At 45.0% G+C, this 143,710-nt stretch overlaps 4 protein-coding genes, 2 long non-coding RNA genes and 1 other non-coding gene across 16 annotated transcripts; 5 read left to right on the top strand and 2 right to left on the bottom strand.

Moving 5' to 3' along the window:
- Positions 1 to 9,871: 9,871 nt before the first annotated feature.
- LOC114602167 (uncharacterized) lies at positions 9,872 to 22,491 on the bottom strand. The gene is made up of 2 exons (XR_013393628.1): positions 11,655 to 22,491; positions 9,872 to 10,670 (listed from the first exon to the last, which is right to left on the bottom strand). It is a non-coding gene; the product is annotated as an uncharacterized LOC114602167 (long non-coding RNA).
- Positions 22,492 to 25,908: 3,417 nt separating this feature from the next.
- Positions 25,909 to 28,240, top strand: LOC144328406 (uncharacterized). Its single transcript, XR_013393627.1, has 3 exons — positions 25,909 to 26,083; positions 26,436 to 26,526; positions 27,920 to 28,240. It is a non-coding gene; the product is annotated as an uncharacterized LOC144328406 (long non-coding RNA).
- Positions 28,241 to 40,033: 11,793 nt separating this feature from the next.
- FOXF1 (forkhead box F1) lies at positions 40,034 to 50,099 on the top strand. Its single transcript, XM_028740064.2, has 2 exons — positions 40,034 to 41,649; positions 48,497 to 50,099. The coding sequence occupies exons 1-2, from the start codon at positions 40,578 to 40,580 to the stop codon at positions 48,652 to 48,654; spliced, it is 1,230 nt and encodes a 409-aa protein (XP_028595897.1). The 5' UTR covers positions 40,034 to 40,577; the 3' UTR covers positions 48,655 to 50,099.
- A 12,521-nt stretch (positions 50,100 to 62,620) lies between these two features.
- On the bottom strand, positions 62,621 to 78,652 carry MTHFSD (methenyltetrahydrofolate synthetase domain containing). Of its 8 annotated transcripts, none has more exons than XM_077931564.1 (8): positions 78,536 to 78,652; positions 76,507 to 76,610; positions 75,031 to 75,144; positions 74,838 to 74,951; positions 72,877 to 72,967; positions 70,096 to 70,208; positions 68,843 to 68,968; positions 62,621 to 64,354 (listed from the first exon to the last, which is right to left on the bottom strand). In XM_077931564.1, exons 1-8 carry the CDS (start codon positions 78,594 to 78,596, stop codon positions 63,857 to 63,859), a joined length of 1,221 nt encoding a protein of 406 aa, XP_077787690.1. In that variant the 5' UTR covers positions 78,597 to 78,652; the 3' UTR covers positions 62,621 to 63,856. The 8 variants fall into 8 exon arrangements, with proteins under 8 accessions (XP_077787690.1, XP_028595902.2, XP_077787691.1 ...); XM_028740069.2 differs by lacking the exons at positions 75,031 to 75,144; positions 78,536 to 78,652 and adding exons at positions 75,183 to 75,296; positions 78,334 to 78,468; XM_077931565.1 differs by lacking the exon at positions 78,536 to 78,652 and adding an exon at positions 78,334 to 78,468.
- A 3,656-nt stretch (positions 78,653 to 82,308) lies between these two features.
- Positions 82,309 to 128,448, top strand: FOXC2 (forkhead box C2). Of its 3 annotated transcripts, none has more exons than XM_077931561.1 (2): positions 82,309 to 84,541; positions 128,341 to 128,448. In XM_077931561.1, exons 1-2 carry the CDS (start codon positions 83,063 to 83,065, stop codon positions 128,425 to 128,427), a joined length of 1,566 nt encoding a protein of 521 aa, XP_077787687.1. In that variant the 5' UTR covers positions 82,309 to 83,062; the 3' UTR covers positions 128,428 to 128,448. The 3 variants fall into 3 exon arrangements, with proteins under 3 accessions (XP_077787687.1, XP_077787686.1, XP_077787688.1); XM_077931560.1 differs by lacking the exon at positions 128,341 to 128,448 and adding an exon at positions 108,650 to 108,751; XM_077931562.1 differs by lacking the exon at positions 128,341 to 128,448 and adding an exon at positions 87,556 to 87,782.
- On the top strand, positions 108,806 to 111,361 carry FOXL1 (forkhead box L1). Its single transcript, XM_028740074.2, has one exon. The coding sequence runs from the start codon at positions 108,806 to 108,808 to the stop codon at positions 109,976 to 109,978; it is 1,173 nt and encodes a 390-aa protein (XP_028595907.2). The 3' UTR covers positions 109,979 to 111,361.
- TRNAA-UGC (transfer RNA alanine (anticodon UGC)) lies at positions 111,543 to 111,613 on the top strand. Its single transcript has one exon. It is a non-coding gene; the product is annotated as a tRNA-Ala (tRNA).
- Positions 128,449 to 143,710: the final 15,262 nt, after the last annotated feature.

The raw sequence follows: 143,710 nt of genomic DNA, 5'->3' as shown, positions 1-143,710 counted from the left end.
CCACACCCATAAGAAATCCCCAGACCGAGGCTGTGTTTTGCAGAAACATAGGCCTCGCATTCCAACAGAGGAGCAGGTGATCGTAAAACAATGAGAAGGCCGCTTTGTCCTTTCCTGGGAAGCGTTTTGCACGCTGAAAATAGAAGCATCGTTTAAGAGTAGGCATCTCAGAGGGACATAATGACCCTAAGGCAGATGAAATCACTTAAAATTTTTGAAACTGGCAGTGTCTTCTATTTTAATTACATGGCGTAACCCTATTCTGCGGGAAGCAATTATGTAGTCGTTCTTCCCACACACAGCCTGTGCCCACTGGTGCTTCACAAAGACCGAATGAATCAGAGAATTAAAAAGAAAGAAAGAAAGAAAGAAAGAAAGAAAGAAAGAAAGAAAGAAAGAAAGAAAGAAAGAAAGAAAGAATCTGGATTTTGAGAAGACAGGATGGTGCCATTTTGAAAGGGAGTTTCAGGAAGGATCAGAAGAGAAAAGGGCAAGCTAAGAGATCGAGAGGGTGGAATGCCTTCCTCCAGTGGTGCAGCTAAGTCATTCTAGACCAGGTGTGAGTCCCAATTTGGCCCATGAGGCTTCCCCCCCAACCCACTGCCCTTCACCTGATGCCATGAAGTGAACTCCTGGTTGTTCTCTGCAAGCAGGGCTCACTGTCAATGCCTATCAGCAACAGCGAGTCCTGCTTGCAATGGAACAAGAATATGACAGCTCAGGCTCATCCAAAGGAATTCATTTCCTGTCGATCCAGGATAGATAAAAGAAAACACAGAACATAAGAAGAGCTCTGCTGGGTCAGACCAAAGAACTATCTAGTTCAGTATCCTGGTTCCTACAGTGGCCAACCAGACACTTTTCGGGAAGCCCGCAAGCAGAACATGAGTGAAATAACCCTATCCTGCTCATGCCCCCTAGCAACTGGTATTCAAAGGCATTTGGTATTGGGAACCTTATCTTTCATAGATTTGTCTAATCCCATCAAAGTTGGTGGCCATCTTCACATCTTGAGGCAGCAAATTCCACAGCTTAACTATACACTGTGTAAATAAGTCCTTATTTTGTTTGTCCTTAGCCTCTAGCCCTTCAGCTTCATTGGATGACTCCAGATTCTAGTATTATAAGAGGGAGAAAATCATCTCTCTATCCACTTTCTCCACTCCAGTCCATGCATGGTGTTATACACTTTGACCACGTTCTCCTTTACTTGCCTTTCCTCACTAGACCAAACTAAAAGGGGAGAGCATATGTTTGCATGTAGAAATTCCCGGGTTCTGTGTCATTCCGGGCTGGGAGGGAAGAAAAGACCTCTGAGGACCAGGCTAAATGGACTCAGTGTTTAGATCCTGTTGTGTAAGCCAATTTTGCCATGTTCATAGAAGAGAGCTGATGAACTCAGGTCTTCACATGGTAGGAGACTCTCTATGACTTGGCAATTTGCTATGACGATTTTGCCTCCCCCCCCAAAAAGATGCCTTCCTTTCCCCAGTCTATTTCCACTGCATTCTTAAGTTTCCTGTTTCCAGAAAAGATACCCCTGTTCAGAATCAACTAGGCAATTTCATTCGAGATGCAGTGAGGGGAGGGGGGGAACACTCCCCAGCCCACAGAAGGTCTTTCCCCTGGTGGAAAGTGCCTGCTAGTCTCCTAAACTGCGGTTGAAGTCCTGATCCCGATCCACACTTGCCCTGCCTTCAAAATTAGCCCATATGAATGGGCTCCTTTGTGGTAAGGAGGCAGGGATTACAATGGTCCCCTTCTCAGTTCGCCAAGCTATCACTTACTAGGGAGTCAACAAGCCGCCCTGGTGCTACTCGAGAAGGAAGACAGCAATTTCTTAGTGGTTTCTTTGGCATATTTGAAGCGATCATGCAACTCAGACCTTGCGCTTCAGACCAGCTTCTTCCCAGCCATTCCGCCTCTCCCCCCTTCACAGCTCTGAGGAAATGCAGGACCTCAGGCTGATTCCATAGCCAACCGATGGACAGATCCTGGGTTATAATCTTTCAAGAAAGACCTCTTGTTCATTTTAGTTTCTGTAGCAAGAAACCTGCCACAGTGGTTTTTACCCACCTACATCCTTCCCATTCAGGCGAAGCTGCAGATTTTGTGTCTGCAATGCTATGCAAGGTGATCCCCAGCGCTGAGAAAAAGCTGAAATGTGTGGCCGGTATATATTGTGCAAACAAAGCAACTTTTCCTAGGTTTCCTTAACTTGCAGAATTTCTTCCACCTTGCTGTGGTAAATCATAGGACGGTAGGGATTAGGTAAAGAGCAACTCTCAGCCTCCCAACAGTGAGAAAAAATGATTTGATTTTTTCTTTTTTTAATCATGAAACTGACTCATTCATTCATTTCTGCAAACTAACTCACCCTAAAATTTCAAGATTCAGGTAGGTAGCCGTGTTGGTCTGACACAGACAAAATAATTTTTTAAAAAATTGTTCAGTAGCACCTTAGAGACCAACTAAGTTTGTTCTGGGTATAAGGTTTCATGTGCATGCACGAAAAGTTATCTGAAGAAGTGTGCATGCACACGAAAGCTTATACCCAGAACAAACTTACTTAGTCTCTAAGGTGCTACTGGACATTTTTTTATTTATTATTTATTCCTAAAGTTCCAAGTGTGTTTTGCAGAATCATTTCACTGATTCATCAACAACTTCACTTCATATTAGATATACGTAGGATTGCACTGTTAAATATCTGATTCCCACTCCACCCCCCTCAAAAAAAAGAGATGGCATAAGATGCCTTGAAAGCTCCTACTTTGAATAAACGTCTTTGGATTTTTGAAAGACATTCTTATTTAAAAGGGGAGTTCCCCCCCACCCCAGTCTTTCAGAATTGAAAGCAGGGTTTAATGGCGTGACACACAGTGTGTCTATATATTGATACAAGCCACTCCAATCTCCAAGCGGTGAGAGACTCCAGAGGTACCTATGCTTTACACAGGGTTTGGTTTCCTTTGAATGAAGGTCAGCGGAGACTGTGCCATCTTTAGGATATTTTATTTATTTATTTATTTATTTGTTTGTTTTGTTTGTTTGTTTGTTTGTTTGTTTGTTTGTATGTATGTATGTATGTATGTATACAACAGGAGCATAGGACGGAGCAGCTCACAGCAATAACACCACAACAGTTCTTGCTTCCCCTTTAGGTTTACAGGGAATCCCCAAAGTCCAGCACAGAGCAAACACCTCTCTGTGTCTCCAGCTTCCAGCTCAACTAACACAACAACTCTGGCTATTGTTCTCCTGCATAGCAGCTGGGTGAGGGGGTGCCATTAGTTCTATGGCACAGACTTCTTTGAATATGCTAAATCATGGTACTCTTGTATCTTCTGTGCTAGACTGTCACAAAACAACTTGAAAGCTCCATTATCACCTCACTCACCTGCTAGAGCAAGGAACTTGTGTCAATCACCCTGGTGCTCTGGAATATGACATCATTGCTCTTGCTCTGAAAAAAGATTCAGACTTTGCTATGTTCCCCCTTCACTACACCACTGGGAAACAACAGTGGACAGCACCACTGGTTGTTGTTGTTGCTTACCTGGAATAAAAGTGGGAGGGGTAAATGTTGGAGCAGGGAGGTTTCCGCAGTGATGCATTTGCAATGTGCTCGCCTTGCCTTCCACTCCCTGCTGCCTTTCTGAGTAAGCAGCAGTGCAACTGGCCAGAGGTCAGGTGAGCCATGGCATCCCCACCCCACCCCATTCCACCATCTTCTACTTCTGACAACTTCTGCATGATTCTCATTGAAAGGGAAATGGTGCTGTGTATGGGAGAGCAATTATTCTGCTCCTCTTGTGCAGATGTGGAGGACCTTTGGTTCTCCAGATGTTGCTGAACTACAACTTCCATCATCCCTGCCCATTGGCCATGCTTGCTGGGGCTGATGGGAATTGTAGTTCAGCAACATCTGGAGATCCAAAGGTTTCTCACACCTGCTGTTGTGGAACTAGATGGGGTTGATATTGCAAGAGGAGTTCCAAGTGGGCTTGTGCCCAGGGCCAGCCCTGGACTGAGGCACAGAACAAGATGTAACCCTTCCTTCTGTGTCTACTGAAGTCAACTAGACTGGTAGTTAGATCTTAGTTCAACTAAGCTGTGAGATCTTAGCTGTGGGACAGCATTTTCTTCCACACCTGAGGGCAGCATGCAAGCTTAATGGGCCAAGGGACATACACAGCACTTAAAACACACACTGAACATCTGCCACCTGAGGCAGCTTCCCCAAGCTGCTAATGGTGGGACCAGCCCTGCTTGTGCCTCATCTTTCTAAAGGGATCATTGACACCATTTCATGTGAATGGAAGATTGTAGAAGAGGACATGGGATTGATCATCCAGGACTTGGTGAGCTGAGACTTTAATTTATTTTTCTTTCCTCGGGTTTGCAACAGGGAGAGAGGAAGGGAAGGTTTGTTCTTCCAGAAGATTTATTTCATTACATCTGCAACAAGTCAGGAAGAGATCAGAGTAGAAATCTTTTTCTTTTTCTTGTTCTTTCTTTCTTTCTTTCTCTCTCTCCCCTCCCCGTCCTTTTCCCTTTTGGTTTGAGGCCTACTTAGAACAAAGCTTGGTTACTTGAGATAAACAAAGGAGAAAGAAGAAATTATCAAAGAGCAAGCTGGCCACAGACTATATTATATGAATTTTCTTGGTAACATGGACAGCTTAGACCAAATTCAAACCAGATTGACCTCTGCTGGATAAGTGTACACAGGGGAAGTGAGAACATTGTCAGGCCTGTAGAGGCAGAATCTGGGACTGACCAATGGCTTATACAGAGAGTGCCAACCTTTTTAGGCCAGTGGGCATATTTGGATTTTTGTGGAAGTTATGTGAATGCCATCCCCTCTGGTCAATTTTCCCCCTCCCCCAGATCTGCCCCCACTGAGAGAGAGAGAGAGAGAGAGAGAGAGAGAGAGAGAGAGAGAGAGAGAGAACACACATATTTTGCTTTGCCAAGTGCTCTAAGTTGGATCCAACAGAATTAATCTGACCCTTGAAAAGCACATAGAGCTGGAAGAAGAAATGGGAATGAACCTCGCTCTTCCAGCTTCTTCCTTCAGCTCTATGTACTTTCCAAGGAAAAGGATGGCAATGACTCTCACCACTTCATGACAAAGGTGGTAGTCAGGAGGCTTTTATGGGCACCAAGAGAAGACCTCAAGAGGGACACTGCACCCATGGGTGCCAGGTTGGTGAGCCCTAGCTTATGAAAATTTGGGCTTTCGGGATTGTTAAAAGAACAAGTGCTTAGATGTTATTATAAATTGGCAATGAATACATAGCTAATATAAGCATGCATGCATGCAGAATTCTGCGCTGAAGGTCCCACAACAGATTCTGTAATCAAACAACAGCAGTTATTTGACTAGAATAAATTGTGCAATGTATGTGGGCTTTGTTTCCATTTATTTGCTGTATACAGAGAATAGTGGTAGAATCCCCCCTCACTTTACAGTATTTGGCATTTCCTAGAGAGTGGGATGGAAGGAACAACAGAATAATGGGGTGCATAGATCATTTGGGAGGACAGTCAGACACAGACATAGGGATGGAATCTAGATCTGTTAGGAAGATGCTGAGGCTGTGGGAAATGAAAACTTCTTGTGGCCTCTGTACACTAGAAATCAAGATCCACTCTGAATTTTGTGAATGTAGAAGAAATGGCCACCTGTCTATCTTTAACATGAGGACTAGAAATATGTGTCATATAAATTACTAAAGCTGCCATTATTCTGGAATAGGAAGGAAGATGTGGTGCATAGTGTGATTATAACAATCCAAATTGTAAACTGTCATTTGATGCTACACAGTGTAGTATATATAATACTGAAAAGGGCAACCAGAATGTTCAGGAGAAAATGTTAGGGGATTTCTAACATTTTGCATGGTGCAAAGGAGCTGGAATGAGGGAACCAGTTCTGCTCCTCTTGTAATCATCCCACAAAACCACTTGGCAGCAAATTCAGGACATACAAAAGCCAACACAGTTGCACACAATGTATCATTGCTGTAAGGGCTTCATTGCCACAAGATGTGGAGATGCCCACTAGCAAGGCCATCTAAGGTGGCTTGCACACAAGACATTTGCTTTTCAAAACTAAGTATTTGTTCTCCTTAAAGTGATACACCTTTTCATTCTGTTGTTGTTTGTTGTTAAACTTTGGAGGGGAAATACTGATGCTTTAAAAAAAGTTGCACCATTGAAAAACTTACCAACTTTTTGCATAATTGTTACAACTAACAATATGTGTAATCATAAATATTGACAATTCCTCTAGTGATGACGTGGAGACAATACTTGAGAGCGACATGACATCCTGCATGCAGTCAGTCTTCAAATCGCTAATGAACCATGAAACTGAAAGCAATGTAAATGAATAGAGTAGGATTTGCTCAATTAAATGACAGTGATCCACAATGTAGAGAATGTATTTATGAGCATTATTTAGCCTCCTCTTGCTAAATAGGGGTGTCCAGTTAACTGAGCTGCAGTAGAATGGGAGGGTGTTTGTTCCTGCAATTTTCCTTGCAACAATGCATTAATTTTATTTTGCTTTGACTCTAAAATCATAACCAGCAATTGCCAAAAACAAACATGTGGGAAAAATTTTTAAGTTCACATTGAAAAGTGAACCTACCTGATTTCCACTTCCTGAAACACACCCATCATTTCAAATTTGTTCTTCTCTGAAGTTTGCAATGCAGTTCTCTATCTAAGACATGTGGAGGGAGAACATAACCATTGTGACTACTAGCCACTGATGGCTTTATCCTCCAAGAATTTGTCTTACCCTCTTAGACATCCAAGTTGGTGGTCATCCCTGCTTCTTGTGGGAGTAAACTCCATAGGTTGCCTATGCAGTGTTTGAACAACTTCCTTTTGTCTGTCCTGAATCTGAACCTTCACTGGATGATCCCATTGGATTCTACTGTTATAAGAGTTTTTCAATGTTTGGCTGCATTTTTATAATCTGAAAAATCTGCTTGACCAGAGACCATTCTGACACAAAAATGAACAATTGCAAACCCAGCTTTACTCTTTGTTCTAGTCCCTGAAAATTCTGTAAATGCTGTAGTTGATGGTGATGATAATATAATATAGTATAGTATCTATAAAATACTATATATGGGTCTGCACAAAGTAACATAACAGAAACAGGTCTCTGTCATCAAGGAATTTACAATCTAAAGGATTGTCTTTTCCCATGTATTTGTCTGTGTGTCTTAAGATCTGCTGGAAAGATTCTGCTCCCTGTCCTTCTATTATACAGAGGTGGTAAAAGCCCACTTTGATACCTTTGGAATTCCCTGCCCAGGTAAGACTCACAGAGTAGATTCTCTTCTCTGACTCAGAAGGTTACTTTTGACAATCTCTTCTTTTTCCCTTTTAGAATTTTGGAAGACCAATAAAGTGATTTCAATATGCTGCTCTTGGTTTTAAGGCTTTGTGACAGCAAGAAGAAAACGAAGTTGATGATTCAGCCTGAAGAGTTAACACCCTTGCTTGGCCGATTTTGTTAAAAACTGCGCCAAACGTTACAGCATGAAATAACAGTGCTTGAAAGATCGGTCCTCACAACACAATAATTTTAATCTTCCACTCAATACAACTGGTACTTTATGGCTAAATAAAGAACTGTAATGGAGGACTCGCTGATAGCGTAGCCAGAGAAATATTTGACCCTGGCTTTAATTGCAGGATGAAACTGCTTAAGGTTTATCGTGTGGTTCCTGGGGTTCAATGTTTAGGTAGAGAGAACTTTTTTTTCTGTTTCAGGGCTTACTAAGCCAGTCAATGCCGAAAGCCTTTATTGCTTTTCCAATTGCTTTGGATCTCCAAAGTTGGGTCTTGACTGTGGTGTGGATGCCTTTCAGAGGAGAGTCCATCTTTAAGGTACAATGCTCAAAATATGGGTTGCAATCACTCATATACCTGAAGAGACTTTGTTTTGAAATCTGTAACAGAAGGTGGGGTGGGGTTTTGTTTTTTTGTTTAGACTTAATGATATGTTGGAGGAAAGGGCAGAAGGGGAAGTTGCAGGCTGGATGAGGATCTGGCCTGTGGCTCACTGGTTTCCCCTCCTCACCTCACCTGCTGAAATACGCCTACCTTGTGTTTCTATATTTGTCATTCTTCTGGATATAAGGAATCAAGTCAAGAGCAAGGCGTCATTCAGAGACCTAATGGACGACCTCCTCTGAGGTCAAGTGCTTTGGGCACATAGGAGCCTTTGATTATTATTTCTAAATTTCATTTATCATGCACACTGGACTGCCCTGGCACAGAATTTGGGAATTAATTATATATAGAATGTTAGCATCTACCACTAGAATCCTCAGAATCACTTGTCCAGAAGGTCAATCTCAATAATACTTTTCACATTTCTGAATGAATTTTCTCTCTCAGATTCTAGTATATTTTAGATTTATTTTAAGTGTGTGTGAGCCAACTTCTAAATTATTGTGATGTGTCATAGCCTGAGTTGTGGTGTCCACACACACACACACACACACACACACACACACACTATCCCAAATCAAAATTAAATATTAATAAAAGTGGTTTCCTAGGCATAAATAACAAAGCTCCAGATATTGGAAAGACAATAAAATATGACCAATTAATGAATGGCCAAATTCATTTTGGGAATATACAATAATGGTCCAAAAATAATGAACTACAAAGGAGGAAAGGGAGAATGCGGAGATATCTTTGATCAAAACTGTGACATGTTTATTGATGTTTGTAAAAGAGAGGTATGTGATATTTATATGATTAAAGGAAACTTGCATTTTATGAGTTTGGTTTTCATGTTTGTGTAATTGTTTTAAGATTGCAATACAAATATTGCAGCCCAATGCATGTCTTCTCAGAAATAAGTCTGATTGAGTTCAATGGGATTTATGTCCAGGAAAGTGTGCATCACAGTCTAAGTGCAAAAAAAATCAATTCTCTCTCTGCTTATATATCAAATATTCTTGGAAAGCATAAAGGGTAACATTATGAGCTCTGATGAGAAAGGGCTACTTTACTGTTCCTGAAATGTATCTGAGAAGATCAGTCCTTACTTGCTTCAAAGCATAAATTCACATTGCTCTCTAGTACACAGCTGAGGGGCACAGACCAGGGGCTAAATATGACTCCCAGACCTCTCTATTTGCCCTTCAACTATCTGATCAGGCCACACACCCTTCTTCCAAGGCCACACCCTTCACCAGCCCTGTTCTGCACCCTCCTTAAGTGTTTCTGCCTGTCTGGAATGTGTCACTGAACAGTAAGAATGCCTCTTCCTTCCCTGGATAGAGATGTGTGTGTGGCCCTCCAGGCCTCTCTAGCTGGCCCTCAGAACGCTCCCCAGGCCCTCACTGACCCTGCATCACACTCCTAGTGTTTTCTGCCTGACTGGAATCTGTCCTTGAACTCTGATTGTGCCTCTTGCTTGTCTGGATGGAGGCCGGGAGCAGTGTGTGGACACATGTAGAAACAATCCTGTTGCAGGATTTTCATTTGTTGCTCCTCCCACTTTTGCTTCCATCCCTGCCCACCACTAGCATGTGCCCTAGGCAGACAAATTCAGGTGTGGAGAGAAGGGCTATCACTCATCTTCCTGTGGGCTTGCTGGTTTCTGGGAATCCACTGAAGGATGCTGACCTATCCCAACCTCAGCCTGATCCACCAAAGACATTCCTTCCTTATGCTGCTAAGCAAGAGTGCAAACTCAAGGTTGCCTAACACAGATTAGTTGTAACTGTTCAGGCACCTTGAGCATTTACCCTTGCTTTTGTAGGTTAAGCACACATCCTGGGGCTGTGATTATTCACATTTTGCTTTTAAAAAGTCATCATAATCATTATCCATTTATTTATTTGTATGCTGCTACAATAGTGCTCAAAGTGGCTCACAACATAGCAGATAAACAACAACAAATAAATATAACAAGTTTAAAAAAGTAAGAACAATTTGAAATAATCATAATGCAAATAAATATAGAATACAAATAAATACAAGAGAAATATAAATAAGCTAACATAAAGCTAAACAGAGCATGAGACTCCTAATTTCCGGGTCATGGGTTCAAATGATTCCTGCATTGCAAGGGGTTGGACTAGATGACTCCTTTGGTCCCTTCCAGCTCTACAACTCTATGATTCTACCATAATTGCGAGAATAATATCCACAAAGGAAATAAAGTGGTAGCATCCAAAATTGGTGGGGTCACTATTCCCAAAGGACATTCCACATATGCCCACCAAATTAACTTGCTGTATGGGTGCCCAGTTCTCACCTGGGTCTCCTTTCTCAATCCCTTCCCCATCCCTCACATGGGGAGGTAAAGACTGGCTGTCTTTCAAGCCCCACATAACCTCACAGTTCAATACCCAATCTGAGTAGTTTGGAAGGGGTCCCTTTCCTATGCATGAATCACTGCTGCTCCAAAGATAAGCAGTGTGTTGACTGCAAACTCCACCATCCCACCTCTTCTGCCATTTACAGCCTGCCCTTGATGGTTCCAGCAGTCTTTCCCCTGTAGCAATCATTTCATTGTCCCAAATACAGCTCTCCTCCTTATAAGGATCTCAGGCAATGGGGTGGAGAAGGCAGGTGGAAATACATGCCCGTTGAGATTTCCAGAAGCAGCCTCTCTTCTGTAGTGAGACAAAACCAAGAAATGTAGACCATGTAAGACCAAACATTGTATTAGATGACCTTGGAAGGTCCCTTCTGGCTCTGGTTTTATGAACTCGGCTCAATCTGGATTAAACAATATCTTGGCTGCCCCTCCACCCTCACCCACCACCCCAGGGAAAACAGGCAGGAATTGGACGAACTGGAGAAAATGTCGCCACCATCTAAAAGAGCAGATAAAAGCAGAGGGGAGCAAAGAAGTGGGGGAGAGGAGGGAGGCAGGAGGAGGTGGCGGAAGCATGAAGCACCTGCTGAAGGCTATTTAAGGATTAGCCAAGTGCTGACAGACAAATGGTGAGATGAATCAGCCTCAGCAAGGCTGTGTGGGCCACGGTTGTCAGCTGATGGGTCGTGCCATGTCGCTTTCATCTCTGGAGACCAGAGCATCCTTTGAGTTTTTAGGGGTGAAGACATGTGTGTGTGTGGCATTAATGGTGGCTGGTGCCCCTTAGGACTGCGATGGCAGAAGACAGGGAGACCGGCAGAAAGTGGAGCTAGAGACAATGACAGGCATAGCCAACTAATTCTGCTTTTGCCATTAGTTGCAGGTCATGTTTTCAGTGGGTCTTTCCCACTGCTCCACCTCCTCCTGCACCTTCAAGTAAATGGGACACCTTTGATTAGCATGGCTGCCTAGGCATTAGCAGACCTCTCCTCCTCCATTCTGCATAATCCTCTTTTGTAAGATGAGCATGCCATTTCTTAAAGGTAGAAAGAAGCCCTCACCCCATGGGCGTAGCCAAGGAGGGGCAGGGGGCAGCTGCCCCCCTAAATCAAGTAAGTAAGTAAGTAAGTAAGTAAGTAAGTAAGTAAGTAAGTAAGTAAATTTAACTAACTGACCAATTGCAGTGCAGATAGCTCAGTTCTGCCCTCCCTAACATTGATCCTGCCCCCCCAACATCAATCCTGGCTACGCCCATGCCCCACCCCCCAAACACACTCACCATTTGCACCTCAGAGAGACATATAGTTGCTCTGTGCTGGATCCAAAGATGCGACTAGTGGAAAAGAAAGATCTATTGGGCTGTTAATGCTGTGAGTCCCTCCATCCTGTGCAAATAAAACCATACATCCTAAAGACACCACAGTCTACCTTCATTCCCAGGAAACCAAACCTCTTGGCAACACCCTTGGCACCTCTGGAATCTTTTACTGTTCAGAGATTGGGATGTCGTGTAATGAATGTTGGGGGGGGGGGTGAATTGCACCTATCTTTCCTGAACATATTTCTTACCATATGTTCTGTACCATGGATGCCACACACACAAAACACCCCATAGAGAGCTCTAAATTAACCAGGGGCACATAATTGAGGAGTGCCAGGGTTTTTCTTTTCACTAGCTACACTAGCTAATTTGTTTGTTTGTTTTCCTTTAGGGAAACATCTGAAACATCTATTTAGGACCCATCCTGATCTCTCGACTGTAATTTGTTTTGACTGATTTCAATTCTGTATTTTACATCGTTGTAACCTGCCAGGGGACCTCATGGTGCAGGGCAGGCAAGATGATGATGATGATTCTAGATGGGACAAAGCGAGAACTTGACTGGTTTGCCTCAAAATCCCGAATGTTGACTCAACATCTCGCCACCCCTTTCTAGAAATTAAAATAATTTCACTGGGCACTAGGGATACCTTGGAAGCACCCAAAAAACGGTGTTGTGCTCTAAATAAAACTTCTGTTATCGAGAATTAAGGGATGCAAATGCAAAGCGATCTGGGAGACTCTAGTATGGGCACGATCCCGGCGCTAGCTTCTGCTATGGAGCTGCGTTCTGGCTCAGCAGTTTCCGATTCACTGCAATGGGACTTCCAAAGCCTCCCCTCTCTAAGGAGAAATACCATTCCGGTTCTGCAATCGGGGGATGTAAAAGACTGCTTCGAGGAAGAGCGTTGAAGGCACAATCCAGCGGCTCGTTCTCCTGCGCAATTTCCATTGAAGAGCGCAGCCCAACCTGCGCAATGCCCGCAGGAGGATATTGCGTTCGTCTTCTTCAATACGAACAAGGGCAGGAGCAGAAGGTGGTACAGCGGGATCTACTTGTAGGTATCTGTGCTATATGCAGGAGGTCACCAAGGATTTTGGACTCCACAGCAACTCCCCTCCCCCCCAATGTATCTGCTGAAACGAAGAAAGCTGGAGAGGAGGAACGAGGAATGGATTTTGGGGGGAAAGGTCTGTGGGCTTGAGTCTGGGTCCTGGACACAAATTCAGAGGTGGTCTTGCCTCTGTTGAAATGGACTTCAGTCTACCTAAGCCATAATAAAATGTGGAATCTTTAAGATCCCACAAGTCTCTTCGCTGATTCAGAGGTGTCCCGGTTCTTTCGTTCTAACAGTATGCCAGCCCTTCTTTCTAAACCACTATTTGGCACTTAATTCCGAATCCAATGAATGGATCTAAATTAGTCTATTAATCTCAAGGGGTCTACTCCGAGTAAACTAATATTGACTCCGACCCAAAGTAGAACCCGCAAGCTTGAAGTCCGCTCATCCTTTTTTTATTATCCATATCTCTCTCCACCAATACGTTTCACTTATGCTAAAGCGAAACAAAATACTTTTCATTCTTCTCCAGGATTAGAATTGCTTATTTATTTAAATTGATATCCCTACATCTGGAATGCGGAAGGGTATGAGAGAATCGCAGTACACTGCGCCTAGTTTATAAAATGTTTTTATTTAAAATAGGTTGTTGTTTTTTTAAAAGATACAGAAGCCCACCGATTTTGTTGAAATCCAATTTACTGTGAAAAACAGTAACCCTTTTACCCACTTACCGGGGAGCAAATCCTATTTAAGTAAATGGGACTTGCTTCTGTTTAGGCATTGGCAGGATTACTCTGTAACGCTGTAATCCTAAATACAGTGAACAGTTGCAATCCTGTACATGTCTGCTCAGAAGTAAAATCTACTCTCAGGTAAATAAGTATAGGATTGCAGGTGTTCTAGAAAGTGAGCCCCATTGAATACACCAAATAAGAGCTCCGTGTCTTCTTTGGGAAGGAATTCGGGCGTCTTTCTGCTTCTTGGGCAAATCTACCCTCACCTCAGACCTCACTAATAACCCAGTCCCATGCTTGTTGGCTTGAATTCAGTGGAGATTGATTATTCTTAGAAAAGAGAGCATAGGATTGCAGCCTCAGCCACGCTCTCAGCGCTCTCTCTTCAACATGGACATATTAATATTGACCTACCTTACAGGGTGGTTGTAAGGAAGACTGAGATCATGTATGTGACTCCCCCCCCCCCCCCCGTGCGCGCTTGAGTTTCGTCCCATGCTTGATCTGTGACTCATACCAAATGATTGTTTATACATCATAATGGATTGAAAATGAATATATTGTTACGCAATAACAATTCGTTTGCTGTTTATAGAAATTACTTTGAAATGAAATGGGTAAGACTTTTCCATTTTAAAGTCAATATTTTTTAACAAGAAAAAAGAAAGAAAAAAGGAACAGGGTTGTATATATGGCTTTCTGGTAAATACTAATTGCTTTGTTTCTATGCCAGTACTGATCATTTATTAAAAATAGTCATACCCTTCCCTCTCTTTCCTAAAAGGGACTTTCTCTTTGAAATACTTTTTTAAAGTGTATAAAAACCCACTGAAAACGAATCAACCAATATTACATTTCTATGCTGCCTTAGAACGCTCTAACTGCTGTATTCAACAAATATCTATTCAGAGCAGAGACTTTGAAATGAGTGGACCTAAGTTAGGCTTGCCCATTATTTTCTATGGGTCCACTCTGCGCAGAAAGCATTGGATTTTACATATGTTTTCTCATTCACAGCCATAAATCTTTTAATTGCCTTAATAACGTTTGTGGTTGTCTTGGCTTTGTAAATGAGGATTTACAATGTGCGGGGGAGAGATCCTGCCCATTTCCCCCCCTTAATCACTCAAAAGACACTGATAAACCTCTCACTCGTTCAAGAATCCAAGCTGTACAATACAGAACGCAGTGCTATTTTTGGTACCTAAAAATGCACATCTAAAGAGGCGCAGGGAAAACGGATACAACTGTATTTGGAAGTGGTACCCTATACGGGCGAGGGATTGTTTCAGATGTTTGCGTTCTCACCAGTGATCACACCAAAACCAGTCACATCTTAGCGTGGAGGGAGGCAGGGGAAACCCTCGTTGCTTGTGCCCCCAAGACTTTCCCCTGATCCTGAAATTTCAATAAATGTCCTCCACAGCCCGCCCGTCCCTCAGGGAAACGTTGCCACTACTTTCTTTAAGTGACAAAAGAAAGCCTTGAAATGATCGACAGCTTCGACTTATTTGAAGGTCCAGCGTGGAAAGGTTGGGGGCGGGCAGGAAACGTCATCAATATAAAATTTGAATTGAGAGGAGTCTTGGAGATGAAATAGTAATAATAATAGTAATTATCATAATAAGTGGGAGCAGATGCTGGTCCTACTCAGAGTAGACCCATTGGGTTTAATGGACATGGCCAACTTAGGTACATTAATTTTAGTGGGTTAATAATAATAATGGTTAATAATAATAATAATAATAATAATAATGTCTAACAGAACTATCAGGAGCCATTTCTAACTATAGACGAAGTTAAACACATCGAGGTCTCACTGTTTTTCGTGGGAGACAGACACGTGCTTAATTTCTCAAGTGACATGAGTGTGTCTTTAGTAGCACAATCCGGACCTACTCCTACAAAAGTGTGCATCGGATTGTAGTGTAAAGGGCAAAGGGGTGTGTGATTCAGCTCAATGGTCTCATCCAGGTATCCTTGCTGCGATCCTCAAGCCGCTTCTGCCTTCTCTCTTCTGAAAGAGGAAAAAAGCAACAAATCAAACAGTCCAAAAATCCCTGTGCGTCTCTTCCTCTCTATAGCAACAGATTAGATATACACTATCTCCAGAGGAAACACAATCAATATTCCCTTGGTTATTTTTTTAATTGAAAATGTCGGGTTTTTGGGGGGGCGGCGGCGCGGGGCGGCGGCGAGAGAGGTCTTCGAGGCAACAGTCATTTTCGCTCTCCGAAACTGATTAGTCTGGAAATATACAGTTTAGACGAACCCAGCAGCGACAGAAATCAGGGCATGCCGTGGTCTGTTTGTAATCTTATCCCCCCCTTTTTCATTAACATAAACACGACATTAACCCAAATATACAGGGCCACCTACCAAGCTAGTCAAGTGAAGAGAGAGAGAAAGAGACCATTTCGCCGCTTGGCTTCGTGATTGCGCGTAGTACAGAGATAGATGGAGGGAGCGATGGATGGATAGAGGAAGTTGGGAATCGAACAGCATATAAATTGGCAAACTGGGAAGGAAGGAGGGTTGGGATTATAAAGAGGAAGGGAACCGAACTGTGGATCGCCACTCAACGTTTGCACTACAATTCCAGGTCTCCTAGTGGCTTTTGGCAGAGTTTTCCCCTTTCCCTAAAAAATCTGGGCTCCCCAAGAATTCGCATGTAAAGTGTGAGATACTTAGTGCATATATTTAGGATGGGGGAGGGGGAAGGACAGGTGAGAGTCCTCAGTCAATGGAACTGAGCAAGACTACATTTGGCCCAAAGAGCTTCTCCCCGGAATCTCTATTTTAATGTCCGGGTTTTGCTCACATGATGGAGACGAGACGTCCTCTGAGCATGAGCAGAGAAGCGTCCCACTGGGCAGCCATCACCACCCTTCCAGCTTGCCCAGAGAGGGCAAGAATGCCTCTGGTCATCTATTAATCACTGGATGGCTGGAAAAACAAGACCTGTATGCATCTAGAATAGGACGTGTGAAGTGCAAGAACACAACCGGCTGTTTCAGCTCAGAGGCCCACCTACCTCGGCATTGCACTGTCTAATCCCGCTTTCAAGACGACGGAAAAATGGGACATCGTCACATCTTGTAGCAGGGAGTTCCATAAACTAACCGTGCACTGTGTACAGTCTTTTGTCTGTCCTCCTGGTATGTGTGTGTGCATGAGAACAGTTCCACAACAGTATGTATACATAACTCTCTTTCTGTGTTATTTTATTGTGGAGCTATGACGATATAGACACATATGCATCTGCATATACAGGATATATGTAATGTGTTTTGCTGCGACCATGGAGTGTGTATCAAGAAACCTTATTTATTTATTTTTATTTAATGTATTATAGCCTGCCTTTCTCCCAAGCTGGGATTCAAGGCGGCTTACAACATTCAAACGCAACAGTATACTGTACAAGACAAAGTAATCAAAACAAAATAATTAAAAACAATAATTAAAATACACCAGGACACATTTAGAGCTGGAAGTTTAAAAACTGTTTGCCCTGACAGCAGCCCAGGGATCAGCATCGTCTGCACCTTTGTTTTCAAAGACCTGTCTGAACAGGAGGGTCTCCACACCATACCTTTAAAGCACATCCAGTGCACCTTTAAAACACCTGAACTTTAGTTACCCCCTCACAGAGCTACAATTTCCAGCCCCCTTAACAAACTATGCTTCCCATAATTCCCTGGGGCAAAGTAATGTTGTTTCGAGGTGCATTGGATGCGCTTTAAATGTGCGATGTGTGCGATGTGGATCTGCGCTTTTGGGTTAGGCTCAGGGGATACTGACAGGCCGATGTAAAGATCCCCTTTCTGAAACAAGCCTGTCTCCCCTTCTCTTAAGTCTCCTCCCACCCCCGCCCGAATTGCTGAGAGTCTCCCCCTCCCCGCACGCCCCTCCTTCCACCACTTGACTCAAGCCTCGGGTTCAACGCCATCCTGGGGCTTTTAATCTCTTGCTGACAGCTCTTGAATAGGCGACCTCTCTCTCCCCCCTTGGGCTTTGCTGGGCTGTTTAGTCAAAGAGTGTTAAATGTGAAGCTGGACGGTTTTGAATCCACTTGCTCTGGAGAAGCCACGCAGGCTTCAACCAGAGCGATTCTGGAGCATCTGTGAATGAAGTCTCTACATTCCGCGAGGTCATCGCTGTGGAATAATTGCTACTCCGTCGTTTCCTAGCATGAGCCAGTGCTTAAACAGAGAGAGAGAGAGAGAGAGAGAGAGAGAGAGAAGCTAGTTCTCCTCCTCCGCCTCCTCATTTTATCCTCCCAACAACCCTGTGAGGCAGGGGTGCCAACTTGAATAAAAAATTGTGGGGGGCCCAGGTAAGCCCCGCCCCGCATAATCGATCACATGACACACAATATTTGAATGGGAATGCCCATCAGCTTTGTGGGGGACCCCTTACCCCATGGCCCCTAGGAGTTGGCTCCTAAGCTATGAGGTGAGTTAGACTGAGACTGAATGAATGGCCCAAAATCACCTAGTAACTTCATGGCTGAGTGGGGATTTGAACCCTGGTCTCCCAGGTCCTAGTCCGACACTCTAACCACTACACCACGCTTCACCCATAGGAGCCCACTGAATAAAAGACAGGGAAATATGCAATTTAACCACTATGAGCACGGGAATAATCTTCTTTTTTAGTAACTAACGTGCACTAAGTAATCTTGAGTATACTCTCTTCCAGAGCCGTAAACGCGTAAGCTAAAATTTATCTCTTTGGAATATCCTTACCATAAAACCCAACGAACATTTAAAGCACATTACTTCCCCAAAATAATCCTGGAAACTATCGTTTCCCCCTCCCAGAGCTGTAGTCCCAATGATCATCCTTATCAGACTATAGTTCCCATGATTTGCCCGGGGGGGGGGGACGACAATGTGTTTTAAATGAGCTTTGGAGGTGCATTAAATGTGTCGTGTGGGTCTTCTGTCTATGAGGATGGAAATGAGCGCAGGCTTTGGGGCGACGCTGAACTCCGCAAACAGCAGCAAACCAACCAGAAAGAAAGCAACTCCACGCAGGAGAGATCTGTGCGTTGTTGTGCGACCCCTGAGAAGCGCAACGGTGTTTGTGGCTGTGCCTAATTCTGCAGACGATGAAACTGGGCGCTCTCTATCCATTGTGTCTCGTTTTCCTACCACAGAGCTGTGGGAGAAACAGCTCAGAGGTAAAATACACGCTTTCTATTCAGAAATTCAACCCTCCCACCCTTTTGAATCTCTGCTGCCAGTCAGTGCTCTCTGTGCTAGACGGAGGATCCGTCATTCAGCTCGAAAGAAGGCCGTTTCCTCTGTTCTCGACTCGTTTCCCGAAAGGGGATTATACATTTGTGGATTATACATTTAAACCTTCCGGATATTGTAACGAAAGCCAGGATATTATCATTATTTTCTTAAGATAGAAAGTAGGCAAGACCCTTACACATACTTACTTGGGAATCAAGTAATCCATGGGGGCTTACTCCAGAGTAGCCCTGTACAGAACTGCGCTGCGCGTAAGTAAATAAGCCAGCAGAGGCTCTATGCGTAACTGTTGGCGTTCTTCACAGCAGAAGCATCAATGAAATTAGCATTTTGCCTATTATTCCCCGGGATGGGTTTCAGGACAGGAATCCCGCGGTTCCGCTGTCTGAAATCCGCCTTCCGACACTTCCCCCACCCGCCCCAACTTCTATTATTTCTGCCGCCGCCGCCAGGCTCTCCGGCTTGGGCTTCATAACTGGCCGCGTGTATTTGTTTTCCAACCTCGTCCGAGTCTCCTTTTCAGCGTTCTCAATGGCTGGGCGGCAGATCTGACGCGCGCTCTCCCCAGATGCCTTAACAATACATACAAACGAGACGAAGGGGTTCTAATTGGTTTTGGAATGGCTCCTTTAAGCACTGACAAAGCTATTCTCGTTTGCTTTAGGGGGGAAGAGGGAGGAACTGAGGTGGGGTGGGAGAAATGGGAAACAGAAGTGGATTTTCCCCTTTTTCTTAAAAGCTAGTTTTGCCCTTCCTGTCATTTCGGATTCTGTTTCTGGGGGGAAATTCAGAAATGGATCTGCGAGCGTTCACCGCTTAATCGGTGCAGATCTTAATGGGCTTTTCACCAAGTCTGTCGTCTCCAGCGCGCTCTTTGCCCGCGCTACTTAATCCTGAGCGCAACATGCTGCCGCCCTCCTCCTCATCCATATTTATTTTGGTTCCAGCGTGTGCTAGGCTCTGCCCGGAACGTGCAAGTGCCCCTAACCGGAGAGTCCTCACAGTTTGCCTTACTCCCTTTTCTCCAGAACAGCCCCTCTGAGCTTAAACCAAGCGAACACGCAAGTAGTTTAACCAGGATCTGCCACCATTGGAAGTTGTCTTTTGACAGCCTGTCTGCCTCTTAGCTTCCCTTGGTGTTTACGGAGAAAGCGCGAGCTCTAAGCCGCCTTTGTGATGATTGTGACTGTAGAACCAAGGGTGATAGTGGAGTGACTACGAATTCAAGGGAAAGCCTTGATTTTGTGGCAAAAGATGGTTCTGGAGTAAATGAAACCACTGCTGCGTGTTGTCAGCAGAATGCGTGCAGCACCCGAATGTGAAGTCCCATAGATTTAACGACGCGTCAGTGCAATAGGGTTGTGTGAATTCACATGTTTGGGCTTAACTAGGTTGTGGGTGGGAGCTGCTTAAATTCCTCCTCGCCAGCGAGGGACTCTCCAGACCGGAGATATTAGCTTTCAGAAGGCTCAGCACCCCCATCTGTCAGATAATATTTCACCTCTAACATGTAGAGGTATTTTTCCCTTTGCATAAGAATATCCAGAATGCAAGAAAAATAAGCTTCAGCTGGGAAACGTTTCTTGTCTGTTTCATTCAGGATTCCCAGAACTGGATAATATACCTGTACCTGGGTTCTCTCTTGGTCTCTCTCCTTGTCTCCCCTACGTGTATTTCCCAATTTCTCTTTCCTCTTAAGACAACAGCAAATAACACGAGTCCTTAACGTCCATAGCTGCAGTGTTTAATCGATTGAACAGCTAGTTTAATCGAATAAACATTTCAGCAGTAGATAGTATGTTCTCTAATGCTGTCCCAAGCAGAATCCACTAAAAAAGTGTTCTCAATTACTGGAGCATTACTTTTTTGTTCGTTTAAAGAAAAATATAGTTTTAAATAAAAATAAAAATACTGAACTAAAGGTGGCAAGCCCTATCTAAATGGAGACATTCCCACCTTCCTCTCACCTAAGAGGCAATGCCTCTTTTGAGAATATGCCAGATACGCCAGATATGTGCATCACCTAAAAAGAGAAGGATGCTTCGGAAATATTGCCTTAGCCATTCACTTTATTGATTAATCGACTAAGAGTTATATGATTCACTGTCAAAAATGCCTTTAGTTCAGTTGCAACCCTACTCGCTTCTAAGAGAGGTGTCCACTTGGAAGCCATTCAGGTGGTCTGAGAAGTCCGTCTCCTTCATCTTAGAGATAAAGATAAAGTCAACCTGGTGAGGCGAAGAAGCCGAAGTTCAGTTGAGGCGCATCTGCTTTGCACGCAGAAGGTCCCTGGGTTCAATCCTTGGCATCTCCAGGTAGCGCTGGAAAAGACTCTAGGGAGCCCCTGCCAGCCAGTGTGTAGACACTACTGAGTTAGATGAAGGCAACTTCCTGTTTTTCTATGAAGACCCTCTGCACAAGACTCAGAGACCCCTTTCTTTAAAAAATAATAATACTTAACTTTTTTTCATGGTACAAAAGATAAATTTTGAGAAAGCAATTGTTACAACAGTGAACAAGTAACTTGTCCTGATAATATTACAGAATTTTATCATGTCAGATACCCTTTTCTTGATTGCTATTATTTCACTACATGTTTCTGGATGAATTGCCCCGAGCGTTCTGGATATCAACTTTGGAGAGGTTTGGCACAAATTAAGCCCCCCTCAGAGAAACTAGATGGTTGGTAGAAGCTGCCTTTGAGATTGCTAAGAACAACAACAACAACAACAACAACAACAACAACAACAACAACAACAACAACAACCCAAAACTATAAAATTATAAATTCAGCTTTTGGGATGAAAAAAAGGAACGAGAAAATATTCAAGGAGAAAGAGGGAGATTATGGGAAGCAGTTTCATATCAGGTTATTTTATTTCATATCCTGGGTTATTAATATGGTTTGCTTGTCTCTCTACCTCGCCCCCACCTCGCCCCACTTCAGGATAAAGGTAAACATGGAAGAATCCCGTCATTTGACTGAAAACCGAGAGAGTAACTTCCCTTTCCCCTTGAAAAGAAGGAAACTCTCCAGTCATTAGTATAATTGCAGTTTCTAAAATGAGAGATCTGTCAATATTTTGCTCCTAAACGGTGTGGTTTTCTTCGTCCCGTTACTTCACACACTCAAGCACGCACGCGCGCACACCCCACACTCGCAGGGCACGGTATAAGCCAAATTCCGCATGTTTTACAGCGCGATCCTAACCATGTCTCATCAGAAGTAAATATCAGTGTGTTAAAAGGGACTTGAATCTCCCTAGGAGGTGAATATAGGATCGCAGCCTTAAGCCCCATTGGCTTCAATAGGAAGTGAGCGGCGCAGGTGTTCGAGTCCCCATTGAAAACAATGGGATGTAAAGGGGCTTCGCTTTGGCTCCTGGCTGTCATGTTTTAAATAACTTCAAGGCGAAATAAATTGCGGGCCTTTTGCTTTCCTCAAACCTGGGAACAGGTTTGTACCCAGACCTGTGGAATGATTTGAATTGGGGAGGACATCAGGTTAATGGTCCAGGTTTTTTTCCCGTCGAGGTTTTTATAGAACAAAAATGCCTTTGTTGGTTACTTGTTCAAGGAAGAAAGGAATGTAGTTGGCCGCATTATTTGTGACTCGCTAAAGAACAGAAGATACCAAAGGTGAAGAGAAAGAGACAAGATTTGTAAACAATTAGACTCACCTAGGACAAATGTATTTCCCTGGTTACTAATATCATAATAGAAAGATGAAGCAGATATCTATCTATCTATCTATCATCTATCTATCATCTATCATCTATCATCTATCATCTATCTATCTATCTTCTATCTATATCTATCTATATCTATCTATCATCTATCTATCTATCTATCTATCTATCTATCTATCTATCTATCTATATCTATCTATCTATCTATCTATCATCTATCTATATCTATCTATCATCTATCTATCTATCTATCTATCTATCTATCTATCTATCTATCATCTATCATCTATCTATTATCAGCTAGTATCAAAGTAAATGTGTGCATGCGTTTGTGTGTGTATAAAAAAGTAACTAATTATGAAACAGTAATTGCTATAGATATGCCAACAGGTCCAACAAAGTTAGCAAAAAGGGAGAACTTCTGGTTGTACACTCTGGGCACATTAACATGGGCTCAACCTGAAGGGCAGTACCAGCATCGATGAGCGGCAGCCTCAAAGCTCTTTAACTGCCACCTTGGAAACAGCATCATTTTGATCAGAACAACTGGAGAAACGCTTTGAGATAAGAATTAAAAATCTCTAGTTTGTTAGTCTCTGCAATAAACATATTGTTGTAACTGCATCCTGCCAAGATCCAGAGGAAGCTGAAAAGCACAGGGCAATACTACACATGCTAAGGAACTTGGGAGCTGCCTTACAATGAGCCAGACCATTGGTCCATCTAGCTCAGTATTGTCTACACTGACTGGCAGCGACTCTTCAGGGTTTCAGACAAGGGTCTCTCCCATCCCTACCTGCAGATGCCAGGGATTGAATTTGGGACCTTCTGCATGCAAAGCAGATGCTTTGCCACTGACCCTTTCCCAGAAGTAAGTCTTGGAAGTAAGCCCTGTTATACTCAATGGGACTTATTCCCAAGCAAATGTTGTATTGCATCCTGGATGCGCAAACTTTCTGAATACACAAAACTAGGGAAGAGTTTAACCTCTGCTGGTTTGAAGACTCAGATTCTTTTAACACTAATGATCAGTTCCCATTTCAATATTCCTGGAAAAGAACTTCAGGGTGTCTCCTGCACGCATTACGAGCCGGCCAGGTAGCCCTCTTCTACCCAATATATGGATGGGGAGTTGAATTGGTCAAGGTGAGCTCAGGAATTGGAAACTCTCTGGCTTTTCTCATGGTACTTCCCTCAACCCTGGAATTAATCCTTTGTGTTACAGCTTCACAACCGGTTCCGTTATGAACACAACCTGCAACATCATGAATATATCAACACTTCTTTTCCTGACTACTACGTTCCGTAAGAGTTTGCCTGATGTTTTGGTTCACATCAGGATGGTTCACATATCTCCATGTGCAATTCAGTATTATATCGTTTTTTTAAAGAAAGCTGGGTGTGCAAAGTTCTTCTTTCTTTCTCTCAAGATAAGCAAAGAGCTTTGTTTTCTTAAACACACGCACGCACCCCAATCTCCACCACCACACACAGACTTGGAGAGCGAAGTGACACGTTTTATTAACACCTTCCATAGCTCGAATATTTTCAGATTTGCCCTTTCTGTAGTTGCGTGTGGCAAGAAAAACGGGGGAGGAAAGGAGGACGAGGAAGTGGGGGGGGGGGCGGAATCCCGAGTCTTAATGGACTCCGAATAATTATTATTTTTGGATTCGTGAATTTGCACTTGCTTGTCTCAGAGTTGGCTAAGCCATCGAGCCCTCTCGCTTTCATTCCGGAGAACGGTGGGCGGCAGTCCAGTAAGATTTGCTCAGAGTAGGCCCATTGAAATAAATAGACTTAACGGAGTCGTGCTTGAAATCTAAACAATTTCCGTCCCCTCCAGCCCCCACCCCAAAGAACCAGCAAGAAAGGGATTCGACCTCTCAGCCCGAGAGATATTTACGTGGAAGGTTAAGTCCAGCTGATTTGTTACCAATTTGTTTCCACTTAACTTTTGTTGAGAGAAGAATCTCGGTTTAATGGCTGCTCTCTAATACGAGCAACCTATTAACAATTAAGAGCGCCCCAGCACTCAGGACGTTTTTGAGGAGCTTTTAACGAAAAATATTTAAATAGATTTTTTTTTTAAAATGACGGAGTAAAAAATGTGTTATCAGCGGCGGACACTGACCCACAAGTGTTGCCCCGATGAAATCCCATTTAATATGTGATTTGGCGAATTAACTGATGCTTTGTAAGGATTAATTTATTATTACTTTGAGCATTGGAAAGTGGTATTGCTACTTAAAAATCTGGAAATCGATTCTTTTTTCTATTAGAAGCCAGCTCACCAATATCACGGGAGATATTTATAGAATGTTTAGACTTCTTTAGAATGTTTCGATAGACCGTTAGGTGTCAGCTAAGGAGGAGCAAGATCTGAACATCATTATATTCGAACACAGGTCGTTTTATACATTACAGGGTGTTACTTCGTTCCTTCAAGGAAATAAATCTCCATATTTGGGTATGCACCGTCTATCTCACCCCCCCCCCCTTTTAAAGTGCATTTAACACCTGGATTTGGGTGAATTTCTCTGGGAATGATTCTCAAAGATTGCGAGGGGCTTTTAAAATAATGCAGAAGGTTACACCCGTAGGTTTCAAAGCTCCAAAGATCCAAAACAGAGATCCAAAATATGGTTTAAACAGAAAGTACATAAAAATATGTACATAAAAATATTTCCCGCCCCTCTATTTTATTCATCCAACGCACCCCCCTTTGTTGTAGTTTTCAAAGCATAAATAAAAATAAAACTCTAATGTTAAAGTGCTGTATTCGTCACCAAAACGGCGCAGGTTGTTTTTCCAGAGCAGGTGCCTTCACAGATTTGGCACAATTGACTTGGTGAAACAGCAGGGCGTCTACAAACAAGCCATATTCTACAGGGATCTTTTGCAAGCTCCTTCCAAGCATTTTCTTCTACGATCCTCAATATAGTTAGTATATTTTGCATATTTTTTTTTACGCACGCACATAGTTTACCATGCTGTCGTTGCTTAATTTATTCTCTGGATACCTAACGGGGCTGACGGAGAAGGAGAATTACATAACCCCCCTGTCAATCTATACTTAAATCCTACCACTTTCAGGAACGACAAAAAGGAAACTGGTGCTGGACAAAGTATGCCCTAGAAACCTTACGTATTTTTCCTGAAGGTCTATATTATTTAAATAATCGTACCAGTGTTTGAAGTATATTAGTGATATTTCCCCCCATCAAACAGAGATGCGGGGGCGGGGGAACCCGGATGCCCTTACAATCTACAGATGCAGAGAAGAAACGCGCAAGACGAGGATTCGAGGTGTTTGTTGTAAGCAGTGGCAATCAGACCACTTTGTCAGATTCATGGCGTGCAATCAGATTTCCCGCCCCGGTTCAGAAACCAAGCAACGAAGGTGGAGTACGCTTTATAAAGTGAAAAGGACTGGGGTATGTGAGAGAGGAGGATGGAGTTTATTTAGCTGTCAGACAGAACACGAAATGGATCCCTTTGTTCTCTTCAACACCAGCTGAAAATCGACCTCTTGAGGCAAATACATTTCAACTCTCTCATTAGAAGAGGCCGATATGACCTGACACTAGGCAGAAAACAAACCATCCGATCCCTCCAAAATAACTCTGGAGCGAGAAGGTGCAGTTTATTTGCAAACTTTACTTTAAAATAAATAAATAAATGCCGGTCCTTATTTTGCCTGAATGGATATCCATTTAGCCGGCGTATCCTTCTTTAAACTCGCCTAGACCAAGACTTCAGACGCGCGCACCGCGGAAGATAAAATAAAAAATAACAAATCCTTGTTGAAATCATTTTCCAACACACAAGAAAGAAGCCGACGGTTTCCTCTTAGACAATCAAAGGAGGGTTGGGACGTAAAGGTTTGCTTTCAAGTTGCAGGCCACACTTCTGAGACGTGTTTCTGTCCCTTTCTCATGAGGTAAAGTGAAGAAGATTTCTGATTTCCCTTCCTATCCCTCTCTTACAGGGTTCTAGCGAGAAGACCTACTGCCCACCGCTGCGTTAAGCTGAAACCTCAAGGCTTGCGCCAGTTGACCTCACGGAAATATCTTTTCTAAGTACGTATGCTTACTTTGGGGGATTTCAGAGTTAAATCTACATACACACGAATGTAATGAATCATTCACGTGTACTCACGCACACGGGCTGCTTTCTTCGGGGTATGCAGAATAGATAGATGATAGACGATAGATAGATAGATAGATGATAGATAGATAGATAGATAGATAGATAGATAGATAGATATAGATAATCCTTTGTCTCTTAATGTCTCTTCATTTATTTATGCTTAAGCTAAAGTACCAGCCCAATCCACAACCCATTTCATACAAAATACGTGTGTTTCACACTAATGAATATCCCTCCAATCTTAAACGTGTTAGCTGATACCCCACGCACATATGAAGTAAAGTAAATTGATTTAGGATCCCCCCGCGATAGTCACAAAACCTCACACGGACACAGACACACAACAGATTGCTCCAAATATATTCACATCATAGATTTAGGGTTTGTGGTGATAAGGACGACGGGGTGAATCCAGAGCATCAGTTGAAACCCCTTGTCCTCCATTGATTGGTGGAAGGAGGTGAACACGTGTTTGTTTGCGTGAAGGAATTCTATGGGTTCGAATGCAGAATAGAAAAAAGGGGGGGCTTATTCTAAGATTCGGGGAAAAGTCTAGGAAGAACCGAGAGAGAAGAAGGAATCATAATAGGAACTAGAAAATGTATAAATAGATCATCAAACACCATGGAGAATACAGCCTTGATAGGATTTGTTTTATGAACTTTAAGCCAATGAATAAGGCTGCTGCGATCCTATATACACACAAGCATGTTGCAAAATGCGACCCAATGCATGCCTACTCAGAAGGGAATCCACTGATGACTTCCTCTGAAACAGAACACACTGAAGAAAAGAAGTCTGCGCCCTGAGAGGGAAAGCCTAATGAATGAAAAGTGAGGCTGCAATCCTATGCGCACTTGCGTGGGCGCAAGCCCGTTTGAATCAGACAGGCAGGTTTCCTTCTGAATAGCATTGTGCTGCCGTTCTATACACTCTTCCTGCAACAGCGCAATCCTATGCAGGTCTACTCAGAACAAAGCCCCGCTGAGGTCACTGAGACTCGATCCCAGGTCTATAGGATTGCAGCTTCAGTAAGTAATTCATATCCTTCCCTTTTCCGCCCACGAGCCCCATTCAAAGAGGCGTCGCAGCAAGTGAAATACAATTCAGAAAATCCCAGAGGCTCAATACATAAACAGATTCCTTTTTCTACGAAGCTCTCTTCTCAGAGTTGGCCTGCCACGCATATAAAGCATAGAATCGGTAAGGTGAGTCCATTCGCTGCACTGCATTCTTTTAAAATAAATCGATATCCATAAGAGCTGAGTCTTTGGCAATGCGTGTGCGGTTCTATTCCCACTGACCCTGCCACTGTTTGCCTAGATTGATTTTCCCGCAATGAAGCTCGTGTTCTTCTATGCTGGTCGGAAAAGAACCGATCTCTTCCCTCAGCAAGACTCAAGCTGGTGGCATCTAATGTAAGATCTCATCCTCTAACGCGCTGCTAAACTACGGACGGATTAATCGGTCATTGCAAACACAAAATCTCGCTCAAACCCCGCTCAAAACTTTTCATGGGCTGTCACTTCCCGGAGAGAGATTTGTGCTGGCTGCAGGAGGCCGTTTAGTGACTGTTAGACCCGCGACAGCCTCTCTTGTTTATTTTTGTCTGTACAGCGCCTGACACACGAACCATCACTTAAGTAATCTGTTGGGTCTTATTTCCAGCTCTGTCCAAGGATTTGGGCGGGGAGGGAGGGGAGGCGGGGAGGGGAGGGGAGCAGGAGCTAAGCCGATTGACAGGCAAACCCCTATTTTATGCAAGTTTACTCAGAAGTAAGCTCCATTGAACTCAAGGCTTACTCCCCAATAAGCGTGTGCTAACTTTATTTCCATATTCTTAGCGGCCCTGAACTTGATCGGCTTACAGCGCGTAAGTAAGGGCGGTAACTCTACGTGTTTTGCACGGGAACAGTACGTGTTTTGCACGGGAAAAGCTCCGGGTTCAATCCCAGCATCTCCAGGCGGGGCCGGGAATGCCTTGTTCCTGAAGCTCTGGAAAGACTCGCTGCCAGTCAGTGTCGACAATACGGAGTTAGATGGACTAACTAAGGCAGTTTCATAAGCTCCTGCGTCCTTCAACAAGTTCAATGGGGCTTCCTCCCAGGAAACTGAGTGGTTCCTTCCCCACCCACAAGGATTGCAGCTTTGATAGGGCTGGTGGGTCGCGTGTTTCCATCCGGGCCAGTGAGATCCTAGAAATCTGACCGCCGCCTCCCTCCACCACCAACTGAGAGAGATCTTCCAAGATCCACGTTGGCGGTGGATCCGTTTTACACGCTCTGGAAAGGGCTGCTGGCAGGACGACCCTCGCCCCTCCCCAGAGCAAGATTCCAGGCTAAGCCTCGGGAGCTGGAACGAGATAAAGCAGCGTGGGCCACACACGCAGATTGCGTGGGTGGGTGGGGGGGACACTTTTTGGAGAAGTGTTTCAGAGGAACTTCTCCCCAGCCCCTTCCAATTCTCCACTTCTGTCGCAATTCCTCCCTCCCTCCCCCTCTCCTCGTCTCTTGTCTTTTGCCTTTGAATGGAACAGAGATTTGGGACGCCGCCAGCAACTCTGCAAAGCATTCCAGTTATGATAACCCCATAATCAGGGATATAAATACCGGGGGGGGGGGCGGTAAAGAGAGATGAGAAAGAAAGGAGAATAAATTGGATGTAAGAGGGGCAGAAGGGAGGTGATTTTTTTGAGGGGTGGGTGGGTGATTTCGTAAGGAAGACGCTCCCCTCTCCCCTTTCCAGTGATGTGCATGCAGAAACACACATTTGGTTTTGTCTGTTTGGGCATGAATAGAGACAAGAGGTTCCTGCCCTGCCAGTGCTAAGATGTTGCCCCTTATAAATCAATCATGGCTGTTGTGCTTATTTTGCCTACATTTAAGCTCTGATGTGCTGCTTTTATTTCACTTGTTTTGTATCCTGTTGAATTGTCCTTCTATGCTGCACACCACCCTGGAATCTCATATGATGAAAAGTAATTCAGAAATGTTGTTTTAAATAATGTACAGAAGCAATTAAATAATCGAATAGTAATGTATTGTAATTATTGCATTTCATGGTGGCTTAATTCCACTGTTAACATGCTGTCCACCCTGCTTCCTCACCTATGTTAGGGTTAGGGACAATACTAGGCACTAGACATATCATAATAAATTTATTAGTCTTTAGGGTGCCACAAGACTGTGGTTTTTATTAACCTACACAGACAAAGCTTAAGCTCTCACAAACAGTTCACTCATTCTGGGGGCTAACGGGATAAAACATGTAATACAGGCAGTGGCGTAGCGTGGGGGGTGCAGGGGGGCCGGCCGCACCGGGCGCAACATCTGGGGTTAGGGCAAATCCACAGGTTAGGGGGCGCAAATCCACGGGTTAGGGGGTGCAAATCCACGGGTTAGGGGGCGCAAATTACTTGCCTTGCCCCGGGTGCTGACAACCCACGCTACGCCACTGAATACAGGTATTAGATATAGATGAAATCAATGGGCAGAGTACGGATTTACAACAACAAAAGGCCCTGCAAAAGTATGACAATTTTTCATCATCACATTTTGCTGCCTATATTGATCTGTGCTGATACTGAAGTTTCTTCCACATTCATCAGAGAAAAAACCACAACAAAATGCACTCTCTATTGTGGTCTACAAAGAGATACAGACTCAAGGAAGGCCTGAGTTGCATATGGGAGATTTCATTACAAATAAGACGGCTTTGGGAAAATTACAGGGTAATAACTTTCGCCACAGGGACTGTTGTGGGAACAGAGAGAGCCGTGAATAGGAATATTGGGAGCTGCCTTTCCCCCCCAGAGTTACTGGTCAGTCTGGCTCAGTATTGCCTACACGGACTGGCAGTGGCTTCTCCTGGGTTTCAGGTAGGCTGCTCTGCCAGTCCTGGCACCTTCTGCATGTACAGTAAATGCTCTGCCAACTGAGCTATGGCCTACTGTGAAGCACTGTGGGCCAGGGCCATCTGTTGGATGAAGTTTTGGGATGCATACAACTCAGCTTCTATTAAGGCTGGTGGGTTTGCATGGGGAGAAAGTTGATAGAGAGAGAAGCATCCAAGCTTCCTAGACTGCCCTTCTGACCTAACCTGCACTGACCTTTCTCCAAGTGTTAGTCTGAAACTCCCAGGGTTGCTGACCTCACTTCCTCCTCCTCTTCCTTCATCCCACTTGGGGAGAGGACACCTTCCCCCCTCTTTATCTCTCTCCTGCAGAAATGAAGATGCAGAGTATGGATTTTTTACTTTGCTGGAAGTAGGATCTTCCCTGTCCGACATGTACTTCCAATAATAAAATTAGGCTTCTTTTTTCCATATTTAAATGTCAGTGAGATTACATCTGGGGTAAAGTGTCCTCCTACAAGGAGGGATTTCAGTGCACACTGATGTGCCATCATATCCTGCATTGTAGGTCCTGCAGTGAGCAGAGGGTTGGACTAGGTCCCTTTCCTCTCTATCATTTCATGTGGAGCTCTTTGGAATGAGACCAGTGGCCCAGCATCCTGCTTCCAGCAGAGGCCAACTAGATCAGGGTTTCCCAATCTTGGGTCTCCAGCTGTTTTTGGACTACAAGTCCTATCATCCCTGACCACTGGTCCTGCAAGCTAGGGATGATAGGAGTTGAAGTCCAAAAACAGCTGGCTACCCAAGTTTAGGAAACCCCAAGGTAGTTGATGTCATTTGGAGTTGTATCAGCAGAACCTTGAAGTATGTACTGAAATCCTTCCTTGGTTGGGATCACACACTACCCTGTATATAAACACACTGAGGATCTGAGTTTAGGAAAACAAGAAAGCTATGTTTATTGCAGGAAATACATCCTTAGTAAGAAATATATTGGTTCTGTCTAAGTCAGGTGGAGGTGCCTTGAAACATGATTGTGTCAGCAGGAGAGACATACGAAGATGTCTCCTCCCACAAGGTAAGGATGAAGATAGAAGTAGGAAATGAGGTCAGCAATTCTTCTGAGTATCAGTCTAGCACTTAAGGGAAAATCAGCGCAAGTTAAAGGACAGTTTTGGAAACTTGGAGGTTTTTCTATCTACTCCTTCCCAAGCAGACACATCAGCCTTCAGTGCAAGCCCAACACATCCTACAGTAAATTCCTCAGAAAAGCCCACAAGTACAGTGGTACCTCAGGTTACATACGCTTCAGGTTACAGACGCTTCAGGTTACAGACTCCGCTAACCCAGAAATAGTACCTCAGGTTAAGAACTTTGCTTCAGGATGAGAAAAGAAACTGCGCAGGAGCGGCGTGGCAGCAGCGGGAGGCCCCATTAGCTAAAGTGGTGCTTCAGGTTAATAACGGTTTCAGGTTAAGAAACAGACCTCCAGAACGAATTAAGTTCTTAACCGGAGGTACCACTGTAATAGACTTTTCTTACTGCTCCACAGCAACTGGTATTCAGAGGTACACAGCCTCTGAACCTGGCTTAAAGTCATTGATAGAATAATTTCCCCACTGCTGCTAGCAAAATGCTGTGTTTTGGAGGTGGGACATGAGGACCCTCTAGACTGGTGTTCTGTTGTGGGTGCATTCTGCAACACGCTGAGATGCCTGCATTGCAGGGGGTTGGACTAGATGACCCCCAGGAACGAGATGACCCTCACATCATTCTGTGTTGTGAGTTGTGCTGCAATGTGTCCCCAGTGTTGCAGCATGATTGCACCCTAGAGGGGCACTGCCGCACAATAGTGCAAAATAAGCATGGGGGGGGGATCAAACTGTGAAAAATTGTGGTATGAAGAGTTCAGGAATTCAGCAGGGACTTATAGGAGATGTATGGAAATGAAGCAGTGTGCCCATCCCAAAGCGTCTGGGGATCATGTATAACAGCCCTGATACCATCATGAGCACCAATAATCATGAATGCACAGTAAAGAGGACATCCTTTGCCTTAGTTTCTTTCAGAGTAGTCGGATCTATCCCAGACCTTATAGTTAAACTAGGCACATTTACCCAGAAGCAGGTTCCATTGAAATCAGTGAGAGCTGCATCTAAATAATCCTGGAACAGCTGCCCTCTCTTGGAGGGAGGGGAGGGACTTGGCTCAGTGGTAGAGCAACTGCTTTGCATGCAGAAGGTCCCAGGTTCAATCCCCAGGCAGGGCTGAATGAGACCCATGTTTGAAATCCTGCAGAACTGCTGCTGGTCAGTGTGCTAAGCAGTACAGAGTTCAGACAGACCAATAGTCTGACTCGGTGTGAAGTTGCTTTCCATGTTCCTCGCAAGCTGAATTATAGTTGAGTACGTCTGAAACTGATTTCAGCGTGTGCACAGGCCCAGCAGGCTTACATAATATTCATATACTGGTGTGAAAGTTAAGAGTGTTGGAATAGGACCTTGAAGACCATGGTTTAAATCCTCACTCAGCCATGAAGCTCTGGATAAAAAGGGGAGGGGAGAACAACGTACACCGCCTTGAGCTCCTTGCAGGCAAAAGTGATATCTAAATGAAGTAAAAATAAATAAAAAGTGTGGCAACAAGCCGCGGTGGTTACTCCGGATTACCTAAAGTGGGTTGCAAGAGGGAGAACCTGCAAGGATGGATTTAGAACATGCAGACAGTTCTCACTCTTCCAGGCAGTTGTTCATGAAGTCGGGGTAAAACCACAGAGAGTGGGTGATCATAACAACCGAGGAAGGTGGTGAGAAGGTCCCTCCTCCTCCTCTGCCCACGTTGGAAAGCTTGATGCTGCGTTTCTGGAGAGCTCTGCCAAAAATCTATCCAGCTCCCTTCCACCTCCCCTCGCTCGACTGCAATTCCTTGTCAACACCTTGAAGTTGGAACATGTTACCATATATATGATTTTATATCTCTCTCTCGCGTAATCTGCAGATGAAGCAAACTGGTCAAGCCGGATCGTGCCACTCACCTCCCTTGGCCTTGTGTAAACGGTTATGGGATCGCTTTGCGAGGGGGGGGGGCGAGTAAGTGGAGGGACCCAGGAGGAGACTGAGGGGGTGGGTTGGGGGGGAGGAGGCGTCTTTTTCGTTCGGGACCAGCTCCCTGGTGTTAATGAAAACCAGGGCAGAGAGGCCGGAGCGAGTGCGGACGCGCGTCTGACTCCGTCCTCCCCGTGGGTGGTCTGACCTTTGATAAACATGCGGGCCCCTTTCCAAAGAAGCAACCCCCCTCGCGTCCTTCCTTTGCCTGCAAAATCTGCTTTTGACAATACTAGCCAGATACATTTCCAGCCTCGGATTACACTCCCCACCCTCCGCCTCCCCGCTCCCAACGTCTTCTTTCTAGCAAAGACTCCTTCACTTAAGCAATTAGCTAGTAAAAATACCTGCAGGGGGAAAAGGAGGAGGCGGGGTGGGGAAATAATTCTTCGATTCTTTTTTAGGACAAAAAAAATATCGCGGAGCGAGGAACAGCGCTTGCAAACACTTGGGCCATACGTTTATCTGCAGATATATTTCTCTCTCTCTGTGTGTGTGTATATATATATATATATATATAGAAATCTTTGCCGCTTTCTCCCCACTCCTCGGATCGATCTTTTTACAAATCCATTCCAACGAGCTAGAAGATCTCTTTTGAAAAAGCGCCACTGCAGATCTTGCAGACATCCCGCGCCGACGGATAAATATACAAAAATAAAATTGCTCCAGCTGGTTACTTCCCCTACATCTGGAAAAATAAAGGAAAGTGTACATCTATGCGTTTTCACCTACATTCGTGACCCTCCTATCTCTCCCTAGGCTCCAGGAGACGGTCTGAAACAGGCCCGCTTGCTAAGAAGCAGGTCCCATTGATTTCCATGGGGCTTCCTCTCCAAGGAGCGCCCTTAGGACAGCAAGCTGTAATAAATGAGGAGGGTGGCCGTTGGTCTGGCTCAGGAGGAAAAGCGCGCCGCTCTGGATTCGAACCTCTAGGAGTGAAGCCGGAGTATTTGGGTTTCAGCCGGTTTCGTTCTGTAAACAGCGCCGGACGCCCGCGGCGAATGGTACACACGGTACCATCCTCTGTATCACTGTGAGGAAAAGCAAGGCCCTTGAATTTAAGAGCGCATTTGGGGACAACTCTTGAGGCAGGAGAGTGATGTTCTCAAATAGGATTTAAAATAACGCATGGAAAATCTAGTCCATAAAATACCAGCACCTTTTCTCAACACTTTTCTAACAGGGTTAATCCATTCTACCTTGGAAGAGGGTGTACACACACACACACACACACAGAGAGAGAGAGAGAGAGAGACACTTTTCATCGTGCTGTCTACTCAGAAGCAAGTCTGTCTGAATGCTTTTTTAGGAAGTGTGCTTAGGATTGCTGCCTAGACTGTGTGAAAAACAGGATATAAAAAAACAAGACTTGGGCGCCTGCCCCGCAGAGTTTCCAATCCAAAAGGTATCTTAAGTTCTCCTGCCCTTCTCGGCCAAGTTAAGATTTTACAAGATCCACTTAAAGCAACTGCATTTTAGTTCCAACTCCATGTGGTTAAGAATCGGCCTGGTTTTCGTACCATCGAAATAAACAAGGACTACAAAAAGAGAGTTTAGAGTCAAGTGTTGCAGCTTCTCTGGGGTGACGGATTGAGCTATCTCTTTGCAGCCTGCAGCCACCTGGAGAGAGGCTTCGTGTCTCCTGAAGTGTTGAAGTCCTGGATGGTTATTCTAAGCACGCTTCCCTGGAAGTAAATTGCACTGAAACCAAGGGTGCCAACTTCCAACTTGGATGATGGAGTTTAAGGGGCTTTGAGTGATTATTCCAAGGATACTTCCTTGGAAGTATATTCCACTTAGATCAATAGGACCCACTTCTAAATAAAGGACAGGGTGTGTGTGTGTGTGTGTGTGTGTGTGTGTTTGGCGGAGGGTGGTGGTGGGGTTGCTGCCCCAGAAGACTAGAGATTTCCCTCTCCATTCAGAACAACACAGGGCCCAGCACCAGAGGAGTACGTCGAAGTTACAATGGTTTCAATGAGGAGAGAGTTGTAAAAACGCATTTGAACTCTCCCGTTGCTCAGCTGTGGTCGGATCGTGCTCACTCGTGTTTGAAAAAAAAGGATGAGGTGTTTTTTTGTGGGCGAGGCGGGTGATTTTCCTTTAAATGAAGCGTATTAAAGATGGCATCGCAGGCGGCCTAAAACTGGGCCATAAACATTGTTGTTGTTTTAAATTTCGGAGTAAGCCCCGTTTATTTTCTATGAGGGGGGTGGGTTTGCCCCTGCCAAATAAATATGCCTAGATTTGGGGTCCCCCCATTATTTCCACTCTGACAACCTCAAAGCGGAGTTCCTTCTTACAATGACGTCTTGCGGTTACGAGGAAGCATATATATCTACAGATCTCTCTTTATATGCACTATTATATATATACTATATATATATGCACTATATTCACACACACACACACACACACACACACACACACACACACACACACACACACACGTGGACTATTTCGGCTCAGTTCCTTGTGCCCTTTAAACACATTGACCCCGGAAAAAGCCGTGGGAAGTGGACTGCCTTCAGGGTAAAAGGGTAGAGAAGCCTTCATTGTTCGGGTGGAGTCAAGGTCCCGATCCCCCTACCGAGTGGCTGCATTTAGGAATGCGGGAATTTACAGGGAACCCAGCCGGTTGCTGAGCCGGTGGAAGAATGGAAGAGGAAACTTTAATTATAGCCCAAGCGAATAAAAGCAGAGATTTGTCTGCTGGGCAAGAGCGAAAGGAACTCTAGGATACAAAAAGGAAGGGTGTGTGAATATGTGTGCTGTTTTCTGATAGGGGAAAACACATAGATTTGAATCCGGACTTAGGTCAGTTCCCACAGAAATCAGTGGGGCTTTGCTTAGTCACGACTAACTTTCCAAATAGATTTTCAACGTGGCCCTACGTTCAACGTAGGTTGTTTTCACATGGTGGATTCCATGCTGTTTTTAAAACAGTAATTATTTATTATGATTGTCGTATTTGGCTTTGCTGTGAATTCCATGCCCTCCGTTTATACTCAGACATGAGATATAAGGCAAAGACGCCGGCAGGCCTCTGCCCCTAGAAGCCTACAGTGCCAACAGCGCAGACCTGTGCCTGCTTATTATTGAAGGCCCCGCCTCGGTATTCAACGGGGTTTATTCCCAGGTAAACGTGCATAGGATTGCTCTGCAGTTTGGCTTTCTCTGGCTAAAACAAACGAACAAACAAACAAACAAACAAGGTTCAGTCTGTGGGTCTTTTAAGATAACTGGGGAAATGTCTGTTTTGACAGCTTTGTATAAACGTCCTGATTTGAATCACGATCGTTTCCCCTTTCACCGCTGTGCGAACATTTCCCCCTATAAATGCGCAAAAGCGCACCGCTCTCCTAGCCATGGGGATCCTCAAAGCAGCTGAGGAGAAGCTGCTGGGCTCCGAGCCAGCGCGATCTCATCGCAGACAAGAAGAAGTCAGTATTTCTCCTTTGAGTTTATCTCTACAGTGTGGTTTTCTTTTTTTAAAATCTATTTTACTGTATTGCACATTGCGTTGGTTAATGAGATAATGCGGTCGACAGGCAAGCAGGGGCACCGATTTTTCCTCGATCCCTTTCCTATCAAATCGGCTCCCTCAACAATCCACCTCTTTATAACACATCCTATCCTAAACCCTATCCTAAAACGCCCAAAGCATATTATCTAGAGACCTTTGGAATTCGATGGGACGCACTAGCTGTTGTCAGTGCCTTTAGGATTGCAGTATTAAACCAGCAAACCCTTTTGATGAGACTGGCTGTCCTTCACCCCCATCTCAATTCATTTCAATAAGGTTTACGAAAGGAAAATTTGCTGGTGAACTTTGGTGATCACGTTCTGTCTTCTAGCTGCAAAGAGACTGGAGTGGGACATAAATGTACCATTCCCTCTTCCTTCCACCCCCCACGTTGTATCTGGAGATATCCGTGCTTGTGTGTCCCAGGCAGGAGTCATTTCTGTTGCAATTGCGAAGACTGGATTTTTTCTTAGCTTCTCCTTCACACACCACACAAAGCTTGCCACCCTACGACTTCTTTTATCAGGGAGTGAAAACAGGACAGAAACTGTTTCTGATGTGAAATTGCTCTCCTTGGGTCTCACAGATGTGTGAGGCGCCCCATAGGCTGCTAACGTCTGCTTGCAATTCGCCCTTCCCAGAAGGATCTTAGATTGGGATCTCAAGTTTTCTTTTGAAAAAGGGACAACAATTTTTTTTTAAAAAAAGCATTTTAAAAGGAAACGGGGTAAGAGAGGGAAGTGAATGGGGTGCGTGCCCCACCACCAGCCAGGAATTCTCTCTCCATAAGGAGCATTATAAGTGTATTTTAAATAATGCTTTGAAAAAACAAATGCTTCTCTAGGCCCTCACCATCTTTTGAATAAAGAAACAGCAGATCTGTTTCCCCCCTCTCTCTCCACACATCACCCCACTCCAGCGATTAAGTGCGAAAGCTAAACTGCCCCCCCTTGCCTCCAATCTCACCCACACTTAGACCCCTTTAACAGCTTAATTGCGCTAAATTTACCACGCGCGCCTGGAAAAGAGGGTGACAAAATCTGGAAGTGACTTACCTTGATGAGTGAGTGGCAGGCTGGGAAGCGGATGAAAAGATTCTCCGGAGAGTTTTAAAAAAATGTTTAAAAAAATGATAGGGAGGGGACGATGGACACCCACCCTTCTCTAAATGTGGGTTGGAGATGTTTTTTGGAGACGCTTTTAGGAAGCACGTTTCGTGCGAGTGTCTTTGAGAATCTGTAGAATCAAGTAATAACCAACGCGTCCAGTACGGTTTTTGTTTTGTTTTTTTTACAGAAGAAAATATTTGGAATGGGAATGTATGGGGTGGGTGGAAGAAAAGCCCTAAACAATCAGCAATATAAGCTGAGGGCCACTGGAAGAAACTCCGGACGTTTTCATTTTATTAAAAAAGGCCCGGGAACTTGTTTACGTTGCGCTGTATAAACATCCTGCCCCTTGTCTGCGTCTATCTCGCAAAGAAATCAGAAACTTGATTTTTAAAAGTGGGTGAGTTCCAAACCTACCGCCTTTCCAGAGAGATCCCCTTGGTGGCAGGGGAGATCCGGGAATCACTTTAATTTTTGGTGTGTCTCATTTGTGTATAAACAAAACTGCTGGTCCTTTTTTTTAATGCGTTCAATTAACTGGTCAATTTCTAGCAAACGTCTTGCTGTTAGGGAGGGATGTTTGTGTTTATTCCTCTGCGCGCGCGCACAGACTTCTTAATTTCTTTCTATTTTTTTGTCGGCAAAACAAGGCCACAGGGAAATCGCTTCCTCGCGAGTATTACCAACTGGTTTTGCGTAGCAAAGAAATGAGGCGGGTGTGTGTGTGTGTGAAAATAGGTTAGGATCTAAGTGGCCTTTCAACACGTTTGGAAATGGACAAGCAGAAAGTAGTCTCTGGACACAGAGAAAGATTTTCCTTGGACGGAGAAGTAAGAGCAGTTGAAACCAAAAGAGCGGAGGATCGTTGGGATGTTTATATGTGGGCGTCGGAGAAATAGAGTTTGGGAAGCGATTTAGCAGCTAGTTAATCCAGAATCATGTACGGAACGCCCAGATAGTCTTCAAGCCCAAGCAGCACCCTTCGATTTAAACACAAGGCGGTCCATTCATTCCGTGCGCTCAGGACTACTTAGGTGGACGGACCCGAGTCTGGTTTACACCTCGGGAGCAAGTCCCGCCGATCGTTCCCAAAGGATGGACGGCCTAAGGATCCCGGCCTAAAATACACACACACACACACAAACGAAGTAAAGTAAATGGATTTAGGATCCCCTCGGCATACCCAAAACAGATTACTCCAAATATATTCACACCATATATTTAGGGTTTGGGGTGATGAGGAAGGGGTGAATCCATAGGGTCAATTGAAAACCCCTGTCCTCCAGTGAGGAGGTGGTGAACACGTGTGTGCATGTGAAGGAATTATACGGGTTCGGGTGGAGCCTAGAATTTTTTTTTTGGGGGGGGGAGATCCTTCTTCTGCATCAGGACAAGGTGGGATCGGCAGAGGGGTGATGGTGGCAGCATTGAATCCCTCCGTTTGGTTGGAGCGAAGCCCCTTACAGCGCCCACCAATGTTGAGCTAAGACGCGGAAAAGAGACTAGGAAGAAGGAGGAGGGGAGGAGGAGGGAGGGAGGGAGGGAGGGAGGGGGAGCAACTTGCCTGGCGGGCCGGGGAGGGAAGGGGAGGCGGGGACTCCTCCTGCCTCTTACGTCGTGCTGTCAAGAGCCGCCAGGCGCCCGCTGACTTGAGATAAAAGTTAAAGGCAACCGCTCCGGTTGGGGGCAGAACCCGCGACTCACCGGGCTGAGAAGCAGCAGCAGCAGTAGCAGCAACAGCAACTCCTCGCTGGCAGAAGCCTGGGAGGCCGGGTGGGGTGGCGGGTGGGGGATTGCTGGGAGGAAACGCTGGTCAGGCAGGGGGTGGGGAGGGTGGGGTGGGGAGAAAGCCCGCGCCTCCCGCGAAGCCTGAGAAACGGGGGAAGGGGGAAGGGCGAAGAGGAGGAGGGAAAAGAGAAGGAGGAGGAGGAAGTCTTTTCCCGCTTGGAACGCCGGATTAGGAGCAGAAGGCTCGGACACAGCCTCTCTGCCGGCTTGGATCGTGAGGAAGAGGGGCGGGTGGCGGCGGGTTTGGAGACGCGCCTTTTCCAGGTAGAGGAGGCTTTGCTTCGCGTCCGGGGGTCCAGCGGACAGCTGTCCCCTCCTCTACCCTCTCTCACGGCCTTGGCTCTGTCTCCCCACCTCCACTCCCCCTTAGTCAGGGACAGGAGCCCGCAGCTTAGCTTGGACTGAAACAGAAGGCGACTGGGATCGGCTCCGTTTCTTCTGCATTCCGGCTTGCAGCGCTTTTACGCAACTCTCTGGAGGAAAAGCAAGGGCGCAGGAGAGAGAAAGACCTGGGAGCGGGACGGGGGAGCTCAGACCCCCCTCCCTGTTCCGCCCAGGAGCCAGTCCTTTAGGGAGGGGGCGGCGAACGGGAGCCGTCGATGACCGCAGGACTGCTGCGCGCTCCTTCCTCTCGACCCCCTCCTCCTCCTCCTGCCGAGGCCGAGGCTTTTCCGATGTCGACAGCCTCCGACAAGGCGCAGCAGCAGCAGCTGGGAGCAGTCATGGAATCGGCGTCGTCCACCACCTCCTCGACCCCCAGCAGTAGCAGCAGCGGCGGCGGCGGCAGCGGAGGAGGAGGCAGCGGCGGCACCAAAGCGAAGAAGTCCAACGCGGGCATCCGACGGCCGGAGAAGCCGCCTTACTCCTACATCGCCTTGATTGTCATGGCTATCCAGAGCTCGCCGTCCAAGCGCCTGACGCTGAGCGAGATCTACCAGTTCCTGCAGAGCCGCTTCCCGTTCTTCCGCGGCTCGTACCAGGGCTGGAAGAACTCGGTGCGCCACAACCTCTCGCTCAACGAATGCTTCATCAAGCTGCCCAAAGGGCTGGGCCGGCCGGGCAAGGGCCACTACTGGACCATCGACCCGGCCAGCGAGTTCATGTTCGAAGAAGGCTCCTTCCGACGGAGGCCCCGCGGCTTCAGGCGGAAATGCCAGGCCCTCAAACCCATGTACAGCATGATGAACTTGAATTTCAACCACCTCCCGGACAGCTACGGCTTCCAGGGGCCCTCTTGCCCGCCAAACAGCCTCCCCTTAGACGGCGGCGCCCTGGGCATGATGAACGTCGACGGCATGGGACTGGCCGGCCACTCCGTACCCCACTTGTCCTCCAACGGAGCGCACCATTCCTATATGGGGAGCTGTGGAGGTGGAGGTGGAGGAGGCTCCGCCGGAGGGGACTACGGTCACCACGACGGCTCGGTGCCCGCCTCGCCCCTGCTCCCCGGAGGTGGCGTGATGGAGCCCCACTCCGTCTATTCCAGCACGGCGCCGTCCGCTTGGGCGCCCTCCGCAGCGCCGGGTTTGAACAGCGGAGCTTCCTACATCAAACAGCAGCCTCTGTCGCCTTGCAATCCGGCAGGGAACCCGCTCTCGTCGGGCTTGTCCACGCACTCCCTGGAGCAACCTTACTTGCACCAAAACAGTCACAACACGGCAGAACTACAAGGTAAGGCCGGGCTGGTGTGGGGATGGGCGCCCCTGCGCGCTGTGGGGGGGGGGGGGGGGGAGATCGCGAGAGAGAGCGGCGATCAGGCCGCACGTAAACTGGAAGAGGGAAGGAAACATGCCCATAATTTGGGGAGCGCTTAGCGCAGAACAGAGGCTAAAGGTTTTGTTCGGGGTTATGGGAACAGCCGAATCCAGGAGCTGTAAAGCTAAAGGGAGAAGAGCAGGCGTCCAGCGCTGCAAACCCAGGGGAAATCTCAAATGCATAGTGGGTGCCTGTGAACAGACCTCTGAGCACCCAGTTACAAGCAACGGAACAACAGGTTTCTTAAGGATCCGTAACAAACAAGTTCCGTGTTCACTTTTAGCGCCGGATATGTAGGCTAAAATATGTGACACCTGACCAAAAATAACCCCCCCCCCAAATAAGCCTGGAAACAATTCGACCCCATTTCCTATTAAACGAATGCTGGTACGCTTTGAAAATGTGGGGAAATCCTGATTGTATGGTTAGGTGATAAGTTATCCAGGTGACTGGATGAACCCAAGCGGATCAGGGACGTCAGAAGTCAGTCCCTCTGCTGTGCGGGGAAAGCTACGTTTTAGGAGCGAGGTAGAGGCTGTTCCAAAGTGAAGTAAGGGTGCGCGTGAGATTTATGTGAGATCATAGGGTACTGGAGCGAGGGAGGGCCGATTAACAGGGGTCAAGGGGCTGGATATGGGAGCAAGCAGGATTGTGGATGTATAGCTAGAAAAATAGGGATTGTGGGCAGAAAACGGGGGATATTTCCCACCACCACCCAGTTTCAGCCGCCAATCCTCCTCCAGTTGTTTTGCTCATAGAGAAAAGGAATAAATTCAGTTGTGGAGAAGGCGAGAGGGCAGCTCCAAAAGTTTTTTAGCCCTCTGAAAATCGCACCCAGAAATACAGTGTTCTCAAGAATGCGAGAAGGTGATGCATTTTGAAGCAGTGTACATAAATACTGTTTTATATTTTTTGCTTCGTTTAGTCAGAGTAGTTGACTTGAAGTTTGTGGGATTGATGACGTTTCCTTTCTACCCACTCCACCTTCGCGCGCGCCCCGTTCTCTAAGAGAAATTTAACGCTACCCATTAAGTACGTGCGTTAGGAATAATTAAATCTGCTTCGGCCCTATTGATACTATTCCGAATAACATTACGGATAATATTCCATGGGCCTCATCAATGATTGTATGTGTAGAAGCCTAGAAACTCTATTATATACTGATGGTTTGGTGACAGTGAAATCCATTAAAGACACATTACAGATTGAGTTAAAAAAATGCTCTTATATAGTGCCATACAGATGTAACGCGTTTTAGGGATCCAGTTACGGAATAAATAGGGAAATTCCCATTGATTTTAATAGGAGTGTAGTCTAAATACAGTTGCAGCAATACCTACCTACGCTTCGGTTAATATATGTGCGCAAACCCTGGAATTGTACGGGGCGTCACAGATTTGTCATCGCGTCACTTTTATTTCCTCGCTGCGGTTCCCTAATAAACATGACCCGGTTTTACATCATAGAAAGGAGCATATTTCAAAACAAGAAACAGCGTGATTTGTGAAATAAGGTTGAAGTTCGGTTTTATTTTCTGGGGGGTCAGAGAATTAATCCCAGTATAGACCCTAGTTCCTACCTCAAACGTGGCAGAAAGAAAACCTGTTCATAGTTGCATTAACATCATTAAGCAAGTTGTGCCAATATATCTTAATGCCAATTGCCTTAAACGTATATAGGAAAATATTGTTCTGAAGTCAGAAAAATGATGGTATAATTAATTTCCTTGTCGTCCCTATTATTATTATTATTATTATTATTATTATTATTATTATTATTATTATTAAAGTCAACACCAGGAACGATACTGAATCCTGTGGCACCTGAAATATTACCATTTATTGTGGCAGCTATCTGGCGACGTGGGATGCAACCCAGAAAGCTTACTGCGGACAAAATTGGTTAACCTTTAAGACGCTATAGAACTCTTGTTACTACTTGTTTTGTTTTTTCTCCCCAACAATTGATTAACCCGGTTTAGCACCACCTCCTTTCGAGGCAACAACGACTTTAGTAATTATTAATAGTAATCCTATTTAATTAGCACTTCTAATACTGACCGGTCTCATCAATTCAAAACCGAGCAGAGTGCCACTGCAGCAATTAACGACAGCAGTGGTGACAAGGAGTAATTTTAGTCTAGCTCTAGCCAAAACCAAGCCCTTAAAAATACCCCAGTGATCAAAGTGTGAACTTAAAGCTGCATTCCTACACGCACTTACCTGGGAGGATGCACATAGGATTGCGCTGTCAATTTCTCCCAATGAAACGAAACAGATTTTCAAAAATGATGATGATGATGATAATAACAACAACAACCACCATCACCATCCAATATATTCCACCTCTTGATTCTCTTTATACAATCTTCTACTTCAAATTGCTCCCCAAACCTTCTTTCCCAGAGCTGATCCTCTGCAAAGGAGTCAATCCTGTGTCAGTATTTTACTGACTGCCTAATTTCAGTTGCCCTTTTGAACTCTCCTTTGTAGACAAAACATCTTTCTTTGCCTCAACCAGCTTTGTTAGGGCGGTTTTGTTTATTATTATTTTATTCCCCCACCCCTCTGTCTGCTCTCCAAATTACACCCCCCTCCCCGCTCCCAACAGCCCCTCTGCGTTCTCGACATTGCTTGCCTTGGCCGGATTCTTTCGCGTTCAAGGAGGGCGAAGACATCTTTGCAGCGGAGGCCGTAAGAGAAAAAGGGACCTGCGCGATTTGTTTCGATTTTGCGAAAAACATGAAAATGCACTACGTACTCTCTTTCGGTGGTGATTGGAGTGGGGAGACCCACCCCCCACTCACCCAATAAGTCTTAATAGCATGGGGATGATGAGGGATTCTACTAAGAGGAGGGAATAATGGTTTGAAACTGACCAGCCCAGCAAGGGGAAATTGACAAGGTCTCTGTCGGTCACTGGAGAGGAAAGATAAGGGGTGTTAAGAGGCGAGAAGACAAGCGTTAGTTTGATTTTCTTTTTCCAATTCGTAGGGGAAGAAAAGGGAAAATGTCTTTTCAGCAGACAAAATATTTTTTTTTTTTTTGGGGGGGGGAGTAAAGAAAAGCGTGCAAGCATTCAGAGACCTAAAAAATAAAATAGCCGAAACAAACGTGGAAGGGTTGTGCTCGGAAAAAGAGTTAGCCTGATGCGCCGAAAGGCCGCGGCTAGCCAAAGCGCAGAGTCCAAAGACTTTTAAAGAATTCTTCTTCCCTATGGCCTTTTTGCGGATGGGGTCCTGTGGTGTTGCTTCTGTTAGAAGAGATGATTTTTTCTTTACGGTTGGGGGTAGGATCCTTTGTATTTTAACAGCTTCTCTCTAGTTTTAGCAGCCGGGCAATCAGGGAGGCGTTATCACGGCGGGCCACCGTCTTCTGACTCCCTGGTTCAGACTCCAACTCCAGCCGCTCCTCCTTGCTCCAAATGGAGCGATCTACTGACCCGACAGGTCTTCTCACCTCTGTTTGGTCCGGGGCATCAGGCAGAGTTAAGGACAACTAGTAGCAATAGAGGGGAGCAAAAAGGCGCGTGGAAAATAATGGAGACGAAAAGAGAAAAATTATGGAAAGTTGGGAGGAAATTCAAGCTTATTTTTTTACAGCCCAGGGGTGGGGGTTTACATTTTTAAAAAAGCAAGCTATAGGAACCACCTCACTTTCAAAATATAAAGACTCACGTCTCCTACTGTTTCTTTAACCTGCTAGGGTTTTTTTTTAGCAACATAAAGGGGACGAGGAGCATTTTATTTTTAAAAAAATACATTCTGGACAAATGAGGGAGTTATAAATCCTGGATATCATTCTGACTTCTGCTACATGAGTTTGGAAACCAAATAATCCATTTTTAAATGGGGGGAGGGGATAGCCACAGAAGACATGCAAAAAACAACATTTTAAAAAGGCAATGACTACTACTACTACTACTACTAATAATTTTTGTCAGTTCTTTACTTGGTTAACTCACCATGAAAATGACAACCAATTAATTAAGAAATTATTCTATTGTCATATAGGCGCAAAAGTGTTTTTTTAAAAAAATCACTTAAATAAGTCCATTGTGCAGTCCGTATATGGTGTTGTTAACTGCTCTATAGATGGGTAGAGATAGGGCTGTTATTTTAAAAACGGAAAGGGTTTACAATTCTGAAAGGGAGAGGAATGCTAATTCTATCCATTGCAAGTTGTTAACCACTAAATATGAGTAATCCAGTTACTGTGTGAGGAAGTGTTCTATGAAATTTGTTAATTAGGAACCAATGTTCCAGACTGATTAGATTTTACAATGAAATAAGTATATTTAAATACTATCAGCAGATGTGGATCCATAGATAATTTTCCCCACAAGTTACTGCAAAGGCCTGCCCTGATCCTGTAGTGTCAGCCATGCAAGGGGATGGGTGGGTAGAAGAAAGGTATGTTCCTTTTCAGAAGAAGGAGCAAGGTTAATATCTGCTTTTAATAAAATGTCTGATTGTGGTCCAAAACTTGATAGGTTTTGTTTATGTTCATTGCAAGTCTTCATTGGAGTACAGTAGTAATTTAACCCTAGAAATAATTAAAAGCCAGGGCTTGTTTTTCCTCTGGCTTGAATGAAAGCAAGTCCTCCAGCTTTATCAAGAAAGCCAAATCTATACACACAAGCACCAAAAAGAAAAAAAAGCCCAACCCTCAGTCCTCCTTCCTTGGCCAGCCAGGAAACAGACTGTCCCATCCCATCCTGCTATTTGCGAATGGGCAAAATTCCCATTCCAATCAAGTGGGAATTTCCTCTGATTAAGAACGGCAGAGTTCAGAGTCCATAACATCACCTAGCTGGGTCTAACAGATTCCAAGGGGTTGATGAAGCCCCTCCTAGGGGGAGATCTTGTGGACTGGTGACTATTGTCACCATAAACTGAGGTGGAAGAAAGTGAGGCTCAAGACTTGAATTGTGTAACCAGTTGTAGACAAGCAGCAAGTCTGTGGAATTGTGTTTCTCCAAGAGAAGCTTCTGTATGGCAGGTTGCCTTTGCAGGTTGCTGTAACTACTACTACAGAGTTTCAGAAGCAGCTTGTGATATGGCATGAGGTTCTACTGTTCAAGGGATGAAGGGGAGATGTGTTCAAAAATTCCACCCGCGCATGCCAGAAGTGGAACTCAGCCACATTGGAATCTGCCCTTCTACTGAGTCAGACCACTGGCTTACGTAGCTCAGGCCTACTGAAGTCGTCATCCTCTCCCCACTCTGCCTCTCTCCCCCCCCCCCCCCCAGCTAATTTCAGCCTAATGAAAGCTCAGTAAATCTTCAGGTTTTGCTCCCTGCTTGCAACTAAAACACAACACAGAGGCTGTGAAGTACGTGGTAAGTCCCAGTATGTGGAGGATAGCAAGCTGCACAGGTTCTGTTACCCATTTATTATCCTTGACCATACCTGGCAGTAGCTCTCCAGTCTTCTGTTAATATAGATATTTATTGATCCTTGCCCAAAGGCATACAAAAGTTCATACCCAATACAAAGTATCCTTTTATAGTACACTGGAGTGAAAGAAATGCTTCTAAAATCTGTTCTGAAAAGGAAAAGAGGAGGAAAGAAGGGAAAAAGGAAAAAGGGAGGAAAGCAAAAAAAAGAAAAGAAAAAGAGGAAAGAAAGAAAGAAAGAAAGAAAGAAAGAAAGAAAGAAAGAGAAAGAAAAGAGAATTCTATTTCATTTTTCTTACATGATGTCCCTTTTGTGTTGGAAATGTAAAAAACTGAACCTCAGACATGATCTATGTGAGGCAGCTACTCTGCCTCAGACCTGGACTTCTTTGGGCATCTTACATCAGGGAAAGGGCCACACACATCTCAGTGATGGATCATCGGCCTCACAGATGCTCCCAGCTTCAGTGCCCAGCATTTCCAGGTAGGGCTGAGAGACTGCTGCCCAAAACCACTGCCACTGCCAGACAGTGTTGACAGTACTGAGCAAGATGAACCAATGGGCAAGATGAACTCAGTAGAAGAAAGCTTCCTGTGTTCCTTATGTATTCCTTCTATGAGGCAAAATGAAGCAGCTGCCTCTGCTCTCTTGACTAAAAAGAGAAAGTCTCAGGCAGCAAATTCTGAGGGGCAGAAAGTGGCTAGGATATGGTCTGCCCTGGAGCCCCTAAGCTAACGTACGGCACTAGGGTGCAGAGGACTCTACTCCATCGCCAGTGCTAAGGTAGGATTCCATTACCAGTCTAGTCAGATTTTGTGCACAGCATGGCGAATGCACAGTCTTGTCCAGGGGTCAGCAAACTTTTTCAGCAGGGGGCCGGTCCACTGTCCCTCAGACTTTGTGGGGGGCCGGACTATTTTTTTGCGGGGGGGGGGGATGAATGAAATTCCTATGCCCTACAAATAACCCAGAGATGCATTTTAAATAAAAGCACACATTCTACTCATGTAAAAACACCAGTCAGGCCCCACAAATAACCCAGAGATGCATTTTAAATAAAAGGACACATTCTACTCATGTAAAAACATGCTGATTCCTGGACCATCCGTGGGCCGGATTTAGAAGGCGATTGGGCCGGATCTGGCCCCTGGGCCTTAGTTTGCCTACCCATGGTCTTGTCCTTTGCCAAAGGCAGTAAAATGGCTTAAAATGACAGGCCACAGTTTCTATTCATGCTGAAGCAAAGTATAATCTAGGATCTAATTCTGCAGTTTCATATCTCCAGGGTGACATATTTTACCCCCTCCTCTCTGTCTCTTGTCTTCTTCCCAGTCACTTAAATCTGCTCTCTGCTTTTCTTTCAGGAATCCGGTACCATTCTCAATCTCCAAGCATGTGTGACCGGAAAGAATTTGTGTTCTCCATCAACGCCATGGCGTCATCTTCCATGCATTCAGGAGGTAGCGGCTCTTACTACCATCAGCAAGTTACATACCAAGACATCAAACCTTGCGTGATGTGACAGTAGGGCTGGGGAGCCGAGCTTTCTTGGAGGGGCAGCCAATCCCCAAAGATCCAAGTGAAAACTGTATAGAACTGTGGAACTTCCTTCTACAAGCCCCTTTAGGAGCCAAAGAACCTCCCCAGAAGCTAGACTGATAGTTGCTCATGAGGTATATGAATATTCAAAACATCTACAGAGAAGAACACGCTGTTCTCAAGGAAGCCTTGAAGAGGAGCAAAGATGCGTTGTGTGTGCTTTTTTTTTTGTAGGGGAAGGTGAAGCACAATGTCAAAACACTAAGTACTCAATTGTCCTTTCATCTTGGGTCTCAGTACATTCAGAACAGTGATTTGGTAAAAATTCCAAAAACCACTTTGTGGTTTCCTCCCCACTCCCGCTTTAAAAAAGGAATAGGATTCAAATGAACTCTGCTTTTTAAAAATATATCCTACCCCCAAATTTTCTACAATTTTAAATGATCATTAATGAAAATGGATTCTAAAATTTGAGGGTCAGGGATCTGCTGTACAAAGTAAAGCAGCACAAATAACGCAGACAGCGATGGTGAACGACAGTCATTTTCATGTGGTGTCCATCACTGGGTCCTTCATTCAGCAACCAGAATTGGCTTCCAGTTGTAACCTCTCTTCTTATATTTTAGGGACTGAGCATGAAATATACATATGGCTCATTGTTTATTTGACCTCTGATTCAGGGCAATGGCAGACTCTCCAGACATCTGAGTGAGTGCTGAGATGGTGCTCTTCCCATATCTTCTTTCCTAGATCGTAATTGTGCGTTGAGTTTCCAAAGCCTTCTCTACCTTCAGGTGTTGGTGGGGATTTGAAAAACAGGATGAGATACACACACACACAAACACACAGAAAATGCAACAGTAGAACTGAGGATGTTGGGCTGGGTGCTCAATCACACGATCCTGTAGAAATCACCCCACTTCTTTTTGACCGTACCCAAGCCTATTTTAAATAGTAAAGTACCAAATTACAAAGAAAAAGCACTTTGAGAAATAAAGGTTAAAAATGGAAACGATTAACAAGGCTCACGCTTTTATTTATTCAACATTTTAATAAAACACAACAGCAGCCTTGGTCAATCAGTATTAAAGTGGTTAATGTGTTGGCAATATTTGCCGTAGGGACTGTGTGAAATAACCATCGTTAATGTCAAAAGCAGCAGCATGGCAAAGCAATTTTCTCTATGTTTTATATATAATTATATATTATATATATAAAAATATAAATATGAAGGACGCTTTTGTCATTTCCTCCCCCTCCCCCCTTTTGCCTGACTGTACAGTTCGGTGGCACACCTATTTTAAGTTTCATTCTGCACTGTATAAAAGTGTAATGACAGTGGAAGGGGTTTTAGACCCCCTGCTTTTGTGTACGTTTGTCCTTTTAAAAAAAATGGAATGCAAATAAAAAAAATGTATGGTATTCATACACAGCCTTCACAAATTGTATAACCAGTAAATAAATCATCGTGTGGCATAGACATCTGTGTAGTGGCATACTGAGAATAAAACTCAGAGAAGATTAGGTCCCCAACTTAGGGTGTTTCTTGTCGTTGAAGGGCACCAAATTGTCTCACCTGTACATTTGGATCTCTGTGTGTAGGGAGGACAGCGAGAAAAAATTACCCTTTTACCTTTCTATTCTCAGAATGATTGTGCCAGGCTCCAGCTTGGGGAGTTTGTTTTCAGGGTAGATACAAGTGGGAGAATTCTGGACTGGATTGTTTCAGATCAAGAAAGCACGTGCAGAGTGTGACAGATTTTGAGGTATTTAAAAAGATCCCTGCACCTAGCCAATTTATTAATAGTTAGATATAAGCCACTCAGTGAGGGGGGGGGGGAATGCGATTCTAAACAGTAAGGGCAATAAAAAAAATATTTTTATTATTTATTTTGATTTCTTACACACGCTTCACCACAAGATCTCACGGTGGGTTACAGAGATTTAAAATGAAGTTTGGTGTAGTGGTTAGGGTGTCAGACTAGGACTAGGGAGACATGGGTTTAAATCCTCATTCAGCTATTAAGTGTTACCTTTATAGCATGTCTTCTTTCCCTCTGTGTACCATGGAAATAAAAGAGCCAATCACTTCAGGTGAGGGTTCCTGCAGAAGTTTCAGGTCCTTTCTTGAAGTTTCTGCTTTTGAAAAGTCAGTCTCTAAGGGCTGCATCCAAGTTATTTACACTCAAACAAATACATTTAACCCAATGGACTTAACACAATCACTTTCAGTGGGTCTCCTCTGTGTATGACTTAGTCAGACGCAACCTTAGGTGTTTATTGGAGCTAGAAAGAAAGAAAAAAACATGCAAATAATAATTTACCCAGCTGTGCAGTTAGAGGTGTTAAGCATGGCTCTTCTTTCCAGTGTTCTGCTCAAGGTTTTCACAGGCCTCACGATGCTTGAAAAGTATCCTTTAAACAATAATCATTTAAAAAATAATCCTCTAAAGTTCAAACAATACACTTTACAAATAATTTCCCCCTTTTCTTCCTAATGTTTCAACGAATGAAACTGATTTGTAAAAATGTTACATGGGAAAAAATATGAGAGAGAGAGACATTCCACACACTTTTGTAAATCAAGAAAATCTTTAATTAATTAAACAAACAAACAAACAAACAAACAAATAATTGATTTTTTTTAAAATTGGGTTGGATGCAGACCAAGTGATCTGAACTTAGTTCCTGTTGAACTTGATGGGACTTAAGGCATGACTGATTTGACTCATTGTTTTCAACTTTACTGACAATGCAGACCTAGGCGTGTTTGCTTAGAAGCAAGCTCCGCTGTGTTTACTGAGACCTACTCCCAGATATGTGTGTATAGGATTGCAGTATTAAGTGCAATAGACACACCAAGCTGAGAGGGTGCTATAACAATGACTTCGAATGGAAGGAGAGAGGTGGGGGGACGGGGACGAAGACCAATTTTTGGCTGAAATGTGAACGCCCAAAGTCCACTGCTGCTTACGTTCTTTATAATATTTGAGAACACACACCCGAGGTAGGTAAGAAGTTTATGAAACCATGCATAGCATGGAGATAGTGGATGGAGGAAAGTTTTTCTCCCTCTCCTAACACCAGAACTCATGGACATCCAATGAAACTGAATGTTGGAAAATTCAGGATAGACCAAATGAAATACTCCTTTATGCGGTATGTAGTTAAACTATGAAACTTGCTCCCACATGTGAAAGTAATGGCCACCAATTTGGAAGGCTTTTAAAAAGGCTACTATCTATGATGGCTTAGTTCTACCTCCACAACCAAAGGCAGTGGGCTTCTGACTACCAGTTGCTGGGAATCACTCATTAAGACCATACGTTTACTCATTCTTTGTAGTTCTATCTGAGAAAACAGATTTGCATCTTGGAATATGGTGCCATGATGCTTCAACCTTGTTAATGCTGAATCTATTCCTGTGCTAACTTACAAATCAAACTGGTTTGCTTCTTGTCATGTTATATTTGCTTCCAGGTTTCCAGGATAAGCCCTCTGCTATTTGTATTACTGTTGAATGAATGTTGGGCAGCTCTGTTATACCCTTCCCTGTCTAGAGCAGCAGAGAAGCAGAAGTAAGTTAGAAAAGTCTAGCCACTCATTTGTGCCCTGGATGACTGAATCACTGGATGACTGAAGGTCTGCACTGGCAGCCTAGTACTGCTTCACTGTAAACTCCCAACACTTGTTTTGGAATATTTTCAGTACAAGAACCTAGGCCACTACAAAATCATTGCCACCAGTTAAACCTTAAATGAATGAACCCAAGTTAGTCAATTATTAACTTCAGTGGGTCTGCTCTGAGTAGGTAAAGGACCCCTGGACGGTCAAGTCCAGTCGACTTTGAGGTGCAGCACTCATCTCCGCTTTCAGGCTGAAGGAGCCGGCATGTGTCTGCAGACAGTTTTTCCGGGTCATGTGGCCAGCATGACTGAACCACTTCTGGCACAACGGGACACCGTGATGGAAGCCAGAGCGCACAGAAATGCCATTTACCTTCCCACCACAGTGGTACCAATTTATCTACTTGCACTGGTGTGCTTTCAAACTGCTAGGTTGGCAGGAGCTGGGACAAAGCAAAAGGAACTCAACCCGTCACGCGGATTCGAACTGCCGACCTTACAATCAGCAAGCCCGAGAGGCTCAGTGGTTTAGACCACAGTGCCACCTGTGCAGCCTCGTCTCCATTCTACAGACAAATTATCCTAAATCTACAATGCAAAAAATAAGCCTAACTTCCCACTTCCAAATATCTATGCAAAAGCTGTTGCTTTTTTGTTGGAAGGGTTGGGATGCAACTTAGCTTGCACCAGGGGCTGATGCGTCTGCACTAGAAGGAGTAGCTAGAGAGAGGAACCTCCATGTTTCCTAGACCAGGCTTCCTCAACCTCAGCCCGCCAGATGTTTTTGGCCTACAACTCCCATGATCCCTAGCTAGCAGGACCAGTGGTCAGGGATGATGGCAATTGTAGTCTCAAAACATCTGCAGGGCCAAGGTTGAGGAAGCCTGTCCTAGACTGTCCTCTCTGACTTGTTCTGACCTTCCCTCAGGTGCTTGGCTCATTTCCTGTTTCCTGCTTCTCACCTGGGGAGAGGAGAAACAGTTTGTTTCTCTCCTGCTGAGATGCAACAGCAAGCATGGCTCAAGGTACATCTACCTACTTTGGATAGAATGAGGGCTCTTTCCTATCATGCATGCATTTCCTATAATAAGTGTAGCTTTCTTGTTTTCTTAAATTCAGAGCCTCAGTGTGATTATAGTCAGGGTAAAGTTTGCTCCTCCAACAGAGATTCAGTGTCAAGTGCTAATGCCACCATCCAGCTGGCTACTGCTAGAAGCAGGATGCTGAGCCATTGGTCTTATTCCAAAGAGCTCCACATAAAATGACAGAGAAGAAAGGGAACATCTAGTCCAGTCTGCTGCTCAGGGCAGGAACTATAATGCATCAGCAGAACCGTGAAGTGTGCACTAAATGCCCTGCTTGCTGGAGGACACTTTACCCTGGATGTATACACAGTGATACTTTGAAGATGGAAAATATGGAAGTGTGCTCCTCCAGTAGGGAATCCACATTAAGTTCAACTTCTGATGGGCATTTTAACTCCAAATGCCAACATTTCCCTCTCCATCTGTGAAACAGTCCAAATCCAGTCAAAATTCTACTCTTTCTGTTTTTTTTATCTACAAAACGTGTTCAAATTGATTACCGTATTTTTCGCTCTATAAGACACACCAGACCACAAGATGCACCTAGTTTTGGGAGGAGGAAAACAAGAAAAAAAATATTCGGAATCTCAGAAGCCAGAACCCCAAGAGGGATTGCTGCGCAGTGAAAGCAGCAATCCCTCTTGCTGTTCTGGCTTCTGGGATAGCTGTGCAGCCTGCATTCACTCCATAAGACGCACACACATTTCCCCTTACTTTTTAGGAGGGAAAAAGTGAGTCTTATAGAGCAAAAAATATGGTAAATAACTTGAAGTGATACATGTAAAAATGAATATGATTATGATAGATACGTCCCTCCCTCTCTGTCTCTCTGTTTTAAAGAAGTAGTTTCAAAAGGGATTTAATCTGCACAAGGTAAAGGTAAAGGTACCCCTGCCCGTAGGGGCCAGTCTTGACAGACTCTAGGGTTGTGCGCTCATCTCACTCTATAGGCCGGGAGCCAGCGCTGTCCGCAGACACTTCCGGGTCACGTGGCCAGCGTGACAAGCTGCATCTGGCGAGCCAGCGCAGCACACGGAACGCCATTTACCTTCCCGCTGGTAAGCGGTCCCTATTTATCTACTTGCACCCGGAGGTGCTTTCGAACTGCTAGGTTGGCAGGCGCTGGGACAGAACGACGGGAGCGCACCCCACCGCGGGGATTCGAACCGCTGATCATGCGATCGGCAAGTCCTAGGTACTGAGGTTTTACCCACAGCACCACCCGCATCCCTAATCTGCACAAAGTTCATACTAATTCAGCATTTTGGGCAATTATTCCCGTCTTCCTCCAAGATTCAGGATTTTATAATGCCAGAGATGCACTCCTTTTCAGCAATTTCAATGGCAATTCAATTTAAATGAATATATAACAGCCCTGTGGAAAATAATAAGGGAAAGGTAGCCTTTTTTAAAAGGGGCATCCACTGGGAAGACCGCCAACACAAACTTCATTTCATAAATGGGACCTGTGTGTGAACACAGAGGTAGGGATAGATGATTCACTTTTGCATGTCTTTATTCATAAATTTGTCCAGTCCCATCCGATCCCATTTGCGACTCTTTCATTTAAAATGCACAGTAATTTTGCAAAAATACACCTACAATGCATTCTGGTATGCTTTGAGGTGGGAAATGTATCCCAAAAGTCTGGATAAGTGCAAAAGCCAAAGGATAACTGTATTCCAATTCACATATTTGCCTGGGAAGTGCAAACTGTTCCACTTTAAAATGCAAGCTGAACAAAATCCTCAAGCATCCAATTCTTAAACTGGAGTGTTCTCACCATGTACTTACATAGTGGATACTGATCTTTAAAAAACTTTTCATAATTTTCTGTAAGATTAACAGTGCTAACTCCTTGCCAGCCTACTCAGAAATAAGCCCACTGAGTTTAGCATGTCTCATCACCAGGTAGGTGGGTACAAGATTTCAGTCCTCTAATCTTCCAATTTCACCCATCGTGTTTGCTCCTTCCCTGACCCTAAACCTTACTTCACAGATTATTATATCCTGGAGTATTATTATGATTAACAATAATTATCGATATACTGGGGATACTTCCCAAAAGTTGCAATTTGAAATTACTTGCAGATGATTTAAAAATGGTACAATTAAAAACAACAACAACCATCAACTGCCAATGGCCTACAAAAACAAGAAGAAAGCTTTCTTTTCATAGTTGTTCTAAACTGTTTTTAATATTGTGTTTTAATGCTGTTACCTGTCCAGGGACCTTAGGGCGAAGGGCAGGTTATAATTATTAATTGCTACTACTATTACTACATATTTTTTCTATCCAAGACCCACCCTATTCCTGTGAATGTAATTTGTTTTAACTGTTTTTAATGTTGTTATAACCCACCTTGGGACCTGCTGGCGGTGGGTAATAAATTCAATGTTGATGCTGCTGACAATAATAATATTCCAGCAGTAGAATCTCTGGATCTAGTGGTCAACACTTCCCCAATCTTCTGTGCCCCCCCTCTATTTCTTTCAATGGGATCCTTACTGGGAAACTTCTCAATGGATTCTGGCTGTTATCATTTTGCCTTTCAATTTTAGCTCTCTCTGGGCTGAAATTAACTAGCATGAAATCCTAGTTAAAGACTCCCTCTCCCTTCCCCCTGAACACACCTCCCTCTTCTCCTCTCTGGACCCACCACAGTTCCCGGCCTCTCTGGAGATCTACCTTTCACGAAGCTGTTTCTTCTCAGACCTGATTATTCTGAGCCCAAGGGGGATTTCTCTCGGCTCAGCTTACAATGAAATTATCAATAACTTCGGCAGAGGCAATTAATGGCACAAATGCCTCGCTGTGTGGATCAAGCTTGGCATGTGTCTGGCCATTTCTGCAGGTTGGGATTGTGTGTGTGGGTTTTTCTTTTTTTAGTAAAGCAACATTCATCAAGCCGAAAGAGAAGGAAAGAAAAATACCCCATCACAAGCCCTAACTGAAATAGTAATAGCAAGAAGTCCAGGGGGAGCGGGGCGGAGGAAATGTCAATGCATACTGGAGAAATTTTTCGAGAAGCAATATGTTTGTTCACCTTTCCCCCCCCCTTCCTAAATAATACCTCTCAATCAGATTCCAGAGAGACTTGACATTGAAGCAACCATCCCTTCTAGAAAGTGTACATGTTTGCAGAGTGGTGGAGTTCAAATCCCCCAATGAGAACTGCAGGTTTATTCTCCTGATTATCATCTAGATCTGTTGGTCCCAGAAACTTGCTTCCTCTCTTCCCTCCCTGAAAGAACACTCTGCTTCAAAGGCCAGTTAACTGGGAGGGGAATGCTGGCCTCTGCCCCGAGCTTCCCAGGATGAACATCAAGGCAAAGGGCAGGCCAGCTTGCTCCCTTCTGTTGGCCAGAGAAAGAGCAGGTGCTCCAGCACTTTTGTTCTTCTCTCCTCCCCATCCCTTTTCCCTTATGTATCCTTGTAAGCTGGCAGGCAGGGACTGTCTTATCTTTTAATAAAAGGGTCATGATTATGATGAAGAAGCATTTAGGTTTGGCCTTTACTTATATCAGACAATAAAGTGTCAGGCCTGATCTCCTGTACAAGGAAGGAGGAAAGATGACACATCTTGAATTGTGGGCATGCCTGCCAAGGGGCTTGGTCTGCAGGCTTCAGGTGAGATTTTGCACGGTTACAGATGGCTCAGTGTTGAGTGAACCAGCCAAACCAGAAGATGCCTTGGATGCCAACTATTCCACAGGCCATTGAGCTCAGACTAAACAGGCAGGTCCCCTTTTCATGCAATACACCTTTTGACAGGGAAGTGAAGATAAGGCCCCAAGCTTTCTAGAGTGGATGAGTGCACATTCACCCCACCAGGCCTCTGCCCCTGCAAAGACAGAGCCTTCCCCATGTTTTTTGATCTGGGCTTCCATGTGTATTGAACAGACTCTGCTACAGGTAGACCCCAAGTAGGCAACAGCCCTCTCCGCTTTTGAGCCTGCCCCCAGTAACTGGCTTCCAGTGGTAGGCTGCCCCTGAACATGGAACATTTAAAGCCCTAAACGGCCTCAGCCCTGTATACTTGAAGGAGCACCCCCATCCCCATCATTGAGCCTGGACACTGAGGTCCAGTTCTGAGGGCCTTCTGGTGGTTCCCTCACTGCGAGAAGTGCAGTTGCAGGGTACCAGGCAGAGGGCCTTCTTGGTAGTGGCGCCAGCCCTGTGAAACACCCTCCCATCAGATATCAAATAGATAAACAATTATATCACTTTCTGAATGCAGCCATGTTTGGGGAAGCTTTCAGTGCTTGATGTTTTGTTGTGTTCTTTTATATTGTGTTGAAAGCTGCCCAGAGTATCTGGGGCAACCCAGTCAGATGGGCAGGGTAAAAAAAAACACATCATCATCATCATCATCATCATCATCATCATCCTCATGGGCTCTCAGCTGTTGCTGTGCAGCCACCAATGGTGTTTTATACACCATTGCATTGAATTCAAGGGCACCCATGAAGCTGTCATGAAGACCAATGTTGACGACAAAGGAATGGGCCACCCAGCCAGCTTCCAAAAACTTTACAGACTCCAATGCAGTCTTGTCCCACCAGGTCTATTCTTATCGCAGCAAGAATCCACATCTCTGCTGGGAATCAGACACCAAGTGTGTCTGGTTATGGTCCGTTTAAGCCACACATGACAGCAGTCACCCTGTTCTTTTGCAAAGACCACGGCAGGGGTAATAGGGGAGGGGGGATATTTATTTCACACAAGGATTTGCCAACTGGATTCCCTTCACCCCAAGCTGTCTGACAGTCATTAACATTTTTACTGGCTTGTGAACGCATTTCAGGGGGCCTGGTAGCTGCCATGACATACCACACCACGAAGCACTGGATGTTCTCTAGCGTTCATGAGGGAGCCTCCATTCATTTCCCTGGAGGAGGGCAGCTTTTCATAGACTCCTCCTGCGCATTTGGATTTAGTCCCCATCACACCAAAGTGAAGATGGAAGGCATCGTAACATGAAAGAGTTCCTTTGGAGCACTCTAAATTCTACTCAGAGGAGATCCAGGTCACACTATATAGCACTTTTTCAGTCCTGGCCCATTCCACCTCCACAGGCGTGGCTTCCTCCAAAGAATCCTGGGAATTGTGGCTTGTTCTAGGTTCTGCGAACTATAGTGCCCTGAAGGTTAACAGCTCTCTTAACAAACTATTCTCCAGGATTCTTGAGGAGCAGCTGTGATTGTTTAAAGATAACATTAAACAACTAGCGTGGATGCAACCCCATTGAATGTAATTTAGTTTTATATAAATCTCTATGCTTGCAATGATTTTTTGGGCCAATGCATTAAGAGTGTTGGGCTAGGACTGGGGAGACCCCAGGTATAGACCCACAACTCAGTCATGAAGCACAATGGGAGACCTAGGGGCAGTCACTTTCACTCAGTGTAACCCACCTCACAGGGGTGTTATAAGGATTAAAAAAAATGAAGAGAACACCATATGCCACCTGGAATTCCTTGGAGAAAAATCCGGGGGTAAATGTAATTAATAAAGATTAAAACCCAAACATTTTATTTATTTATTTATTTTATTTATTTATTAGACACGTATCACCATCCTAAGATCTCACGGTGGTTCGCAAGATAAACATTCAAGGTAAAAGGAAAATATAGCTTGGGGCAGGGCCTGGATGAGGCCCTGATGTGTTGACTCAGAATACCACAGCTCTACAAGGTATACACCACAGCCTCATCAGTCCTTGTTAAATTCAGAGGGAGGAATCAAGGAGAAATGGTTATGTCAGCAGTGAGACACACTAATCAAGAGGTGCAGATATTTAATTCTTACTGAATTCAAAATCTGGCACAATTTCAGTACTGTATCACATTTTTGGACCCCCCCTTTCCGATGTTTCCTTGGAACATTACTTAGACCATAACTCCCTGTTCCCTGCTCTCCACACCCCCCCCATGCCCACATACCAAACCTCTCAATTAGCATGACTTTTTATGATCAGTTTTTATTTGGTTACTTAAATAACGTCTAACTTACCTTTCCACCCCAAAGAGTACTGATGGTGGTTACCAGTAAAACAGACCATAAAATATAAAAACCGTAAACATGAAACCAAACAAACTGGGGAATGTAGGAGAGGGAAAGATAGATGCTTAAAAACCATGCGGAGATGCAGGGCCTAAGATTTCAATGGATGTTTGATGCGCCAATTGCGCTGCCTGCTGGCCACTCATGGAATTTATGACTGCTAAGAAGCGAGTGACTTTGGAAAACTCACCAGCTGATGCTATGCAAGTTTATTTGAAAGCGAGCAAACCTGCATAGAGTTCTAGCCATAAAGTGTTAAAAAAAGATTTATTTTTTTAAAGGTAAGGACCTGCGTAGCTTTATGATGCTGACACTTTTGTAAATGCATTTATAAGGACGTTCCTCAAAAGGGGGACATGTTGGTGAATTCTAGCCAGGCAGACATTTGCTCCTAAATCATATTATGACAATTCATTTAGGTTTCTTTTTTTAAAAAAAGTATTTCTGGAGTTTTCCCTCCATTTCCTGGCACTTCATATTTTGAGTCCCCTTGCTGTTTGGAATGGAATCTTGAAATGCCAGAAATAGCCCCAAGGTATTGGGATATATTCCTTTCTGCGAAAAGCTCTCCAAATCTAATGGTCAGCAAGCAAAGCCACACCTGGAAGAAGCAGGATATAATAATGCTTCCCTGGGGATTTGCAAGGAACCAGGAGTTTATGTACAATAGGAATTGCTGCGCCTGTTTACACGCAGCAGCAAAGAATGACTCCCATATATCAACAACTTGAGTGATTGTTTCCTTTCGGAGATGAAAACTTTGCTTTCTGTAAATGAAACAGTCCAAAGTCATAGAAATCATCTACGAAGGCAACCACCTCTTAATATAGCAACTGTTAAAATTCTTACCAAAACAAGAGGAAGGTATTTTTCTTTTCTCTTTTGCAAGACTGTGGCACTCCAGTTATTGGTGAGCTCTCATCTGCCCCATTCAACATGGGCAATGGTCAAAATTGCACCCACCCTCTGGAATACCTTTCTACATGCTGCTTATAAGGCAGGGACAGTGGCAAGCTTTAAGCACCACATGATAACTAATTGGTACAAATTGGTGTGGGAAACAGCTCTCTTAGAAAGACTGACAAACAGATGTGGATGTGCTGGGGACAAAATAAGAAAGACAATTTTACTTCTGTCTGGTTTGATTTCATAATGTATGCTCTGCCAGTGTCCCAGAAAATGAACAACCCCCCTCCTCCTGCCATCTGGTTAACTTAGCTGCAATCTCTTTTTAACAATATCTCTACTCCTCTCACGTATTATAACCTTCTTACCTGCAAGGAAGTAAGAAACGCAGTTGTCAATGCTGATACCATTTCACAATAGAGAAAAACCACTACCACACCTTTCTGGGGAAACTCAGATACTGGAAAGGCTACTATATCATAGCTACATGGATGTTTTTATTTTATATTTTGTATTCTACCAAAACTTTGTATTTTAATGGCCTAAGTCAATATTTTTGATAATGCGTTATCCACATGCTCTCATATACAGTGGTACCTCAGGTTACAAACACTTCGGGTTACAGACTTCGCTAACCCAAAAGTAGTACCTTGTGTTAAGAACTTTACCTCAGGATGAGAACAGAAATCGTGTGGCAGCGGCGTGGTGGCAGCGGGAGGCCCAATTAGCTAAAGTGGTACCTCAGGTTAAGAACAGTTTCAGGTTAAGAATGGACATCCAGAACGAATTAAGTTCGTAACAAGAGGTACCACTGTATGCAAGTTATTTCACCATTTTGTTTATTCTATTTATAGGGAAATAAAATTAAAAAGAAAGCAAAAACACGCGCCTGCTCTCCACCAGGGACTCCAATTTTACTCAACCCACATTCTATTAATTGGTCTAATCATTTGCTTAAACAATGTTGCAATTTTATTTTCTATTTTTCTGGCTGATTAGCTATATTTTTATTCCCCACAGAGGTTTCTATAGATTAAAAACCCAGTGTACAGAACAGGAAAGGGACCATCCTTTGGATCATCTGACTTGAAAATCACTATGCTTTTTGGAAACCATGGTCCCCAACCCAAAGAATTACTTAAAGTAGGTGGAGGTGGTATGTGTTTACCATCTCAAGAAAAATGTTGGTCCCCATCTTCTGAGCATTTCCCATTGCATCAGAAATTGCATTTGAAATTTTGCAGAATTTCCAAAGGAGCTTGAAATGCAATATCTGCAGGGTGGCATGGAAAGATGGTGCTACTATTTAAGAAGAGCAGGTTAGAAGCCCCTTTTGATGGATGGAGCTCACACAGGACAGTTCTTTGTTCGACCATCCCTGCCCATTAGCTATCCAGGTTGGGGCTGATGGGAATTGGAGACCCAACAACATCTGGAGGGTCACATGTTCCCTGTCCTAGGAGTAGGTGGCTAACTCTGAATGCAACTTAGTTTAATTACAACTTCAGAGTTAGCTACACTCGTTATTTTGAATGGGTCTCCTCTGTATAGGACGAGAACCCCGGATGCAAGCCATAAGCTCTTGTAGTATAATATGGCGAGCACCAGTGGCTCAGAGACACAGCAACTGCTTTACACTCAGAAGGACCCAGGTTTGAGTCTAGGCACCTCTAAGCGGGACTGGAAAAGGGACTTCCTGAAATCCCAGAGAGCTGCTGCCAGTCAGTGTTGAGAACATTGAGGTAGATGGACCAATGGTCTGACTCTGTATAAGGCAGCTTCCTACATTCCTAGTGCTCAAGCTCTTGGGAAAAAAAGAAGGGAAGGGAAGAGGCATTTTCCCATTGTGTTGGTTTCTTTCAAACTGTTGCAGGGCATCAATATAATTGCTTTTAGCTTTTGTTTTCCTAAGGCAAAAAAAAAAAGGGGGGGGTTGCAAAAAAGAGAAGGCAGAACAGGCTGTGGGATTTTGCCCAGAAAGCAACTCTACAACCTTGAAAAGGTTTTCTTTAATGCTTTCTGAAAGGTCTGCCTCTCTTGGGGCATCATAATGGGCTTAAAATATACTTAAGAGTACATCCTGGAGCTATGAAAAATATTTCCAACTCTTGTATTTTCTTTTTCAAAGAAAGAGAACATCGCAATGCTTATTTTGACTTTTTGCCTGAGATCGGCTGCAAAAGAGCTTCTGTTTAGAAAAAAAGGTTCAGCCACAATCCCACCAGTTTTTCAGGAAACAAAGAAACATACAATTAGAGAGGGAGGGGAAATCCAAGAGATTAGTTTTATTCTGTAAAAGGCATTTGTGCACACGTGTTCTAAATGCACTCTTCACATCAACTCTTCCCCACAGAGGATCCTTTCTGAACCTGGTGCTCTCCAGAGGTTGTTTGACCACATTCCCCATCAGCCCCAGCTAGCATGGCTAATGGTCAGGGGTGGTGGGACTTGTAGTCCAGCAACACAAGGTCCCCTATCCCTCATTTCGAAAGCAGCATTCTCTGCTGCTTGGAAGAGACGGAAGAATGACTCTGTTCAGAAGAGGCATTCCCCTCTTTCACAAGGGAATGGGGAACCTGTGGCCCTCCAAATATTGTGGGACTCTCACTTCCATTAGCCCCAGCCAGCATGGCCTAATAGTCAGGGATGATGGGAGCTCTAATGCAGTAGAAAGCCAACCCTAGTTGTACTCAAATATCAAGTATTATAATTCATATCTGAATGCAGCAAAATAGTAAATGGATATAAAGGGAGCAACAGCAGAGAGCTGGGCAGGTGCGCATAATTTTGATTCATGAAGCAATACCATGGCCAAATAGGATTTGTGCAAAGTGGTTTAAATGGTTTCTCCATAGAATGTATGTTTATGTGGTTAATTCATAGTGGTTTAAACTGATTTGTACCAGCAGAAGTACAAGGTGTCAAGAGCAGTGATATGCTAGAAGGGACTTTTCCATCTCTGACTGTGGTGATGGGGCGTATCACATCTTTGCATGCTCCACCATCTTTAAAAACTGAAAGAAAACACCTCCCTGTCAGCATAAAGCTAGCAAACAGGGAATGGGCTGGGTTAGAACTATTCTTGATGTGCTAGTTCTCTACTTAAGGGAACATGCAGAGACGGCAGACTCATTGCTTCTGCCATGTAGACCAAGCCCTGACATTGCCCCCTGCTGAGGATTCTGGGTAATGTAGCTTTGAGTAGCTTGGGGGGAATCCATGGCCCTCCAGATTTGCTAGACTACAGCTTCTATCATCCTTGAGTGCTGGCTATGCTAACTGGGACTGATGGGAGTTGGAGTCCAACATCTGGAGTAGCTAAAAAAATCTGTTCTAAAGCCTCAGCATTCATTAAAATACCAGTTATTTTTGTGAAGACTCAGGGTCCCTGTCCAAAGAAGTAGCCTCCAAGTTCGATAAGATCACCCAACCCTGAAAACCCTTCAAGCATGCTGTACTCCATTGGTGTACCCAGATCTGCACCTGCTTGTCCGTTCAGCTTCACCTCGGCCTGCTTCCTGTTTTGCTCAGCTGGCTCCTGGCGAGTTCTACTCTCAGTGGACTACCGTGGAGGCTTAAGCCCTGTAGAGCCACAACAGCAGCATCAGCTGTGGCCTTATCACTGTAATTGAGAAACGCCCGGTGTTGTGCTCCTTGCCATGTCAGTCTTGCAGGGGTTGCGTGGCGCTGTCTCAGGGCATCCTTTAACTCGCCCACTCTGGTCCCTTGAGGAATGCTGCCCACATACACAGCGGCAGGTGCATCAGGGAGGGGATAGTTGTCTGGTGATGCCTCACCTTCTCGACTTGCTTGGGACAGGCTGGCCTGATCCTGGAAACTGCTTCTTTCAGGTCTGCTCTTCTTGGCAACTCTCACTGGCTTGTCAGCAGCTGGAACATCTCGCTGTTCTTCCTTGAGGGCAACATCCTTGCCTTCTTGTTTCTCTCTATGGCGGAGGTTCTTGAGGACTGGGATCTTCCCCAGCATTTCGTGATTGATCTAAAGCATGGAGAAGAGTTAGTTCCCCTGCTCCTTAAATTGAACCCAAACTTCAAAACGCAAGACCAGGCAATCACACAGTTCTGCCAGTAGCATTGGATGACGTAAGAGATACACAAAGCACACCTAGCATCTGTGAAGACTAAGCTGCTGCTGAGAAATACTACCCATTTCACCAATGTTGGCTATTCATATTACAGCACATTGTCCTGACAGACTTGCCAGGCATGATCCAGTGCTGTGCTGGATCCTTCCTCCACAACTTTCCCCATTGGCTCCCCCATTCTAGGTGGGTAGAGCTGTGATGGGGGGGCAGGAGGAGAGCACTGTTCATGTTAATAACATTTATAACCTGTTTTTCCTTTGGTACGCTCAGAGACCTTTCATTCTGGCTCTGATCTAGTCTGGACAATAGCACATACAACTCCATTACTTGCAAAAAATTATACAGTTTCTCTTCACCCTTCACCTTAGTTATGATTTAGATTGTAAGCTCTTTCAGAGAGAAGAACCCATCTCCCCCCCCCCTTTTGCTTGAGAAACTCTGGTTAAAACAGCAAGAGATAAATGTGCAGTTTAAAACGTAAACAGTACAAAAACACCATTCATTTAATTATACCTGGCCTTTTCTCCAAAGAAACTCAAGGTGGTGGATACGCAACACCCTTAAAAAAATCCTCACAACAATCCGATGAGGTAGGGTTAGCTTGAGAAGCAGCAACTGCCCCAAGGTCACCCAGTGAATTTCATGGCTGAGTGGGAACTTGAACCCAGGGCATTTCACTTCTAGCCCGACACGCCACCTTCCCAAACCTGTGGCCCTCCAGACGTTGTTGAACTACAGCTCCCATCACCCCCTCACTGTTGGATCTGCTGCCTGGGAGCTGATGGGTGGTTTGAGTCCAGCAACTTTGGGGGAGTACCATGTTGGCTTCCCCTGCTCTAACCACAATACAACACTGGCTTTTGACTAATAAAAGCAGCGCTCCCAGGCAAATTATTAGTGGCATGAAAAAAAGGAGCTTCCAGCCAATTGCTGGACAATGTCAGTGCTTGAACAGCATCTCTGCTGATTCCAGAGAAAGCATTTTCAGCTGTGCAAACTGCCCTTTGGAGAGTATTTGGTGACGTCATATGCAAAGCACACCAGACTGGCTTGGAACAGTGTTTTTTATTTGCTCTGTTTCTCCTGGAGCCCCGATTTAGAACCTCCTGTTGGTTTTCGTCAAATTTCCTTGCGGAATGCACAAACACTCTGCTAAATGGTCCAAAGAGAGTTGTTCTCCCTCCAGACCCACTTTCACATCACTGATCACTCCTGGACCCAATGCAAATAAATGCCTCTTGAGTCAAATCCAACTCTTCTCTCTATGTATTTGGAGTCTTTATTTAGCTAAGTCATAACAGCAAAAGAGGAGGGTGGGATCCTTGTTCAAGACATGGGAATGATTTGCCTCCCTGCTCTCTCTTGAAGACAACTCCTAACTTCAGGCAGGGTTGGGGGGGGTGTCCTCTGCCTGCCACTATGTCCGGTCCAAGCAGCCATACCTTCAACCATTCCCAGGATTAGCAGAAGCAATGATGAAAAACCAAGCAAAATATATACAAAGAGAGCAGAATAATTCTAATTTTCATAAGAAGAGTCTTTTGGATCAAGCCAATGGTCCATCTAGTCCAGCATCCTGTTCTCACAGCGGCCAACCAGATGTCTGTGGGAAACCGGCAAGCAGGCCCCGAGCGCAAGAGCACGCTCCCCGCCTGTGGTTTCCAGCAACTGGTATTCGGAGGCACTGCTGCCTCTGACTAGAAGCAGAGTATTGACATCATGGCTAGTCGCCAACACTAGCCTGATCCTCCATGAATTTGTCCAGTCCTCTTTTAAAGCCAGCCAGGTTGGTGGCCACCACTGCTTCCAAAGTTCCAAAGTTCAGCTATACATTGCAGTAATAATAATGATAATAATAATTTATTATTTGTACCCCGCCCATCTGGCTGGGTTTCCCCAACCACTCTGGGTGGCTTCCAACAAAGATTAAAAATGAGAAGTCCTTTTATCTGTCCTGAATCTTCTAGCGACCGGCTTCATTTGATGTCCACGAGTTCTAGTGTTAGGAGTTCTCCCCATTGCTTTGATGGCTCCCATATCTAGTGTCAGGATGCAACCTCCATAAATAACTTCCTCAGCCATCTCTGGCTCCCCCACTTCTAATCGCAAGCAAGATCTGCCTAGCTCTGGCAAAGGCCGCCCTCCCTCCCACCACCCAGGAACTCTTTCATCTCTTGTGTTGCTTTTCACACTCCAGCAGACAGGATTGGTCTGCAGGGAAGACTGTATATCAAAAACTCTGTTATCTAGGGGAGAGAGAGAAAGAGATTAAAGCCTGTGATCTACCTTGGGACAAAGGTTGTGCTTCCTTTCGTCCTGCCATCTGTTCGCAAAGGCAGATTTGGGTTGTAATCTTCCTCTTTAGCTCAGCAACTGCTGCATTTCTGGCCAACTAAATTTGGAGTTGTTGGGGGGGGGGGGAGACCACCACAACAGCCGCCATGGGAGAGCAAAGACATAAGGAGAACGAATAGATATTCCCCACCCACCCCACAAAAATCCCCACCGCAAACAAAAGGAGAAATACAGGTGTATAAAATTTTAAATTTTGTGGAGAATGGGGCTAAGAGAGAAGTTTTCCTCCCTCTCCCAATAAAGCTTCTGGGTGCAGTTGATGGAAACCTCAAGAGGGGAGGCTGCTCTTGCACTTGGATTGGAAGATTTGGCCGAATGTTGGAAGATTCAAGGGAAATAAATTTAGATACTTCTTCATTTAGTGCACAGTTAAACTATGGAACTCACTCCCACAGGAAGCAGCGATGGCCACCAATTTGGATGACTTTCAAAGAGGACTGGACAACTTTGTGCAGCAGAAGGCTATCAATGGCTGCTAGTCATAATGGCTATGCTGTGTGTCCCCTGTCAGAAGCCCTGTACTGCTGAATACCAGGTCCTGGGGTACAAAACTGGGGAGAGAGCTCTTGTGCTTGAATCCTGCTTGTGGGTTTCTCACAGGCATCTGGCCGACTACCGTGAGAATAGGATGCTGGGCTAGACCTTTGGTCTGATTGCTTTCTGACATGCTACTTTTGCTGCAACCATTTTTGGTTCTGCAACAAACCACTTGCAGGGCTATGCAGCGGTAAAGGCAGGTGGAGATACTTTTAAACAAACAAGGAAATAAAAAGAAATCTGCAGGCTCCCCTCTCCATCCCTCAGTGCTTTTGTTATGAAGTAATGAACACAACATTACTTCATTAGGCTGAATGGGGCACTGACCTACCAGCTTCAAGCTTGCCTTCTTACTTACAACCAATCAGGGGGCAGTGGTGCCCGTCGTTGGCTCATTGGCTCCACCTACTGTTGGTTCCCCTGCCTTCCACCCCACCAGAGCCAATGGGCACCACAGCAACACACCTGAGCCAATCAGCCTGAAGATTCAAATTGAGATGTTTCTTGTCCCCACCCCACTCTGCTTCCAATATTCCTGAGCTGCTCTCTATTCCTAGACATCCTGGCAGTATTTAACAATGAAAACAAACAGATTCAGACAAGAATGTACAATGTTTAAAAAACTTTGGAATGGCAAACAGGGTGGGATGGAGGATTAGCTGCAACGCTTTTTCGGTTATGAGATGGTATGATAATGATTCTTCCCAAACTTCAAATTATAAACAACTAGTATAAATAAATGGCAATAACTTAAAATTTTAACAGAATTACTCAGGCAAACTTCCTCACTTACATTAACATATTTATAAGTATTATGTTTATATCAGGATAATAATTATTATTCTGATGCAATTTTTTGTATATTTGTATGATTGTATGAATCGATAAACCGCTCACTGCCTCTGGTTGAATTATTTGTCATTCTGTTATTGGTCTTCTAATATCGTGCTGCTTCCTCCTATTTATTTTTCGTCTCAAATTTTGTATGAATGCAAACATCAAATCAATTTTAAAAAAACCACACATTGATATACTTTATAAAACAACAACAGGCCCATACGTCTGTCCACATACTAGCTTTATTCTCAGTGGGTGGTAAAAATAACAGCTCCCCTTAAAAATGGAAAGTCACACTCCCCCCCTGCCCACCCCCACACATAGGGCTATCTTTGCTTCCTCTAGTCCAGCCTTCTGCTACCAAATTGAATTAAATAATAGACTGTACCCAGTGTTTTTCCTTTTCAGAGCAGAACCACTGAAATCAGAAGACGTGACTAATTTAGGCCCATTCATTTGAATGGGTCTAATCTGCATAGGACTAACATTGCATCTAACCCACTAGCCCTACGTCTCAGACTGTGATGCTAATAGTTAGTTGTTGTCACCAACAACCTATTCATTTATAGCACATCTAATGCACATTCTGCAAGACACTTGAAATGCCTCTCTAGCACCCCAGCAAACTGCTGATTGCAGAACAGGCCACCTACCTTGTGCCAGAGGATCCCTTGTGGCTTGGGGTGGTTGCACCCTGTCTTGATTATTCTCGTTGGGGTAAGGATGTAATCCACAGTTAGGTCATGGTCGCCCAGCAGATCTTCTGGTATGTCAACCACCTATATTAAGGAGGAGGAAAAATATCATCAGTTCATAGGTGGCTTTCAAATGCAGAGCCCTTTAGCACCATAAGAAGGCAAGGAGAGCCTGCTGGATCAGGCCAATGGCCCACCTAGGTCAGCATCCTGTTCTCACAGTGGCCAACCAGATGCCTACAGGAAACTTTCAAACAGGACTAGCACAAGAGCATTTTCCCCTCCTGCCATTTTCCAGCAACTGGTATTCAGAAGCCTCTGACTGTGGAGGCAAAGCATACTCATCACAGCTCTAGCAGCCATTAACCACTTATCCACCATGAATTTGTCTAATCCTCTTTTAAAGCCATTCTAGTTGGTGATCATCATCGCCTCCTGCAGGAGTGAGTTCCATTCAGAGAATAGAAGAAATACTGCGGTCAGAGCAAATAGCTCAGCTGAAATTCAAATCCATTGCCTGCTTCATCACAGAGGCTCATGATCTCCTCTAGTTTTTGCTTCCACGGTTGATCTTGCATCCAAATATTTTTCCTTTACAAAGAGATTATTGAATTTGGGAAATCAGTAGGCTTCTGGGGGGGACGCGGGTGGCGCTGTGGGTAAAAGCCTCAGCGCCTAGGGCTTGCCGATCGAAAAGTCGGCGGTTCGAATCCCCGCAGTGGGGTGCGCTCCCGTTGTTCAGTCCCAGCGCCTGCCAACCTAGCAGTTCGAAAGCACCCCTGGGTGCAAGTAGATAAATAGGGACCGCTTACTAGCGGGAAGGTAAACGGCGTTTCCGTGTGCGGCTCTGGCTCGCCAGAGCAGCGATGTCACGCTGGCCACGTGACCCGGAAGTGTCTCCGGACAGCGCTGGCCCCCGGCCTCTTGAGTGAGATGGGCGCACAACCCCAGAGTCTGTCAAGACTGGCCCGTACGGGCAGGGGTACCTTTACCTTTACTAGGCTTCTGGGGAGTGCAATATTTGGTGCTTCGCTTGTCTCGTTTCCCCTGACCACAATCTGAAGGGGCAGAGTTTAATTCTGCAAAGTGCTTACTTTGAATATCACACAGAAATCACCAAATTTGTTTCCTAGCTCAGATCTTGCCCAGTGCCCAGGAAGCCTCACCCTTCCAGGTAGCGAGTTGCCCCAGTTCCATGCAGCTGTTGTTACCTGGCAGTCATGAACGGCTGTGACAACTACTGTGTCCTCTCTTACAGCTCCCATGGAGACCATCATTGCATACTCCAGGTCTGCAAAGCCTTCTCCTTTCCCAATTCGGAAGCCTGCAGTGAGAAAGTGAGAGACCACAAAAAGAAACAACCACAGGGATGAATTACTTATATAAGCAGGAATTGCCTGCTGGATTAGGCCAAGGGCCCATCCAGGCCAATACTCTGTTTTCACAGAGGCTTAGCAGATGCCTCTATTGGGAAGCCTACAAGAAGGACCTGAGAACTCTCCCCTCCTGCGGTTTCCAGAAACTGGTGTTCAGAAGCATTACTGCTTATGCTCAAGAAGGCAGAACATAGCCATTGTGGCTAGTAGCTATTGGTACCCATCTCCTCTGAATTTATCCAATCCTCTTTTAAATCTGTCCAAGTTGGTGGCCATCACTGCCTCCTGTGGCAGAGAGTTCCATAGTTACTGGACTAACTAAATCTGTTAGGTTGGCTCATCATAGGAGCTTTTATTTATTATTTCATTCACCCTTCAGCTAAATCTACAAGGATTCTTCTGAAGAAAAGCCAATACACTTGCTTTTTTTCTAGATGATGCAGCCAGTGTCAGAAGAGGGATTCCTTGGCAGACCTTGGGCTCTCAAATTTCAGCGGTGCCCCATGCGGTGCTAAAATTCAGCACTGCCCGACTCTCGTGCACCATTCTACAACATTGTTATGGCACCCCCTGCAGCACAAAACCCAGTGTGGCCGCCTCTAAAACCACCTCTGCAGGATTTCTCTTTGCTGGAATCAGAGAGAAAAGTACCTTTTTCTAAGAGGAAGTCTGCCACCTACAGTCCTGGAAAATCATTACACACACTCTCTCTTCTCTAGCCATAAACTTAGCTGTACAAATGTGGTGACTGATGCCACCCGGATTGGTAGGGCAGAGCAATAGTAGGTGGAGCCAGATCCAATGATAGGCAGGCCCAGAGCCAATGAGAGGCGGACTCAACTACTTCCAGTTTTGTCCCCATCCTCCTCCCTTCTGAGTTCTACAAGGGCAACACTGAGACTGAGGAGGAGGAAGCCACCCCCTGGACTGGGGGCTGACTGAGGGGAGACTGAGGTTGGTTGGGCAGTATCCCATTTGACCAGCCTCCACTGCAGCTTATCTAACCAAAACAGCATGACTTACCCTCAGGAGGAAGGTCTCAGCAGGCTAGAGATAACTCCAAGGTTTGGAAAAGTGCAAGGAAATAGCTAGTGTGTGTTGGGGGAGACCCTGAGAGGGCAAAAATTCGGCCATTGGAGCCCAATGAGAACTGAGCATATTCAGTGGGCATGCAGGGGGAATGGAATATTGAGAGGAAGGGTGAGGGAATTGGAGTAGAATAGCCTGAACAGAACCACTGCACAGTGTGGACCCAACCTGGAAAACTAATTGCCTTTATTTATTTATAATGAGGTCTGTATAGTTCAACTAACTCTCACAGGAGCCAGCTTGGATGGCTACAAAAGAGGACTGAACAAATTCATGCAGGATACGTGATCAATGGCTGCTAGCCATGATGGTTACACTCTGCCCTCCATAGCGAGAGGCAGCAATGCTTCTAAACACCAGTTGCTGGAAACTGCAGGAAGGCAGAGTGCTCTTGTGCTTGGGCCTGCTTGCAGGCTTTCCAACTGAGGCACCTAATTGGCCATTGTGAGAAGCAGGAAGATGGATTAGATGGGCCACTGACCTGATCCAGGTAGCTCTTATAGTGTCCTTACATTATAGTAAAAATTCAGCTGCTGACTTTCATTCAGAATTAAAACTTTGACATAGCCTTGCATCTAGCCAAGATACTGATGCTCCACTGGCTCCCAAATATGACCACCTCATATCTCACTCCTCCTTTTGTGATTGGTAGACATTCCTTGTTGCAAGCCATGACTCAAAGACAGTGCAGGCTGGTCTTGTTAGGGTGAATGGTGCACTGTTCTAACAACCTTGGCCTGCCCTCAGCCAGTCCCTACCTGCCTGCCTTCTTACAACCTTTCTGGGAGTGTTGCAGCCTGTCAGCTTCCCTGTTTGTTAAGTCTCAGTATTGCCCTTGTAGAACCCAGCAGGCAGGAGGAGGATGGGACAAAACTAGAATTAGTGGGCTCTTCCTGCTATTGGCTCTGGCACCACCTGCAGTCAACTTCCCTGCCTTCGGCTCTACAGCTCCTAATGGGCACCAGTCACAACTGCTCCAAGACCATGATCTTACACTGTGGTCTTTTCAGACCCGTGACCCACCTTTGCATGCAAAAGACCCCACATGTTCAATCCCAGGAAGGTCTGGGAATGTCCTCTGTCTGTAACCCTGCAGAGCTGCTGCCAGTACGTGTAGACAAGACTGAGCTAAATGGACCAATGGCCTGTCTTGATATGAAGCTGCTTCCTATGTTGCTATCCAACTTGGGGGGTATACTGCCTTGGTATATGGGGGCTCTGATCTCAAGTATAATGAGCATAAGAAGAGCCTTGCTGAGCCTTGCTGGATCATATCAATGGTGTGGCCCACCTTGTCCATCTTCCCAAGTGGAAACTTCCAGGAATCTCATAAGCAGGGCAGGAAGGCAACAGCCCTCCCTCACTATCTTCCCACCCGCCAACTGATACTCAGTGGAGCATATACTGCCACTAAACATGGAGGTTCTATTCCATTTAGATAATCTGCCCAGGCTTAGCTATCTGGAATTTGTTTCAGCAGCTTCCCTCTGGCTGAAGTTCCCAGCCACATGGTTTTCTGCCAAGTACCTTTCTCAGAAACAGCCACAGATCCTACCACAACCAGGTCCACGTGGACCTTTGCGTCTAGTCCGACAGGTACGCTGTAATCCCGAACACCCTGAAAAAGAAAAGAAAGAGAGGAGGAAGAGAAGAGTGGTTGCTCACGTCAGCCTGAATTGCTCCCTTCTCCCTTCCCCTTGCAAACCTCCCCCCCCCCCCCCGCAACCACCAAACAACAGTCTATTGAGAGAGAACAGAAGCCTCCTCTATCCAGCACAGCCGGTCCTGCTCTCTTCTTGGAAGCCAGCCAAGTTGTTCTTCTGGGATTCTCAAGCAATTGGGAACGTCAGCTTGGAGGAAATCCCATCCTAAACCCAATTTCAGAAATGCCAGGTTTTCCGTTCTGCCGCTGACCTGAACGTGCTCATTCTCGAACAAAGGAGCTTCAAAGGAGGTCTCCAGCACAAACTGCAGACGGACAACTTAATCAGGCAGTTCAGTTCTGTCACCTGCAGCTTCCATTGCGATCATGGATTCCTCTTCCACTGGAGTTATGTTACTATCAGTTTCTGCCACGGCGGATGGTCATCTTGCTTACATTTAAACTTATAGTGGATTTATTCATATCCACATTGTATGTTTAAAGCACTATCCTGCCACTTTAACAGTCACGGGGAACCTTGGGAACTATCGTTTGTGCTGGCCTCACAGGGTGCTGACCTCACAGAGCTATAGTTCCCACACCCTCAACAAGCTACCGTTCCCAGGATTCTCCAAGACTGTTAAAATGTATGGTGTGAATGTGACCATAATCAGAGACTGCATTTTTTACATTTAGTTCCGTTTGACAGCACTGCCTATATGAATATACACCAATGTATGTATATATGTACACGTATGTGAACCTATTAACTAACTACTAGCTAAGTAACATGGGTGGCACTGTGGGTTAAACCACAGAGCCTAGGACTTGCCAATCAGAAGGTCGGCAGTTTGAATCCCCACGACGGGGTGAGCTCCTGTTGCTCGGTCCCTGCTCCTGCCAACCTAGCAGTTCGAAAGCACATCAAGTGCAAGTAGATAAATAGATACCGCTCCAGCGGGAAGGTAAACAGCGTTTCCGGGCGCTGCTCTGGTTCACCAGAAGCAGCTTAGTCATGCTGGCCACATGACCCAGAAGCTGTACGCTGGCTCCCTCAGCCAATAAAGCGAGATGAGCGCCGCAACCCCAGAGTCGGTCACGACTGGACCTAACGGTCAGGGGTCCCTTTACCTTTAACTAAGTAATGTTTTAGTTATTAATAATATTTTGACTATATTTATATCCCACCTTTTACTCCAAGGAGCACAAGGTGGTGTACATGGTTCTGTCCCTCCCTATCTTATCCTCACAACAACCCTGTGAGGTAGCTAAGGCTGAGAGACAGTGACTGCCTCAAGGCCACCCAGTGAGCTTCATGGCCGGTTGGGGAACTAAATCCTGGTCTCCCAGGTCCTAGTCCCGTGTCGTTAAACACACTACATGCACCTGACAAAGTGGATTTTAGCCCACGAAAGCTTATGCCATGGGATAAATCTGTGGCTCTTTAAAAGGCATTGCAACAAGATCCTGTGTTTGTTTGTTTTTCTGCAACAGATTAACACAGGCACTCCTCTGGAAAATATATCCCATAACGCCTGCCTGCTTTTGGCATTCCAACGCTGGAGGGCGCCAAAACCCCACTTTACGACCTACAAGACAGCAACAAGCCATTCCTTATAGGGGATGCTGTTGATTTGGCCTGGAATGGTAGAAATGCTTTGCAGTCTGCACATACCAATACGAAAAAATCAAGAAAGCGAGGAAACAGAAACATCTAGCAAACTTAATCACTTTTCAATCTCCTTCTAGCCAGTCCCATTGATGCTCAGCAGTCTTTTTGAAGCACAGTAGAAATCAATTAACCAAAAAACCCCTGTTCTTGCTTCCTCCTCCCTGCCGTTCTTACTTGAGAGGTGGCACATTTTCTTAGCATCTCTTTGGTTGCTCCAGGGGGAGGGATGATCCTGTTGAACAGCCCGGTCCGCAGGCGTGGGGTTGGCACCAAGAGAGCTTTCCTGGCCTGGGAGAAGAGGAGACAGGGGCGTGTTCACACAAAAATGAGCCTACAAAATCGCCCCTCGGAGCAAAGGTCTGGTTACCTGCAGCGCAGCCAGCCGGATTCCCTCCAGAGGTTTGTCAGGATCCACCTTGACCTCCCTGGCTTTATCAAAGACATCCCATGCTTGGACGGAGCCGCTCATCTCGAAAGATCCCTGCGCCAGGGAGAAAGTGGGGAAAGCAGCATACTCACTTCCAGAGCTAAAAAGCGGGCATTCTTCTGGGGGGCATCAGGGTTGACTTTAACAGTCCTGGCACTTTGGAACTCCTGCAAATCAGGAAGCCTTGCGGAAGCACGTGGTGCATCCTGTTTTGGTAAGATATCTCTCGTAAGAAGCGACATGTGGAAGAGGCTTAGCCCTCAGGATCATGAGAAGCTGCTTTCTACCAAGTCAGTCCATCTAGATCCGTATTGTCGACAGGAGCCTTTCGCAACCTTGGGTCCCCAGATGTTGTCGGACTACAACTCCCATCATCCCTAGCTAGCTGGACCAGTGGTCAGGGATGATGGGAGTTGTAGTGCAACACCTGTGGACTCAAGGTTGAAAAAGACTGGTCTACAGTGGCTCTCCAGGGTTTCAGCCCTGCATGCTGGGGACTGAACCTGAGACTTCCTGCATGCAAAGTAGATGTTCTGATCACTGAGCTATAGCCCTTAGAACAGGGCGGTCCAACTTCTCATCCCAAGTGGACCACGAGATTACTTTGACACAGAACCCACGGGCTGCACACTGCCTTGTCACACAGTGTGGAGGGGGAGCAAAGCCAAAATTTGATGACCCCACAATCCTCACGCTGCCTTTCCAAAGCTGAATAAGAAAGGCTCTAGGCCAGGGGTAGGCAACTTAAGGCCCAGGAGCCAGATGCGGCCCAATCGCCTTCTAAATCCAGCCCGCGGATGGTCCGGGAACCAGCTTGTTTTTACATGAGTGGAATGTGTCCTTTTATTTAAAATGCATCTCTCGGTTATTTGTGGGGCATAGGAATTCGTTCATACTTTTTTCCAAAATATAATCCAGCCCACCACAAGGTCTGAGGGACGGTGAACCAGCCCACGGCTGAAAAAGGTTGCTGACCCCTAGTCTAGGCTTTGGGAAGGAGATGCAAGGCTCTGGCAGGGTCCTGGAGACTTTCCAGCTTCTTCCCAAAGCTGGAAAAAGCACTAAATAGACTTTGGTGGGGAGGAGGAAGGACTCTAGGACTCTGTCAGAGTCCTCATGCCTCCTTCCCAAAGCCTACTGCCTCACTTACCTGGCTTTGGGAAGGCATCACAAGGGCTGTGGGAAAGGCATCAAATGTTGCCGAGGGCCGCCCCAAAAAGCCTCAAGGGCCGCATGCAGAAGCTGAATGAAATTTGCAGGTGATACCGGATGCCGTGTTACTCAATAAACTCACTGTCAGTATTTTGTCAAAACCTGTCCCAACCATTGACAGCCTTCCTCTGTAGGAATAAGCAGGAATGTGTTCCAATATATGTTGTGTGTTTTAATTTTCACCTGGAGGCCATGTTGTCATACCTTGAAATTGGGAATCCGGTGATGGACAGGTCTTGGGAAATCAGCCAAGTTATTTGCTTCCATGTAGTCCCAAATTTTATGGCGGATGTCCCACTTGGAAACTCCTTGCAATAAAGAAGAGAACGTAAGAGTCAGGATGGATTCACACTGGCATTTTCCACATAAGCCTGGACAAAATCCAATGCTAGACATATTCAGAGCAGACCCTTGAGAAGTACACTGATTTCAACAGGGGAATTCAACTGAGGGAATTGGGTGGTGCTGTGGGTTAAACCACAGAGCCTAGGAGTTGCCGATCAGAAGGTCGGTGGTTCAAATCCCCATGACGGGGTGAGCTCCCGTTGCTTGGTCCCTGCTCCTGCCAACCTAGCAGTTTGAAAGCACGTCAAAGTGCAAGTAGATAAATAGGTACTACTCCAGCGGGAAGGTAAACCGCATTTCCGTGCGCTGCTCTGGTTCGCCAAAAGCGGCTTAGTCATGCTGGCCACATGACCCGGAAGCTGTACGCCGGCTCCCTCGGCCAATAAAGCGAGATGAGCACCGCAACCCCAGAGTCAGTCATGACTGGACCTAATGGTCAGGGGTCCCTTTACCTTTACATTTACTCTAGGTATACCTTATAGTGCAAGCACAACCATTTCTACTTAGAAGCAAGTCCTCTTGAATTCCCTGGGGCTCAGTTACGAAGAAAGTGGGGTTTGGACTGCAGCCTTAATCAAGTATTTATTTATTCTTTATATATTTAATAAATTAGAAGCATTCTATTTTTTAACAGATTCCAGCGCCCCTTCAGAATCTAGATCAGTCTAGATGGTGGGGAATAGGCTATAGCTCAGTGGGAAGAGCATCTGCTTTGCATGCAGAAGGCCCCAGGTTCAATCTTCTGGCAGGGTTGGGAATGTTCCCTGGAGAGCTGCTGCCAGTCAGTGTAGACAGCACAGAGCTAGATGGTCCGATCCGGTATAAGGCAGTTTGATATGTTCCTATGCACAGAAACCTGCACACAGCTTCCTCCCTTCCCTCAGCACCTCTGTGGTTGATTTATTTGCAATTGAAAAGGCACACAAGTGCCCCAACCCCCAGTTTAGCACGAGTAGACCACCTGCACCTAAAGCAGAGTTAAGAGCAAGCCTTCTTCCTGGCAAACAAAGCGGCAGCTAGTTGGCTAGTGAGCCAGCTGTTTACAGAATAAGGCAGCCTGTTGGACAGTCAGATATTGGGGTGGAGGGACTGAATGCATCCCTGAACCGCAGGGCCTAGTTTCCGGGCTCACCTCCCTTCATAGTAAAACTCAGGGCTGGCCCAAGACATTTTGGCACCCAAGGCGGATGGCAAACTGGTGCTCCCCCCCCTTCCTGCCAGGTAAAGGAGTGAGTGAAGAGCTATTATCAAGAATGGGGGGCAGGGGGGAAGAGAGAGATCGACATTGGGATTTGCCACCCCTGTGGATCCTGCCGCCTGAGGCAGTTGCCTCCCTTGCATCGCTGTCAACTTTTCCCTTTTCTTGCGAGGAATCCTATTCGGAATAAGGGAATTTCCCTTTAAAAAAGGGAAACGTTGACAGCTATGCTCCCTTGGCCTCATAGGTCCTGGCAGAACCAACTACCAGAGCTCCAGTCCTGTCCCAGGCACCCCACTTGCCACATAGGAACAAGGGATCAGAATGCTCCTTAACCGGCACCACTCGGGTTCTGTTTCGGGGCTGCCTCAGCAGCTGATGCCCAAATCGGCCACCTTTTGCACATCGGAGGTGCCAGGGATTGGCATTCTGCGTGCAAAGCATGCGCTTTGCCAGGAAGTTCCTTGCCCCAGCGTCCCCTTCATTACCGGGGCTGCCCGTTTGCTGCGCCAGCTCCATGCCTGCCCCGGAGCTGGCCGAGTCAGCCCAGCCAGTTACATTGTCGCTCCTCCTCCAGCTGCCGTTCGCTCCACGTGCTGACACGGACTACGGCAACCCAGAAGGGACAGCACTGAGCGCGGAAGAAGGTACCGGAGTCCGCAGCTCCTCCGGCGACCGCTGCATGCTTACCTGCGCGCAGTTCGGCAAGCGCAAAGGGTGCGTTGCAAGCGGCGGAGTCTGGATGTTTCATTCACTACCGCCGGGAGAAAATGAAAGAAACGTTAAAAGGTCCAGCAATGGCATCTAAGTACTGCAGTCAATAAAGGATGAGAAATTTGCAGTTAAATATTTGATTAAAAATTGCATAGAGGTGAAAACAGTGCTCCTGAAGGAAACAAACAAACAACACCCCCCCTGTTACTCACTAATGTTCTTTCCAGCAGACTAAATACGGTTACCCCTATAGAATTTTCAATAAACTGGGCACTTTAGGATAATTATTTGTTTACTTTGAATTTATAGCTTGATCCCGTTCACGCACGTTTACTTGGAAATACATTTGTCAAGAATGAATGATGCTCGCTTCCAGCCTTTAAAGTTCAGATGTTGCTCTCTATTGTTTTCTTTCTTTCTTTCTTTCTTTCTTTCTTTCTTTCTTTCTTTCTTTCTTTCTTTCTTTCTTTCTTTCTTTTGTAAAACAAGAAATCTAGAAAGAAAGAAAGTGCAATGCCGCTTTTTTCAAGTTACATTCTCTAGGAACAGAGAGCGAGTAAAGATGCATAGCGCAATCATATGCTTACTCAGAAGTAGGTCCAGGGGTGCTAACTTGAATAAAATATTGGGGGCGCACACACACCATTTGAACGGGAATGCTCATCAATTGGGGTGGGGGGATGGCCTCCTCAATTTTTTTTGGGGGGGGCGAAGTGACCTCGGCCCCTAGGAGTTGGTTCTTATGAGTAAGTCCTACACCGTCCAATGGGTGTTACTGTACGGGCAGATACGTTCTACAATGTGTGCGCTGCTGTTATTTACCCACAAGGTGTCGCTGTCTCCATTCCACAGGCGGGAGGTTTTTCCAGGGCATCGTTCAATTCACTCTTTTAAGCTGTGGAGGGCAGCAAACTCCAGCTCGTGAGCTTGGCGCGAACGCCTTTAGATGATGCTCCAAAGCAACAGGCGTTATAACTGTTGTCTTTTCCGACAAACATATCCCCGAAGACTGCAGCAATGGGAAAGTTTAAAAGGGGATGAAGGAAGCGATCTATGTAAAGGTAAACGCCACTCTACCCATGCAACATCCGCTGAATTTATTTAAATTTATTTAAATTAGATAAATAATAGTAAGTCCGAAGAAGCGTTCTGTGTATCTGGGAAGCTTGCTTCGAGGATTTTAAAGACGCATCGGAGCAATATAGCTTATCCCTCCCGTTCCAATCATTCCTATTTTACGATAAGGCGATTATTTTAATTTCGGAAGGAGTTAATCTGAGATACAAAACATTGTTTGGATAGTTTATTTAAAGGTGCGTGGGATTTATTTATTTCCCTTTCCCTCTTTTTGTTTGCTTGCTTGTTTTTGTGGGAATCTATGAATAATTTTCTTTTTTCTTTTTTTCTTTGGTAACTCAGTTAAATAGTCTTGGAACTTCAGAAACAGGGTAGAAGAACGAAAAACAGGAGCAATCATTCAAAAAATAGATGGGAAATCTCCCCGTCTCTTTTCATTTCAATTTCTTATAAAATACTGGCTAGCGAGTCTGTTTTTCAGAAATAGGAAAGTTGAGATTTCCCGTTACTGTGTATCCAGTTTGTCTGCATTGCCTGTCAAATCCGTGACATGCTTTTCACATATTCAGTTACACTCCGAGGGAAATTGGGAAACTGGATTTAATTGTAACAGCGTGATGGATTAAACAGAACAAAATTTGGAAGAGAGCATTTCAAGAATATTTGCAACCTCGTCATGTCTTAATTTCAAATTTCCTTAGCAATTTTATTTCTTTTCTTCTTACAAGGCGTGTTTTGGGTGTTCTTATTTGAAGGGCTTCCATGAAATCTCAGGACCATGAAATCTCACGACAACAAACAAATTCTGATATATGGTACTATTCCCCCCACCTCAAGTCATTTATCCATCCTTTCACAAAACAGCTGGCTACAAGACCAGTGTGTTCCAAAAGAAAGAGTATTTATATCCCCCTCCCTCTAAAAAAAAGAATACAGATTCAGAATCTCTAGAAATACTTCAAAGGATATGGATATTTTTTCTTGTATTTTTTTGTTTAATATGGTCGGTATTTTGAGCCTCTCTCCTTTTCAAATAAATAAATTCCCAATTGGGCCTCCTAACAGTAGAATGCTCCTCTGCCTCAGATCTTTCTAGTTTGCAAAAGATCCTGTACTAGCTATCAATACCTTGGAATCTTTCTCCCAAGATCCTAGAGGCTTGCCATCATTATTGTTTTAGAAGCACTGAAAATCGATGGACTGAAATCAGTTACATCAAGTCAAATAGAAGCTTGGGGCGGCAAAAGGAGCCGTCGACACTTATAGGTCTGTTATCAGTTTGGAAATGTTCTGCCTCGCTTTCTAGTCTCACACTTACCTAGGAATAAAGCCCCTCTCCATCGTAGTGGGATTAAAAAAATACCCGCCTAGGAATTGCACCGTAAAACATTCCGGTGAGCAACTCACCCGTCCCCGGAGCCATATCATTCATTTTAAAAATCGCAGCAGAAATTTTGTGGGAAAAGCACATTTAAACCGGGGTGGGGAAGAAGGAAGGAAGCCTAAATGAGTTTGGATATGGTTTAAACATCGAAATTGACTGTCAGATTTTTAATAATAATAATGGAATTGGAAGTGAAGGAATAAAATATAATTGTTTTCCTCTCCTCTCCATCCCGTTTGCAGTTGTTTTGCACAGCGGAGCGTCCCGACCCGGGAAATTATGGGGGGGGGGGGGGAGATCACACCTAGGTTGCGGGCTCGCGTCCCTAATTAACCAAACCTAATTGCCTCTAATGGAATAATTAGAGGGTCGAATTGGGCGGCGGCGAGGGGGCGTCGTCAGTCTAACAAAATCCCTTTCAAGCCATCTTTTTAAAGAAACTGAATGTCTAAATTGAAGCACATTAGCTGTGAAGTCGTTAGGCACTCTCGACGCCCAAGAAATCTCAACTGAAATCTACACAATTTCATTCGAAGCAAGAGCCTCGGTGGTAAAAAGAAAAAAGAAAAAAAAGAGAGCGGGGGAAGCACTTTCCTTGGAACTTAATCTCAGGTATTTAGGACCGAGGTGTTAAATGAGGTTAGGACGGAGGTGTCAAGTAATTCTATTTTTAAAAAAACAACTTTGCTTTTTCCTTTGCAGTGCAAATCGATTTGGCGCATCGGGTACAGGGGAGCGAACAAATGCTCTGCGCTGTCTTAAGCGCCCTTTAAAATTTAAGAAAAAAGCCTAGACTGGCGCTCAGGCATTGTTATCGCTGGTGTCGGATGAGATTTCATTTTTTAAAAAAGTCGAACGACCCTGAAAAGGAAAATTCGCTTCATATAGGAGATTTGCCAGTGCGGGGAAATATTTTAGAACAGTAGCCTTTTCGGAGATGGTGGCTCCAATCTTTAAAATAGATGGAATTAAATTGAGAACGCGGATGCCTTTGCGCAACGGCTTCTGATTCGGCTTTAAACCGAATCAGACCTCGGATCCCACCGATCGCACCTCTCCCACCCGGCACCCACCCTGCTCCTCGCGCTCCAGAATCGCCCCTGTTCCACCCGCGAAGGCGGACGCCAGAAGCCACCCCGAACTTCGCCGCGCTTCCCGGAGCCCCGCCGCGTCCTTACGGCGCTCTCCTCCGACTCTCCCATTGGCCCTCCCGAGCCCGAGCCGGGCCGCCATTGGCGGAGACCGCAGGGCGGAGGCGTGGCCAGCGAGGAGTAAAAACGGGCCTTCCGCAAGGGAAGTTTTGGAAACTTTTCTCCAGCCCTCGATGGGGAGTTCGCCTGGCGCGGGGCTTCCCGGAGGCTCCCCTCGCGCTGTGCTCCAGAGTGGCGCGCGCGTCGCCGGCACAGGAACCGTTTATTTGGATTCCGACGGCTTGTTTTTGTTTACACGCGCTCCGCTTTCACCCGGGACAAACGGAGCCGGCGGGTCGCGAGCCTTTGCGGGCAGAGACAGCGGAGCAAGCGAGAGCCCTGAGCGATAGGGCTTCATCCCTTTCTTCTTGCAAGATTATTGCTGTCATTCCCCTCCCTCCTTTGCGAAAATCTGCCTCTCCATCCGTCCTGTTGGTCTGTCGTCGCGCTTTTTTGTTTTTGCTTTTGCTTTTCAGAAAGAAAAAAAAGACAAACTTGGTACGCCGGTGCACTGATTGCGCTGCTCCTCTTTCCAAGAGCATCGTCGTCGCTTTTCAACCATGCGGGAGGAGATCCCAGCGACAGATCGCCGCGCAAGAGCTTGAGAGTTTCGACCATTTTGCAAAGCAGCTTCGGAGAATGTTTTGGCTCTGAGGAGGAGGAGGAGGAGGCCTCGCTCAGCGGAGGAGATTGGAGGGGGCGGGCGGGGGGCAGCGATTTGGCCTCCCGAGAACAACGCGACTAGGCCATAGGGGGGCACATTTCCCCCTTCCTTCTTCGCCCTCCCTCTACCAGATCTGACTTTGTTGTCGTTTTTGGAGGGAGGGGAATTTTTTTGAAAAAACCGACGCCATGCAGGCCCGCTACTCCGTCTCGGACCCCAACGCCCTGGGAGTGGTGCCTTATCTGAGCGAGCAGAACTATTACCGGACGGCTGGGACTTACGGCAGCATGGCGGGCTCCATGGGGGTCTACCCGGGGCACCCCGACCAGTACGCGGCCGGTATGGGGCGCTCCTACGGGCCTTATCACCCTCACCAGCCCACGGCGCCCAAAGACTTGGTGAAGCCGCCCTACAGCTACATCGCCCTGATCACCATGGCGATCCAAAACGCGCCGGATAAGAAGATCACCTTGAACGGCATCTACCAGTTCATCATGGACCGCTTCCCTTTCTACCGGGAAAACAAGCAGGGCTGGCAAAACTCCATTCGCCACAACCTCTCGCTCAACGAGTGCTTCGTGAAGGTGCCTCGCGACGACAAGAAGCCGGGCAAAGGGAGCTACTGGACCCTCGATCCGGATTCTTACAATATGTTCGAGAACGGCAGCTTCCTCCGACGCCGCCGGCGCTTCAAGAAGAAAGACGTCTCCAAGGAGAAGGACGACACGCTCCGGGAAAGGCACCTCAAGGAGCCCCTGAAGGCCGCCGACGTCTCCAAGGACACGCCGCAGTCCAACAACGCCGGCGGCAACGCCTCCTTGTCCGCCTCTGCCCCGCCGCCGCCTTCTTCCTCGGCCGCCCCGTCTGAGAAGAAGATCGTCATCAAGAGCGAGGCTTCCTCGCCGGACCTGCCCATCATCACCAAGGTAGAGACCCTCAGCCCAGAGAGCGGCAGCGCCCTGCAGGACAGCCCGCGGAGCGTGGCGTCCACGCCGTCGGTGTCCACGGAAAGCTCGCTGCCGGGTGATCCCCACCACCCGGGCGCCGGCACCAACGGGCTGTCGGGGTTCAGCGTGGAGAACATCATGACTCTACGGACTTCGCCGCCGGGCGAGCTCAGCCCCGTCAGCAGGACGGCCGGGATGGTGTCCTCCTTGCCCTTGGGGTACGCCCAGGCGCAAGCCCCGTCCATCTACAGCCAGGCCTGTAGCCAGGGGGGCTTGGGGGAAGCCGGGGGCAGCTACCAATGCAGCATGCGCGCCATGAGCCTCTACACGGGCGAGAGGAACGCTCACCTGTGTGTGCCCACCACCTTGGAGGAAGCCGCCGCCTCCATCTCGGAGCAGCAGCAAAGCAACGGCGCCTCTTCGCCCCTCACCTCCATGAATCTGGCCTCGGGCGGGGGGCAGCAGCAGGAGGGGACCCTCACCCCCAGCCACCACCACCATCACCACCATCATCACCACCACGCTCTCCCTCACCACCAAGCCGGCGGCCAAGCCACGGCCGCCGCCGCCTCCTGGTACCTGAACCACACGTCGGAGATCAACCACCACCTGCCCAGCCACGCCTTCGGGGCGCAACAGCAGAACTTCTCCAACGTGCGGGAAATGTTCAACACTCACCGGCTGGGGCTAGAGACCTCGACAGCGCTGAGCGAGCAACAGGTGAGCACCAACTCCACCTGTCAGATCCCCTATAGAGCTGCGCCCTCCATATACCGCCACACCACCACCCCTTATTCCTATGACTGCACTAAGTATTGATTGAGCGACTCCTGGGAAACACAAACAAACAAACAAACAAACAAGGGAGGGGGTTTAAGCCAACCCTTCAGATTGCATAGAAGGAAATTAGCGCTGTGCTTTGTTTTTAAACGACCTCTTATTCAAACGAAAGACTGGGGCGAAAAAGTGACCCGCCTCACAAAATAGAACTTCACGAACCCTAAAATCCCTGTTTGGGGTGCGCGCGCGTGTGTGCGTGCGGGGGGGGGGTGTTCTTCAGTGCCTTCTTTCAATTCAAGTTAATTATACTTGGGGTAGTTGAGGAGGAATCTTTTTAACGAAAGTTAAATATATTAGTAAAGGACAGTGGCAAAACTTATTTTGTGAGAAGAAAAAAGGACGGTGATCTCGGACAATGTTAACTTATAGAGAATCACCATTTCCACAACGACCATTTATAGGATTTTTTTTGGAAAGGGAAAGAAATAATTATAGATACAGCTATATAAAAGTATACGTTTTGGTGTTGGGGGTTTTGGGGGGGATTTTTTTTTTTGGAGGGGAGTTTCTGTTTATTGCGTTGTAAATATGTGTGGAAATCAGGCTTAAGTGGAGAGCCATTATTAATATAATATTTAAAGTTGAGTTCACTGGATTATTCCTTTAAAAATTTCCCATGTTGCCCATCTTTTTCCATCTGTCAAATTAATGATCAGTACACGTCCTCCTGTTTTCTTCGGGTTTTGTGAAAATACGCATCAAAAGTCCCTTTTCCCTTTTAAAAGTGAATTACAAAAAAATTGAATAATTTATTGTTGTTTCCCCTTGATGAACTGTTGTGGATGGGAAGTATTGGAAAACACACACATTTTTTTAAAGAGTAAAGTATCTGATACTTTCAGTAGAAAAACAGAGAGATAGAAAACAACAAGTGTGTGATTTTTTAAAAAAATTGTAAAATAGATTTCCCACTCTGAGGTGATCCTTTAAAAACCGACAAAATGCATTTAGGGAAAAAACACATTCTCTTTGAATTCTCTGTCACGTTTGTTTTGTCTTATGTGGTCTTAATTGTTGTATTCATTCTTGGAAAAAAATAAATAAATCCGTGCTGTTTATTTCTCCTCAAAAAGTCTGCCGCATGTTTGTGTGAATTTCTGCAGTTTTCCTGCTTACAGCCCGCCTCCCCTTTCACTCTCCACCCTTCGAAAATATGATAAGAAAAACGAAGTGCAGGCCTGCAAGGCAGCTGAGGAGATGGGGGAAAAAATCGAGACCAGGGAGGTCTCTGAGAGGCGCGTCACTTGTGAATGGTCTTGACACGGGATCAGGACAAGAACGGCCCCAGGCAATGTAGGGTTAGCCTTCGAAGTTCAAAACCCGGTTTAAAGCTGCACTTCTAAATATGTTTCATGGAAAGTATCCCCAACGGATGGCTTGACTCTCGCTTCCGAGTAAAACCGCCCTCCAGAGTTGCGCTAGGGTCACTTGCGGATAAGTGCGAAGCTGTCGGAACGAAAATCGCTGTCGCGCTTAGGAGCAATCCTAACGCTCTTTACCTGGGAGTAAGCCCCAATAAATTTTATGGGACTTCCTTTTGAGTAGTTAAGATCGCGCCGTTGGAGAGCTTTAGTGTAGCTCCTAATGAGGAGGAATAATAATAATACTGTAATAATAATAATAATAATAATAATAATAATAATAATAATAATAATAATAGAACAAAAATCTCCTGGCAATCACGGGGGGCGGGGGGAGTTCCTGCCACAGATGTAGTAAATCGGAGTGAAACCCATTCCCCAACGAGAGGAATGGGAACATTCACTACCCCGATTCTTAAATCCACCGGCTTGCAGACAAAATAATATAGATTAAAAAAAATTAAAGCAGGCAATGTAACGCTTATTTTTTAAATGAAGCAGTTTAATTATGCTCTCCTACACCATTTTTCATTCTCTTTGTCCCCCCTCCCCACTTTATTTTCGGGTAGATTATTTTCTATTCATTTACCCCCCCCCCCCGCCTTTATTCCGGCTTGGGCTGGAAGACAAAAGAAGAAGAAAAGAGGCTGGTTTCCTAAGTTGGTTCCGAAATCTTGATGCCTAATAATAATAATAATAATAATAATAATAATAATAGCTTTTATATCTCGGTGCTTAGATAAACGAACATTGTCATTGCTTGTGTTTTAAATGTGTCACACACAGGAGAATGCCCAAGGGAGGTCACCTGGGTTTTGTTCTCCACATCCCCCCTCCCCCCAAAAAGCTGCGCTACAACACTTTCCAAATTAACATCCCGATTCGAATTAATAGATTCGAAGTAGTGTCCCGATTGCGATGCGATTTATCTGCTGGGAAGCAACTCTACCGATTTAATACCTGAGTCTGATTTCAAAGGAAAGGCTGGTCGAATAGGATCCCCTAGACCGCTTACTGGGAAGCAGGTCTCACTAAACAAACTGGGATCTGCTTCCCCAAAATGGGATCAAGGACTGCAGTCGTGCAAGCGAATCCCTCTGCAGCTCCGTAGCTTCCGCCTCGAAGGGAGAATCCCACGAAGTTCCATAGGACGTCCAAGGAATTGCGCCCTTAACCAAAATCTCTGTCAGCGCAATAGGAACTTCTTACAGGAGGTTAGATTGCTAAGCTTCGCCCTGGATTCCCCATTCCCTTATACCGCCTTCAGCACCACTGCTGTTTAATAATAATAATAATAATAGGCGTAGCCTGGATTTTTGTTGGGAGGGGGGGGGAGCAAGCCTTTTGTGTCGGGCGGGGCAGGCCTCTTGTTAGGGGGGGCAGAACCTCAGCTATGTATTTTTATTGATTTTCATTGATTGGGGGGGGGGACAGCTGCCCCTCCGTGCCCCTCCTTGGCTACGCCCATGATGATAATACATAAGTAGGTAATGTGTTTCTGAGCATGGATAAAGCGCTACTCTTTCCCGCTAGCCTGCAAGCATTTTGCAACAACGGCGAAGTGTCTGTGTTTGGGAAGGATAGGCTGGTAGTGAAGAAAGGCAATATACATCTGAGTCGCGGTGGGTCTCCGCTTAGAAGGTACCGTAAATTGTTATTTCTTAACCTTCAGGATTAAGAATCTATTACAGCCCATAACTATGGCCACATTTCAAATTTGGGGTGGTGGTGGTTAAAAAGATGTTTAGGGTAGGGTGCTAGATACTGGGATCTCTTGTTTTCTCTTCTCTTTCCTTTTTTAAAAATAAAAAAATCTGTTTTCTAAAAAATATTTTCCCTAGTTATTAGTAACCCCCTCCCTTTCCACTCAAAATCCAATATTTGGATGAATTTACATTGATTTCAAGCCTTCTGTGGAAGAGAATAAAGGTGGACAGTTTGTGGCAGGTGGGGAAGAGCTGTAGCAAAAAAATACATCTAAAGAATAAAAGTACTGTATGGGAGGGAGGGGCAGGGTGTACCCCAGGATTAGGAATGTGTGACCCTCTAGATGTTGTTGAACTCCAACTCCCATCAGCCCCAGCCAGCGGACTAAAAAGGGAAGATGGGAACTATAGTAAAAACCAACCAACCAACCAACCAACCAACCAACCAACCAACCAACCAACCAACCAACACCTTCTGAAGGGCCAGTTTCTCCATCTCTAGTTATAAAGCCTCTTTTGGTGGGATATGGCAACCTCTCTGCTTTCTGCCTGTAATAATGGGGACAATCTACTGGTCTACCCTGCAGGGCTGTGTTGAGGACGGCTGGAAGAAATGCATGGCAGAACTAGGCATAGGGGAAGTCACTAGCTGATTTTTGATGGGCAGCCCAGTGCCTGCAGATTGCAAGGATTCTTGCGAAGAATCTTGTCTCAGCCAAGCTAGGCATCTGTTATACTCTAAACCAAGAGTGTATGTTTAGGATCACAAGAGTACAGATTAGTTGTGCCTTTTTAGAGTTTCAAGCATAAAAGGAGCTTCATAGGTGAGGTGTTGAGGAGCCTTTAGTGACTCAGTTATTTATGGACTGCAACTCCTATCATCCCTGACCATTGGCCACACTAGCTAGGGCTGATAGGAGCCACAGTCCAACACTCCTGATCTAGTGCCTGGTTTTCACAGTGGCTGCCCAGATGCCTCTGGAAAGCCCACAAACAGGACCTGAAAGGAACAGACCTCCCCTGTGGTTTGCAACTGGTATTATACAGAGGGATACTTCCTTTATATGTGAAGGCTCCATTTCGCTATCATGATGGAAAGCTATTGGCAGACCCTCTCCTCTTCCATGAAGTTGGCCAATGCTGCTTTTAAAGCTGCCACCACATCTTGTGGCAGTGAATTCCATAGCACAGTCTGTTAAAGAGCATTTTCTTTTATGCATCCCGCATTGACATAATTAGATGACCCCAGATTTGTGCATTATAAGAGATAAAAACTGTGCCCTGTTTACTTCTGCCATGTTTATAACCATGTTCCATGTCCTCGTTTAGTTGTCACTCTTCTCAAACCCCAAACCATTTTGCCTTTCCTTCTAGGGAAAGCCCGAAACCCATTTGGTTGCTATCTTCTGTGCTTTCCCCAGTTCTGTGACACATCCTGCTCAAGCAAAGAGAGTACTAAATAGTCACTCTTACTTTGAAAATACAACACACAGTTGTGGATCATAGAGTTTCTTTTAAACAACAAATCCAGATTAAATGTAGACTGTCCCTGATATATGGGGAGCATTTAAGGGAAAGTGCTATATACCAATTGCCAAGTTATTAAAATCCCTGCATCTAGTCTTTCCATTTGCCTATCTATCCACCAGTAAGACAGAGTTACTACCTGCCTAAGCGTGTATACCCAGATATACTTTTGCTGAAGGAGAATTTCTCTCAAGTAAATGGCCACAGAATAGTGGGTCTCACAATTTTATTGAGACGGTAAACTTAAATTGGTTCAGAGAGGAGCTCAGTTTGTTAGGGAGGAGGGAATTTACAATAATCAAATATGTACATTTAGGACACATTTGTAAATATTTTCAGGGTATTTATTTTGGCCCAGGTATTGTAATTAGAGAATTGTTAAAAATCAAACATGGCCTTTTCTTTTAATAAACATGAATGTTTCAGTTTATTAAATTGTTGTCTTATTTTAAAAATATTTTAGAGAGGTTTTGTGTATATGCCCATTTGTTTAAATTGAAGAACTTGGAATCAGTCAATTAAAATTCTGCATCTGGTTGGCATTCCCTGCTTTATTATAGGATCCAAAATGTTTACTCTCTAGTCATACAGCAATCTAGTTGTAGCTCCTATTTTGGGGATAATTAGCACATTTATTTCTCATGGAGCCCTTTAGGATCATAGCAAAAGAAAGAGAGAATACTCTATCAGCTACCTACTGATATTCCTGATACCAGGACTTTGGGTGCAAGTCACATCCCCAAATTATAAAGAATTGTAATAATTGCAATAGTCTGCTCACAGCTTTCTCTCTGGAGGGTCCCCCTCTCAGTCTTCTTTTCAGGAACTCCTGAAAAAGCAGAACTTTTTTTATTTTTAAAAATACTGTTATACAACCATCCCTGCCTCAAATAACTGCTACAATTAAAGAATGAATAGTTCCTGGATTGCAAAGTCCCACTGATTGCAGCAGCAATGGGACTCAACTTCTTGCTTTCATCCTACCCTCTTCTACGTGTTTACTTCTGCCCTGCTCAATTTCATGTTTTAAACATTGGGTTATGGAGGTTCTGGGTTTAAAGCCAACATTAGCCTAAGAATTTTGCTCTTGTTGTTCAGCTGGAAACTTTGGCCGATTTCCCACGCTTGATGTGGGCCAGTGGCAATGGTGGTGGAGGAAGGAGGCCCACCCTTCAATTTAAAATTAAAAAGTGAGATGATTAGTTACGATTATTATTAACCACTGAACAGACCAAGCTTCAGTAAGGGATGGGGAAACCTGTGGCACTCCAGATGTTGATGGACTACAACTCCCATCAGCCCTAGATAGCATACTCAATGGTTAGGGAATGGGGGAACTGCAGTCAAGAAACAGGAAGGACCACAGATTCCCCATTCTTGGTGTGTGGTAGGACAGTCCCAGCCCATCCCCCCATCCTTGTCTGTTATGCTGCTTGCAGCCCCCGCTCTGCAGGAGGTGAAATAAAGCCGATGGTACCTCTAAGCATGTGCAGACTGCTTCCCTCAAGTATTAGATAGCTGTTATTCAGAGGAAATTCTCTGAGGCAAATCCATGTATTTAAGGCAAGCTCTACAATCCATCACTCCCCAAAGTCTTGTACCTTGAAGACTGAAATTTAAAATAAGTGTTTGTGTACGCAAACCCTCTTTGTCAGATGCATGAAGTGAAATCTTAGTTGGTAGATATATAAAGGATAGAATTGTCAGGTGGGAGTTGAATGCCAATGAGATGTGAAAATTACAGTGTGAGTCAATAAGAAGGGAAATAAATAGCCCTGGAATATTGCTTGAAGTCAGACAATTCTTTCTAGAGGAATTGTTGAATCCATTAGGGCTCATTTTCCCCTACCAAAGGAAGGACCTGATAATGGTTGATTTTACAATAGAACATCCAAGGGGTGACCTGGTGATCCCTGGACTTGACTGGGTTTTTTTCTACTCCTAGCAAAGGAGGATTTTATAGCTTTCTCACAAATGGGGCATTCAGCAGTACAACACTTCGGGTAATCATGGGACATACTATGTTGCACATGCAACTGCGTCAAAATCACTTGATTTTTCAATCCTTGGTGATTCACATTTGCATGTGTGAACAGACTCTGTCCAGAAAGGTGATATTGGAGGTGACATGAACGTTTGATCTGTTATATGTGATCGGTGACGCTGGCTCAATTATATGCAATTTGATGCTGGTAATGGCTGGCTTTTTGTGCTGACGACTGTAATATATTTTACCACATATACCTTTTCAAATTACCTTTCTTTCCCCTTAAACATACTTTTATCCTCTTCCCAACACCATCTTTGTTTGTTTGAAAAATGCAGAACTGTTATTGCTGAAATCTTATTTGAGGCAGTGGCACTGGATGTGTTCCCGCACCAGGTTTCTAAAAGTATAAAAAGTTCAGGATATTAAATTTTTTTTTGGGGGGGGGACACACACTCCCAGTGGACATTCAAATTCATTTCTAATGAAAGAAGGCCTACTTTTGTTTTACTGTTGCTGATACCTAGATTTAAGTTTTAACTAGAATCAATTCAACTAAAAATGCAATGGCTTGGTGTTTCGGTTCAGTCTTAATTACTCTATTGCTTGGAGGTAAATCCCAGTGATTTCAATGCAATATGCTTCCCATGATGGATGCTTAAGATTACAGCCTCCTTTTATCCCTGCCTACAAGAGATTTCATCCATATAAGCCTAAACTGCTGAAGTCTTTTTCCTTCCTTCTTTTTTTAAAACAGTCCTCCAGTTCTTCTCTCTCTGAAAGTGACAAAAGCTTTCACCATTTACTTCCAGTTATTATTATTTTTTTCTCCTTGAAGGAGACAACTAAATTTAGATTTCAGTGACAGGAAAGCCAAATAATAATTTTAAATGTAAACCCCAAGTTTTAAAAGGGAACAAGTTTTAAAATCTAAAACCAGGTTTTAAAAGGAAACACGGCCCCCATGCCTGAGGAAATGTTGGATATGTTCCGTGTCAACCTTAATTTCTGCTTAAAAGTGAGTCACTGGCTGTAGTATTATTGGACCAAGCCGGATTGCTGTAGCTGCTTTTGGGTTGTATTTTATTTCAGAAAGGAAGAAAATAAATCCTGGGAAACTTGGGGGTGAGCAGGCAAAGACAAGAAAACCACCCAAACTGCTCTATCAACAGCATGCATATATCATAGCTACCGTAGTTCAGTAGTTATTAATGATGGGATTCATTATTGTTGTTTAAATTTGTATACTTCCTTTCATCCTAAGATCACAGGGCGGCTCACAACATAAAAATACAACATAAGAACACAAAACACATAAAACAAAAACAAACCAATAACCACCCTTCCTACAATTTTTTTTTAAAATTAAAGACGAGGCACAGTTGCTACTATGATAGCTAAATGAAACCTCCGCTTTCAGAAGAAACATACATTTGAATATCAGATTCTGTGCACAATCAGTGGGATGTTGAACTGGCTGCTGGTGGAAACAAATTGCATTAACTCCTTAGCCTTCAATGGACGGGTTGGGGGTCCAGACCCACTGCCAGGTTGTGGCCTGATGTAAGATGGGTCGCAACAGCAATATAACCACCATAGAAATATTTAGGAAAGAATTAAGCAACAGTGTGAAAAAGCTGAAGACTTCTGCTTTAACAAGATGGGACATGGGGTTAGATCCAGCAGAATTCAGATCGTAAAAGAATAGGCCCTTCCCTTTCACTCTACCTACCCCATAGTCATCCTCTAGATAAATAGCTGGAATTGTGAGTGTGCAGGAAGTAGCCTGTCACCAGGGGGTAGGGGGAGTACAATAATAGGATGGAGCTGTTTCTTCTACAAAGCTTACTATGGCTGTGTCCATTTCACAGATGGTCAAGCTCCTGCTTTCAGTTAGGCTCTGAGTGCTAACAAAGGAAAGTTTACAACATCTGGAGCTTTTTTTTGTTTAGACAAAAGGGAAGTAAGGAGACCTGCTAGTGATGAATAAATTTATGCATGGTTTGGATTAAGAGCTCTTCCCCTACTCTCTCTCCCCAATATAATACTAGAACGTGGGGCCATGCAGTGAATCTGAATATTCAGGACAGGCAAAAGGTGGTGTTTCTTCATACCGAACATAGTTAAGACTATGGAATTTGCTATAGCAAGATGCAGGGCTGGATGGTTTAAAAAAGAGGTTAGACAGATTCGTGGAGGAGAAGGCTGTACCTGATGGTTATGTTCTGTCTCCAGTGTCAGAGGCAGTATATACCACTGGGAATTGCAAGTGGGGAAAGAGCTGTTGCACTCGCCCAGGTCCTCCTCAAGAGCTTCCAATAAGCACCAGGTTGGCCACTGTGAGAGCAGGATGCTGGGGGTGGATGCACCTTTGAGCTGATCCAACAGGGCTCTTCTGATTCTCCTATGATGCTACCCGACATCTCTGCAGACCAAGCAGGTTTTTTTTTCAAAACCTGACCAGGGTCTGCCTACTTAAGATGACAGGATGTGGGTCCTGCCCTCCTTACACTGGTGGAATGGCTGTAGGGAGACGAAGCCTTCCTTGAAGAACAATGGCTTGTTTGTTACTCCGGGGTCTATAAGACTCTGCCTCTCTGCCTCCTGCATGGACTTTGAGTTTATTTTGGCCTCGCGGAGCCTGTGCAAGGGAATATCGAGAAATCCAAATGCCAAACTCACTTAGAACTTTAGACACGAGGAGCAGGGGGCGTAAGAAGTGTCTATCCCTCCCCCCCCGCCACCCCATCCCAATTTAATCTGGCAAAGTATGTCCTGACAAACAATGGGAGCTTTTTTGTATCATGTGTCTCTTTCCAGTGCTGTCAGCCAAAGCAACAAACAACAGCGCTTCCTCCCTGTTACATGACAGAAGAGAGTTTTAACTGATTCTTTTAGAAATTCACCTGCTGTGAATTAAAGGAAGGGATACAGCCAATGGGGGTTCCTTGATTGCTCACTTTTGGAAACATACGGGTCACCTGCTACAGGGCATTGTTGGGTCCTTTTTGCAAGCCAGTTTAAGAGCATAAGAAGCTGTCTTAGAGTCAGATTCTTGGACTGTAGCCTGATCAGTACTGCCTACACAGACTGGTAGCAGCTCTCCAGGGTTTCAGACAGTGAATCTCTCTCAGTCGTATATTGAGATGCTGGGAATTGAACCAGGGAACTTTTGAACTCTGGTCAAACCCTGCCCCTCAGCATAATTGCCTGGCTGAAAAGCTGAGCCTATGGTGGACTGGAGCTCAGAGACAGAAAACTTGCTTGTGGTGCAGAAGGTCCCAGCTTCAGTTCCCAGCATCTCTGGTTAAAAAGGATCAGATTATAATTATTTGAAAATATGCTGGGAGTACAAAATACAGAATGAAGCATATTACCATGGCGTTATGCACAAAAGTACTGGAAGATTATAATTAGAAGAATAACAAAAACATGGAAACGTGAAGTTCCCTTAGATCCAGTGCTGACATTGCTAAACAAAACACCCACCGTAAAGAGACAACAAAAGAAACATACATCCTGTCTGTTAACTAACTTCTGAAAAGCATCTTCAGTAGCTGCCTAAATAACAAGACTCTGGACACTTGTCTAATTTCAGCTGGGACCTTATTCCAGAGGGCTGGAGCTGTAACACTAAAAGCCCAGTTTCTAGTACAAACCAAGTGCACCTCTGGTACATGCAGTGTATATGCAGTGGAGTGCAGTCTCTTAGGTAACCAGATCCCAAGTTCTTTAAGGCTTTAAATGCTAAAAGCAGTTCAGGCCAGGCTGATCTTTCCTTGCTGGTGTTCTTCCTGAATAGCAATCAGTGGTCCTTTGGCTGATGGATGCGACCACAGTGTGGTCTCTTCCTTGCTTTTGCAAGTGACATTTGGAGGAGAATCTTCTTTCTGGCAAGGAAGCTCCTTGGATGGGTTCAGACTGAATGCACATTTAATCAATAGATAAATGGACTAAAAATCATAAGATTTAACATTGCTTTAACCAGGTTGTAGTTCCAGTTAGGGTAGTTGGTGCTATTCTTATTCAGTGCTTTATTCAGCAATCTATTAACACAATTACTGTTGTTATTACTACTGATAATAAACATGACTATTTACATAGCATTGTAGCCAGAAAAAAATGCCTTTTGACAGTTTTCCTTCACAACCACCATGTGAGAAGCTTCACTAGTGCTTGCATTTTTACAAACTGTAGAAAACCGAGGCTGGGGGCATATGCCTTGCCTCAGTTTATAAGATTTGCACCCAGATCCCGCAAATCCAGTGTTTGTTACCACAGCTGCAACAATTATTTAATGGCAACTTCTTCAGTTGCTACAACCACAGAAACATTTATAGAGTAGTTCAGAATATTTCAAAGCAAGGCTGAGCAGAAAGGATTTTCTGGTCGATTCCAATAATTTGCAATAGATCACCAAGCGTTTCAGTTTCTTAATTGTCTAGGGATAGCAGCACTGAGAGGATGTTTCCTACCTAAATAAGGTTGCTGAAATGAAGAAAGCAGCAATTTTGGGTGTGAAAGGCCATGCACTCAACTCAGTCCTGATAAACAAATTCCAGGGGTTCAGAATGTGCTCAGAAGGACCCTCCCTTAAAAAAAACAAATCTAAATATATGTCTTTTGCACATGGTTCCCGTGTGCAGATATTGGATTTTTAGTAACAAAGCAGCCCCAAAGCATATAAGATAAACTCGATGTCTGCCCACCCCCTGCTCTAAAGTTCTTCACATGCATGTAAAGGTAAAGGTAAAGGGACCCCTGACCATTTAGGTCCAGTCATGACTGACTCTGGGGTTGCGGCGCTCATCTAACTTTATTGGCCGAGGGAGCTGGCGTACAGCTTCTGGGTCATGTGGCCAGCATGACTAAGCCGCTTCTGGCGCAACCAGAGCAGCTCACGGAAATGCCATTTACCTTCCCGCTGGAGCGGTACCTATTCATCTATTTGCACATTTTGGTGTGCTTTCGAACTGCTAGGTTGGCAGGAGCAGGCATCGAGCAACAGGAGCTCACCCCATCACAGGGATTCGAACCACCAACCTTCTGATCGGCAAGTCCTATGTTACTATTCACCCCCATATTGAAGATGTGGGAGAGGACTGAGGCTGTGAGAAGGTGGTTTGCCTATTTTGTGGCTAAGGCAGCCTTTAAACCAGGGATTTTATAGCTCAGATTTCTGAACCACCGAGCTATATCAGCTCTCTCACACCACCAGTGTGGTGTAGCAGTTAAGGATGCCCATTGAGGGAGGTTCAGCTGAGCTCCACACTTAGCCATGAAAGCCACTGGGCAACATTGGACCAGTTACTTCCACTTCTCTCTCCCTCCCTCTTTTTCTTTCACCTACCTCACAGGGTTGGTGTGAGGAGAAAAATGTCAGCTGAAGGGAAAGGTGCCAAATACATATGTACTAATTTCATGTTAATTTTATGATGATTAAAAGCCACATTAAAAAGATGATGGGCAAGATAATTTTTAGAGCATTTTTTGAAGGCTCAAAATGCCATACTATTTTATTCTGCTCATACACTCCAGGTTCTTACTATTGCTATTTATTTGTTTCATTTTTATACCCCCCACTTTCTCTCATGGGAGTTCAGAGTGATGAAATGACATCAAAACACAATCTATACATCATTTCTGAAAACACATTATTCAACACTAAATCCAAGTCCAGTCGTACCTTGGTTCTCAAGCGCCTTGTGACTCAAAAATTTTGGCTCGCAAACGCCGCAAACCCAGAAGTAAGTGTTCTGGTGTGCGAACTTTTTTGGGCAGCCAAATGTCTGACGTGGCTTCTGTAGCTTCTGATTGAGTGCAGGAAGCTCCTGCAGCCAATCCGAAGCAGCGCCTTGGTTTCTGAAAGTTTTCAGAGGTCAAACGGACTTCTGGAAAGGATTCTGTTTGAGAACCAAGGTACGACTGTAATGTCAAGACTGCAATATACTGGGGGTGAGCTGGAGTAGTCCTCCAGATTTTGCTGGATTCCAATTGCTATCAGGCCCCGGCAGTATCAGAGGTGCCAACTTAAGAACGGTGGACTTGTAATCTGGTGAACTGGGTTCGATTCCCCACTCTTCCACATGCAGCTGCTGGGTGACCTTGGGCCAGTCACACTTCTCTGAAGTCTCTCAGCCTCACTCACCTCACAGAGTGTTTGTTGTGGGGGAGGAAGGGAAAGGAGATTGTTAGCTGCTTTGAGACTCCTTAGGGTAGTGATAAAGTGGGATATTAAATCCAAACTCCTCCTCCTCCTCCTCCTCCTCTTCTTCTTCTCCCCACCCCACACAATCCATCACATGATGCAGTGCACTCACACCATTTGAGTGGCAATGCCCAGCAACTTTGGGGGGCATGGCCCCCTCAAATATTTTAGGGGGGGCGAGGCCTTCATTCCCTATAAATTGACTCCTATGGCCAGTAGTCAGGGATGATGGGACTTGTAGTTCAGCAAAACATCTGGAGGGCAAAAGGTTAGCAACTCATGCCACAAACATTTGTGTTTCAAAAGCCCGCAAGAAAAACATGTATTTAGCCCACAAATAAATGTGAACAATGTAGGAAGCAGGTGCACTTCCCCAGGGAGGCAGTTCCAGAAACGGTGCCACCACGGAGAAGGACCTGTCCCAAGCCATACTCACTGGCTGTGCTGTGAAGAGGACTTTGCTGCAGATCTCAAAGCACTGGCAGGCAGGAATTGGGGGAGGTGAACCTGCAAGTACTTGGTCCCTGTGCCATTTAGGGCTTTGTACAGGAGCACTACAATCTTGAATTATCGCTGATTATGATATGATAGTAATATATTAATTGATTTTAATTGATTTCATAAGATTCATATACCACTTGATTTTTTTAATAAAAAAACCTCTCAAAGCAATCTGCTTTTTTTTTAATTAACAGGAAAAACAGTTGAAAACAACTATTTAAAACATTTTAAAAAATTAAAATCAATTACAAGTTAAGAACAGATGAAAATATACATAAACTTTCTACATATCTGGGCAGGCTTGCCTAAATGGAGATGTTTTTAGCAGGCACTGAAAAGAGTACAGTGAAGGCATCTGCATGATGTCAATAGGCAGGAAGTTCCAAAGTGTGGGTGATGCCAAACTAGTACTAATATTAATTCAGTTAGATTAAACTGGCCCCCTCTAGCATGCAAGAGGGCCAGTTTAATTAAATTGTATGATTTGTATGATTTGACATTTGAATAACTGGCATTAATAATTGTATTAATTGGACACAATTGGTATTGTCATTTATGAGGCTGCTACTGGAACGATATTGGAAAATCAATCAAAAAATATATTAAACAAAAATAATAATTCAATTAATTCAGTTAATGAGAAGCACAGTGTTTCTCGAACTCTTGCTAGCTGGAAATAAAAGGTATTGGAGCAATGAAATTCATTATACCCTTCTTTGTAATTAAGACTACCTATCTGTGCACCCCCACTATAGAATTATCCTCCTCTCTGGGAGAAACTGAATGGAAAGTGGTAAGGTTGTAAGTGGTTAGCCTGGCAGAGGAAAGCAGGCTGGTCTAGGGGAAGTTTCTTTGGGCTCTCCAGGGGTGGCAACTTGAATGAAATGTTGGGGGGCCCAGGTAAGCCCCGCCCCACATAATCGATCACATGACATGGTACAAACACAATTTGAATGGCAATGCCCATCAACTTAGGGGGTGACTGATTTTCTCAAATATTTTATGGGGAGGGGGGGCGAAGTCCCCTCAGCGACTTGGCTGCTATGGGGCTCTCCAAACCATTTCCATTCATTAAGCGAAGTGGAAGGACAGTAGCTCAGTGGTAGCGCATCTGCTTTGCATGCAGAAGTTTTGGGGTTCAATCTCCCGCTGCTTGAATCCTAATGGTGCGGCTCTCTGTATAGGCACGTGAGCTAGATGGACCAGTGCTTTGACTCAGTAAAATTTTAATGTCCAACTCCATCCAACTCACAACCCCCCTCCCAGGTATCAGCCAGAGGGCAGGGGCAAAACTAGGCTTTATTTCACCCGGGTCAAAGATTCAGCTTGGCATCCCTCCACTCACATCTGCGGGCATACCCACACAGCCTGGGAGCCTCAGTGACAAGCATTGGGACGCCCCTGGAGGCCCGCAGCAAAAAACCCGGCTAGCTTCACCCCCGTAGCTATTTCCCATATCGTCGTCTACCCGTGGGCGTAGCCAAGGGGGGGGGGCAGCCGCCCCTCTAGATCCACAAATATTATTATAAAGCATTCAAAGTACTCAATTATCTAAGGTTCTGTCGTCCCCCCCAGCAGAAGCCCCCCCCCCCCCAATTTATGGGGTATTACCCCTGATTTCCCAAGAAAAGCTCACAACTTTGGCTGGCTACGCCCATGCGTCTACCTGATCCTTTCTTAACTGGATATACCAGGGATTTAACCTGGGAACTTTTGCGTGCAAAGCAAGTGACTGACCGTCGAGCGACGACCTTTTCCTATTTCTCTGCCCTCTGATCATTTCCAAGGAATGAAGCCGGCTTCAGTGGAAGCTTTGGAAACTCTTTGTGCTCCTAAGTGCGGTGGCTGCTACTGATGCTCAAAGGGAAAGCTCTTTGCATATGCTCAGAAACCATTTACCCACGCCTTTCTTATTGTGTTTTTTTTAAATAAATGTAAGTTCCCTCTCTCTCCAGCCACGAGGCGTTCTAGTCAATTTCATTCATTTTCGGCAATGGAGAAGAGACATTAAATTAGCCAATCACAAGCTAGGGGGCCTTTGATTGGTGGCCTGAGCGTCTCTAGTGTGTTACCGTATTTCTCCTCATTCTAGGAAACTGCCGCATTTTTTTTTCCTTTTTAAGTGTCCCATCCACCCCACCCTTACAAACGTGGCCAGCGTCAGTTCTCTCTGGAGTCGCGTGCAAACCTGCTCCTAAATCAGACTACCCTGCGCTCTAAAGGAGTATTATTTATTATGGTCCTTTTTTAATCCTCCCACTACCCTTTTGTCGCGGAGAGAGCGCCGATATTCCAGCCGTCTTTCCCACGAAAGGGTTAGGCAGAGAAAAAAAGAGAGAGAGATGGTAACTTCCTTGGGGACTTCACTTCGGTTTCCCCGCGATTTGAGCTCCGGAGCCAGCTGAGGAGCCAGAACCACCCGGTACTTTGATCGGCATTCACTTTTATGATCCGAATTGATGTTCAGTGGGGAGCGGGCGGGGATACTTCGAACGACTGGCTCCTGAGTCAAGATTCTATTTTCATCAACCTCGCCCCACGCCCTGGCTGCCCATTGTCCTTACACAGCAGATGCTCTCCGGTCCTCAATCATGGAAACCCCACCGAAATCATTGAGTGGACTTAATTGCTTAATATGTCCAGGAGTAGGTGGCTTCAGGAAGACTGAAGAGGAGGCAACCGCACCCATTCGATCCACTCTTTCTCTCCTGGTTTTTAATTTTGGCATTCTTTCCCCAAAAAGTAACCCCATTTATTTTAACAGAATTTATTTCCGGGTAAGTGTGCTTGGCACTGCGGGTGGAATGTTTTCCTTCTCCCTTTTTTCTTCCATGAATTTGGATCTTAAAACCACGTGTTTCACCTCTGCACGTTCAAGCTCTGCAATGGGCATATTACATTATGGATGTATGTTTGCCTGTGTTCTTAATAGGTATTATTTATTTCATACCCATCTAGTAGTCATTCTGATACTTCCTTCAAATATTTAATAAAGCACAAGGGGTTTTGACTTGCAATCAGCTTTTGATGTTCACAGCTTTGGCCCAGCTTTCAAAGCAGCCCTCTCAAGCTTAAAACTATTTCAGTAATGATGCAAGTAAATGGATTAGCAAATATAAGAGCTTTGCATCATACATAAACCATAATGAATACTCAAATATTAAATGTGCTGCTGCTCTCTCTCTCTCTCTTTCTCTGTGTGTAAACACATACATACAAGTTGCAATTCTATGCACAGATCTTTGGGAGTAAATCCCATTGATAGCACATCAGATGGGGAGTAAAACCCATTGAAATTAATGAGTTTTCTTCTAAGTAAATGTGCATAGGACTGGGCTGATAAACATATAATTAAGTGCCTGCACACACAGTCTCAAGTGTGTGTGTTTGTGTATCTCATGAACACACATTTTCTGTTTCTCAAATGATAGGAAAACTAAATACATTTATATACTTTGTCAAAAAACTACAGGGTCGTTTACAAATAGAATACAAATGTCAATACATTCTGTAACATAAAACATAACATAACACAACACAACACAGCAAAACATAACATAACATAACAATAACATCTAGACAAGATAAAAATCAAAACAGTTATGTAGATACAATTATAATAATGGGGAATGCATAATAAAATGCAGATTCTTGTAACAGCAGCAGCAGCATAAAAAATAAAAGAGGGAAAAATCAGCAGCAAAGTATCTAAAACACAAAAACTGTGAACTGATACAGTATCTTCTCCCTATCCAAAGCTAGCTCTTAATCCTGGCCTCCAAAGAAAACGACAGGCCCTGCCAGCTCTCATCTGTGACCTTTTCTTTCCTCTACCTTTGCCCTTCCCTTTTTGGTTTGCCCCCATAAATATTTCTGCAAATGCTGGAGTTCTTCCAAGCTTTCTGATACTTCCTTTATATGGATGGTGCCATTTGGGCGTATAAAGTTCTGCACTTTGATATTTTTTTACACACACACATTGAATTTACTTATTGCATTTATATCACACCTTTTCCTCCAAGGATCTCAAGGTGGCATACATGGTCCTTCCCCTTCTCAAGCAGTCCCCAAAACAACTCTGTTGAGAGGCTGAGAGGCACAGTGATGGATCAATGTTATGTCACCCTGTGAGCTCCTTGGCTGAGTGTGGATTTGAACCCTGGTCCGGCCTAGACCAACACTCCATCTATATCATAGCTAGCAGTCATTGATAGAGCTCTCTTCTCCAAATTTATCCACTTCCAATTGAAAGCCATCTAAAGTAGTGACCATCCACACATTGTGGAGCAACCAGAATTTCGTTGGACCAGTAGACTAAGTCTACAAGGAACCCTCCAACTCATAAGAAGTCCAAGCTTGTTGGAGCAGGCAAGTGGCCCATCTAGTCAAGCATCCTGTTCTTACAGTGCCCAAGCAGATGTTTATGGGATGCCCACAAACAGGATCTGAGAGCAAGAGCATTCTCTGCACTTGGGATTCCTAGCAACTGGTATTCAGAAGCACACTGCCTCCCACACTGGAGGCAGACACCCATGATTTCTAGCACTGAGAAGGAAAAACAAAATCTTTCCACATTCATTTTCTCCACACTATTCACCTCAGCTATAGCTTCCCACCCTCACCCCACCCCACGCAGAACTCAGGCTGAAAAATACCCCCCACATCCACCCTGATATAAAATGCAGTACAATTCTGGGAGATTTATTTTCAGTAATAAATAGCTAGCATAGTACTTGCCTTTTCATAGTTGCCACATGCTGCTCTTATATATGGAGGTTCCATTTTGATATCATGGCTAAGTCACTGATACACCCCCCCCCCCCGCAAACCACCTAGATTTGCTTAACCCCACTTGTAGTGATTTATGTATAAGAACATATGAACATGTCTTGATTCAAGGCAAAGAGTGAAGACCTCTGCCCAACACTGAAGTGCTGCCCCTCTTCTCTGAAAATATCTTCAACCAGTCTCCTTTCCCCCATCTCAGATTGTGTGATTTAGCAGTGTGATTTTGCCCGTGCACTCTCAATCAAGCCGATTTCCAAAGTGATAGGAACTAGTAACTTGATTTTTTTTGGAAAACGGAAACAGATGGTTCACAGGGTGATAAATTTTCCCCTTATCTGAGTTGCAGGAAAGGGGGGTGGAGCTTGTGGGACAGAAAAGGGGAGGGCATAAGGAAGCAAAGTTTGTGTGCATGTGCGTGCGTGTGGGGGATCCTCTATTTTGCCATACTTACTCTGCCCCCACGCATACCTTTTTTTTCTGAATTGCAACCACCTTCGATGCAACCCATGACGCCAGTAAATAAAAATAGAGATAAATATCAAGCCCACTGAACGTTTACACAAAACCCAAGCATCCCAAATGCCTAATGTAAGCACCAAGCAGCTGTGTGCACTTCTAAAGTTGTTATAAATCCCTTTCTTTGTTATAAACAGGAAAGTACATAATATAAAGCAACAGGCCTGAGCACACGGAGACTCAGGCTCCCCTGGGACTTTGCCAAGTATTCCCCTCTTCATGACGTTTTGGGGATTGCCATTTCAGTGTGACCTCAAAACAGAGGTCATAAAATCATAACCATAATATAATAACCTAAGCCAAACCCAGTGGGGTCTTGGGGGTAGGGAAATACAAAATTGATTGGTGATGGTGGTGGGAGATCAGGCCCTCAAATTGGGGGCTAGTCACCTCCGGAGTATGGCTTCCTAACACATCCTTTTCTTTATAGAACCTGAAGCACACTAGCACATTGAAAGGCTGTGTTCCTGAGCTTGTACATGTTCTGATTGGTCATATTGTTCTTTTCCAGAGCACCCATGTAAATTGGCCTGCTTTCCTTCTTCAAAGCAAATAAAGGATATTGAAAAGATACTCTTGAGACGATGTGTGTTTTTAACAAGTTGCGCTGAAAGATTTATAATTGTGCATTCAAACAGAAACCCATGTTTATGGATTTGCTCCAGCACTGATGTTCTTTGCCCACAAACAAAATGGTACTGGTTCTTTCTAAGTTTGCTTTTGTGGTGGTGGGGTGTGGCAGGGACTTGGACATGGCAAGGGTTCCACCCCAAATGGCCCCAACTCCTCCTAATCACTTTGGTTTGAACTTGCTTGCCCACTGTCCAGTGGTGGTTGGTGCTGGACGTTGGGACTGATAGGGCAGAGGATGGGGAGGTCCATAGTAGGCAGAGTCAGAGCCAATGAGAGGGGAAGCCAATTCTTTCTAGTCGTCCCACCATCCTCTTCTCTCTGCTGAGTTCTGCATGGGCAATGCAGAGACAGAGGAAGAAGCTGACAGCCAGTGCTGGTTGCTTGAGGGCAGACAGGTGACACCTGGTGGAAGTTGGTGGAGCGTTGTCCCATTGACTGTAATAGTCCATTCTCCACTGCCTCTGTCTCTGGGTCTAATGCACATCACTACCTCAGAGGGAGAGGGCAAGGCTGCTGGAGGCTGCTGTTCCATGCTCCTGTCACTACTCACCCACCAGGAAAGGATAGGTCAACAACAGCAAACAGTAGGCAGCTCTGGGAATTGGCAGTGCCCTCCCCAATCTGTTGGAGTGGGGGTTTCATCAGCAGGCTGCCAATACTTACCCAAGCCAGCCCTGCCACATGCATAAAATCCTGTTCTTCTCATGATCTTTGAGCCACCTCCCCATGCTGCTTCATGTGAGGGTTCAAATGCATTGCAGGCTCACTTCTCAAGACAAATCAAGAGAGACTATCTGAAGAAGTGTGCATGCCAGTGGCGTAGCGTGGGGGGTGCAGGGGGGCCGGCCGCACTGGGCGCAACATCTGGGATTAGGGCAAATCCACAGGTTAGGGGGCGCAAATCCACGGGTTAGGGGGCGCAAATTACTTGCCTTGCCCTGGGTGCTGACAACCCACGCTACGCCACTGGTGCATGCACATGAAAGCTCATACCAATAACAAACTTAGTTGGTCTCTAAGGTGCTACTGGAAGGATTTATTTATTTTTTTAATTTTCTTTCTCTATTGTCAGTTTGTGGTGGTTGGTCACCATGGACAACAGGGAGTGTTGCAGAACCAACACACAGAACTGTGGCCTTCCAGATGTTGTTTGACTTCAACTCCCATCAGCCTCAGACAGCAAGGCAAATGGAGGACGGGAGCCATAGGAGCCAACTCCTAGGGGCCATGGAGGCTTTGACCCCCACAATAAAATATTTGAGAGGGCAGGCCCCCACAAAGTTGATGCACATTCCCATTCAAATGGTGTGTGTGCATTGTGTCATGTGATCCATTAAGGGGGGGTTTACCTCCCCCCCCGCAATATTTTATGCTGGGAGCCATGGAGGATAGGAGTCCAGCAACATCTGGAGGGCCGCAGGTTCCCCATCTGTGAGCTACCAGAATGAACATTTTGTTTAAAACAAGTTTATTTTCATGCTTTTATTTCCTACATTTGCAATGTTTACAGCTGACACAATCCAGATGCCAGCCTGTTTTCACACTAGGAAGTAAAAGAAGAAGAAGAAGAAACCCTAGAAAAAAGGGAGAAGTGTTGTGGTGCCTTTTCTCTCTTGTGTTCTTTGCAGCACGTGTGAATGCTGCCAGTGCAAGGTTGAGCGTGGGAGAGAAATTGCACACTCACAAGTGCCATACACCACACAGGTTTTACATTGGTACTGACAGGCTGATTTAAGGAAAAGCAGACACAAGAGGCAGCCTGGTTTTTCTTTTTTTTCTTTTTTACAAGGCTTCAATTGGCTTAGTTTCAAATCAGCTCCGGATGTCAATGTAACCTATTGGCTGAGATGCAACGCACACATGAGATTGTTCTGCTGAGTTCTCTCCAGGGGTGGATGGACCTGCCAAGAGGCAGCTGGCCTGGGGGGGGGGTGGAATCATGAAAGGACAGCAAATGGTCAAGTTCTTTACTTTCTCCAGTCCCCATGTTGGGTTTCTGCCACAGGCACCAAAACGTTCAATGCCATCACATGTCATCTCTTGTATTAACTGCAGTTGCACATAGGATAAGTTGTGGGAGAGGGGCTTAGGCATCAGTGATGGCTGGTGTCTGTTGGAACTGGTAGGGCAGAAGGCAAAGAGACCAGCAGAAGGTGGAGCCAGAGCCAATCACAGGTGCAGCCAACTAATTTTAGTTTTGCCATCATCGCTGCCGCTCTCTATAAGGGACAACACTGAGAGTAAGAAGGAAGCTGACAGCCTAGACTGGTTGTAAAGAAGCAGGAAGTGAGGGTGTAGCTAAGGGCAGACCAAGATTGGTGGGGCAGTGCCCCATGTGCCCTAATGAACCAGCCTCCATTGTCAAGCATCTTTCTTGGGGTCACTTATAGGAGGGGAAAGAATATGGCATGATAGAGGCTTGGGTCCTTCATGCACATACTCATTCTCTTCTTCCCAAATAAAATTTGGGAAGTTTTTCCAAGCACTCTCAGACCTGGGAGAATTAATTGGTATACAATCTGATTGATATACAGGGCAAGCATAAATGAGCCCCGAGGCTGCAATACAATGCACAGTTATTGGGGAGTAAGCTGCTCTGAATTCAGTGGAATCCCCCCCCCAATAAATACGCGTAGGGCTGGGTTTTAGAGGGAGGGAGGCACATGAAACAACATTTAAAGAATTACATGGTGTGTGGAAAGAGGGCCATAGAATCGTTTTTCTCCCTTTCTTAGTTCACAAGATTTATATACTGCTTGATTGTAGTAAAACCTCAAAGCAGTTTACAAAAAGTGTAACTCCAGAACTGGGATTGTTCAGTGGCACTGACTACAGGACAAAAGAAAGCCCATCTTCACAAACCAAGCAGAATTAAGCTATGGAATTCATTCAGAAGATGTGCTGCTGCTGGCTACCAGCATAGATTCTTCAAAGGGACATCTCATTAGACCAGTTATTTGATTGGAAGAAATCCATATACCAAGGACTCATAATAAATTGGCGTGGGGGGAGGGGGTTGCTTTTACACCCTGCTTGTGGGTTTCTTCTCAAAAACGCATCTGGCAACCCACTGCTGAAACAGAAAGCTGTTCTGGCCTGATCCAGATGGGCTGGGGTGGGCAACCAGTGGTTCTCCAGATATTGATGGATGCCAGTTCCCACAATCTTTGACCATGCTGGCTGAAAATGAAAGGCACTGGGAGTCCAGAGAGATAAGAAGATAATAAGAGCCCTGTTGAATCAGTTGCCAGGCCCATCCAGTCCAGCAAGCTGCTCCAACAGTGACAGCAGATGTCTCTGGAAAGCCCAGATGTGGTAGACAAGCACAATGGGTTTCTTCTGCTCCTGATCTGCAGAACCTGATGCTCAGAGGTACACGAGATGCAACATGACTAGTAGCCATTGATTGCTTCTCCCATGCATTTATCTCTCTTTTAAAGTGCCCTGGAGCTTCCCACCATTATCTTGGAGTCTCCAATTCCACAACTATTTCTTTCCTGAAATCTCCCAACATCTGGAGGGCCACAGCACCAGTGGCGTAGCGTGGGTTGTCAGCACCCGGGGCAAGGCAAGTAATTTGCGCCCCCTAACCCGTGGATTTGCGCCCCCTAACCTGTGGATTTGCCCTAACCCCAGATGTTGCGCCCGGTGCGGCCGGCCCCCCCTGCACCCCCCACGCTACGCCACTGCACAGCACACATAGCCCTGTCCTTGTAGTAGGGTAGGGATGGGGAATCTGTGGCCCTCCAGATGCTGCTGATTACAATTCCCATTATCTCTAACTGTTGGCCATGCTGGCTGGGGCTGATGGGAGTTGGAGTTCCAACAACATTTGAAGGGCCACAGATAGGAGTTTAGTATAGGGATAGAGAAAGCGACCTTCTACTGAGTCAGTCCATTGGTCCACCAAGTCCAGTATTGTCTACACTGAGCTCCCTGAAGATGCTGGGGCCTGAACCTGGGACCTTCTGCATGCAGACCAGATGCTCTCCCACTGAAATATAGCAAGAAGGTACAGGAAGCTACCTTATACAGAGTCAAATTGTTGGTCCATCTAGCCCAGTATTGTCTACACTGACTGGCAGCGGTTCTCCTGCAATTCTGGCAGGGGATATCCCAGCCCTACCTGGGGATGCCGCAGATTGGGCCTGGGACCTTCTGCATGCAGAGCACATGCTCTGCTACTGAGCCACGGCCCTTCCCCATCCCCGGAATGGAAAGAGAGCCAGAAAGCCAGGATAACGAGCTCCCCGCTGGCTCCCCGTCTTTTCCCTTCTAAGCCGCAGCAGCGAATAAGATCTCTTGCTTTTGTGTGTGCTTCCAGGGGTTGGGGTGGGTGGGAGGAAGGAGCGGGGTGGGGTGGGGGTGGGTGGACGTGAGATTTCAAACATCAGATCAGTGCGTTTATATATTGGGTGCCCGGAAATTTTTCCAAATAAACACAGCTTGATTCGTCTTGGGTGGGCAGACTTATCAACAGACTAATGCTATAAACAAATGAAGGGAGCGCGGGGGAGACCCATTGGCTGGTACGGCCGAGCCACGTGGAACGGCTGCAGTCGCCGCGCAGAGTTCTAATTAATGTGGGTGGGCCGAGGGCGCACAAACGGCTGTTTATCGGAGACAATTTATTTTCCAGCGCTAAGTCAACATATAATCGCAAACTTACAACAATTATTTCACATTTCCTCCCGCCCCCCCTTCTTCTTCTCCTTCTCCTTTCTCTCTCCCCCCCATCCACCCCCCTTGGGGGAAAAAAAGCGCTATGAAGCAGCGACAGGAGGGGAAGAGCCCAAAGCGAGGCGAGCAGGGACGGGCGCCACCACGATCCTCGCAGCGCAGGCAGATCTGGGGGAGTCCTAGAGGGAGCCCCACTTTCCCTTAGCCCTGGCAAGCCCGAGTCACTTCGGATCTGCCATGAGCCAGCTGTACAGAGGCTCCCTCCCCGCTGCCCTGGGCAGCTCCCCCATGGTATACCTGTACGGGACAGAGCGGGGAGGGCTCCCCGGGGCTCTGGGCTTCGCCTCGGCGGGGGTGCTGTCGCGACAGGAGCCTCCGCAGAAGCCTCCGTACAGCTACATCGCGCTGATCGCCATGGCGATCAAGGAAGCGCCGGAGCAGAAGGTGACGCTCAACGGGATCTACCAGTTCATCATGGAGAGATTCCCGTTCTACCACGACAACAAGCAGGGCTGGCAGAACTCCATCCGGCACAACCTCTCGCTCAACGACTGCTTCGTCAAGGTCCCCCGGGAGAAGGGGCGGCCGGGCAAAGGTAGCTACTGGACGCTGGACCCCCGGTGCCTCGACATGTTCGAGCACGGGAACTACCGGCGGAGGAAGAGGAAGCCCAAAGCAGCGGGGAGCGCCGTCGGTGGAGAGGATGCCGAGGGGATGGAGAGGGACGGAGAAGCATCTTCTGGTGGTGGTGCAGAGGCGCCTGAGGAGCAAGGCAAGAAGCCTCGGGAGAGCCACCGCCATTACCATCACCACCACCACCTCCTCACCACTAGCTCCGCCGTCGAGGAAGACCTGGCGCCAACTTTAGGCAAGGATGAAGACTCCAGGGTCAGGCTGGACCTCGCGAAGGGAGGGGAGAAAGGAGGAGGGAACGGCCCTGGATCAGGCCCAAGCGGACTCCGCCATCACCTCCAGGTGACCCCGTCCGGATGCGCGACTATTAGGAGCCACTCGGCGCGCCCCGAGTCTTCCCCGAAGGATCACGCGCTCGTCGAGGGAGAGGGCGCCTTGGGGGATGCTGGGGCGAGGTTCCCCCAGGAATCGGCACCTTCAGGGGCACCCGCAGCCAACCCGGCGGACCCCGACGCCCCGAGGAGTTCCGCTAAGCCTCAGAGTTTCAGCATAGACAGCATCCTCTCCAAGAAAGCCCTCCACAGGCCGGCCAAAGGCATCTCCAAACTGGACGGCCTCGCCGGCGATTGCCTCCTCGCCGGCGTCGAGACGCGCACGGCTTTCAACGCTTCGCTGGTGCTAGATTCCCAGATTCAAGGGAGATTTTACCAGCTGGGAATTCCTTTCCTGTCTTACGTGCCTCTCCGCTTCCCTGAGACGGTGTTTCACTTCCAGTAAACCCGCCCTCGACGGCCGCTCGCTTCTGAGTCGGTTCCGAAGACGCTGCAAACCAAGGAGACGTCGGACAGGTGGGTGGCTCGGTACGCCTGCCGAGGGAGACTGGGATGGGATTCTCACATGCAGTGTCTAACCCGGGTCAGCCCTCTCAAGTCTTCCTCCCCACCCTCCAAAAAACAGCGGAAATCGTCTGTCTTGATCTCTGGAATGTAAACGCCTGTTACGCTACTCCTTTACTTCGAAGTTAGCTCAGCTGATTGCTTTCACTTCGAGTCATTTTCACTTTCGAGCTCGAAGACGATCTTCGGGAAGCGCCGCGGCTTGCTTAACTGCTTTGCGGATCGCACCTCCAAAGGGAATGAGTTCATTCCTGGACTTGGGGCGTCCCCCACCCACCCACCCACTTGCTTGTTTGATAGATAATGTATGAACCCTCGAGCATCGCAATAACTTGCTAGGTGGTACGACCCGGTGCCCACTTTCCTGGGAAAACTTTCCTTTCGATTAAAGCGTGCCTAGGATTGCGTTGCGAGGCTGAGACCTTAAACAAACCGGGCTCAGCAGTCCATCTCACGAAAACGCTGCGTGGGATTTACTTCTGAGTAAACAGAACATGCAAATCACGTTCTGGGCAGCGGAATTCCATTTTTCTCTTCATCTCTTTCCCTCCCCGGTTCTGTGCCTCTCTCATTCTTTTATTCCAGTCGTTTTTGCATGTCTGATTTGATAGCCTCTGGCCTCCGAAGAAATGGCACCTAATCGTTTCGTTCAAAGTGACCGTCGACGTTTTCTGAAATGGGAAAGAAAGTGCCGTAGAATTCTGAATGAATACGAATACAGCTGTTTTCTAAATAATAATAATAATTATAATAATAACAATAATAATCCATGCTGAATTGACTTCCCCCCCTACACACACACGCACACAGGCGCGCAGCTCTAGGTGGGGGTCATTTCAGACGGTTTGCTTTTCAATAGCGTGTCTTTGTTTAGACAGAAAACATAGCACATGGTGCTTTTTGGGGGGCGGGGGGGGTGAGCTGTCTGCATCTCAAACTGGACCTCGTTAGAGTCACTAACAAAACAACTGACCACTCTAAAGAACCCCCACCTGAAGCCCTGCTTAAAGGAAAGCGAGGGAAACCCTCCAGAAATATGAATTAACACTTTCTCCTAGCTTTTAATAATAATATTATTTTTTTTAAAAAATCTAAAGTTACATCATAGACAATCTTTTATTCTTGCTATAAATAAACAAGGCTCTCTTTTGTATATTAGTCATGAAATATCTTTATGATTTTTTTGTTATAAAAAAGCCTATTTTTTGAATTTTCATTATGAAACAAAAACCTATATTCAATAAAATATTTTGTCAAAACAAGGCTTAATTATTCATTTTGTCGTTTTTGACCATTACTTCCTATGCAGGGTGGGATGTGTGTGTATTTGATTATGGCAACATGCTCAGAAGGCCAAGAACCTATGCATGGCAGCTGACAAGTAAATGTATCACATTGTTTTCAGTAGGATTCATTCCCAAATAAATGTGCAGAGGCTTTGGGGAGGACCATAGCTCAGTGGCAGAGCATCTGCTTTGCATGCAGAAGGTCCCAGGTTCAATCCCTGGCATCTCCAAGCGGGGCTGAGAGTGTCTCCTGCCTGAAACTTTGAGAGCTTCTGGCAGTCAGCGTAGACAATACTGAGCTAGACTGCCCAATGCTACCCAAGTGGGGAATCCTGCTCACCACAAACAACAGGTTTTATGCGCCCCCAAATTTAGTTTAGCTGTTGACCTTTTTTTGGGGGGGGGACTCAGAATGTTGAGCTTTTGGGGGGGGGGATTGCTCACCTGTAACAGAGCGACGGAGGGGGTGGGAACTTCTACTCCATTGCTTTTCACTGCCGCCAATTGAGAGGGACTGGTATGCAGTAAGAATACATTTGATGCCCCCCAGAATTTGATGCCCGGGTGCACCACACCCCTTGCACCCCTGGGTAAAGACAGCTCTGAGGAAAACTCATCTTTATTCATTACGAGGTAAAAGTAAATTCAAGAAATTATAGCACCATCTTATGCATGTTTACTCAAGAGTAAGCCACACGAAGTTCAATGGGCTTAGTCACAGCAAGTAAATGTGTACAAGGTTAGAAGCTTCATATCAAAAACAGATTCAAGAGTTGGCCTGGAAGTCTGGCTTTGCTTCACAGGCAGAAGCTATTGGGCTCAGTCCCTGACACCTCTAGGCAAGACTGTCTGAAACACTTGAAAGCTACAGCCTGTCATTGTTGACAATGCTGAAGTCAATGGGCCAATTGTTCTGACTCAGTGTCCGGTGGCTTCCTGTGTTCCTCTCTCATGCCCTTCTGGAGCCTATAAATGGCAGCCTTGCTGGAGAAGAACCTTCCTGAAGGAAAACCAAAGTTAGATGAACCTGCAGCCCTTGCATGGCTATAAGCTCCTTCGTCCCTGACCATTAGCCATACCAGCTGGGGCTGATGGCAGTTATTGAACCCCAACAATCATTTGGGAGGGCCACAGGTCCCCCATCCACTTCACAGTGTAACTGATGCACCCCACCTCTGGTTTTCTAAAGAAAAGAGTTCTGTTAGGGCAATCACACATCTCCCCAACAAACCAAGCTTAAAATAGAATAATTGCTGGGGAAATGCAATTCTCCTTCTTTTCTCCACAAAATAGCTATTGGAAGTTGGAGTCATGCCCACAATGTGCTTGGATGTAGAATAATAGGCTATATTAATGAAATCATTTGTGATTGATAATTATATATTGATGTTTATTAATGGCATTGACAAATGTTTATACCGTGGTACCTCTGGTTACGAACCTAATTCATTCTGGAGGTCTGTTCTTAACCTGAAACTGTTCTTAACCTGAGGTAACTTTAGCTAATGGGGCTTCTTGCTGCTGCTGCGCCGCCGGCGCGTGATTTCTGTTCTCATCCTGAGGTAAAGTTCTTAACCTGAGATACTATTTCTGGGTTAGCGGAGTCTGTAACCCAAAGTGTTTGTAACCTGAGGTGTTTATAACCCGAGGTACCACTGTAGTTATATTAATATTTACTGTTGATGTTTGTAATCTGCCAGCAGTATATACACATGGGGTTTTATTGCTCTCTCTCTCTCTCTCTGTGTGTGTGTATCTTGGATGGCTTTAAAAACAACTGGAGAAATTTGCAGATGAAGATGATGACTATATCAGTCATTTAACCACTGTCCTCAGCCATTTGAAGGGAAAAAAATCTCCTGCACCCTTTGAGGATGCTGTCCAGACAAGGGTGACAAATATGGCGGCAGGCCAGGACACCAAGACCTTGGAGGAGTGGTTGAAGGAGAAGGGCATGTTTAGAGTAAAGAAGAGGCACTAGGCTAGCCATCATCAAACAGCTGAAGTGCTTCCACATAGATGGTGAAACAAATTTCTATTTCTTCTGAAAGTAGGTCCTGAACCAACAGGCAAAAATATAAAAATAATAATGTCTAAAGGTTACATGAAATATCCTACTCCTCAGAGGATGGTGGATTCTCCTGAAGTTTCTTAACAGAGGCTGGCTGGCTACCTATCAGGTTCTTTGCAGGAGTGAAGAAGTCATAAGAACCACCTTGTTGGTGTTTCTTCTTACACACCATCTTAGTCAAAACCCACAAGTTTCTTGCTGTTGTCAAATGGTCCTCACCAACTCAGGGAATGACTAACAACGCTCCTGGAGATGAGCTCAGTGTTGCAGCTGGAATATACAGTAAAATATACTAGTTTATGGAAGGAACCTTAGTATTCCAGAGGCAAGATGGAATGGGGTGTCCATTTTCTCCCCAGGCCTGTTTCACTCTTCAAGGAGGAAAGAAAGTCCTTATTACAAAGTTCAGGCTTGCACCCCTCCCCTCCTGACACACCACTGCAACATCCTGGTTCTTCATAACCACACCACTTCACCCTCCAGCTGCCAAGTTCCTGTAAATTCCTACCCAAATGGGAAATGCTTGGTTTTGTGTGCAGGGTCAGAGCCGCACACACAAAAATAAATCTCTCCCACCCCATTTCGATATCCCTGGCTAAACAAAACACACACATACACACTCAACTTTGCCCACAACTTGGCTTTCAGCCTTTTTTTCTGTTGGCTCTTGAGAACTCCTGATCCACCACAGTTCCATGGCTCACAGCCCAGACCCTAAACTTTAGGACTGTCCTAATGCATCTCCTCAGAACGTTGGAGAAACCCAACATCATGGATTTATTAACCTCTCCTTGATCCAACGTTGGTGACTTTTGGCTCAGAAGGGAGAGACTGTCAGCCAAACACACACACAGCTCTTCCAAGTAAGGAGTCTTCCTTCCTTCCGCAAATTTTCCTGGCTAGAGTGTTACTGCAGGGACTGACAGAGCTTATCTGCACATGCAGGGAAAGCACATGGTCCCTGTTGGACCTGTACCACTTCAGAATGCAGGATTGCCTGTTTTAATAATGCCCCACCTTAAAACAACAACAACCCTCCTTGCATGTGGAAAATTTGCTTATAAAAGTGGGTTCTAGCCTAACACTCTCTCATACACTACAGTACTAACTGCAAGGTTTTCATTCCCCTTCACATGTTTTTTTTTAATCATTTGAACTTGACACCCCTACTTGCATTCTGAAGTGGTGTGGTCCCAGGAGAGCTGTATGTAGCATGTTATTCTTTTCAACATGTTAACTAACAATGGTTTGAACAAACCACAGTTTTAGGACGTAACAGGAAACTGCTGTTTGTTCCAAACCACAACCATAGGCTTGTGCAGGAAGGCTGGGAATAATATGGAGGAAAGGATCTGTAAAAAAAGGAAGGGGGTGGGGGAAATGGAAAGGAAGTGAAAAATCCAGAAGCCTGAGTCTTGCCACATAAACCATGGGGTTCCTAACCTTATTGGGCCCTTGGGCAAAAAATGGGGGAACCATTGTGAGCACCACACACATGTTGCATATCAGCTCCCATAGCAACTTATCCTATTGGCTATAAGCTTTCCAGTTTTCTATTGACCTTTAAGCCTAATTTCAGCATAGGAAAATAGGAAACTGCCTTATACTGAGTGAGACCATTGGCCCATCCAACTCAGTATTTTATACACTATTGTCAACATACTGGGGATGATGGCGACCAGGGGAGCTGTGCTCCTGCTCGGCGTGCTATTTGGGTGCTCACTGGTATGGGTGTGGGACATATCATTCACTGAAGCAGTCAAATACAACATTTCCTGTTTCCTAGAGTGGGCACACAGGGGAATGTTGCTCCAGACAGGGAGGACTTCCTGTCATACCTGCTCTGGAGCATCTGTGTGTGACCAGGTAGAGGGACGTGACCCTAGCTTCCCTACAGTCTTTAAAAACTGAATTTGGACTGGTCATCCCTTTGAACAGAGGGTGTCTTCTAATAGAGAAATGCTCTCTGTAAAGTAGGAGATATACCCACCCTTGACCTGGGGCAGCAGCATCCAAAGATGCTTTGGTACTTGAGGTAGAAAATCCAAACAGCGTTCCTTTCTCTTAGGATAGTCTGCATTTGATCCCCTCCCCTTCAAAAATACACAAGTGGTACACACACATCCACATGTCAGGGTGGCTATGATGAAGCAGTTTATTGTTTTATAGCATACCCTGTCTTTATCACCCCAATACACTCAAAATTCATTTTCAAAATCCTCCTCCTCCAATCTCCTCCTCCCTCCTCTTCCCTTTTCTTTTCCTGCTTCTTCTCCTTTATTTACAATGCACAAGGGAATAGGTCTCTGCTCTAAAAAGCTTACAATCTAACATTTGATACCAGCTGCACAACAGAAAAGAGAAGAGGAAAATGGAGTTGGTTTAAGCAGGGGGAGACTTTGCTATGATTTCAGCTGCATTTGCATAGGAATGGGTACATTATGGGATGAGGATGAAAGCACACATATAAGAACAGACAAACAGTTCTCGGATTCAGTTGTACAATTAAATAATTGCATGTTGGTTAGCCTTTAACAGGTCTCCACATTTGCTGCTTGAGATGCCTGCACGGAGTCAGCCAATCAGATTCAACATCTCCACTCTGAGGATTTTAAACAGAAGTACATTGGTCAGATTTCAAGCCTAAGTCATGCCCACACACCATGTTCAGCAATGCAGTGCAATGCAATGCAATGCAATGCAATGCAATGCAATGGGCATATCTCCATACCACAGCAACTTGTGTTGCAGTGCTCCTGCAGCTATAACTAACACACACTGTCTCTCATCCTCTCTTGCCCTGTGCCACCCTCAGTCAGAACCAGCTCCCACAAATGTGTTCGCCACATACCCCCACTTTGCAGGTGAGTTGAAATATTGTATTTCTGGGAATTTCTGAATGGTTGAATTTTATTAAACAAAATTCCATTGGCAGATTTATGGCTTAACGTTGCCCCAGATATGATGTTTTTGCTATGTTCACATTCACATTCACCCATAGTACATAGTAGATGGGGCAGTAAATCTCTGTGGAGCTCTGCCCCTTCAGACTGTAGGTGAGGACCTACACAGTGGAATGATTCCCCATAACAACCCCCTCCCCCATAAACTCCTAGCTTCACATAAAAAACTAGCATCTCAGGGATAAGGCTAGGCTAGAACCCCTTTTGCCTGACATACTAGTTTTCTATATGCAGGGTGTTTGTTGTTTGTTTGTTGCTGTTTTGGAGGGTGAGGGCATAGAGGAACATTCCACCAGCTGAGCATCCATCTTTATTCTAAAGTGGTACAGTTAACAGACAGGCTGGCCACCTTGTTTCCTTGGTGTTATTTTGTACCAGGCACCAGATTTTTTGACTCCTTCCTTCCTTTCCTCAAACTTTAAAGAAAACTTTGCTTATACTGTAGATGGTGGAAGGGAGAAGTTCAAATCAGTTCACGTTTAAAGGCACACCTACCTAATTGTTTTCAAAATAATGCATGAACTGAAAAGCAGCCAAACTTCAAAATTTGCACATCTCCACATTTTGCAATGAAGCTCTCTAGAGAAATAATGAGTACAAATATGCATAGATTTTGTTCAAGTGTGTATAAAAAGGCATGTGCTCGTGACCAGAATATTAGAATAACATTAAAATGCATTATATTAGGGGAAATTGTTTTGCAAAGGAGGGTACAGCTGGCCAAATCATATACATAAATGTGTATATTAGAATAAATTCCCTGGTGAATTTTCATGTGGACTTTTTAACAACAACAACATGTGGAAATGTGCAGAAAAATGAAAATCTGACAGAAATTGGATTGGCAGGATTGGAAAAATGAGAAATCAAAACTAACAAGATTTGAGTTGGAAAGCTATCCTTCCTTACAGGACACCTTTCCCTCTGAAAGTTAGCACCTTCAAACAGGTGTCATTATCAATTTGTGCCTCCCCAGTCCTTTGAGGATCTAGAAAGTCACACAACAGTTTTTCAAATCAGAAAAAAATCAGGACACAAAAGCTATCCTTTCCCTTCTCTGAAATGGCAAAATTCTGCGACACATATTTTGTTGAACAACCAGAGGCAAGCTTGGCACACTCCTTTTAAGCTAGTGGCAAGTGCCAGGCTATCAGTGGCTGCTGGACATGATGACTATGTTCCCCCTCTAGGTTGAAGTCTGTCTTCCTTTGAATACTAGTTGCAGGGAATCACAAGTGGGGAGAGTGAGTGCTGTTGCACTCAGGGTCTGCTTGTGGGCTTCCCATTGGGGCATTTGACTGAATACTATACGAACAAGATGCCAGACTAGGTGGCCTCTTAGTGATGAGATGATGCTTTTTCAACAGAAAGGGTAGATGTTTTCCTTCTGAGGTTGCATTTTCTGCCCGCCCACATGAGTCTCTGGGTTTTTATCATGAAATACTTCACCAGACTACCAGATCTATGCAAGTACCAAAAGGCAAACTATAATTCCATCCCCCAGTACCCCCCGCCCACAGAAAGTACTTGATGTTACACAGGCAGTCCTTTTGATTTCAGCCTAAGGAGCAAGAAGAGAGAGCCACTGAGTAAGAAATGTTGCAGATGGGAAAAGGCCCATTAAGGTCTGTTATTCATCTGTCTGGCCATAGCCTGAATTGTTCCCTGTAGGATTCTTTTAATGCTTCATCCAGACATATCATTAAGTGCTTTATAACGGGCCAGATCCTTCAAACAGTGACCTCTCATGGTCTCCAGCGCAAGTTCAGTAGGAGGAAAAAGAGCTTTTGGAATTAGGCTCATGAGCTAGTAAAAAATAGCGAACATGAGTCAGGAGACCAAATAGAGTTCATTGAATATATATTCAAATAGGAAGCAATAGCCTGAGCATGGAAGTCTCAGGGATATTTCCAAGGTTGGTTTGTGGACTTCACAGACCGTGAAGTTGGTTGTGCAGCCGTTCCATAGGGACTAACACCCAAAATGAGTGCAGAAGCTACAGTGTTCAAAGAGGTCCACATCCAATGATTCATTGAGGTGTTATAGGAGATGTGATGTGTGTCTGCAACATTAGGGCTGGGCCCCATTTTAATATCCATCACAGGATTCCAGAGCCTATTTCAAGCCTGCACAATCCTTGATCTACCAAGTCAAGTCCAGCTCAACAACTATTCAGTGGTGGCTGACAAGAGTCTTTATAAGCCTGCTGTTTCTGCTGCCTTCTTGGGACTGCAAAATGGGTGTTTTAAGTATCTAGTAGACACACTACATCGCTGTATGGATATAGAGTCACAGGTGTTTAGAACTGGAAGAGAGCTTAGAGGTCAACTCCCACTCAGTGCAGGGTTCAAGTACAGTAGCTGTGGGGCCCTCTGTATGTCAGCTCCAGCAAGAATGGCCAATGGCTAAGGATGATGGGAGTTGTAGTTCAGCAACATCTGCAGAGCCTGAACTACAGCCTTCCTGATAGATGGCTAGCCACTTGTTGATCTTGTTGAGCCACTCTTCAACTCTCAACAGAAATGACCTCACAGGATTTGTCATGAGGACAAAATGGGGAGGGGGGAGCTATGCATGCCAACCTTCAACTTCTTGGAAGGAAGGTAGGATAAAAAGGCAATAAATACAGAAGGTCTAAACAGCTCTGGGAAATGTAGCTCTGGGAGAGGAATAATGGGTCTCCTCTCAGCGTCCTTAACAAACTACAGCTCCCAGGACTCTTTGAGGGAAACAACAGTGCTTTAAATGTACGGTGTGAATGTGGCCAACGACATGTTGCAGAATACACTCACAAAAAGACACATGGAGGGGCCCTCCATCTGCTGACCAGGTGCTGAGTGTTATGGGGAGACTTCAATGCCCATCTCCTTTCTTAGTGTTCCTTATCCTTCCATTGGGTTTGGACCAGCTAGCTCTTCAGATAGAGAACATTCCTTTGTAAAGCTGGACACATGGCCACTAGTCACCATGGGAAGGTGAAGACAGATAATTGGATAGGGAAAGAAGCCCAGTTCAATGGGTTATGATCTTTAGGTTGGTGTGTGTGTGTGTGTGTGTGTGTGTGTGTGTGTGTGTGTAGCAGAGACTAAACCATTAAGTTTAAGGGGTTACCACCCCACCAATCTCAACCAGCCTAAATCTGCCTGCCATCTTCCAACACTGGCTGTCAGCTTCCTTCTCCTTTAAGCTTCTCCCCTATGAAGAAGTTTTTCTCCCTTTCTCATAACACTAGAACTCAGGGAGATCCAATGAAGCTGCATATTGGAAAGTTAAGGACTGATTATTACTTATTCATTCAGCACAGAGTTAAACTATGGAACTCACTCCCATAGGAGGCAGCGATGACCACCAAGTTGGATAGCTTTAAAAGAGGATTAGACAAATCCATGGAGGAAAAGGCTATTGAGAGATACTAGCCATGTTGGAAGCAGTAATGCTTCTGAATACCAGTGGCTCAAAACTGCAGGAGGGGGAGTGCTCTAGTGCTGTGTTCCAGCTTATGGGTTTGCCACAGGCATGTGGTTGGCTGTGAGAACAGGATGCTGGACTAGATGGGCCATTGGCCTGATCCATCAGGCTCATCTTATGTTCTTCCTATTGTCCTTGTAGAATTCAGAAGGGAGGGAGGAAGATGAGGAATAAAGTAGAATTAGTAGGCTCTGCCTGTCATTGGCTCTGGCTCCACCTACTGTTGGCCTCCCTGCCTTTTGCCCTACCAAACCCAATGGCCACCAACCACCACTGAGCGCACACAGAAACTGCCTACAAACATTAAGGCTTAGAACCTTGTTCTTGGTGTTTCAAAGAGAGAAATAAAATAAAGCCAAGATCCTTTGAGCTTCACAGCAGGTTCTGATTTGGGGGTTCTTTCCCACACTCCACAGTCAGATTGAAATCATACAGGTTTTTAGACACACACCCCTCCGCTCCATCAGATTACAAGCAATTTAGACAAGAGCTCAGAGAAGAATGAAACATTGTGAATAACATCCATGCAAACGCAATTGCCTTTTAATCCAGCTTCAGTGCCCATTCAGCAAAGCATAAAGAATGTTTGTTTAAAAGATCATTGCTAAATTTAGCATGAGCTCACTCAGCCTAAATCTGAGCGACATTTTTAGAGAGCACATTGCAAATCAGGAATGCATGGAGAAATAAATAAACTTTCCCACATTTCTGGAAACCAGGTCAAAGAAGAAGAAAAAATGCCTGCCGTTTCTTGCACAAGAGAGCTGCTTTTTTTTTGTACACCGGAAAACACACGGCAAACACAGAGCATGTTTCCTATTTCAGGCTAAATGGAACATGTGTCGGTTCCAGAACTGGAGGATGCCACGATTAACCTTGTAACATGTTGCTATGAGCTCAGGGCTGGTTGCAGGTTTAAGGGACAAACTGCCCTCCTGTGTGGGGCCCCTCCTCCATCAGTAGGGGCCTAGAGGGCTTTTGTAACGTTGATAGAGAACTGTGGGCAGCTTATCAGGATCATTTTGATCCTCCATGATGCACCAGGGAAACACTTCATCCGATTGCATGACAGAAAATTAAAATTGCATCTCTTCAGTTGGAGCACCAAGCCAGGAAAAACAAACAAATGGGGCCCCAGGACAGGCATCAGAAGTGGCCCTGCTGGATCACCAGGGATGCCTGGTGCTGATCTCAGGCCTGCATGATATACCTGTACACAAGGGACGGGAAACATTTTCCAGCCCTCCCTTGCAGGCAGCTCTTCTGGGAGCCACGTACCAGCAGTAGGCGGGGCCAGAGGGAAAACTGGGTGGAGCAATGACTATAGGGTGGAATTCAGCATTTCACTAAGTGAAAGAATTTCTGCCACAATAATTCAACATTGCACTAAGTGAAAGAAGTTCTTGCACTAAGTGAAAGAATTTCTGCCACGATAAACAAGTCCTCACCTAGTATCACAGCTCATTTTACTTCTAAGAATCAGGGAGCTTCAAACAAGGCCTCTCATCCTTCCCTGAAGGGGCAAGAGAATGTATGGGTTCAGCCCTGGAAAAGTTCCCTCTGAGCATGTGCTAAGTGCATCATACCACCAAATAACTACATTCCATATTTTCAATGACATCGAGATCAGATTCTGGTGGCTAAGTCTCTGGCTCAGATTGAGCCCCACTGTCCACTTCTCTCTAGGAAATCTTAACACTTGCAAGCATAATTTTTGCCGCAATGAGAAGCAGTGCTTTGCATTTAAAAAAATACAGATGCTGAGATTTTTCAAGGCGCCAAATTCTGCCATAAAATTCTGGATGTTCTGCCTGCTACTGGGTGAATACAGGTGTCCACATGCATGGAATGTGGTCAGCTGGTTTACATCCACCCCGAAATTGGAGAGAGGCTGACTTCCACCTGACTCTTTCTGTTATCCCAAGGCGTGAATTTTATCCACAACATTAAAGTCTTAGCAGCATAGCTTTGACAGCGTGCTTTGTTACTACTTCCATCCCATCAGGGACGTGGGTAATCAGAGTTGTTGGCGATCCAGCATTCCAACTTTTACATCTGCAGAGATTAAGTTAAAAAGAGTATGAAGCCCACTGAAATATTCCACATCAGGAGGTCATAAATTTCAACCCACTCCCCCCGTTTTAATCATGTCACTATGATTGCTTCAGAACACGAGGGGAGATCAGGCCGCTACTCTGGAGAGTTATTTATAGGAGATCATTCATCAATAAAAACTTCAAAAGGAAATCACTTAGCCTTCTGTGGGGTAGCCAAAGTAAACTAACATCGAGACGAGCTCATGAAGGAACAAAAGCTAGAAAGAGACCACAAGACGTTTTGTTAAGGAAAATCCTGATTTCCAGAAAGAAATGGGGGTGGTGGGATGGTGCTGGGGGTGGTGGGAGATCGTCGGCAATATGAATCGAGTTAAGCAACTCCATTCCCATTGGAAGGTTAAAGTAAACTGTTAAAACGTTTATATTTATACTGGCCTGGCCTCAAGTTGATTCAATTCCTCCTTGGGATTTCATGGATGCAATGGAGTTGGGGATCTAAGAGATACATCAAAAAAATTTCCCCGTCTTTGGCGCAGTCCTATGAGCTCTGTTGCTGCAGGCTGCTTTTAAGTTGCAGTTGTGTATATGCTAATGTGCAGCTCAGTGGCAGAGCATCTGCCTTGCAACCAGAAGGTTGAATCCCTAGGATCTCCAGGTAGGTCTAAAATCCTGGAGAACACCTTTGCCAGTCAGTGCAGGCAATACTGAACTAGATGGACTGGCTCAGTATAAGGCAGCTTTCCTATGTTTCTAGATACAGCTATTTTCAGAGGTGAACCCTGAGCCTCGAGTCTGTCCATAGCTCAGTGGCAGAGCAGTAGAGTATCCACCTTACATGCAGAAGGTCCCAGGTTCAATCCCCAGTGTCTCCAGGTAGGGCTGGCAGAGAGACCCCATAAACCTTGGAGAGCTGCTACCAGACAGTGTAGAAAATACTGAGCTAGATGGGACCAATGATCTAACTAGATAAAAGGTATAAATAAATGTTCCCCACAAAAATACTTAGGCTAGAATAAATCACATACACTTAGCTTCCTATGTTCCTGTGCTGCTCTCTCTGTTGCCCAGCCCAGCTCACAGGGTAGCTGTGAATATAATGCTCAATTCCCTACCCACTCATCACCTGGTACACCACCCCAAGCTCCTTGGAGGAAGAGATTCGCAAATAGAAGAAAACAACAGCATAATGTAACACTAAAATCAGGTCAATGAAAAATGAATGCAGTTCAAATCAACTCCCCACTAAAAGATAATGCAAAGCATTTTCCTCTCCCTACTGCACACCTGTATGGTAATTGGCTGTTTCATGAAATTTGGGCTGCGACCCTCTGCACACTTCCACAGGGTTAAGTTCTCACTAAGCTCAGTGGGACTCACTTTCCAAGTCTTTGAAGAAGATGACACTTCAATTCCAAAGCCATCATTTACTATTATGATGACTAGAAGCATATACACCAGGTTCCCATATCCTCTTCTGCAGTGATCCTGTGATTAGTGATTTGATGTCATTCTGGGTAAGTTTTTTTTTTTTAAATGCTTGCACACATTTCTCATGTCTGCTATGCTTGGTCATTATTGGAAAAAGGAGTTCCCAAAGGTGGGGAGAAAGGACATCAAAGCAAAAGGAATGTTGGAGAGAGAGGTACTGCAGAGAGATTCTTACTCTCTCGTAACAGAGTTAGCCCAAGGCCATCACTCCAAGCACATTAAAACTTGGTTAGATTTACATTTGCCTTCATCCACCTTAAATACGGTAAATGTTCCCCACAAAAATACTTAGGCTAGAATAAATCACATACACTTAGCTTTCTGAATAAGTGAAGGTTTTACTCACAGAGTTTCAGGAGTTACAGCAAACAAGTCTCTATCCATTGGCAGTAAAATAAGGAAGAAGAAGAAAAGGTTCCAAATGACTTAAAAAGAAATAACTTTGTCTCATTACAAAAGAATCATGCAGTCTTTGCATTAGTAAGGATATAGGCTGTAAAATCTTCTTTTTGGAAATTCAGCTCACTTGGTTTTTCTTCGGCTGGGAGCCATTCCACATGGCTCAAGAAAACTGAGGGGAGCAAAGGTCACTGGGAGCCTCTTAACCCTTTCATGCACACAAGTGTGAGTCAGTAGTTGTATATAACAACAGGGAAAAGTTTGATGGGTGGGTGGCTACTTGAAGTTGATGACATGGGTCATCATTTGGTTTCTCATTTTTTTCAATCCATCCAGTTCTCTATAGTTCCACACCAGTGTGTGATTATCACTTTTTTCTTAAGTCTTTATAAAAATTCACCAGCATTTTAGTGTAATTTTCTGCTAGTGTATGTATAGTTGCCTAATATACATAGTCTTGCAAAGGAATCCTTCTTAATACAATTCATTTCGGTATGTCATTTTCACCAACAGAGACATTTTTACAAATACTTTAGCCTAGCACATGCATATTTGTATACATTATTCGATAGGAGAATTGCATTGCAAAATTCAAAGAAATACAAATTTCAAAGGATGGCTGTGTTCCAGTTCATATACCATTTCAGAAAGTGAAAGTTAGGTAGCTTCATCTTTAAATGCGAAGTGATTCAAATGTGCCCCTGTCTCCCATCCCTATCAATAACACAGCAATTTGCAATTTTCAAAAGAAAAAAAAACCTAAAGAAGTGACTGACACTTCACCGAGAACAAGGTAGATAAAAACTGAATAAAACCTGTCTGTTGTTGCTGTGGCAGATAGTTGCTCTCTAGATTGCCTCCTCCTTCATACAAACAATTCCCTGGATATCAAGAGAAAGGTTTTGACTAACTTCCCTTTGATATACCAAATGGTTTTCTGCTGTCCCAAGGAGGCAGGATTAGATCTAATGGACTTAAATTAAAAAAGGGTATATTTTAGCTAAACATAGGAAACACTTCTTGATTGCAAACAGCAACTCAATGGTGAAACCTAGAGCAGGAGTAGGGAACCTTGAGGGCCACATTCCCTTCTGGAGAGGGCCACATGCACCCAGGGAGTGAGGCCAGAGGCAACACATGTCAGAGCAATGAATGTAGTACTAATTGTTTTAGGTAGGCTAGTTTCAACGCATGCCCCTCTGGATCACTCAAGGACACACCTGCTTCACAACCTCCTTGAGTGTTTTTGCCCTAATGGACTGTGTCCTTGAGTGATCCTAGAGAGAGGCCTAGAGAGAGTTCTGAGGGCCAGATAGAGGATTGAAGGACCACACTGAGCTCCTGGACCTGAGGTTCTCCTTTATCCCAGTGGGTGGGTTTTGCCTCACTGCAAGTTTTCAAGCAGAAGCTGGGCAGACATCTATTGGGGATGATCTAGCTTGGAACTCTCTGCATTGAACAAGGCATGGATTAGACAACCTCTATGGCACAATACAAGTCTAAGATTCTATGAAATGTGGTATAGCCCTGACATAGGTTTCCAGCTGCAAAGACTGGTACCATCTAAGTCACTCGCTGTTTTCAGCCAGTTTTTGCCTAACCAGCTAAAATACTGGTCACATTCTTGACCTTTTGAAATGTGAAAAAGAAAAGAAAGGGGAAAAAAAGACAGGGTCTTTTTACTATAAGCTCTGGTTAAGATGAAATTTTCATAATGGACCTGCTGTTTTCTGCCGGCGATCAAACCACAAGCTAAACATTCTCCGGGCAAAGCTGAAAAAATACAGGAGGTCACTTGAAGGTTTGAGGCCCAAAAGTATGGAAACGTATACCAAAAATGCTGGACCTCTGTTTGGCTCGAGGACCATGTTCTTAACTGATTTGCTAAAGTAGACCGATCTTTTTAACATTTACACTGGCAGAAATCCAGCACTGTACTCAAATATGGGTTTGCAAAAATGTGCTTCTGTGCCTTCCACAGCTGTGGGACAGGCAGAAACTTCCCAGGCAAAGCTTCCTGCCTTGTGGAATCATAGTAGAGCTGGAAGGGAACCCGAGTGCCATCTAGTCCAACCCCCTGCAATGCAGGAATCTCAATTAAAGCATACCTGACAGATGGCAATCCAACCTCTGCTTAAAAACCTCCAGTGAATGAATCCACCACCTCCCTAAGCAGCCTCTTCCTCTGTTGAACAACTCTTACTGTCAGAAAGTTCTTCCAGATGTATAGGCGGAATCTCCTTACTTGTAACTTGAAGCTGTTGGTTCACATCCTAGCCTCCGGGACCAAGCAAAAACAAACTTGCTCCATTTTGCATGTGACATCCCTTTAGATGTTCGGAGATGGCTATCATATCTTCTCTCAGTCTCCTTCTGATCAGGCTAAACAGACCCAACTCACTCAACCTTCCCTCATATGGCTTGGTTTCCAGACCCTTGATCATCTTGCTCACCTTCCTTTGCACACCTTTCAGCTTGTCAATATCCTTCTTAAATTGTGGTGCCTAGAATTGGACACAGTATTCCAGGTGTGCTCTGACAAAGGCAGAATATAGCAGCATTATTACTTCCCTTGATCGGGACACTATACTTCTGTTGAATAGGATTAGTTTTCATTGCTGCTGCATTACACTGTTGACTCATGTTAAGCTTGTCGTCTATTAAGACCCCTAGATCCTTTTCACATGTACTACTGCCAACCAAGCTGTTCCCCATCTTATATTTGTGCAGCTGGTTCTTCCCACCAAAGTGTAGAACCTTACATTTGTCCTTATTGAAATTCATTTTGTTTGTTTGGACCCAGTTCTCCAATCCGTTAAGGTCATCTTGAATCTTGAGTCTGTCTCCTGAGATATGGCTTCCCTTCCCAGTTTGGTGTCATCTGCAAATTTGATGAGCGTTCCCTCAATACCTTCATTTGTTTATCAAGATGCTTACCGTATTTATCGCCCCATAGGGTGCACCTAGTGTTTTTTTTTTTGGGGGGGGGGAAATAAAGAAAAATTTTTTTATTTCCCCCCCCCCAGGTGCGGGGCTGGGGCGGGGGAAGTCCGAGCTTCCCCCGACCCCAGCCCCCAGAACAGGCTGCTATCCACAAGCCTAGGGAGCCCCGTGTGACGTCACGCCGGTCTCCCAAGGCTTGCGGAGAGCTGCCCAAAGCCCAGGGTGCGCTCCGCTGCGCGCCCCAGGCTTCGGGATGCAGGCAGCTCTCCGCAAGCCATGGGAGCCTGGCGGGAACTCCCGCGGGCTCCCAAGGCTTGCAGATAGCTTCCTGAAGCCTGGAGAGCGAGAGGGGTCGGTGCGCACCAACCCCTCTCGCTCTCCAGGCTTCAGCGAAAGCCTGCATTCGCCCCATAGGATGCACACACATTTCCTCTTCATTTTTGGAGGGGAAAAAGTGTGTCCTATAGGGCGAAAAATACGGTAACAACAATGGGCCCAGGACAGAACCCTGCAGCACCCCACTCATCACGTTTTTCCAGGATGATGAGGCACTTTTTGGTTTCGGTCAGCCAACCAGCTACAAATTCTCTTAACAATTACCTCATCCAGTGCACATGTTACCAGCTTCTCCTCAAGAATATCACGGGGGACATAAGTCTAACTAAAATCAAGATATGCTACATCCACAGCATTCCCCTAATCCACCAAGCTTGTAACTTTATCAAAAAGAAAGAAAGAAACGAGATTCATTTTTGAGAAACTCATGCTGGGTCTTAGTAATCACAGCATCCTTTTCTAAGTGTTTTCTAAGTTAATTATTTGTTCTAGGACCTTCCCTGGTACCAACATCTAGCTGTGCAGTCCATAGTTAACTGGGTCTCTCCCCCCACCTTTTGAAGATGGGGGCAACATTTGCTCACCTCCAGCTCAGAGGGACCTCACCCATTCTCCAAGAATTCTCAAAAATTATAGACAGAGGCTATGGGATTACACCCAAAAGCTCCTTTAGTACCCTTGAGTGCAGCTCATCAGGCCCTAGAGAGCTGAATTCATTTAAAACAGCTAGGTATTCCCTTACCAGCTCTTTTCCTATCTTGGGCTGCAGCTCCCTCCTTGCACCGCTTATTCTGTTATCAATAGGTTGAGCACTGTTTTCCTTTTGGGTGCCTTAAAAACATATAGCAGCCTTACCAAAAAAAAAAAAAAAAAAAAAAAAAAAAAAAAAAAAGGGGGGGGGGAGAGGAAGAAAGTGACAGTGTTTGTTGCCACTTCAATCTCTAGGACTGGCCACAAGATGAAAACGTCTGTTTCACAGCTGCAGCGAGACACTGTTTAAAATTGCAGAGGCAGAAATGGTCCTCTGTTAAACAGAAATTATGCATTTTTTTGGCCTACTTTCTCTAACCTTTGGAGACATGCCCAGCTTCTGACAGGCTCTGATGATGTCTCAGTGGAGGAAATCCTACACTGAAGGAAAGCATGTTGCCCTCTTCACTTAACTTTTCATTCATTTTATATTTTTCATTCTATGTTTATATACAATCCTCCATTTGGCAAACGTATGTTAGGCTGTGTCATCTGGAAAAAAAAGAAGACCTGAAAAATCCCATCCTCGTGCAACGGAAAGCTCAGGACATCTTAGCGGTTGCGGATGACAATTCCACAGACACTTTTCTACGGGTAAGTTTGCACTTTCAGGTTAATTGCTGAGGAGCAAAGAAGGAAGAATTCTGGCCCTACCATTAGACAGGGTCAGGTAGGGATGGGAGGTGTCAATTTCGGTTTCTCTCAGTTTACATTTCTGCAGGCTTATGTTCAGGTCTGCACATTCCTACAAATGCCCTGCTTTTGAGTTGCTGTAGCTCAAGGGTGCCCTTCTTCAGAGGGCAGTAATGCAGTAGCCCTGGGAAAGCATTGCAGAACCACCAATCAAGCAGAATGATGTGTGAACGGTCCCATATAAATCCAGTATAAACCCACCACTAATGCAGCTATTATATCAGTGTATTGTATTGCAGGATGCACTCCCACAGGAAAGAAAGCACCAGTCTGGAGGGTCCCAAGATCTGCAGAAGCTTTGTCGTGGCTTCATGGTGAGTCTGTGCAGCAAATGCAACAGGTCCAAGTAGTCCAGTGGAAAGACTGCTGAAGGATCAGTCCAGCCCCCACCATACAGAGCTGCCTCTCCAACTTAATCCCCACTGCCTTGTCAGCACCTCTAGAGTCAGGAGACAATCTGGCCCCAAAACACACCTAAGCATCGTTTGGAATTGGGCAATTCCCTTCCCACGCATGCATATCCAACAAAGCCTGCAGCCTTTTAATTGTGCATGGCAGGGGGAAGAAACCACGAGGCAGAGCAAATTTGAATCATCCTTGTGACAGACGTCACTGGGCTCATCCTGTGGATGAGGAGTCATCATTTGGGTGTGCCTTTCTGAAGACAGGCATGGAGTTCTTGGGGCTTAGAAGCATTAGACAGCCAAACACCCTTCCCAGAACAAGGGCAGGCACCCAAAACAACTTTAAGACAGATGCTGCTCCATTATTCTGACAAGGGCAGTGGGTGGGGATGCCCATTTTCCCAGCTCCAAAGGACTGCCAAAGTGCTGTAGCAAAAGGAGTTGGCTTGCTCATCACTGTCAGCTTGTTTGCAAAGGAGGCTTAAGAAGCAGTTGATAAGCCTGGCTGCACGGAAAACAGCTGTCTTGTCTTTAAAGTAAAACCCAGCAGCACTTACACAGGGCTCGATTTCAAAAGTTTGAAGTGTGAACATTCTTCCAGCGATCCTCACAACAGCCCTGTAAGGCAAGCTAGTCCTCAAAGATGCCTCCTTAACCTAGTGTCAAAATGAACTTTGTGACATACAGTGGTACCTTGGGTTAAGTACTTAATTCATTCCAGAGCTCCGTTCTTAACCTGAAACTGTTCTTAACCTGAAGCACCACTTTAGCTAATGGGGCCTCCTGCTGCTGCCGCGCCGCTGGAGCACAATTTCTGTTCTCATCCTGAAGTTCTTAATCTGAAGCACTATTTCTGGGTTAGCAGAGTATGTAACCTGAAGCGTATGTAACCTGAAGCGTATGTAACCTGAGGTACCACTGTATATTTATTTGTTAAAACACTTGATCCCCCCCCCCCGTGTTTTGACCATTTCATTGTCTGCTGTCTTTACAGCCTGTGTCATTCTTTTAAATGAATCTTTTATACAGCATAAAAAATTAAAAAGAAAATAAGCTGTATATATTAAACAAACAAACAAACAAACAAACAAACAAACAAACAAACAAATGGTGTTTGCCATTAGCTCTCATGGCTTTAAAAGTGGGGTTGGATCATTTCATGGAGGATTAGGTCACTAGTCACTTCGTGCTCCACCCTGGCCCTTTTGTCCATCCCTCTGCAACCAAGGATCTGGCTGTGCATAAAGACTTTGGGAGCTTCTTCATGAACCATTTATTGATCCTTCATCCCAATTTGTTTGTGAGGAGATTGGATGGTGTTGTGTCAATCACGTTACCCCACACTTTTTTTTTTGTTATTGTAAAAAGTCAGATAATTGTTCCACTGAGCTAAGCTCTGTTCCATCTAGGTAAGGTCTCTGATAAGTTATTGATAAGAGCAGGAGGATCTGTGATTCTGGGCACTCACAGACAACCTGTTTATGGAGCATTCATCCTGATTTGTCTGCAGGATGATGCTGAGTGAAAGCAAGTGCTATTTCACACTTACTTTTCAGTGCATTCCCCCCTCACAATCCTTATTGCAAAAAGGCAAGGCTTTTGGGGAATTGGGTTTGTGGCGCAAGATCTCCCAATCAACCATAACTGTGCATCCTGAAATTATATTATAATATACTTTCAAAATATTTTATAGTGGTTCATAGTGCGTATTTTTATGATTTGTAGCTTATTCATTCACATAAAAATATTCTATACCACTGTTCAGAAAAAAAATCAAAGTGGTTTACAACAATAGGACATCAACTGATGCCCTGAATGAATTCTATGGTTTTTAAAGAAATGTTCCAAACTGCCTTGAAGGGGTTTATTTTCTGAGAGACAGGTAATAAAATATCAGAGTACAAGCAAACTAATAAATGAATCTCAAATATTTCACAGGGCTGTTACGAAAATAAACATGGGTGAGTGCAGGGAGAGAGAAAAAGGGCAATATATGCCACCTAGGTCCCCATAAAAAGAAACACGGGAAAGTTCTGTTGATAAATAAGTAAAGAAATATGCTGTGTCCCCCAGATGCTATATCTGAAGTAACTGAAGGTTTTGGACAGTCTTCAAAGGCTGTCCCACACAAATCCTGTTGCAGTAATCTAATCTGCATTTTATCACAGCATGGATGACTGTCTGTGGCCAGATCATGGTTATCCATGAAGGACTGCAGCTGGCGCCCCAACCAATATCTTTTACATACAAGGAAAACCAAGATAACAAAATATGCCTTCTTATGGAAAATACTTTCTTCCCCACAACAAAGGAGAAACTGTAACTGGATTAATTTGCTGCAGTGATTTAGAAAGTATTTTAGAAGGAACATGCATTTCTCCTAACCTGCGACAAATGCATGTGATCCTAACCCCAAAGTTGATTATCTTTATGTGTGCTGTCCACTTCTCCAGTAATGCTTGCTTGTCTGATGTTAGGTCTGCTTGCCATAGAATGGGCGTGAGCTGTGTTGGACTAGCAAGCTCAAATCATCATAACAAGAAAACGTCACATAGGACATGCACAGAGCATCAGTAGCCCTGGGAAAAGTACAGTTCCCAGTGCTCCTGGGTCACTGCCACAGCAGCAGGAGCTGGAGGGGGAAATGGGGACACAGACCTCCCATCCTTTCTCATGCCACTGACAGGGGAACAACCAGTTAAGCAAGTATAAGGGACAAGGTTTATGGGTTGGTGGGTTGGTGGGAAGAAGGAGTTGTGTTTTTCTCCAGCTTGAATGAAAATCCAAGCTGGCTGAAGTACTTGCGGGATGCAGTCTTCTCCTGGTATTTAAGTGAGCATTATGAGTCAAAGAGGTTCACATCAGAGATAGTAACAGAACCCATGTCAGTTTGATTTTGTCCTCATTTTGCAGTTTCAGATACTTGCAAAATGGTTTCTAGATGGGAGTTTGGTGGCTGGAGTCTGGAAAGTGTTTCCCTTGTGGGAAAACAGAATAGCTAATGAAAGATGGGTTTTCAAGATGTAAGCAATTCAGTTTCCCCCTTTTATTTTTATAAATTGTTCAGTAAATATCAAAAAGGAGAGGGACCATAAAAGAAACGGTGGCTTCAAACTTGTGAGATTTCATGAAAAGCCCAAGTCACAAATGAAGCCCCATCACATCCACACACAGCCGAATCCCAAATGATGAAGAAACTATTTTGTGGTTGCAGGACATCTTAGGTCAATGTAACTGCTCCATTCAGTTCATTCCTGAGTCAATTCTGACCCCTCCCCAAATAATTAGCCACAGCACTGCATTGTTATTTTTTACCTCTCTTTTATTATTTACTTACATACCTCTTAGTGGCCAAAATGGCATCTAAATGGTTTACAGGCCATTCAACAACAAACCAATGTGGACGTCCATCATTATAATTAAAATACATCATAAACCAATTTTACCAAAACATTAAAGTAGACACCCACAATTAAAATGTACAATGGAACAAGAACCGTAATAAAAAGAAAGCACCCACCCACCACCCATACTTTTCCGTGTATAAGACTAGTTTTTTTTTTTACTAAAAAATAATGTTAAAAGGGGGGGTAGTCTTATATATGGGGGCAAACTCCCCCCATTTTCTTAATTTTGAGTCCCCCCAAATAAATGTCTTATACACAGGGGTGTGTGTGTTATACACAGAAAAATACAGTGTGTGTGTGTGTGTGTGTGTGTGTGTGTGTGTGTAAGCATGAGGTTCAAGTCAGGAGATCAGAGGAATGCTTGTCTACAAACAGGTGTGTCTTCAAGAGCAGGTGGAATGCCAATACTGATGGGACCTCTCATATTTCAGTACGGAGAGCATCCCACAACATTGGTGCCACCAATGAAAAAGTTCAACTCTGCATTACCACAAACCAATGATAATCAGGCCATGGCAAGTGACTTGGTTCCATTTGTTGATCTTACCAGGCAATGGAGGGGAAGGCAAGTCTTTTGGGTAACTTGATCCAGAGTAGTTTAGGGCTTCATATGCATGGTTGCTAGGCACCAACTTCTTACCAAGCTCCACCTAGTCACTGTTATGATGTCATAGTATACAAAGTGGGCAGTGCCTTCTACTCAACAATGAATGAAGGGGGACTTGATGTAGTACTTACTATTCATGGTGGCATGATTAAAAGGAAATATATATATATATATATATATATGGTGGTTTTGGTGTCCTCGGGTGTCTTCCCGTGTAAAAGTTGGGGTGTCTAGGCGACGTTTCGACGAGGTCTCACTCGTCATCTTCAGGCTGGTGCTTTCGGCTTCTTGTTACTGGAACAGAGCAGGATCTCAGTGTTTGAGTTCCTATAAATACTGTTGAGGAGGTGTGGTGTATAGCCTCCAATGTTCTGGGCAGAGAGGAAGTTCCCAGGCTAGTGTGCCTTTTCTTCTTTTGTTCCTTAATTGCTTGAGGGATATCTTGAGTGATTTCTTGAGTGATATCCTGAGTACCACTTAGGTGGGTCATTAGGTGTGGATTAGTTGCTAAAGCCTTTGTGTCTTGACCTCTTGAACTTTGTGAAGAGTTTTTCTGAGAAGATGGCTGTACTGCACTTAGTTGTGCTCTGGCTTGGCTTCGTGTATAGGGGCGAGCTGTGGTTTTGTGGCCTGTGCCAGCCAGATCTGTGTAGGGATTGCAGGGGGGTGTAGCATCCGGAGGTGCCACCATGGTTTGGCTACTGGATGGTGTCTGTAATTTATCTGTGGAGAGGGTCTGGGTTTGGGTCTGGTGTGGTTGATTGGTGATGGCGTTCTGTGTGCCTCTGGATCTGGTGTCAGTTTTTGTGGGGAGGGCTAATTTCCAGATGTCTGGCAAGCGGGATGTGTCGTCACGCTTGTTCATGTTGTGAGGGTGTTTCTCTATCTCGATGGCTTCCATGATTATTCTCTTGTGGTGATGTTCCATGTTAGAGAGCAATTTGGAATCTGCAAAATTAATTTCGTGTCCTGTTTCTTTCATGTGTTGGAAAAGAGAGGAAGTTTTTTCTTCTTTTTTGACGGCATTCTTGTGTTCTGCGATACGTGCATTTATTCGTCTGTTTGTTTGTCCAATGTACGTGGCTGGGCAGACTTTGCAGGGTATTTCATAGACCCCTTGGTTTTCCAACTGGATTTTATCCTTGGGGTTTCTGAGGATATTGGCTATTTTTTGGTTGGCGCAAAAGGCTGTTTTGATATTGTGTTTATGGAGGATTTTGCTAATTTTATCTGTAGTGCCCTTGATATAAGGAAGGAGGGCCATGCCATTGTTTTCTTCTGTGTCTTGGTTTTTGGGGGGTGTTTCTTTTTGGATTAGCTTCGTAACCCTGTTTTGCTGGTATCCATTGGCAATTAACACATTTGAGAGATTCTGTAACTCAGTTGTCAAGTGGTCTTTGTCAGCCAGGCGTTTGGTTCTGGAGATGAGAGTCTTGGCTACGGAGTTTATTTGTGCAGGGTGGTGGTGTGATTGTGCATGTAAGTAGCGGTTGGTCGCCTAGACACCCCAACTTTTACACGGGAAGACACCCGAGGACACCAAAACCTGCATTCCTGTACCCGTGAAAATCTACGAAAGCAAATATCTCACCTCTACGGGGAGGAAACCTTCCAGCTGACAAGAACCTACGAGAAACTAGAAATCCGAAGAGCCACCATCTTATGTGATCTCTTGTTCCTACGCAACTGCCGAGACAACAACTTAATTCCCACATGCTTCCAACTTAAATTCCACTCTAAAACCCCAGCTACCGAAAGGATCTTGAAACGAACTGAACTATCCCTAATCAGAAACGAACTACACAAGAAAAGATACCTACTAAACCAAACCAACAAAGATCTGCTCACTCTTCACCTCAAACTCTGTAACAAAATCCACCCTGCACTCTGGGACAAATGCAAACAACTAGCCGTCTGGAGAGCTGAAACGGAGACCTCACATAAGACAGACACACACACCAACAAACTCCACAAACTAGAGAAACGCCAGAAGCCCAGCCACCCTCCACAACAACCCATGAAACAAACAGTACATAACATATCAGACAGGATCCTCACCTCAACTGAAACCAAAGTACTCTCCAAAGGTTTCAACTTTGCAGTCGCCCCGAGACGCATCCCCACGGAGAACATCATATGCGGAGTCGAAGCTAGCCTAACCAAAATCAACCCAGATGAAGCCAATAAAATCAGACTTGAAGTCACCAACATCCTCTGCTCCAGCAAACCACCCAGAAGCAATTTACACAAAGAAGAACAGAAAGCACTCACCAACCTGAGGAAAGACAACAACATAATCATTCTCCCAGCAGACAAAGGTAATGCCACTGTTGTGATGAACACATCGGACTACCAAGCAAAACTATCAAATCTACTCCAAGACCCTACCTACCAACCTATAAAAACAGATCCCACCACCTATCTGGAAAAAACCACCAAATCCAAAATAAAAGCCTCTCCTATCAGTGAAGAAATCCAGCTAAGAATCATCCCCAGAGAAAAATCATCCAGATGCCCCAAACTCTACGGCCTCCCCAAGATACACAAAGAAGGAACACCACTCAGACCAATAGTCAGCTCCATAGGCTCACCTCTACAAAATCTCGCTAAATTTCTCGCCAAGCAACTTCAGCCCTATGCAGAATCCATCTCTTCACACGTTCCAAACTCCTTCCAGTTCATAGAAACAATAAAGAAGCAAAACCTACATCCCAATGACCTACTTGTGAGCTTCGATGTTGTATCTCTCTTCACACAAGTGCCCATTAATGAAGCCTTGACAGCCATTCAAAACAAATACAATCCCCCCGAATACATCTTGGACCTGACCAACCACTGCCTAACCAACACGTACTTCATCCACAATGGACAAAGATACAAACAGATAGAAGGAGCACCTATGGGATCACCCCTCTCACCGGTCATCGCAAACCTGTACATGGAACACTTTGAAACCAATGCTTTAGACAAGTCAGAACACAAACCCAAACTTTGGCTCAGATATGTTGACGACACCTTTGTAATTTGGCCACACGGGAAGGAAAAACTGGACAGCTTCCTCACACATCTCAACAGCCTACACCCCAAAATACAATTCACTATGGAAATAGAAGCCAACAACCAACTTCCCTTCCTTGACGTCCTAATCTACAAAAAACCTGATGGCTCCCTAGGACACACTATCTACCGGAAAAAAACACACACCAACCGCTACTTACATGCACAATCACACCACCACCCTGCACAAATAAACTCCGTAGCCAAGACTCTCATCTCCAGAACCAAACGCCTGGCTGACAAAGACCACTTGACAACTGAGTTACAGAATCTCTCAAATGTGTTAATTGCCAATGGATACCAGCAAAACAGGGTTACGAAGCTAATCCAAAAAGAAACACCCCCCAAAAACCAAGACACAGAAGAAAACAATGGCATGGCCCTCCTTCCTTATATCAAGGGCACTACAGATAAAATTAGCAAAATCCTCCATAAACACAATATCAAAACAGCCTTTTGCGCCAACCAAAAAATAGCCAATATCCTCAGAAACCCCAAGGATAAAATCCAGTTGGAAAACCAAGGGGTCTATGAAATACCCTGCAAAGTCTGCCCAGCCACGTACATTGGACAAACAAACAGACGAATAAATGCACGTATCGCAGAACACAAGAATGCCGTCAAAAAAGAAGAAAAAACTTCCTCTCTTTTCCAACACATGAAAGAAACAGGACACGAAATTAATTTTGCAGATTCCAAATTGCTCTCTAACATGGAACATCACCACAAGAGAATAATCATGGAAGCCATCGAGATAGAGAAACACCCTCACAACATGAACAAGCGTGACGACACATCCCGCTTGCCAGACATCTGGAAATTAGCCCTCCCCACAAAAACTGACACCAGATCCAGAGGCACACAGAACGCCATCACCAATCAACCACACCAGACCCAAACCCAGACCCTCTCCACAGATAAATTACAGACACCATCCAGTAGCCAAACCATGGTGGCACCTCCGGATGCTACACCCCCCTGCAATCCCTACACAGATCTGGCTGGCACAGGCCACAAAACCACAGCTCGCCCCTATACACGAAGCCAAGCCAGAGCACAACTAAGTGCAGTACAGCCATCTTCTCAGAAAAACTCTTCACAAAGTTCAAGAGGTCAAGACACAAAGGCTTTAGCAACTAATCCACACCTAATGACCCACCTAAGTGGTACTCAGGATATCACTCAAGAAATCACTCAAGATATCCCTCAAGCAATTAAGGAACAAAAGAAGAAAAGGCACACTAGCCTGGGAACTTCCTCTCTGCCCAGAACATTGGAGGCTATACACCACACCTCCTCACCAGTATTTATAGGAACTCAAACACTGAGATCCTGCTCTGTTCCAGTAACAAGAAGCCGAAAGCACCAGCCTGAAGATGACGAGTGAGACCTCGTCGAAACGTCGCCTAGACACCCCAACTTTTACACGGGAAGACACCCATCACTTCCCTTATCTCAAAAAAATCTGGTCTTTGGGGAAAGCAAGTTTGTTGAGCAACACTGGCCAATTAGAGAAGTTATGCTTTGTCTCCGTAATGATACTCAGCTTCCACACCATCAAAACTAAAGACAAGCAAAACTCTCTTCCTGTATCAGTTATGAGTGCAAATGATGTGTGACAATACGAGTATTCTTTTTTTTTAAAGGGTGTGACAGTTCTGGACAGTATGAATGAACTCTAGATGAGCTTATCCCCTGCTGTGTGGTGGTTAGAGTGTCAAATTGGAGTCTGGGAGACCAGGGTTCATATCTCCGCTCAGTCAGGAAGCCCACTAGATGACTTTGGGCCAGTCCCCATCTCTCAGTCTAACCTACCCCACAGGGTTATGGTGAAGATGAAATGAGGAGGTGGAAATGCAAGCCAGTGTGATCTCCTTGGAGGAATGATGCACTATACATGTAATAATATTTTAAAAGTCATGAATAGTTTTATTAACGCAGGGATATGGAAACTGTTACCCTCCAGATGCTGTTGTATTCCCATCAATCTCCAGCATGTCCAATCTATTCAGTAGAGAAGATACAGAAAAAGCATCACATTCCTTCCTTTGATGATTTAGCACTAGTAATTAAGTGACTTAGCTTTTTTTGCAAGAGTAGCCCCTCAATATTCCCCAAATAAGCATTAGAATGTTATCTCCACAGTTTGCTTTCTAGTTTTCTTTACATATGTCCAATTCATTTACTTTTTTATATTTAAAAAGCAAGCTAAGAGTCTAGGCCTCCTGGTGGGAATGGAGGGATGAGCATAAAGATGAGCAAGAAATTTTTCAAATGTCTCTTCCTTTGGATTGCCTAACAGTTATGGAAACTATACTCAGGTGTAGTTCAGAACTTTTTTTTGAAGCAGTTCAAAGAACTTCATTCAGCTGAACTAGTTCATTGCAAGCACTGAGAACAGCTAATGTACCAACAAGCTGGACCATCCCATAGAGAAGGCATAGGCAAACTCGGCCCTCCAGATGTTTCGGGACTACATCATCCCTATCTAACCGGACCAGTGGTCAGGGATGATGGGAGCTGTAGTCCCAAAACATCTGGAGGGCCGAGTTTGCCTATGCCTGCCATAGAGCTTCTACCTTGTCAGGGTTCCTCTTCCATTTATTTGCCCTAATCCACCCTGTGAACAAACTAGACACTAGTTCAGCTCTTCCACAAAATCCTTTAAAAGTGCTTGGTTTGGCTCAAAGTAAAGAGCAAAACCTCCTATTGTGCTTATATTTGGCTCTGAGAATGGCTGTTCGTTTTTCTTCCACGATGTTAGAAAAAGAACATTCTTTTTTTTTTGCTGTGATGGGCAGAGCAGAAGCTGGCACAATTAGTGAATTTTCTATTCCTGGTTTGTGGAAAACTTTCTATTAGAAGCCTTTGAAATCAAAACCCTGTCTTTTTTATCCTATAGGACTTCCTCCCTTGGAACGTCTCGAGTTCTGCTACGCAATCCCACTAGACTGGTAACTTGCATATCTGAAAAAGAAAGATCTTAAAGAAAAATGTATGGATGTTTGAACCTCATCCAAAGCAGTGGATATTTAAAAATAAAGGATATACATAATTAGGGTGGTCATTTATACCTTGCCAAAAAAGAGAGAGGGAAACACATGGCCAAGAAAGATTTGTGTACAATTTGCATATGCTAATGAAGATGTGAAAATGCCATTTTGGAAATAATAACCATAATTTAAATAGAAAAGTAATACATCTCCCCAAAGTGTGGAATACTTCAACCCGATGATCTGTGTGCCTGTTTAGTTTTCTACTGTGGTGCTGTTGAAAGTCTGCTGCAAGGCCTCACTCCCACCCCCCAGTCTCTATTCTTAGGGCAGAGTGACTCCAGAGCTGTTAAACATGCTATATGAAGACATCAGTAGCAGTCCTGGGTGGAGGTGGAGCAAAATGTCATCAGTATAAGGATGGCACACACAGCTCTACTTTTCCAAAACATCTGAGTCAGGAAAAGCTGTGCATGTTCTGGACCATTGTCTGGGCACAATAGCAGACTGGATGAGGGCCAATAAACTGAGCTTGAACATGGCAAGGACTGAGGCACTGTGGTTCCCATGTCTGGGAGATTGGCTATTCTGGATGTGGGTCGCACTACCTGTGACAGAACCAGGAGTTGCTGGCAATTGAAGCTGAGACCTTTTGCATGCAAGGCCGATGCTCTACCAGTAAGCTGTATCCTTTCCCAGACAGGGTGGAGATCTGTCCACTGTCTACCTCCCAGTGTTTCAGCTGGACTGGTTCCTCCATCTCCCAGCAGCCACCACATGCTCTGCTAGTGAGTTACTGTCCTTTTCTTAGCTACAACACCTTCCTTATGGTAGTACTTAATTCTATGCCAATAATAAATTCTGCACATAATGCACGCACATAGAATTTGATGCACTGGTTTGCGATCTTACGCATTTAAATGGCGCATACACGAGAGAAGCACATGCTCAGCAAATGGTACCCTTTGTCCCACACTGATGTTTACAAAGCATCATTTATCTTCTTCTACAATATCAACCCTAACTTCTTTTTTCTGAGGGAAATCTTTCAAACATTTCATATTCTGAAGCCTCTCTCTCTCTCCCCCCCCCCCCGACCGCTCGTCCTGACACTACATCTCCAAAAGTACAATTTGACAGGTATTAATTTTGAAAACAAATGGTAGGCTTTAAAGATCTGTTACTACGGCAAAATGAAAGGGGGGCAGAGGAGGGGAGGGTCTGAGCCGCAGCATGTTTTAATTGTGCGCTGGAAACTTTATAAACAAAAGAGACGAAAGCATCATTTTTAATCACGATCTCAACCAGAACAATAATTATGATAAATCCTTCGTCAGCCCAGCTCAAAAGCCCTTATGGAGGTAGGAGGAAATTAGGGAACTATTGTCTCAAAACGTGCAGTAGAAATGTTTTCCAGCTTTTCTGACATATGGAATTCCACATGGCTTGCAATCAGATGGTCTCCAAATCACACTTGTTCAATTGCTAAACTCCTTGGCAGTTTAACATAAACAAGCATTGGATTCATTAAACTGCTTTATTTTGTAGGGGGGAGGGAAGACGCATTCTAATTAGTTGCAACAGCTGAAGGTTTACAATTTGAACACATCAAGAGCTTGATTTTTCAAAAGGTATCAAAACCCATGGCGTGTCGGTAAGTTGATCATTAGCATTTTGGGCGGATGGGGTTATGCAGTGTAAAATAATAGGAAAATATTTTTAACTTACCTTTGATGGCTCTGGAAAATATCACATTTTTGGGATCTTGTAAACAAAATGAGGAGCACAACTCAACAAACACCTGTTTATTTTTAAAAATGAAAAGGCTGCGATATTCAAAACAGGACAAGGAATGCTTCCGACTGTGTGATTAATTCTCTTTGCAAGTTCCTTTGCATATATTCAGACTGATCCTCTGGCCTGTGCAGCTTTAGGGCTTAATTCAGACCATGCTTCAATCTCTCTTAAAAAACACAAAAACAGAACACAAAAAACCACTACACACCAAACAAACTAGTTTCAAATGCATTGACCCTAGAATGTGTGAAATAATAATAATAATAATAATAATAATAATAATAATAATAGGCCTGAACATGTATAACAAGAGTGAGGAAGCTTTTTCAGCCTAAGGGCCACATTCCCTTCTGGGCAACCTTACAGGGTCCTCATGTCAGGCAAAAGTGGATGGAGCAAAAAATGTAAATTTACTCATTGTATAGTTGGCTGGTTTCTACACACACTCACATAACCCCCTCTCTCCTCCATCCATAAAATCAAGACTCATCATCAGAGTTCATTAACACATCCCAGCTAGAATCTGGAGCAGGGCCAGTGAGCAATTTGGTCTGGCAAAAGAAATAATAATAATAATAATAATAATAATAATAATAATAATAATAATAATAATAATTTATTATTTATACACCGCCCATCTGGCTGGGCTTCCCCAGCCACTCTGGGCAGCTTCCAAAAAAAATAAAATTAAAATACTGTACCACATCAAACATTAAAAGCTTCCCTAAACAGGGCTGCCTTCAGATGTCTTCTAAAAGTCTGGTAGTTGTTGTTCTCTTTGACATCTGGTGGGAGGGTGTTCCACAGGGAGGGCGCCACTACCGAGAAGGCCCTCTGCCTGCTTCCCTGTAACTTGGCTTCTCGTAGTGAGGGAACCGCCAGAAGGTCCTCGGCGCTGGACCTCAGTGTCCGGGTAGAACGGTGGGGGGTGGAGATGCTCCTTCAGATATACTGGACCAAGGCTGTTTAGGGCTTTAAAGGTCAGCACCAACACTTTGAATTGTGCTCGGAAACGTACTGGGAGCCAATGTAGGTCTTTCAAGACCGGTGTTATATGGTCTCGCCGGCCGCTCCCAGTCACCAGTCTAGCTGCCGCATTCTGGATTAGTTGTAGTTTCCGGGTCACCTTCAAAGGTAGCCTCCCAAGCGGGAGATAACCAGAGCATGCACCACTCTGGCGAGACCGTCCGCAGGCAGATAGGGTCTCAGCCTACGTACCAGATGGAGCTGGTAAACAGCTGCCCTGGACACAGATTTGACCTGTGCCTCCATGGACAGCTGTGAGTCCAAAATGACTCCCAGGCTGCGCACCTGGTCCTTCAGGGGCACAGTTACCCCATTCAGGACCAGGGAATCCTCCACACCTGCCCGCCTCCTGTTTCCCCAAAACAGTACTTCTGTCTTGTCAGGATTCAACCTCAATCTGTTAGCTGCCATCCATCCTCCAACTGCCTCCAGACACTCACACAGGACCTTCACCGCCTTCACTGGTTCTGATTTAAAAGAGAGGTAGAGCTGGGTATCATCCACATACTGATGAACACCCAGCCCAAACCCCCTGATGATCTCTCCCAGCGGCTGCATGTAGATGTTGAACAGCATGGGGGAGAGGACAGAACCCTGAGGTACCCCACAAGTGAGAGCCCAGGGGTCTGAACACTCATCCCCCCCACACTTTCTGAACACGGCCCAGGAGGAAGGAGAGGAACCACTGTATGACAGTGCCCCCAGCTCCCAGCCCCTCAAGAGGGTCCAGAAGGATGTTGTGGTCGATGGTATCAAACGCCGCTGAGAGAAAGGGTATGGCTAAGTCACACTCTATTTTGAGGGTCACATTCACCCCCAAGACTTGACATTCCCCCATTCCTGATATAGAGAATACTTATTTGCAAGAACATAAGAGCCTGCAGGATCAGGCCCATCATCCTGTTCGCACAGTGGCCAACCAGATGCCTATTCTGGGAAGTGCCCAAGCTGGATCTGAACCGAAGAACACTCCCCGTTGCTGTGGCTTCTAACAACTGGTACTCTGAAACATTATAACTTTGTGAAGGCAGAACATAGCTATCATGGATAGTAGCCATTGATAGCCTTCCCTTTCTTGAATTTGTCCATTTGTAAAGTCATCCAAGTTGGTGGGCCATCACGGCATCCTGTGGGAGTGATTTCCACCATTTAACCATGCACTGCATGAAGGAGTCCTTTCTATTCTCTGTCCTGAATCTTCCAACATTCAGCTGCATTAGATGTCCCCGAGGTTGAAACAAGAACACGAATATAAGAGTCCATGTACATTAAACAGAATTAACAAAAAATGCCAGAAAACTTCCACAAGAGGAAATAGCCCCACATCAAGCCCCACTCATGAGCTTCCAAAAGTAGTCTGAACTGTTGGAAACATAATGGTAGACTAGCTGGATTTTGGCCTAACCCAGCAAGAATTATGGGATCCTGTAGATCTGATATCTTTTGCAGTGCTTTGGAATTTTTGTCAGATCTACACATCTGCCACAAAATCAGCTCTGGCCAAATGAGGCATGTTCTCCCTGCCACTCGAGACATCCTCTAAACCCCATAGGCCTACTGAAACAAATCGTGTTTAGGAAAAAGAATGACTTCTTTGGCATGCTGCAGAAGAAGAAAGCAACAACAACCCTATGGTAAATTAAATGTTGCAATGTTCTTTCTAAACTGAAATGGAAGATTAAAAACAAATCAGTCACATTAGCCTATCGCCTCCCCTGCAAACGCTCAACTACCACCCACAAGCAATGTATTTTAAAGCTGATAGGAGTCCTTGTCCACTACACACAGATGTTTGCCGAAGTGTTAGGGTGCCTAAATTTTATTGCACCGCTATAGCTGAATCAATTCCAGGGGTCAGCGAAGGGATT

This window comes from Podarcis muralis, chromosome 7, assembly GCF_964188315.1.
Source record: "Podarcis muralis chromosome 7, rPodMur119.hap1.1, whole genome shotgun sequence".
NCBI lineage: Eukaryota > Metazoa > Chordata > Lepidosauria > Squamata > Lacertidae > Podarcis > Podarcis muralis.
The sequence above is the reverse complement of the archived record's forward strand: the minus strand, read 5'-3'. Positions and strand labels throughout refer to the sequence as shown.

Bases quoted from the DNA above. Each gene is read 5' to 3' on its own strand.
- FOXF1 (XM_028740064.2), top strand. From the start codon at position 40,578: ATGACCGCAGGACTGCTGCGCGCTCCTTCCTCTCGACCCCCTCCTCCT. The intron at 41,650-48,496 runs GTAAGGCCGGGC...CTTTTCTTTCAG, and splicing joins CAACACGGCAGAACTACAAG to GAATCCGGTACCATTCTCAA.
- MTHFSD (XM_028740066.2), bottom strand. From the start codon at position 78,364: ATGGAGCTGGCGCAGCAAACGGGCAGCCCCGGTAATGAAGGGGACGCT. The intron at 70,209-72,876 runs GTACTTGGCAGA...TTCTCACTGCAG, and splicing joins TGTGGCTGTTTCTGAGAAAG to GCTTCCGAATTGGGAAAGGA. The intron at 68,969-70,095 runs GTAACAACAGCT...TCCTTAATATAG, and splicing joins CAGCCGTTCATGACTGCCAG to GTGGTTGACATACCAGAAGA.
- FOXC2 (XM_077931560.1), top strand. From the start codon at position 83,063: ATGCAGGCCCGCTACTCCGTCTCGGACCCCAACGCCCTGGGAGTGGTG. The intron at 84,542-108,649 runs GTGAGCACCAAC...GGGGAAAAAAAG, and splicing joins CAGCGCTGAGCGAGCAACAG to CGCTATGAAGCAGCGACAGG.
- FOXL1 (XM_028740074.2), top strand. From the start codon at position 108,806: ATGAGCCAGCTGTACAGAGGCTCCCTCCCCGCTGCCCTGGGCAGCTCC.